This window comes from Beta vulgaris, chromosome 5 (assembly GCF_026745355.1).
Source record: "Beta vulgaris subsp. vulgaris cultivar EL10 chromosome 5, EL10.2, whole genome shotgun sequence".
In the NCBI taxonomy this organism is placed as follows: Eukaryota; Viridiplantae; Streptophyta; class Magnoliopsida; order Caryophyllales; family Amaranthaceae; genus Beta; species Beta vulgaris.
In genome coordinates this window covers 66,117,606-66,228,932 of record NC_079206.1, presented here as the reverse complement: position 1 = coordinate 66,228,932, position 111,327 = coordinate 66,117,606, and the positions used below count along the sequence as shown (strand labels likewise).

Genomic DNA, 111,327 nt, shown 5'->3' with positions numbered 1-111,327 from the left:
GTTACTCAGACACGGATTGAATATCTACTCGAATACGGGTGTCCAAGTGTCCGACTCGGCTATTTATGTAGAAAAAAGTCAAGTTTTTAGTTTAAAATGAAATATCCAAGTAAAGTGTCGTGTCCGTACGATACGACACAACATCCCGTTTTGAGGTGAATGAAGGTGTAGGAGTAACACTGGTTAAAGGTACTAGTTTTCAACTTTTAAGCCTTCGGGCCTGTTCTCTTCGGCATAAAACAGTTGAACTGAACTGAACTTATTGGAGCTGAACTGAACTGAACTGAATTAAATTAAATTAAATGAATTAAATTGAATGTAATAAATAAATAAATAATATTTTAAACAATAATAATATGAATATTAAATAATAATTATAATGATAAGTAATAATAATGTAATAATAATAATAATAATAATAATAATAATAATAATAATAATAATAATAATAATAATAATAGTAGTATTTTGGATATTTTAAATGATAGTTATAAATAAATAATATTATTAATAATAATAATTAATGATAATAATGATAATTAATAATAATTATTTTATATTATTTGTATTAATATATTAATACTTGATGATTATATGTAATAACAATAAAATCTAAGAAGTAAATTAATAACACTATTTTAATAACTAAATTTAATAATATAAAAATATTTAGTAATAAAAATAATGATTGTGTTGGACCGCGAAAATTACATCATAAAACGTCTTGACGCGATTTGATTGGTTTATGGGCTAAAAAAAGTGGTTTTATTTGTGCTTTGACCTAAACCATGTTCCTCCTAATAATAATGAGTAAAGGTATAATATACAAAATAATATATAGAAATAACAACAACAATAATAATATTTAATAGTAATGATATATATTTAAATAATAATAATAATAATGATAATGATAATAATAATAATAATAATAATAATAATAATAATAATAATAATAATAATAATAATAATAATATAATAATAATAATAATAATAATAAGAGTAATTAGTAAAATAAATTATACCAACATAATAATAATATTTAACAAAATGATTATAAAAGAATGGAGCTGAGCTGAACTAAACTGAACTGAACTGATTGGAGCTGAGCTGAACTGAACTTATTAGAGCTGAACTGATTTGAAGTGAAAATAAGTTGGGGAGAACAGGCCCTTCATATACGTCAATTATACACTCGAATGATGATGAGTAATTTATAATTATTGACTTAGACTTCTCTTTTATCCCTTAAGATTTGATTCAAGTTTAGAAATACTGAAACATCTTCATGCTTAGGCGTTGTATGTTCTCCTCTTAGGGCCTGTTCTCTTCGGCAAAAAACAGCTGAACTGAACTGAACTGAACTGAATTGAACTGAACTGAACTGAATTGAACTGAACTGAACTGAACTGATCTGAACTGAACTGATATGAACTGAACTGAACTGAATTGAACTGAACTGAACTGAAATGAATAGTGATATGTGAGAGTAAAAGTATTGTCAAGAGCTGAACTGAACTGAACTGAACTGAACTGAATTGAACTGAATTGAACTGAACTGAACTGAACTGAATTGAACTGAACTGAACTGAACTGAAAATAAGCTGGGGAGAACAGGCCCTAGTGGTGGTTCGAAAATTAACATGACCGACCATTTTGAAATATGTTTTTTTTTTAATTAAACAAACTGGAATATGTTGCATTTCAACTTTTTTTTTCTTTCAATGTAGTATCATTAAAAATAAAATGAAACCATCAATTTTATACATTATTATAATGTGTTAATATACTACTTCTTCTGTTTTTTAATGGATAAACATTTGATTATTTTAATAGACTCATCAAAAGTAAAATATTTCATCTAATAAACAAATTAAAGTTGGTATATTTTATTATTTTACATAATATTGACATTTTCTTATGGCCAATATCATTTAAGGGCCTGTTCTCCCCAGCTTATTTTCAGTTTAGTTCAGTTCAGTTCAGTTCAATTCAGTTTAGATCAGTTCAGTTCAGACCAGTTCAGTTCAGTTCAGCTCTTGACAATACTTTTACTCTCACATATCACTATTCATTTCATTTCAGTTCAGTTCAGTTCAATTCAGTTCAGTTCAGTTCAGATCAGTTCAGTTCAGTTCAATTCAGTTCAGTTCAGTTCAATTCAGTTCAGCTGTTTTATGCCGAAGAGAATAGGCCCTTAGCTTGCATTTTTTCGATGGAAAATTGGCTTGCATTTTCCCCTATAGTTGGGGTAAAAAGAAATACGCTTTTAACCCCCCCCTCCCCCAAGTTACTAATTAATAACATTTACTACTAATATATCTAAAACAAATAAACAATTAACAATTAGATGCAAATCTAAAAGAAAAAACAACACAAACGCTATACCTTTACACCAAAAAACACTATATATTTATACATAAACACTATTTACTACTTATACGAATTTACATGTTTTATTACTTATACTAATTTTGTTAAATGCATCTAATTGTTAGATGTTATCATTACATCTTTTTGCTCCCTATAAGGCATAGGCGACAAGTTATAGGTAGTTTGAATTTGAAGTATTTAAGGATGACCAAAATGATTTCTTTTACTAAAAAAGGCGTCATTATTGACTAAGGGTAGAAAAACTTATACAATATGAAATACCATCATATTTCAGAATTGACAGACATCTAGGGAGAAATTTCACACCTTAGCTTAGACTAAGAAATTAACTTATTAATGAATGAATGAATGAATTTAGAGAATCAGCAATTTATTGTGATGTTAATGTCGGTGTTTTTGTTTTTGGCTAGTGTTAGAGAGCAATTAGAAATCACTGTTATATAATGTCCCAAATAATATCCTCTTGTCAAATCACACCTACCTACATAAATTTGTACAGAAAATAAGTTATGATTTTTGATGTGACAAAACTTATTAGGAAAAATATAAGACATTTAGAATGCGTTATCTTCACCTTAAAAAAAAATTTCAGGTTTTAATAAGTTTCGATAAACTTAGTTAAGTTCAATATATTTAAATAAATTTTAGCACCTTATAAAATGAACTTCAATAAGTTTTTGATAAGAGTTACAATAAGTTCAGTTTAGATAACTTTAAGAAAATTTAGACGAAAAAACACACCTTTAATAAAATATTTGTTACCTTTTAATCGTTGTGTTTTTATTAAAAGTGTAGGAGGAGTTTGGAAGGACAATAATGGGAGTGATTTAAGATTCAAATTCTATATTGATTTTGAGAGTCAAACTTTAAAATTTTTGACCATGTAATCTTATTAATATATACAAATAACATATTTATGCGAGATCTTGTTAGATATGTCTCAATTTATACATTTATAATATCAACTTTTTATATTTTTTTTCTACTACGAAATAAAAGATATTGTAGATCAAAAATACATTTTGAAGACTGCGCAAAAAAAAACGAGAACTATATTAAAGAGTGTCGGTTTGATAACGTGAGTACAATCTGCATGAGTTTGCTGGTCTTCGTAGTGCTATGCTTAATTAGGGGGTTTCTATACACTCAAATTTAACTTATTCAACACATTGAACTTGTAGACTTTTTTCTTGGATATTATTAAAAGTTATTAGACCTCGATCAACCTGATCAAACTTTATTGGACCATATAATGTTTAGCTTTGAAATATCTTAGGTTACCTTAATCACTGTATAACATGACTGCAAAAACTTGATTTTGTCTTCTTTTCATACAAAGACAAAGATTTACTTCATATCTTATCTTTAAGCAACATTTTTTCCCTAGGGGAAATCCTAATTGGACTTCTCAAGATTTCACTAAAAAATAATACAATCAAATTCTATTTGGAGATAATAAATAAGGATAGATACTAAAAATAAAATATTGTAAATTTTTTTTTTGATTGGATTTTGAAATGAAAACGTTTCGTATAATAATATCTTATACGTAAAAAAAACTTATATGGACCTGGTCCATACTAAATTTAGCGTGGGCCTAATGCTCATACACCATACATGTGATTTATGAACAAAAGGTAACTAAATTAAAAAATAATAGATATAAAAGAGTAGCTAATAGCTATAGATTGTAAAGGGTGATTATGTGACAAGAAAAGTTACTATGTTATAAAGTGTAACTTTTATTATAATAAACTAATGTGAGAAAGGATGGCTGCATAAAAAAACAGTCACTATGTTAAATAATGGTAGATTAGTGCAATATTAGGTTGTAAAAGATGACTATACAAACAAAAAGGGTCACTACTCACTATGTCACATTGATGGTTTTCATCCACGCTAATATTAGTGTAAACCAGGTCCACACGACACTAACTCACCTCACTTCGAAAAATTATTTCCCAATAATAATCCATTAGTCCTCCTTAAAGTAGAAAGTGGAAATCACTGTCAACAACATCAAGTTATTTTTGAATTTTTCTCTTTTGTCTCCCAAAAAAAAATTCAAAAGTTGGCTGCTGCATTATGCAAATTGAAAGCATATTCAGTAGTTTTTCAAGCCTGGCTGTTGATCAAATGCACACACATTCTATGTACCTGTAGTCATGTAGACTGTAGAGACCTAACTCTTGGACTTTAAAAATAACAAAAAAAAATAGGGATGCAAAATGTCTGAACTTTAATTAATAGGATTGAGAATATGTAAACTTTTCAAAATTCCTGTTTTGGCTAGTTTGAATGTGTAATTATTTATGTTCTTGGTCAGTTTTTTCCCCATTGGTTCAGATTCTGACTTTATTGAGAATAATATTAAGAATTTGATCTTTTCACTCTAAGAAATTACAAATAAATCCTACCTTAGTTTGATAGATAGATGTTGATCTTCAAGTGAAACATGCATGTATTCGAGTATTAACCACTAAACCAACCAACAGCCATCAATGGCGAGTTTCGATGTCAATAAAAACTCAGCCTTCTATGTGGAATTGTGGATCCTTGTTACTTTTTATCTGTGAACTAAGGCGAGTAGCTAACGAATAAACAAATTAGTAGCCCTAATCACAGGTTTGTCAAATTTTCGCCTTCGATTTAAAAACAACAAACAAGCTAACTGCGTAACAATCAGGAAATCACAGGTGATAAGAACCGGATGTATCCATTTACCTAATTTTACCTCTAACAAGCGAAAAGGCAATAATTGTTAACTTCCTCCTAGATTAAGTGACCCATTACCAGTTTAGATGGCTCGGGTTTCCTAGTGCAATGAGATTGCATCATATCACTCACCTCACAAGTGTTATGCCATATAGGGCCATAAAATGATAATTAATAGTTATTATAAGCAAAAAAGGTTGAGATACCTAAAATGTGAAACGGCTTCCTGTTCCATCAAGAAAACGATCTGTATGCCATCCTTTACTCTGGAGTTCAGACAAAAACTGGGGGAACACACTCTCCATCTTCTCATATGCCTGAACCAGCACACTTGGGTTAAGATCATCGAAAGATTGCTCAGTGTTTGAAGCATACGCGGCAACTAACCACCCTCGCAAAGCATCTTCCCCAGTGGCATTTTGCTCCAACACCATGTCGGTCCATCTGTTTCCTAGGCTCAAAACGAACTTTTCTTCAGGGAAGATTTCTTTCCATCTCTGGAACATCGAGGGTTTGGCAACCTTGTGTAGAGGTCTTCCAACTTTAACATTCCCGGCATCTTCTATGAGGCGCCCGGGATATAAAAGGTCTTCTTTGTATCTGAGGTCAGCTGGAGTTGATATCCTACCCATCTGCAAGTTTAAAATCGAATGAATCAAAAGATAACATGGACTTACAGTGTATGAGCAGTGAAAATGTGCAACTGTAATACCAACCTTCACAAAATCAGCCACTACGATAGCGGTTCTCTGTGGATTTAGCGTGTTGACAGGAACAGCTTTCATTTCTTCAACTACACTATATACATGCATAATTGAAAGAAGTGGTGCAACAATCATCTGTATGACAATCTTTATGTTAGTTTGGGAACCTTAGTGGCGGCAAAATCTACGCAAAAATAAAATTATAGACAAATTTTGAAAAGCTAAATGACAATGTCAAACGTACTCTCCAAAATTTGTTCCCAGTCCCTCTTTTCTAAGCTGACAAATGAATTCCACATATCAAATGAGCCATAAAGATATGCAAATCCAACAAGCTATTTCAATAAGATGAATTTTACCTTTCCTTGCATGGACGAACACACAGTGGATGCCAGTGAAATCCCTGCCCCTATTCCTATCACATTAAAGAGCGTAGATATTGCCTCCCCTTTAGCAAACAGATCGCTGAGGTTTCCTTCTTTCGCAAATGAAGAGTACAGTGGCAATCTCGTCGCTCTAGCAGCAACAACTGCCATACCCTATCATCCAACCTCAGTTAATTATCCAACTGTATGAAAGTAAAGTTTATTCACATTATGCAAAAGACCAACCAGCAAGATCTTATCCCCCAGCAATCAGCAAACAAAAGAAGAAAAACAAATAACTGGCTTGAACTATTTTACATGTAAGATACACCCTCTTCAATTACGGCTCCGTTTGGTAGGGCGTAATACGTTTTCCCGGAAAATTGTTTTCCTCTATTTTCAGTTTTACATAGTTTGGTTGGCAAAAGAGTGTAAAACCATTTTCCCTTGGGGTAAAATTACTCTCCCAATGATGAAAAACAATTTTCCTTTCAAAATGAAGGGAAAACTATTTTCCTTATCTCTCTTGTACACTTTTCTAACTACCTCCTTACTTTCCCTTTCGTTTTCCTTTCATTTCATCATTTTCCTTACATGAAACCAAACAACGGAAAACTAATTTTGGAATTGTGTTTTCCATAAAAATAATTTTACACTGAAAATGTTTTAAGCTCTACCAAACGGAGCCTACAAGGCATTCTACAATACCCATGGGCCATGGCCCATACAACATTAGATGCCACTTTATAATATCACAAGGTACAATTATAGGTTATTTTATATTATGCAGTAGTTGATGTCAATTCTTTACCATTACAAAATTTAACTTAATTCCTAATATGCGTAAAAATGGTTAACATGTCTTAAATATAGAAACAGCAGGAGCATATTTACGACTACAACTATAAGAAAAAGATCAAACCAAGTGACCATATAATTGGAGTTTCTTCATAAGTGGAAATTAGAAGGAAAAAAATTCATACCTTTGCAAAATTTCCAAGGCCAGCCATTTGTAGAAACAGATGTGGGCATAATGGAGACATAATTTCCAAGCCAGTTCCCAGGTCATAGAGAACATCAGCTGAAAGATATAAAAGTATATATGCATTAAATATACCAGAGAGTAGAAAACAGGCTTACAATTAGAGTACCACATGTGCTTCAAATAAAAGCATCAATTTTGTCTAATTCATTAGAAAGATGTTGTATTCTAACCAACAACCCTCCATCGTTTTGGTTCTGAATCCATCCTGGCACCAAGATTGCTGCAAATCAGCTTTCCAACGTGCTCCATACCATCTTTCAGTATCTACAGGAAATATACTTCTTCATACATCTTCAGATTGCTTTACAATAGAGCAATTATTCTAAGAGATAGTAGCTCACCCAGCTAACTACAGTTGCTTGTGCAGGTGTTGGCCGTAAGCCTGCAGCAAATAGCAGTGACTGCAGAAGAGTAAGAATATAATGATAGGAACATGCATCAGGGTGCTCATCTAATGTTAAGTGAGAAGCAGTGACACTTAACTCGTCACAATAAATACAGTCCTTAATACAACTGAATACAAAAGAGACAGAATTCAAAGCCCCTTTCATGTTACTTCTAAATAAGACACTCAAACTTAGGTAAGGGGAAAAAAGGCTTTTTCCGCCGCCGGGGGGGGGGGGGGGATGACGGCGGGACGAATGGTTTTTCTCTTCCACCCACCTCTCAGGTTTTACACTCACTTCAATTTATACCAGATCTATGTTACCTACAGGTAAAAGGATTTGAAACATAAGGGCTAAGGACTAGAGAGCATCTGAAACCAAAGGGGTAGATACTAGATAAGGTTTCATACTTTCATTCATTCATTCATTAGGCTTATAGGATCAAAGACTAATATAACGAAACATCAATGAGTCTGGAGTTTTGATGTTTGAATTGTTTTTCCACTCCCCCACATCAAGGTAGCCAAATTCCCTAGCAAAGTATCCGAAACACGAATGTCCTAGTTATTCACATCTCGGGTTCACAAAAATATGGCTTATAAGAAATAATCATAATACTAACGGGATGAAATCTTAGCAATTTGACAAAGAACAAACCCATTTTGACAATTAGAGTGATGTAAAACAGAAACAGGAAACTCTAGTTGACATATAATCAATCGTCAGGGATTAAAAAGAGATGACCTGAGTTGAGAGAACCGATAATGCTGCACTAGTAACATGTTGTAGAGCTCGAAATTGCGTATACCTACGATAACCCTCATTCACACTGCAACATTACAGACATCAATCACATTGCAATTCACTAAACACCGACTTTTGCGAGACAGAACAAATCTTCCAATCTATTTCATCCTACCTATATGGATAACCAGAGGGATAGAATGTATTGAGGAAGGATTCAGTCACCCTTTTAAACATAGGTCTTGAATCCTCAAGCACTTTCACCTGACAAACTCAATACATATTTAAAACTCAGCATAGCATAAAACCATCCAAAACACATCATTAACAATACAAATTGCAACAAAGCAAAAAAAAAAAAAGAAAAGAAGACCCTTATTTTATATATAAAAAAACAGTTAATATTGTAAAATTAAACAATGTTCATACAACCCATCAAAAAAATGGAATTAATATGCTCAAATTCAGCAATCTAACAAACCCAAATTCTCAAATTATCTATCTTTTTAACTCACAATTTGCAGAATGTGAATTCAATTCCAAAAGTTCCAAAGAACCCTACTTTTCCATTCTAGAATTTAGCAATTGCAATAACAAATGAAGAAAAAAAAACACAAAATTCAAGAAAGAGAAAGATACTAACGGAGAAACGACCATCTGGGTCGAAGTGAAATTGGCGGGAGATTGTTTCAGAGGTTTCAACCCAACAAAGGGGACCCACTTCTTCAACCTTGTGCAACTTTTCTGGTTCTTTCTTCTGCATTGTGGGTAATTTATCCTGAACCCAGAAAAACAAAATTGGATATTAAACCTCAGAAATAGAGCTTTAAACGAATAAGTGAAACTTCCATTGATTGTTTGATGAGAACTTACCAATAAGTTCATTTTTTCAGCAGTCAATAACTCAATACTCAATACTACCCGCGAAAGATGGGAGAAGGAATAGAATGGAAGATGTTGGATTGGAGTGGCTAAGGGATAACGAAATTAATTTTATTTTTGTGGTTGGTTGGGGAGGTGATCAAGTATAGCCAGGCCCAATTAGATTGGTGTCACCGATTAAAGTCGTGGTTTATTTGAATATTATTCTTAGATGATTTTTGTGTATAGTTTACTCGATTTGATTTAACTTAGCCCAACTTATTAAACGAACTTTTTAGGAGATATGTATGTGGTACAATTTAATGTGGCAAGCACAACGTGCTTCGTAGATACACCATATCCATTTGAACAATGAGTTTAGGAGTTTGTCGATATTATTAATGAGTTTGAGAATGACTATTATTAGGTATGTATAGGTACATCAACTAAATCCCCTCAAAAAAATGCATGTATCAAATAGGGAACCAATTCAGGGAAGCTTTATCGGATTAATAATGTTTCCATCTATTATTCTCGATATTAGTTTGGAGCTAAAAAATGGTAAATTTTAATTTTTAAACCATTCTCAGTGGTTTCCATGAGCCAATTTTTCTTCTTTTCAAGAGAAAAATCACAAGCAACATTAATAGGCCATGTTATAGCTACCTCCACAAAGGGGTCCATAACTTTCTATTCCATGAGATGTGATAGAGAGAGCATTGCTTAGTTAGATGATGTATAGTAAAAAGTATTTCATCTTTATAACACAGCATTGACACTTTTACTTACTGCAAAAGCAATCTATTGTGTCGAAAATTACGAAGCAAAACAAAGCATATAAATAACAGCTCAAGCTTTCTTTAGCAGCAAACAAACATCAATTCCTCAGTTTAACATGTACACCAGAGACTGCAGTACAAACCCATCTACAGGTAGCTATTCAAATTAAACTTGAATCATGGTGATCTTAGAGACTGCAGTACAAGCTCACGAAACCCCGGAACAAAAAAAAAAAGAAAAATGATCGCGCTATATGTTAGCTGCTATATTCAGATAGATCAGTGACAGGTACTCAATGGAGGAGTATGCTCCGCTTTAGACTATAGCATTTAGCTAAGATACCCAAAGACGTCAGCATGAGTTGATATTCCTCATAGTAGTGAATTGACCACACTACATTTCAGTGTCATCATCATAATCAAAATCCTGATCGTTATGTCTGATTCTCTTTCCTTCTCTAGCGCCTCTCCCTTTCTTCGGTTTGCCCCTGTGATTCGAGAAAATGATTCTGTAGTGAGCAGAATGTAGCACATATTGCCATTGTAGCTGCACGTATAGTACAATGCATGACGTCATAGTAATTGTGCTTTTGTGCATTATCTAGTTCCAAGAATGACATATAGAATGGAATTCAAGCAAGCATAACCATCATAACTTTATACCATCTTCCTTTTATGATTAGATAACGCAAGAGAAAATGATATGAACGCCCTTTAATGAATGTCGTTTTCTTCACCTTATAAGAATTTCTTTGTCTTTACACCACTGGTATGAAGATAACTGTTATGAGTTTAGCCTCACTATTATGATTGAAGTAGTACTTACTGTCCATTTCCGAGGATACCAATGCCCCTGTATCGACCTGGACCAGACTCCAATCTTCCATCTACCAACATATGCAGGAAGCGTCAGAATATGATTTAAGAAATTCTGGTAGGAAGAAAATTGCTCATGTCACAGATGAAAAGCACACCTTCTCTTCCTAGTGCCTGATCTTCGGCCTACAGTGGCACCAGCAAACAAACACAACAAGATGGTTAGAGTGACCACCGAGAAGGAAAAGAAAGAAGAAAAGAACGTCAATTTTTGGATAAACTCAACTACTAGGTGATAAACTTAAATTTGAAACTGAACAACATAGTTGATGACATATGTACAACAACTTTCATCAGATTTCTCAAAGAATTGACTAAAGCATCAGTGTTACATGAGAAATTGCATCTCATATTCTTCATGACGCACATAAGTTCTTGCATTTCTCATACATGCTCTCTCTCGATTCATCATTTTTCCATAGTGAGCAGATGCTCAAAACACAAAGGATATTTATTTTTACCTAGGTAAGTGGGTGGAAAGGTAGTTGAAAGACAAGAAAGAAGGAGAGCATTTTATGAAGTAATGCAGTTAAATCAAATGAAGGAATAGACTATATTTCTTCACCAACAACCAAATGCACTTCATGCCTCCCCTTGCTTAATTTTTAATATTATGTACTGTGGTGACTATGGTAGGACAAGCAATGCCTCCTCAATTCGATGTTGTATCACACTTTGACATTCCATCTGCTAAGCTATAAAAGTTCATAATAGTATATGCCTAAATTTACACCAATTTTAACACCGGAATACATCTTAATATCAAAGCCAGATACGCCTTAAACTCAAAAGATTCTCGAGATACAAACAATCGCCAAACATCAGATATCCGAAGTTCATAGATTTTGGGACAGAGAAGAAAAACCCTCCTAAACCACACAGTCACAACAAAACAATTAACAACATCAACCCCCAATATTACAGTGAAAATAATTGAAAGTTGAAACTTTTAGATGCAAGCAGCAAAAGCTATGACAACATTGATATGTGACTTGTCAAGACTCAAGACAAGGGGATAATGGCAGCTTCTCTAAAGTTCAGCAGAACTCTCCAGAACAAAACAGTGCAGGGCTTACCTAGTTGGCTAATAGCTTCGTTTACAAACATGGTTCCTAAGAACAAAGTGGCTATAAAAACAAAATCAATCTCAACTCTCAAGCCAATATTAATTGAGATGACAATTTGTCCTCATCTCTAATAGTGATAGAAACCTTAATTATTCACCCTGAAATGTTGGAAAGAAGGCATCCTTACTTAAAACACCACTCCAAGCCTTTCTAATTCAATCATTTACAACTTCATGTTAACATTCCTCCCTTTTTTCTTTCATTGGATGGACGCGACATTTGTATAAGAAAAAGTTACGCCAAGAGCTGTGGTAGTAGTGGTAATGACTGACCCACTAAATTTTGAACTTCCATTTGGATTTACATCAGAATCCTCGGAGGTACTAATTTCAAATGATAGAGATATTCTCCCAAGGTTCAGACAAACAAATATGAAAATCTTTGCCAGCTCTCCCTCTCTTGTTGCTCCCACTTGAGTTAATTATATCTCTCAGCCACTTCTTCATCAAGACACCATTTTAAATAAGCCAAAAAGAGTGCTACCATATATAAGATGCAAAAAAACATACTGCTGGTGAGGTGATTGATGATAAGGAGAATAGCCTGTCTTCAGGCTGAAACTTCCTGGACCGCTTCAACCTAAACAAAGAATCCAGAAAAAATAACCCACTTTTAGACAAAAGATCTCCATCAAATAACAAAATTTGCAGTTCGCTAGATACCTTCGTTCAGGTATGATAAACACGAGGCAAAAAGGTAAGATATACACATCTGCTAATGCTTGAGCCAAACCCACATACTGCCACAAGTCACTCCAAATCTAACTTATGCTAAACTATCCGATAAACTTTAGGCTTCACTCTTAATGATAGTAAAGAATTTTTAGAGTTAAAGCAATCATTTTACTATCAATAACAAAGGAGCTAGATTTCCACCTCTTTCGACTTGAGTGCTACCATCATAAAGCATCAATCACAAACGCAAATAGAAAAGTAACATTATGCATATGGTATTCAAAAGAAACTGAGACAGAAAATGGGAAAGAGTTCATGAAATTACATTGTAGTGCTCTTTGAAGTTGATAAAAACCCATCATAACCTTTCAATACATTTCCACATTGGCTAGGATCTTGTAAATACGTCGTCTCCATGTCAAAAACCTGCACGTGCAACAACACGCGCATCACATCTAAATCTGAATACATGATGGTGAGGAGAAGATAAAGATATTATTGGCCCACCAAAGAATGCATACAAATCATGTTGATATGATTCAAATTGCTTTATTACTAACAGCATTCTTCTCATATTGTTTACATGAGAAATTTCCTCGGGTATGATATTATAATCATATACCAATGCAATTCTGCTTGTGCATCAATCCACATGAAAATAGTTGCATTACTTCAGGTGAAGATTTCATATCCTTTTCTTCCTTAAAGAATCCAATGCCAACTACCTCAATATTTACAGACTTGCACTATTCTACAATGTAACTTCTCTTTCACCAGCCTCTCGACTCTCGATAAATTTGGTTTGGTAACACAAAGACAGAAATCAGATGCCCAAGAATCAAGATAATCTTGGACATAAAAATTCCGCAAATGATTAGATCCCTCTCTAGCAATGAACAACCGAACAAAACAACAATGAGTTTCAGCACAACCAAAGGAACAAAGTCATTGTATTTGCACACATTAGAATCTTCAAACAACAAAGAGTATATAAAACAAACAATAATATGAATCAAAACCCTTAAAACTCCATCTTCATCAATAAAAACCCTGAAATTCATAATTTCATTCACTATCTAAGCAACAAAACACTGATTATAAATAAAACCCATCAACTCATTTCTTGTCACAAATTAATTCTTACCAATTTGATTAAATTCATACCAACCAAATGCTTAATTAAAAAACCCAATATTATATATTTCAATCAACTTGAGCAACATTAAACCAAACAACTAAAAAACCCAGAAATAAAATCAAGCACACAAAATGTAGGATTTAGGAAAATCACCTGTTTTTCAATATTTCTGAGTTCTTCATGAAGTTTAGCTCTTTTAGTCAAAAGAGAAGCCAAAACTGCAGATGGGTTTGAAGGATTTCGGTGCCCTAGAAAAAGAAAGAACACAAATTTCAGTGTGAAATTACTAACAAGTAAGAAAATACAATTACAAATAATTAGGGTTTGTCGAGTGTTTGATCTTACCCTCTGACTCCATAGGGTTTTTTTTAGCGGGGAAAATTTGAAAAACAGGTAGAAGATCAGAGTTTTCTCAAAGGTTGTTTTTTGTTTCGTAGTAACATGTAAATTTATGATCGATATCAACTTGCTAGGGTACTTGTATAAGGTTTCGAAACTCTTTCTATGAGAAAGTTCCTTTTTTTTCTTAAGAAAATAACTTATGATTTACAAATTACAATCAGAACTCCCTAGTTAATCTTCTAGATTTACGTACATATTTTGATGGGTGAATCGTGCAATTGTGTTTTCAACAATGTGAGTATATGACTATGTATATTATATAGATATATTCAGGTTCAGCCACGCTTTCAAGATGCCTTGGTGGTGAAATGGTAGACAGACGAGACTCAAAATCTTGTGCTAAACAGAGTGGAGGTTCTTTACGGTATAGACGCTTATGACCTCCCCCTGAAAAAGGGACTCGTTGAGCCGGGATCACTAATTCCAAAATCAAAAGAGTGATTGGGTGAAAAAATAAAGGATTTCTAACCATCTCACATGTGCTTTTGGTAATCAGAGTTTTTTTAAAAATTGAAACTTTATAGTTGTATATTTGAAGTTTTTGTTATAGAAATGTCACTTGGTATATACTAAGTTTATCAAGGAGATTGACTAACTAAGCAAATACGTCATATAACGCGTGAACTTCACATACCAACTTCATATGCATGCATGTGATTGTAATCCTTTAATTTGAGAGGGAGCATCATGCTGGGAGTGTATTCTCTTCATTTTATTTAACTTACTGAATAGAGCTTATCTAACTTATAAAAACTTATTTGGACTTTATAAGACTTATATGAACTTATCGAAAATTATTAAAAGTTATTGGACTTCTTTAAACCTAAAACTTTTGTCTTAATTAAAAACGAAGAGAATGCATACTCAATATTCGCTCAATAAGATCGAAGAAATACTTTGGGGACGGCAAGGTTAATTTAGATCTAACCTTATCAAGAATATCGTTTCCCAGATATATATATCTATAGTTTCTTGACCAAGTTCTAAATGACTTTATGTTGAACCATGACAATTTACAAATACGGTATGCAAATTCTAATTTTTTGCTATATTTAAAGGATTGCTGGAGATTTATTTTACTCGAATATTTGGATTACAATTTTTTGAAGGAATAGTAATATTAATGTATATTATATAATACTCAACAAACTGTTTTATGTCCTCAATTTAATCGATACTTATACTACTTTTGTATCTTCTTGTTCTTTCCAATTGCTTTTAGGAAGAAATCAATGAATCTGGTTTAATAATGTCTATTGAAGTCATATGAGGTAGTTATACATGAATCGATAAAAGCGAGAAAAGCAAATAATACACTATAAAAGAAAAAAGAATGAAAAGAACAAAAAAAGATACATATATCTATTTTTGTGCAATCTTTTTTTTGGCCTCTATTGGGAATCCATGGTAATATAAAGGGTTGTGCTTAATCGAAAACTCTCACGGTTTAACATGATCTGTATGTACTTGAGGGCAGACACTTTGAGAGTTGGGGGTTTATAGATAGCTTCATGTAAATAAAACTCTTTTGTTGGCTAGTATTTACAAGTTACAACAGTCCACTTCTTCATCATTTTCTGGTCCTGTGGCCATGTTATCAAGTGCATATAGCAGCGTTATTCCTACGCACCGTCCTAACTTTCCTTTTTAATCAATTCTCAATTTCATAATAAGATAAATTGTCAATGACTCACAATGGTCAAACTTCGTTTGGCAGCATCTAAAAGAATTACATCAGCAGTTACAAACAAATCTGCTCAATTAATTATATCTTTTATCTAACTTATAGACTCATACCAAGTAAGTGTTGGCCCAGTGGTGATGGGGACTGGCTTTGGTAGGACGGACTCGTGTTCGAATCCCCGCAACACCCTTGGGAGAGGAATGGAACCTAACCACCCCAAACTTGGCCTCGATCCGGATGTAGCCCGAAGGGTGAACCGGGTGAAAACACAAAAAAAAAAAAAAAAAAAAAAAAAAAAAAAAAACTTATAGACTCATTAGTATTGGGATGGTTAAACATCGTCCCTAAATTACTTAAAATCGTCTAAATTCTTATCTAAAAGTACTATTATATCTTTACTATAATTTTTTTTTTTGATTTTTTACTCCAACTTAACTCCTCTAATTTATATTCTTTCTCATCTTCACCATCACCACCGACGATAAACACCGACGAACACAAAATTCCGAGTAATTTTTTCTATTAATTCTTTTAGACTCATCATTAATGAGAGTACTTTTTTAATCAATGTATAACTTTGACACAAGGCAATACTTTAATCTATTATTATTATAATAAGGTATTAATAAAAGAAATCAATAAAAAGTATTTCCTTTGTATTTTTAATTGCACTATTCGTTTTTCAAGTTTGCCAAAACGCTTCTTTAAACATTAATATCTCTAATTGCGTATAACTAAAAATTATAAAAGTTTGATATTTGAAATTCTTATATTCTAGACGAGTCTAACAAGACACCACTTCATGCAAGATAGAAAAATAAAGCTGGTTCGCGAATAGTGTCAAAAACGAAATAATGCAATTAACAAGAAAAAGCGAAAGTATAAATTAATATATATACTAACCAAAATTAAAACCATTGACAATTCGAAAAAACACTATTGAAATACCAATAGTGATTAGGTTAATTTCTTTCAGTGACTAGTTTATTTCATTTAGTGACTATGGGCATGTTTGGCAAAACTAGCGGTTCTAGTAGCTGTTAGAGGTTGTAGTAGCGGTAGCTGTTGGGGGTAGCTGCTAGCTGTCTACTAGTAGCTGTCAGCGGTCAGCGATTAAATTAGTTGTTTAATTAGAAGTGTTTGGCAAAAGTAGCTGTTGGAATTGTAAAAGATAAAAAAATTAGTTAATAATTCTACCTTATGCTAATATATAGGGTTTATTTGCTAGACCGCTACCTCTAAATCTCAAACGTTACTTGTAGTAACGTTCTACAACCGCTGCTCATAATCTACTACAACTGCTACCCGCTACTACAACCACTACCTTACCAAACACTCATAATTTTCTTAAGTAACGTTTCAATATTGTCCAATCGCTAACCGCTACCTCAAACGCTAATGCCAAACAGGACTTATGTCTACTCTTATATTAAAATTAGAATGTCTCTTTTAATAATTTTTTATTGAAAAAAAAGACTAAAAGAGAAAATATCTAAAATTTCTTCTTTAATCCATCTTCAACTCTTCAAGTTCAAGCATGGATTATCATCTCTCTTAAGAAGAGAACAAAAAGAAAGAACCTTTTTCAATCATCCACAACATCAAAAAATTCCATTTTATTTTTCTACCTTATTTCCCTCCATTTTATCACAACCCTTAAAACCCATTTATATTTCTCTCTTTACTTTTTCATCATCTCTCTATAATTTGAGCTAATTTGGTGCAATTTTTTTTTGGTGTTTACCCTTCAACTCAAGCAAACAACTTCTTTAGCCATGTCTTTCAGAAGGGTATTCTTTTCTTTTGTCCTTTGATTCTTCTTCATCTTTTTATTACTGATTTTTACAAAGTTCTATGCTTTTTCAGTTTATTAATCTCTTAATTCAATCTGATAGATCATGAATTTATAATTTATAATTTATCTCACGAAATTTGTGTTGTTTTGTTACTTGTTAATCCGAAAAGACATGAACTTTGATGTTTTTGTGCTATTTAATTCTCTGTAAATTAGATATGTGTAAGTATTCCAATATTTGTGCTTGTAATTTTGGGATAAAGATGATGTTTTTCTCTGTAAATTACATATGTGTAAGTGTTCCAATATTTGAGTTTGTAATTTTGGCATAAAGATGACATTTTTTGGACCTTCTTTTTGTTTTTTGTTTTTGTATTTTGTTCCGTAATTATTGTGAATTAGGGTATTTTGAAGAAACAAGAATCAGAAATAAAGGGTAAACAAGAAAACAGTAATAAGAACTTAATTCAACATATTTCTACAATCCTATAGAAATTTCATGTGTCTGTTTTTAGTTTAGATGAATAAAATGTGTTATTTTGGCCATAGGTTATGACTTATGACTTATGAGTACTTCATGCTTGTTCACCTGTTTGGTTGTTTCCACTTTATTTGAGACATTTGAGAAGAGTCAGGCTATTTAGAGAATTGTTCACCACGGGTTTTTAGGGACGTTTTGGTAAATCGACTAGTTTTTGTCGCCCCACACCAATTCCTCATGTACCTTCACTGGAGAATAGGTTATCTGTTTAGCTTTTGTGTGTGTAGTGGTCTTAACTCTTAAGTGAATACATCTTTGAATTTGTTTGGAGAAGTATGTTGCTTAACTTCTTGTGATCGACAATGAAGTGCATAACATAGATCTTCAATTTTATTGTTATGTTTTTGTACCTTTGATGATTTGCTGACTATTACTTGATTCATATGTTATGGTGATGATTGACATTTGTAACCCTAGCTGAGTAATTAAGGCTTTGTTCTCCTCACCTCATTGTCACTTATTTGGAAAAATAACTTCAATTAAGTTAAGGTTCAGGGCCAAATAGCCAATAAGCTCAAATAAAATTATGTAAGGGCTAATAAGTTCGAATAATGCTATAATAAGCTTCCATAACTTTCAATAAGTTCACATGAGTCCTTATAACTTAATCTAAGCTCAAATGTGATCATATTAGTAAAATTTAGGTGAAGAGAGCACTGTCCTTGTAACTTAATATAAGCTCAAACTATGTTACTCAGACACGGGTTGAGTGTTTACTCGGATGCGGGTGTCCAAGTGTACGACTCAGTTATTTTGTAGAAAAAAGTCAAGTTTTTAGCTTAAAATGAAGTATCCAAGTAAAGTGTCGTTTCGGACACGACGACACTAACACCCCGTTTTTGAGGTAAATGAAGGTGTTGTAGTAACACTGAGCACAAATATGTAAAGGTTAGTGAAATTTAGGTGAAGAGAACACACCCCAAGTCTAGTTTACTTTCAAATGTCAATCCTGTGAATCTTATTATGGCATGCCTATGATATCCACAAGGTAAATTAAGTATCTTTCACTTTTTAACAGTCCAACTCTATGTCTGGGTTGTCTATTGCGGACCAAAGCAAAAAAGCATTTCTTGAGCTAAAGAGAAAGAAGGATCATCGCTACGTAGTATTCAAGATCGATGAGAAGAAAAAAGAGGTGGTAGTTGAGAAGACTGGCACGCCAGCAGAGAGCTATGATGATTTTTTGGCTGTCTTACCAGGAAATGACTGTCGATATGCAGTTTATGATTATGATTTTGTGACATCTGACAACTGCCAAAAGAGCAAGATTTTCTTCTTTGCATGGTTAGCTCTTTGCCTGGTTCTTTCAGCTGGTTTCTGTTTATTATATTTGCAGTAATAGGAACTACTTTTGCTTTGATTAAATTGTGATCTAGATTTTTTGGCTTGGAGATGCTAATCTATAGATAAATAGATAATGATATCCTGTTCTTTGTTCTGTTTCAAATTGTGGATTCGAACTGTTATAGGCTACTGGGTCTGGAATGGCTTGTTGATATCTCGTTTATTCGTGGTAAAGTTGTAGCATTTCCCAATAGGGACACTATAAGGTACTTGGACAAAGAACACGAAACACCAAACCATTTAGTTGTAAACAAGGCTGTGAAAGGACATTAATACCCTTGCTTATTGGCTATAGTTGGTTTGGAGTAATGGGACTTGTGTCTTTTCACAACTTTACCACCAAGAAGGCTAGTGTTTAGCTGCGCTCTTGGACAACTTAACATATTATAGTAGCTCTACGCCTCTACTGCTGTTAGAAGTTAGCTGCCAGTAGTTTTACTAGCTACTCCATTAAACACTATGTAACTTAGGTACTCGCTTCAAATAAGTGTTGAAGTAGCAAAATTAATAACAATATTATCTCAAAACTCAATTTTTCTTAGCTTTTGCGAAATAACTAATAGATGAAAGCAAAAGCTCAGCGCTACTTTGTCAAACATGGCTTTAGAATTAGTGATGTTTTGACTTGCTAAAGCTACTCTAACAATAACTTTTAGAACCCATCCTGTTCATTTGAATATGGTTGTTTTGGCCTGGATTAACCTATTTGTGAACATAAAAGTAGCAGAAGCCATGCAATCTTCTGATTTCGAAGCTTTCTTTGTGAACTTTGTTATCTTGTGATATCGGATTTCTTGCAGAAACTTCTGTAAGATGATTTATTTAATCAATGTTTCATTGATTTGTAGGGCTCCTTCAACGTCTCGTATACGTGCCAAGATGTTGTACGCTACATCAAAGGAGAACTTCAAGCAGGAGCTTGATGGTGTACATTATGAGATTCAGGCTACTGATCCTTCAGAGATGGAACTCGAAGTGCTGAAAGAACGCGCACATTAACTATACAGACTGCACTACAGAGATGCTTCTTTCGCACATTGGAAGAACTGATCACCAAAAGTCTGACTCTTGAAGCTCATAGGTTGTTGCTGTTGTGACATATATACTGTTAGCTACTTAACCTGTGTTGCTTGTCAGACTAGGACGACATTACCCACATGTAAACTTACTACCAACTATGATGTTCTGATTCTTGGAAATTAAAACTTGTTCTTTCAGCCTTTGATGCATAAATTGGAGTATAATTCTTCATTGACACTGGTAAAGTCTATGTTATTCGGACTCGTTGACACATGTCGGACAGGAAAACGCGCCTATGCATCAGACTTGGCTATGTTATATAAATTTCGCATGATCTCTGCTTAAGATGAAGCTTTGAAATGTGGTAATTAAGGTGAATTAAAGAGTCCGAATAATATAGGTTAAAACACACAGAAGTTTGTAAAGCTGTATCACCAAGGCTGTAGAGCTGATCATAGTTTGCCTGGCCAAACCTAAATCAGATTGGGTTCAGGCGTAAACTGTGATCAGCCGCGATTATTTGAGCCGCTAGGGAACTAGCCTGAATATTACAAAGACCATCTGAGTGTCTGGGCTAATTTCCACCGGTTTGGGTTGCAGTTTTCGGCTTGGCGCCTCACACCGAAACAGGCCATTTTTGTTTGGTTGCAGCCTCTCTAATCCAGATTGATTTATCACAGCTTCCTTCTTGATTATTGAGCAGTACAAAATCTGCACCTTTTAATTATACCAGAGGAAGGTAAAAGTACACACTAGACTTAATCCAATTGAGCAACTTCCAGTGGAAATAGCTGTCTCTGAATCATCAGCAAGAAGTTTTCAAGATATTTTCTAGTTTACAATGTTGTAACTCGATTTATACTAAATTTTTAGCAAGAACATAGTCTAAATTAGGTGCTCCTGCCTTTGTCACTCATCTTCACCTTGCAACATGAAAGCAGCAGTGAGCTATGCTGCTATAATTTTTCCTGTAAAATTTTGTTTTTGTTTTTAACCAATGCTGAATTTTCTAGATAATCAGAGCTCTGAAATTGAATATCTGATAATAGAACTCACCACTGTTGTAAACTAGTATTTCTAAAGATTGGCATGGCTGACAAAATCACTAAACTTATGTAAGGCTATGTTACTCAGATTTTTCATTTTATCTCAAGTACTCATTTCGAATTCTGACACTCATACATGAATATAGATACTTCCACACTTTATTGTGGGTCAATGTCGTTTTCACAAAATACGAGTCAAGCACTTGGACATGTAGCTACATCAATTACAAATACCCGAGTCGGACTAATATAAATGTAAGCTGCGGATTTGCAGAACCTTTATGTGCAAATTGAGGTGAACACAATAATTTCTCATACAATCCACTTAACTAATCATCATAACTTAGGAAAAACAATGTATTGCACGAAAGATGGGAAAACTAGAAAGCACAATAAACATCCAACCAACTCTTAACTAGAGAAAGTCTTACTTCTTAGTTCTTACACAGATGTTTCCTCTTGCCCATCATCTTCATTTTCTTGTGACATATCCTCTAAAGATCTTCCCTTTGCCTCAGGCACCAAGAAAGTGAATAACAATCCTAACAAGTTGACCACGCCTAGAACAATAAGCGATTTTTTCACCCCAATACCTGGGGGGTAACCTTCATCTGTTTTTGTAGGGTCAGGGCTCTGAGCCAAGTACAAGAACCCAAATGCGCCAATTATGGCACCCGCCTTACCAGAGGCAGCAGATATTCCATGACATGTTGATCTGAGTCGTGCAGGGAAGATCTCGGCTGGAACCACAAATGTGGTGGCATTAGGACCAAAGTTAGCGAAGAAGAAGGTTAAGGCATACATGACAACAAAGCCAATTCTGTTGTCCGGATGAGTCCAATGATTGTAAGGGAGTGCAAGGGCGAACATGAAAATGGTCATCATAGCAAAGCCTAGTATTTGAATGGTAAACCGGCCTATCCTATCGATGAGGAAAACAGTGAACCAGTATCCAGGGACAGTACTACATAGCGCGATCAAAGTTTGGGCTCGAGAAATCTTAAAAACCTCATGGATCGCGTTCATTGATTTAGCAGGTGGGATCCATCCCACCGCGCTAAAAATGTCCTTTTGGAAAAGGTTCTGACTGTAGAATGCAATGTCAAGTAAGAACCAAGTACTAGTAGTACCCAATAAGTGTAGCCCATGGCGCTTGGCAAACTCTTTGGAGAATAAACCCCAAGTAGTCCCTGCCCTCATCCTATCCACCTTATGTTGCTCTTCTTGGATATCTTGTTGTAATACCTTCCCCATATCATTGGCTGCCTGCGCCGCATTCTTAGCCACCAATGCGGTGTACCTTGCTGTCTCAGGCATCTTCATACGCCAATAGTATGTCATAGCAGCAGGAATGGCTCCTACCATCAATATGATCCTCCAGACATAGTCTGCTTCAGGGATTGTAGACCTTATTGGGTCCTCTGCATATGATGGGGCTGGAAACCTAGTACATTACAATATTTTCAAAAGATATTAATTTATCTATTTATGCTTAGCACTTAGCAGCTTAGGTACGGTAATAACATGGTTCACATTATATGTTTATGATAGTACGTAACGTAACACATATTTTGTAGTCATTTTTTTATGTTGTTGTGTACGTACCTAGCATCAAATGCTGCCGATACGAAAATTGCAAATATACCTCCACCGAGGATTCCGAACCCTTGCATAGCAAAAACCGCAGCAATGAACGCTCCACGAGTTTTCTTATTAGCATACTCAGACATGATGGTGGCCGAAAGTGGGTAGTCCCCACCAATCCCAAATCCGAGCCAAAATCGGAAAAAGCAAAGGGTAAGCATCACAGATTTTGGGTCTTTGCCAAAGGAAAGTCCCCCGCCCAAGGAGCTAAGACACATAAGCATAAGTGTCAGCCCATAGACCTTTTTTCGGCCCAACTTGTCGCCGAGCCAGCCAAAGAAGAGTTGCCCAACTAGCGTCCCCACCAACGCTACCCCGTTGATAGCTGAGGAGAAACTAGGAGGTAACGTGCCCGGTTTTTCTGAACCGGGCACGTGAAAATAAATCCGTCCCAAGAGCTTTGTCACTAGGGAGATACAGAATAAATCATAGGCATCCGTAAAAAACCCCATCCCTGCAATAACAATAGCCGTAAAATGGTACCATTGTGTCTTGGCCACATCTAAGGCATTTAGGACTTGTAGTTGATCCCTAGCCATAACACTTGTTTATGCTAGTTTTGGTTTTATGTTCCCCCTAATTCACCTGCTACAAATTCAAAAACATTTGTTAGTTCCTCAATAGTAACACTGACCAGTAGATGCATACATGATACATGCATATAAATTCATCGGTGTTTTAATTTGTCAACACACTTACACCCTAGGCCCTAACCCCCTGTCGAACCATTATGTAACTTATATGTTTATATGTTCTACTTAAGTTTTAGAAATTGCTATAATTATAAGTAAAACTTCTTTATATAATAGCTTCCTTTTATATTATTTGTTACTCTTTTACTATAAAAAGTTGTAATATGAATATATCAACTTCACTATTTGATAAAATAATTTACATATAATTCTTCATCTCATGTCTTGAATTGGTAGTAATTTCAAAGCTAAATATTTTATTGAATAATATATGATGATTATAAATCGTTGACATATGCATAGAATATATTGATGATAGATTTTTGTACAACTGAATTTAGCATGGACACTTCTAAACCTCTACTTTTAGATGAAAGTGGAGTACATTAGATAAAAAGAATTGTCATAGTTCACGAGTGTCCTAAACCTTAACAACTTACAAAGTTTAAGGACTTGTGAGAATATTAAAAGCAGGCCTACTTCTAAACTTATTCATGTGCACTCAAAAAGAAACAATATAAGCTAGCCTCAAACACAAATTCTATGACGAAAAAGTGATATTTAATTTGTTATACCTTCGGAATATAACTAGCTCATATATGTAGCATATTATTCCCTCAACTTAAACAAATATATTACATGATACGTTAATTACGTCACTAGTTAAGAACATTAATTACTTAAATTGCATGAAAACGGTTAAAATTTCAAAAAGAAAAATTGAAAATGAGAAAACAACGCAAAGATTTCCATGCTTTATAGGTGATTACATAGTTAATATGCTAGATTAAGAATTATATAGTGTATAACTGTAAATATTTTACGTGTTGATGATTAAATTCAGTGCATGCATGTATAAATAATATGGATCACATTCACATACACGCACTAATTAAGATTCATAAAAATCAAAATGAACTAACAAACGTGAATTCATTAATCTTCTTGATAATGAGCTAATCTCATGACTCGTTACATAACAAACAAATTCGGATAATTCGTCTTTAAAACAATTTTTGATTGAAAGAAAAATATTTGTAATGAAAATTGATTTTCATATAACTATACATAAATAGGAAAGAATGGAAAACAACCCTTTAAAAGGAAAAATGAAATATTTACTTTATACAATAGTTTGTCTACATCACAATAACTCAAGTAACGACAAAGCAAAGATCTCATTTTTTTAACTTAAGCAATACATCATCATATAAAAATTAGATTAGCATAATTATAAAATTTGCACACATTACAATAAGGTAAAAAATTGTATAATTGCACATCACATATTGTAAAAATATATTTTTTATTCAGTAATTTACTGTCCAAACAGGCTCAACCCTCATTAACTAGGAGGTAAGAAAGGGATCCCAACCCAGAAGAAAACTCTAGAGACTGAAAACTGAAGATTTATACACAGAAGCATAAATCCACATATCCTAGAAAAATGACAAACTATATACTTCATACAAAGTTACAAACCTGTGTTATAATTGTTATATTATGGTTGCTGAAAATGCCCAAGTAGTCTGATAAAAAACAAAGAAAAAAACACTAGAAACAGAAAGAAGTAAAACAAAAGAACACAAAAAATAAGAGTGTTTAAGATCTTAATGTAATGTTTGTGTTTTGTTGTTTGTGATTAATTATAAATGTTGTTTTGTGTTTTTGTGATGGACAATATAAAGAGCCGAAGAAGGGGTATATATATATGAGATGAAATGTAAGAGGAAATAAGGCAAAATAAAAGGAGTTAACTGTTTATGTTAACAAAACACAAAAAAGATGGTATCTTCAACTAAGAGTCTAAGGATATTCCCTTTTTTCTAGCTTATTTAGTCAGCGTAATTAATTTAAGACCTACTGCTACGTTGTCGCTCTCTTACATCTCATCTTGTGTACTTTTTCTTCACCTTTTGTAAATTTCCTAGGTCATTTTGGGATTGTAATTCTGTCCAAATTCACTCTTAAGACAACAATTTGATTTGTCCAAAAATTGAAATTTGATGGGAGATGAGAGTTTGTGTAAGATCTGATCCGAATTTTACTACCTAAACTATTCCATTATTATGTAAGATTTAGACATATACTATTGTGTAAGAGCGCGTTTTATGTGTGGCTGGCTGTATGATTAACAAATCATGTAACTGTGTAAGTGAAAGATAAACTAATTATAGTAATATATAAATAACTCCTTCAATTTATATATATAAAACTTCCTAATAATAAATTCTAAGACAACAACTAATTTTGCAGTATTATGTTTGCAATAGTAACATATGAGCATATACTATTGTATAACAGCGCATTTTATGTGTGGCTGGTGGCATAATTAACAAATCATGTAGCCGTGTATGTGAAAGATAAACTAACTATATTAAAATATAAATAACTCATTCAATTTATATATATAGAAAAATTCCTAGTAATTTCTAAGGCAACAACTAATTTTGCAGTATTATGTTTATAATAGTAACATCTGAGCATATACTATTGTATAGCAGCATATTTTATGTGTGGTTGGCCACATGATTAACCAATCATAGCCGCACACGTAATGATAAATTAACTATATTATAATACAAATAAATCATTTAATTTATGTAAATACTCCCTAATATTTTCGAAGACAACTACTAACACCACCAATTATAAGTAATCTTAACAATTATAAATAATCTCGACTAGTGTGTTAATAATTTACCCCTAGTATATTTAAAGTAAATCCTAATAACTTCTAAGACAATAAGTTACCCTAACAATTGTAAGTAATTCCAACAATTATAATTAACTTTTATAGTTAATTAATTAATTAGTAACCTCAAACTATAATAGATCGATAAACTTATACGTATACTGGTTGGACGAGCCCCAAACCATCAATCAAAGGTGTGGCTGACCGCATGTAAGAATTTGGTGATTGTGTAACATATAATTATTTTTCCAAAATTGTGATTTTGGCGATTCAAATTTATAACACACACTTAATCATGTTCGGTGGAAAATTCTAGATTCGTGAAATAAAATTTGAACTGAATCCAATTATAGAAATTTGAACCAATGTGGTATTTAATAAATCCGACCAAACCTGACAACTGATTTTTTATACTATCTTTAAGAATTCACTTTTTTAAATAATTATTTACTCTTTCCTTACAAGATTTATCGCCCGAATCACTAGTTTAATTTTGTTTATAATATGAACAAAAAAATATATTTTATTTATAAGAATAAAATCTTTAGGAAGAAATGCCATCTCTCCTTAACTAACAAGATAATCTTTCTCAATTATATTTGAGTAAAACTAATTTGTAAGAAAAATAGTACTAATCCAATTGAAGACCTAGTCCAATTGACGTCTTCTTTTAAGGAAATATTATTGCTATACTTGACATTTGACAACCCATTTCAATCACCAAATAAGAAGTGTGGAAGTATTAAAGGTGCTAAAATTGTTAGAACGGTTAATTAACATGGAGTAACAAACTCTATCTAATTTAAGGAGCGCAAAGTGAGCATCTAGTAACTAACGACAATTGTTATAATATGGTCTTTCTTGAGGAATGAGGATTGTAGAAATTACTTTCAATTGGTATGAGTCTATGAGAATAGCTAGGGGTCAAAGTTATTCAGATAAAATTTAAAATCTAATCCAATCCAATCCAAATTAGTAATCCGGATCGGATTCGAACTATGTTCGGATTGGATTCAAATTGAGATTTTTTGAAAAATTGGATTTTCTGATTGGATCCCAAAATCCAATATAACCGAATAACAATATGCATAGCCCAATAGGCGTATCACTTCAACCCTTCCACTAAAACCCTAACAACACTTAATTCCTCATTTCCTAAATCTATTAGATTGATGTTGCCTGTTGTCCTTAATTATTTCATCGAAAAACTAGAGCTTTAAAAATACAGATTTTCGAATTGGATCATATCTAGAGTATGAAAATTCGGATTGGATTAGATCGGATTCAAACGCTAGTCGGTTTGGATTCGGATTAGAAAATTGAAATCCAAATTTTATTCGGATCGGATTATTGGATTAGACCCTAATTCAAACCGTACACTGAACTTTCACCCCTACCCATAAGAATAGGGCAAAAAATATTAACAAAAGACAGCAGTAAAAATCAAGTTTAATCAACAATTATAACTACTAATCTCTAAAAAAAAATTTGCCTCAAAAAAAAAATCACAAAGATAAGTCCAACTGAGGTGAGGTTCTTGCTTACTTAGGAAACACGAATAAAGTAGAGTTGCTGGAGCATGTGGAAGGAATAAATTCCTCAGGACTCAGGAGTCTGATATTTTTTGCTGTTACGAAATGCATGGAATTATAAAAAGAGTAAAAAGAGAGGCTATCAACGTTACATGAAGACTGGAGTACCACCTTTGCCAAAATTATCGAAATTATTACTTCCTCTGTTTCAATTTGGATGTGACACTTCATATTTTAAGAAGTTTCAATTCAATTGTGATGTTTTTATTTTGGGTAATAACTTCTCTCTAACTTTCTCCTATCACATGAGATCCTTTTATTTTCTTTCTCCATCTCTATCCTCTCTATAAATTGCCTAAAAGTATGTAATTTTAAAAGTGTTGCAACTAAATTGAAACGGAGAAAATAAAAAGTTTATGCTCACATGCTGTTGTTGAGTAACATATATATATACTATACAACTATACACATAGGTTTTGTTCTCATTACTCTATCTTCAATTATTTTAGAAAAAAATATAAATAGAATCAACTTTACTAATCAGATCAAAACATATAACCCCATTTATTACTTTACGCAATTCCAAAGAACATTAATTATCTTTTGATTTTGTTTAAAGGAAAAAGAAATAAAGACCTAGTATAAAAAAAAACACTTCAATAATTAGTAATAAAGTCAAATAAGTTAGCGCATCTGCGTTTAAAGAAGGGGAGATGGTGGGAATGGGTGCTGTTTTGCGGGATGGAGCAGGGGATGTGCGACTCGTGGAAGGGGAAGTGTGACATTCATGAAGGAGAAGCGATGGCGGCACGACAAGGCATCAAAGTAGCTATGGAGGCGGGCTTTGTCCACTTTGTTCTGGAAACTGACTGTGTGACGGTGTTTGAAGCTCTAAAGAAGGGGAAAAGAGAGGCGTCTCCTTTTGGTTTGATTTTGCATGATATTTATGTGCTTGTGTCTCAGTGTGGGTCTGTTTCGTTTAGTTTAGTCAGGCGAACTGGAAATAGCGTAGCCCACTCTCTAACTAAGAAAAGTCTAGAGGTGGATGAACTGATTGTATGGCTAGGGGATGCTGTAACTGCAGACTTGCTTGATTAATGAATTTTGGGTGTTTTTTGGCGTCAAAAAAAAAAAAGTCAAATAAGTTTAAGATAATACCGTTTTATCTAGCTTATTTCAAATATTTTTGGAAAAAAGTTCAAGTTAGTTTACATAAGTCACCTAATGATCTATTCACGTTTTCTTTAAGTCATTTATTTTTGGTGTTCCGGAAGGCTACAAGGGGAAAAAATGAGAATCGATCCCAAAATCTCCTGAAAGCGGGGAAGAAGCTCTATAAGATATCCCTCACTCTCTTTGTTTAAGTCATTACATACGTGATTTTTTTTCTCATTTGCTAAACACTGCCCTAAAATTTCATATTTACGCCCTAAATACGTGTATAAAAATACGGTATGAGTATATTTCATCTCTTTTCTCATTCCTCTTCTTCCTTCTTCACTTCCCCTCAATTATCATCTTCCACATCACTGCCTCCAACACACCCCACCGGTGCCGGCGCCGGCGCCGGCGCAATACCACTACCACAGCCGATGGCACACCACCACGCCGCCAGCAAATCACCACCACCATAGCCGCCGGGACACCACTACCCTTCTTTTCCTCTGTTTCCCCAATTTAATTTACAGAAAAAAAAATTTAAAAAAGATGGAAGGCGTCCACCATGGACGCCCCGCCACCAGAGGAGGCGTCCATGGCAGGCGCCTCACCCTGCGGTGGGGCGCCTGCCATGGGCGCCTCCGCCGGTGGCGGGGCGTCCATGGTGGACGCCTTGCAGCTTTTTTAAAAAAAAAAATTCAAAAAAAAAGGAGGTGCCCACCGTGGACGCCCCACCATTGGTGGAGGCGTCCATGGCAGGCGCCCCACCGCAGGGTGAGGTGCCTGCCATGGACGCCTCCACCAATGGTGGGGCGTCCACGGTGGGCGCCTCTCTATTTTTTTTTTAAAAAAAAAAACAGTTCTAGGGTTTGGATTGTGGTGGTACGTCGGTGTTTGACGTCAGTGGTGGTGTGGTGTGATGGTGGTGCGGAATCTGTGACGCAAGTGGTGGTGGTGTTGTGGTGGTGTGGTGGTGTGGAAGAAGTGAAGGAAGGGGAGAGAGAAGAAAGGTCAGTGGTGGGTGGCGTGGTGGTGGGCATGATGGTGGACGTGACGGCGGTGGTGGCGGTGAGGCAGCAGCAACACAAGTGGTGGTGGTGGTATTGATGGTGGTGGTAGTGGTGGTGTGGTGGTCTGCAAGAAGTGAAGGAAGGGGAGGAAGTGAGAAGAAGATAAGCATATAAATACAGTATAAAAATACTGTATTTAGGGCGTTAGTAGGTAATTACAGGGCGGTGAATAGCAAGACCTTTTTTTTTCACAAAGAGGCCAAAGAAGTGGCCCAAATCATCCACAATGGTCAAGAATTCAAGATGCCACACATTTAAGCGATTTCACCATCTTTAATTTCCTTAGATTAAATATCCTAAAGTAAAAGTTGATGAACCTTCTAAAGTTACTAATAAGTTACCCAATTTAATAATCTAAGGAATAACTTTTAAACTGACTGATTAATAGCAAACATCTCTAATTATCTGTAGCTTAATAGAGTAAAGAAGAAATTAGTTTAGGAGTTTCTTAATATCCCAAAGTAAGTCCAAAGTTTCTACTTTATGAACTTCATAGAATCTGTTGTCGCCTTTATGTTATGTTAATTGATGCAGGGTGTTAATTTACAGCTCGAAAGATGATAGCTCATTAATGTTAATAAGATTTTCAATACCTCACTCTAGTCTGAGTTTATGATTGAGTCAATCTCGAGTAGCTCTTGAGTTGTCTCGTCTCAGCGTTACATATGTAGTTCTTCATGATACTAAGGAGGCGTGCAGGCTTGAAGATCAAGTTGGAGTAATTGCTAAAACAACCCAAATAAATCTACCATATTGTGTGAGAATCATGTTTTACATTTACATTAAGCATGAAAATCAAGGAAGCACAACTAGGGGTGCTTATCATATCTCCCGAGCCGAGCCCGAACCATACTGGGTTCGGCTCGTTTATCGTTTAGTTAGGCTCGGTTCATGAGCTCGACGAGCTCGATAAGTGAAGCTTAGCTCAGCTCGAGGTGGATTTATTAAAACAAGTAAAAAATATACTAACACAATATTATATTAAACCAAACAAAAGTTCATATTCGACATCAAATTTTTTTTTTTTTTTTTGATAGATCTTGTATAATTTTTTATTTTTTATAATTTGGACTTTCATCAATTCCAGATCTTGTATAATCATAAACTAAATTAAAAAAGTAACACGACTAAACATATTTTACTTTATTTCTAAATGCTAACCAAATGAATTACTTACAAATATACATAAAAATTGACAAACTAGATCTAAAAGGTTAAAAAAATAAAAGACAGAGATTTTTTTTTGAGGGGAAAAGACATAGACCACTCAATGTAAAATGTTAGTTTTTTTTTCTAAATTTTAGTACCAATTATATACATCATCTTCTAATACCAAACTTAATTTCTTAATTCTCGTATACATTAGCATATACTAAAGGAAAAATGGATCAGAATACCCCCAACTTTGGGCGGTCCGCTTTTAATACCCCCAACTTTGGATTATTTTTAAATACCCCCAACTTTGGGGGTGGTCCGCCAAAAATGCACCATTTACCTGTTATGACCGGATGAACTGGTAAACCAAAAAACCACCCCTCGGTCATTCTCTCTCTCCTCTACCACCCCTCCTCTCTCCTCATCTACCTGCACCCTTTCTCTCTCTTCTACCACCACCATACCACCCTTTCTCTCTCCTCACCCCCCTCCTCTCTCATCTACCTGCACCCTTTCTCTCTCTTCTACCACCACCATACCACCTTTCTCTCTCCTCTACCACCCCTCCTCTCTCCTCATCTACCTGCACCCTTTCTTCTCTTCTACCACCACCATACCACCCTTTTCTCTCCTCTACCACCCCTCCTTCTCCTCATCTACCTCACCACCTCCCACCATGCCACGCTTGCCACGCACACACACCGCCACACCTATCTGCGCCACCACACCGCCACACCGCACACTTCACCTACACTACCACAACCCTCTCCACTTTCACCACAGCAACATCACACAATCTCCATTCTCACCAACATGGGGGTGGTTTTTGCTCAAATTTTGAGTCGGTGGTTGTGGGTAATGATGGTTGAGGTGAGGTTTTGAGTGGTTTTTAGTGGTTGGGGTGGGGTTAAATGGGTTTCGGTGTTAAGGCAGGGTTTTGGGTGGTTGGGTCAGGGTTTCTGGGTGGTTAAGGCGAGTTTTGGTGGCAGGTGGTTGGTCGAGGTTTTGGGTGGTGGTGGGTCGAAGGGGTGGGCTGGTGCTTGTGGTGTCGATGGGTGGGACTGGGTGCTGTTGGACGGGGTTAGGCAGTGGGGGCGAGGAGGGTCTGGGGTGGGGGGAGAGGGTTTGCAGCCGACGAGGGGAGAGGAGAGGTCTGGGGTGGGGGAGAGGTTTGCAGCCAGGGAGGGAGAGGGAGGGTCTGGGGTGGGGGGAGAGGGTTTGCAGCCAGGGAGGAGAGAGGTCTGGGGTGGGGGGAAGGGAGGTCTGGGTGGGGGGAGAGGGTTTGCAGCCGAGGAGAGGGAGGGAGGGTCTGGGGGGGGAGAGGTGGTTATGTGGTGGTGGGTAGGAGTCGAAATTAAAAATAAACGAGAAATAAAAAAATTACCTGGTTAACAGGTTACAAGTCATCTGGGTGCATTTTTGGTGGACCTCCTCAATAATTGGGGTATTTAAAAATAACTCATAGTTGGGGGTATTAAAAGCGGACGGGCCAAAGTTGGGGGTATTCTGATCCATTTTTCCTATACTAAACTATATATAGAAGTTTTTAGCATCATTAACAGTTAAACAGAAGTAAGCTTGCATAAAGTAGATATAAAAAAAGTGCTTAGACCTTCCACCATTGGATTAAATTTTTGGTTGGTTCAAATGAAAGAAGACTTGCGCATAAGAAATTGGAGAAGTAGTTCATGGCATGCCCTCCCTTAATTCTCCACTTAGAAAAGTTTAATCTCAGTCCATGTGCCTCCTGTAAGTTTTGTGGGGGAGTATATCATTAACCCCAAACTCAAGGGCCAAAAACAAAAGTTGAGCTTTGTAGATCAATCAATATTTATGAAATTAAAAGAGTAAAGAATTATGTCGAAGGACCAATTCAACCAAAAGTTTAAGTTAACGGTTGGAGTTTGAAGTGCGGATGCAGCACAGGTATCTCTCATACCTGGCGCTGGCTGGCTCCGATACCATGTCAAAGGACCAGTTCAACCAAAAAATTAAGTTGATGGTTAGAGTCTCGGGAATAGTTTAATATTCTATTAAATTTGCTTTTAAACCAATAGTTAAAATAAGCTTGGGATATATGATGGTCTCCTTGAAGTTTCCAAACACCAAATTGAGTATTTTTGACCATAACACTAGTGCGTAACATAAAGTGTAAAAGGAAAATGCAGTTTAAATTCTATACTTTTCAACAACATTAATATATATGTTGAGCCAGTATGTGGTTGGACCTACAAGTTTGATATATGATTTTACTAGGGATAGTGCTTTCTTTTTGGTGCCGTCCATATTGATGGCCCAAACTTAAATATATTGTCCGTTGGTTGACAAATGTTGACCCAAATCCGATAATTTGACCTAAATACGATTTGGAATAAGTGAGTTATATCCGTATAAGTAAATGAGTCGACACGAATAATCCGAAAATATGACCTAAACACAATTTGGAATAAGTGAGTTATAGCCTTATTATAAGTAAATGGATCGACACGAATAACCCGATCTTGACCTAAAAACACAATTTGAAATAAGTGAGTTATAACTTTATAAGTAAATGGGTTGACACGGATAACCCGATAATTAAATGAGTAAGGTTAAGGTCGAAATTTCCAACTCAAAAGGATCTGTTTTAACCTGGTTAACTCATTATATAAAAATTTCTCAGAAATAGATCTATTTGGTTAAATTGCATCAAAATCTTAAAACAAGTCATATTAATAATTAATATAAGAAACTCTACACATGCATGCTTTCTGTAGTGAATTTGTTGATTTAGCTTTGTCTAATAGTAATTATTTTTTGAAAAAAAATACTTTCAATAAAGAATGGGTTAAGCAAGTTATATGGGGAACCAATTTATTAATAGACAAATCATGGTTGAGATTTTCAATCAATTTATTAAACGGGTTAGGTTTGCATAATGGCATATATTGAAGAATTTTTAACCAGTTTATTATTTATCTAAACACGAACTCGACCCAACAATCCAACCTATTTGCCAGCTCTAATTTGTTTGTCTTTTCTACAACATATTATAGAGATTTAAACATAAATAATGTATTAAACAAATAAGTTGGGGATGCAAATGAGCCTATATAAAACACAAGTTAATTGAGTTTACCTTTGAATCACTAGGTTAATATATACTAAAAATGAGCAAAAACATTATAAAATGAACGAAAATTAAAATAAAAAATGAGCAAAAACATAAAATGAGTAGAACACATAAGATGAACAAGAACGTCAAAATGAGCAAAAACGTGAAATGATAAAAACATACAATAAGAATTAAACAAACAAGTTGGGGATGCAAATGAGCCTGTATAAGGGTAGGAATACCGTAGGATCCACTGAAAACTGAAAACCGGCCTTTTTGCTCATTCTAAGAAAATTTTGTTCATTTTAGCAAACATTCATTCATTTTACGAAGTTTTTGCTCATTTTAAGAAACTTTTGCTCATTTTACAACTTTTTGCTCATTTTATGTTTTTTTTGCTCATTTTAAGAACTTTTTGCTCATTTTATCTTTTTGCTTATTTTTAGAGACTTTTTGCTCATTTTATATTGCAATTTTCAGTTTTCAGTTTTCAACACGAGTGGTTTTCACATGATCCTATTCATATATGGGTAATGTTAGTTATCAATTTGTCATAACAGGGGGCAGAAAGGCACTTTTTCTGGTAAGATTTGTTCATTGCTCACTGAGCATGTTGTATTATTTGGTCAGTTTCGTTTGGCAGTCCCTCTCCAAGTTGTTGCAACACTTGCAAGTAGTTTGTTTAGTCAATGAAGTACGCTTAGATTTTTGTGTAAAAGAAAACAATATAGTTACCCTTTCAATATTGTATCAATGATCATAAGCTCAACAATATACTACTATACTCCCACCTTCTGAGATGGCCACCAGTTTTATTTGTAAGAAAATATAGAACCCTACAAGTTTTTCTCTTGTAAAGTGGTGGGCCTGGTGGCCATGCAAGTTGTATGTCCATCGAAGGGATTGAAAAAGGCCAGATTACTTGACTTGACTGGATCATAATTCATAAGTGTTGCAAAATTGGGCCCTGGTTATGATTCCTGAAACCCTATAATATATCCAAGCTAAGTCCCACAATGTTTCTATATATTGGCCCATAGAGTTGACATTTTGACATGGTTGTTTATTACTTAGAACTTGTTACTTGCTAAGTTGAGGCTATCAAGAACTAAGAAGTTAAGATTTACCCACAAAGTATTAGAAATAGAGATGGCCATTGGTGTGGTGTGGTGTGGTGTGGGCTCGGCGGGTCAGACCGTGGACTGTAGCAGGCTGCGCTGAGATTTCACGGTCCAGGACCGGACTGTGAAATTTATGGGTTGGACGGGCTGGTCCGCAGGCTAAAAAATCTTGGCCCACACCGGTCTGTTATCGGTTTTTACGATTCGAGAAGCGGTTTCTAGCGGTTTCTGGATCTAGTGGGATGGATCGGGCTGGCGGCCAACATGAGAATTTTTTTCCAAAATTATTTAATCATTGAAATTATTCATCATTGTTACATAAAATCTTTAAAATGAATTAAAATATATACAATTATTAATATTAATGAATAATTTCTTTGTTTTTAAATTTGATTGAGTTATAATATATGCAATTTGATTAAATTATATACAATTTGATTTAAATATACACAATTCGGTTCAATATTTACTTGGACTGGGCTGGTCAGGTTCATAGGTCATGCCGGGCCGGTTTTGTGGTCCGGACCTAGCAATTTAGTAGCGGACTTTAGTGGGTCCGGCTCAAGAAATATGGTCCATGACCCACCTACCAATTTCACAGTTTGAATTGGGCTGGATCGGACTTTTTGCGGGCTTGACCCACATGGCCCACGAGGTGGGCTGGATTGACCTGCACTATTGGCCATCTCTAGTTAGAATCAATACGCAATAATTATTATACATTTAGGTATATCATGAGTATGCTACATCAGAACGTCAAAGCTAAGTCGCTAAGTTGAGGGCAAAAATAGTCTTAGTGTGTATACTGCAAGTACTCATGAATCAACGAGTAAGGACAACTTTGCCGAGCCAACTAGTATCCCCCTTGAAATCCTTTCACTCAATAGATGAGTTAGCTTTATGCATTGTTTAGTTGTTTGTGATCCGGAGAGGTGCATTTGCACTCCTTGAGTGGACGAAACAAAATCATAGGTTTATCAATATCTCTATTGATCGTGAAAAAGATTTAACAAAAGCTATTTTCTAGCTTAACCATGTATCTCTAATTTCAATCCAAGGAATACAACAACATTTGTTAGGTTATGTTATACGTTCAATTGGGCTTCTCCGATCGCATCTGAATTAGTCAAACTATAGTTTATTGTATATCATTCAGTTACTTTTATCAAAAAGCTAGTATTTGTAACAAGGAAACATCAACTTTCGAGGGGGAACAACAAAAGGAGTAAAGAAGAAAGTTTTATATTTAATATCATGGTATTAGGGATTCTTGTGTGTTATCAAAATTAGGGGACTTCTTTTTTTACTATGTTTGACAAGTGAATTATTAAAGGAAGAACTAGGAGAGTGGAGAGTGGAGAGTGGAGAGTGAAATGTTAAATATATATAGTGTATGGATCATAAGTAGGACTGAGCAGAAAAATTGAGTATTCGGTTCTAAATCTAGAAACGCTTGGACCCGATGAGTTCGAAACTGGAATTGGTCTTGCTGGGATTGGGTCTGGGTCCAAATCTAAGGACTCGGTTGCAAGTGGTTCCAATTCTGGGTAGTAAAATTTTGGACCCAGTACCCACTGGCTATACCCGGTAAATATATATACTTGACGAAATCAGATCTAGGACTAAGTACTTAGCGGAATTTTTTATGTATGATGAATAATTTAGTCTTAAAACTTATTAGCTCGTCAATAGAAGTTTGGCTGAAATTATATCAAGGGATACTAATACATGAAGTATATGATATGGTTCTTATTCTAGTCTTAATTAAGCTTAACAATAAAACATTTTAGCTTTTGAATACCATTGGGTTCTGGATACCCGATATTGAAATCGGTTCCTGCCAATTCCAAGACCAATTCTATAAAGTCACCTCTAGTCAAAATCAACATTAAATCACACTTACAGAGAACCGGATACCCGGTGTTGGAACTGGTTCCAAGACCAATTCCAGAAAATGAGGACCCGGTCCAACCAATTCCACTTCCGGTTCCAATTGTTTGGAACTGGTTCTGGTTTGACGGGGTGCCCGATTGTGCTCACCCCTAAGGCCCTAATCATAAGTACTCACATGTAAGAAAGTTTTCCTAAAGGTTTTTGGTGTGTATGGATAATTCGCCTTTATTAATCTATTCCCTCCGGTTTTTATTAATTTACGCATTTCTTTTGTACAAAGTTTCAGGAGAAACAACATTGGGAGACATAGAAGGATATAAAAACTATTATTTTATGTTAAAGTTGAATGTATGTGTGATGAAAAGTTAGTGGTCCCATTCCAAAAATAGAAACAAAATATCTAAATAGATAAACTAATAAGGGTCATCGTAGAAAGAAATACAAATAAACTAATAAAGACCGAAGATAGTAATAGAGAATATTTTGGAAACACAAAAATGAATAATAATATCAATCTCATTTTGTGCATACATTTCTCTATACAGATCGTTATGTATTATAAACTATATAGTATATATATGTCTTGTTTAATTCTTTATATACTATTCTATGGTTTATAAGTTTTTTTTTTTTTTTAAATTCATAAATCAACTAACAAGATACTTAATTTCGATATTTTTCCATTCACCCAAAAAAAAAGGCAGATTAAAAATGATTACAACATTCTACAGTCTATATTATTTGTTCATGATCATTTTTCTTATATTATTAGCCACTTAAAGTACTAATGCAATGTAACTTGATGACTGAGGAATAGTAATACGTATACATAGCCTTAAAACCCTTAATGAAATGTTTGATAGTATGTTTGATGATTCTCATGTTTATTTTTGTAAGGAAATCATGTGCTTGGTAATGCTACTCACTTCAAAATATGTATTATTTTTCACAGTTCTTCTCGACCATCATCTTAGAGTTGATACTGAAAAGTAATATATAAAAAATTTATGAAGAAAAACATCTCGTGATACTCTAAACGTCGTAATACAAATAGCAATATCTTCAGAACAGTACAGATTAGTTTATCACCACCTTTTGTAAACCTAATAAATTATTCCTAAATGTCATTGATTTGAAAACATATACAATTACGTCAAATATGACCTATTATTTGAAGAGGACAATGCAAGTTATAAGTAACTAAAACATGTAAAATGTTTAGCATAATTAAAATTTGATTGACACATGACAATAGTTCCTAGGCACATTCTCCACGAGAAAATACACACTTAAAGTCTTAAACAAGTACTATAACAAGTAAAAATTGCACTAAAACAAAAACAAATACCAGAATTAGCATGTGTTTCAGAAGATATTCATATAATGTAAGGAATAATTGTCCACATGACCCAAAATAGATGCTAATATATATGTTTTCGTTTATAGATCAATGCAAAAAGATAATATTACAAAACTGTTCTTAATAAATACTATTACTAATACCTTCTGAAATAAAGAATATATACAAGAAATATTACAAAATTATTTCTCCAAAAATAATTATAAATATCTTCATGGAAAAACCACAAACTTACAATGTTTTTTTTTTAAAGTACCAATACAACTCCATTCTCCATATATACAAAAGAAACGAAGGGGATCAACTAATCATAGCAAGAGTAACCAAAAAAAAAAAAACTCTTCAAAAAAAAAAAAGTAACTTTATAAATTATGATAAAATACAAATATAATTAAAATATATTTTGTTCGAAAATTATACTCTTGATAGGTTTCCTAATCATTTTAGAGTAGAATTCTAAGAACAAAATATATCCTAACTATATTTATATTCTATCAAATTATATCATTCCCCTGTTTTTTTCCCTTGTTTTTAAGGGTCCAAAAAACAGAGGAATCAAAATTGTAACCTTTCTTGTTTTTCTCTTCTTTCTTAAGAACAACTCAATAATTGTTCCAAATAATCAGAACCCAAATCTTCAAATACTACCATAGTTGCAGCAGTTGAAGAAGTAGCTTGATTTTTATCTCTTCTTTCTCTTTTTCTAGCACTTAAACCCATTGATTTTCTCTTCATTAAGTGCTTTCTCTTTAATGCAATAACAGGTGAAGTAGAGCAATTTTCACTATTTTCTTCAAATTCATCTTCTCTTTTCATCTCTTTCAATGATTCCCTCACTACCTCTACAGGAAAATTGAGCACGGCCATTGTTCCCCTCATCGAGAAAGCCGCCTGATCATAGGCCATGGCGGCCTCCTCCGCGCTGTCGAATGTACCGAGCCAAACTCGGACACCGTTTCGTGTCGAATCACGGATCTCCGCCGCGTATTTACCCCATGGACGCCTTCTTACTCCTCTATAGGCTCTCTTCTCCTCTTCCTCAATAGGCCCCACGTCAACTTGAGAAAATGTTGACGTGGAGCATGAATTAGTTGAAGCAGGGGACGTGGGTTCTATTTTAACCCTAGTCGTCCCCTGCATTTCCTGCTCTGATAACATGTTAAAAAGCGCTATCTCATCTGAATCATCAATATTAATAGGAAGTTGAGGGAGTGAAACCGAATTATAACTAGACCAAAAATCGTCCCAAGGGAATGACTCCGATGATGATCCGGCGGAACACGAGGAATCCGACTCCGCCGGGGTGGTGGATTGTAGGTGGTTTTGGTGGTGGGAGGAGTGGTAGTAGTTTTGGGTTTGGCATGTAGAGAAGGATGAATAAAAGGAAGTATCCATATTAGAGTTAATAATAGATACTAGATAAGAGAAGACTCACCAATTGGAAAAATTTGATTCACATTAACACCTTATTTATACCCCGTCAAATAGTGGACCAAAATTAATAATAATGACAATATCCATATCATGGAAAAAGCATATAATAAACGTATAATAATGTCAAAACAAGGGTTTACTAGATTTCAAGTGATGTAAAATATTTGAAAGTGACATATTTAGAATTTTGTGCTAAGGAGGATGTTCCTAGAATTATTATCAATATAATATCAAACAATATTAAATTGTTGATGCTTTTTTCTTTTGTGTAATTGTGTAGATGTAGTTGATGTTGTTTTGTAATACTTGACAAAAGACCAAATTTTGAATGGAATTTAATTAAAGCACGTGGGTCAAAGGACTACCCCGGCGGCGTGGTCAAGGTGGGATAACAATAACATTCAAGGTTACGTCATTTTACATTTCATGAATTACGTTATAATTAAATTTAATTTCTAATAATAATAATAATATATATTATCTAAAGTTTGGTTTTAGTGCCTTATCTAATGGGACCAATGTAACGTGGTCATGGTTAGTTATTATTGGATGAATGTTATAAGTACTATTGTTAGTCAAAGTAAATGGAATATAATTTTCTATGTAATTTTTATGGTTGGAAGGAAATATATCATTATATTAGCAAGTTCCATGTAAAAAGAGTTCATAATCTAATGGCTACTTTTGTTTGTTTGTTTAGAATTAAGATGTTTGGGTGATAATTAACTACTTTAAGTAACAAAATAGTGTTCTTGTTTGATGACTTGAGTAATTGTATAAGTTCATTGCATGAGGACCATTTTGAAATCTCTTTTTGCTGATTAGAGTATGAATGATGTCTATCACTATTTGCTAATCAATATTTTAATTAAGGTAATTAATGAAGTAATAAAAAACTAAATAGATATAATTTGTTTATCTACGAAAAAACTCATTCCGAAAATTAAAATGTGATAATAATTTTAGATTTGAACTTTAATAATCTATATTAAGCATTATAGTCGTTGTCCTTGGCACTAAATAAAAACAACTAATGAATCGCTCTAGTGTCTAATCACTTTATTTCGTTCTTAACTGAGAGTGACATATATAAGTAAATAGTCTAGTACTTTAGGGAAAACTAGAAAAATGAAAGGGAATATGTTGAAAAAATGGTTTTATAAGGATGACTATGACAATGATGTTTTGCTTGTTGAACGAGGGTTATATTACATATATATAATAGGTACTTGATTCGTGTTGCTATTTTCATTTTTGTAATTAAGAGTAATTGTGTCCTTAAATAAAAGTGAAGGATCGAAGGTAAATCTAACAGTTATTAGCGAAAAGGATAAAAGTGAACTTATCGAAATCTAAATTAGGCTAACGATTTCGTTAGGCGTATCACAAATGTTTGATACATGTTATGACCATATATACATGCATGGGTATGTATAAACATTCAAGAGATTTGTGGACATTAGATGTAGTGATGCACTATCGTCATGGACTAAAGGTGTGATATATAGGAACTAAAGTTGGTAGAACTGATATACGTATTAACTTATTTGAAAGTCGTGGCGTGATCGAACACTGTCCTAAAGTTCAATTTGCCACATTACATACACATGGTCTCTTGACAATCAACCTCCAGGGATACTCGACTACTACTTCTCCTGTGCAATACAAAGTCATAGTTTGAGAAATACCTTGAACAATGCCCAGATCAGAGAATAGAGAGAACATGTTTAAGAAATTACGAGAGAGAATTTTTCTGTCCCTAATAAGACTGAACGTACATGCTCCAATATATAGAGGAAGGTGAAGAACCAAAAAACAACAAGGTAATTAATTAGTTGAATTTATTAATAAAGGCAAGAATCAATTTAGGATAACAATTATGAAATCAGCGAAGATATGGATGTTGATTTTCGGCAAAAAAAAAAAAACAAATGAACTAAAATATCCCACAACCACAATTGCGCCACACGACCTCGCCCGAGCTCGGCCGGCGCATGCGTGCGTGTGTGGTGACTAGTTCTTTCCAACATGAAGCTGAACAAATATATAAAGAAGGAAACACTATATAAAGAAGGTAAAACCACTCTAAACTACCAATGGAAATGATAAATATATATGTCAAATAATGCCAAGATTTCTCTTTGCACCTTGTCACTTTCTCTCTTGCCTTCTTCTTCTGCAACTTGGTTCTCAAATGTCAAAGGACCAACTCAACCAAAAGCTTATGTTAATGATTAGAGTCCCAAGAATAGTTTTATACTCTATCACGCCCCTTGACGCCAGATGAGTTGGGCTTGAAATGTGGATGTAGCACAACCCTCCCTCGTCACACATGACGTTAAATAGTACACTTAGAAAGGAGGGACGGATGAGATTTGAACCCATGACCTTTATGTGACATTCGCTCTGGGACCATGTCAGAAGAACAACTAAATCAAAAGCTTAAAATGATGGTTAGAGAACCAGGATAGTTTTATACTCTATCATCAATGATTCATAACAAGTTCATCGACATACATTCTAACTCTCGCCAAAAGAATTGGTGTTGAACTGTTGATTCACGTACACATATCTTTAGTCTTCTTCACTATCCTTTGCTATTATTCCAATTGATAAGCTAAGAAAAATTACATCTATAATTAAAACCTAGGCAGAAGCTTGAATCTAGTAAAAATGAACGATTTGTGGATTTTGTAGATGGTTTGGTTAGAAGGGAGAGTAAGAAACCTCGATATTTAGGGTTTTGCAAGAGGTAGAGGAAGGAAAGGATTGAACTTCCGACAAAGACAATTTTCAACCGATTGTGGGGCAGCGATTCAGAGTGGCGCCTCTTGAATAACTCGCCAACGTGATTATTGATGCAATTTGTCTCGTCCAATACCTCTTTTAAAGTAAATCACACAAATTCTAGATGATAAAGCACATATCTTATCACTAATAAGTATATATATGTTTGTGATCATCGTATCGAATCTTACATAATGCATTTTACCAAGGATGTCTTGACTTAGTGGTTAAGATTAAAGTGTTGTCAATGGTAGGTCACATGTTCAAATCCCCTATTTTCTTCTTTGGACTTTATACTGCATTCGTAGCTCATATAAATCAAAAGAAAAAACTAAAAAATCCCACATCCCTATTCACTATATATGACCTATTAATCATATGGACCAATGTTTCACTTTCACACTATAAATGGAGTACTTACTAGAGTCTAGAAAGGCAGCCGCATACGAGGTTTCATGTGAAAGTAATATTATCTTACACAAAGAAAAATTCAACAATAATGTCATGGGATGGCACACTAAAGGCACTGTTTTTCTTTAGCATTAAATACATCATAACGAAACAGAAAATGACTCCAAAGATGTAGAGTTCTCCTCTACAGTCGATGTTTATCTTATTGTATGCTTCATACTAATGTAAATATACTAATATAAAAGGCTAAAAGCTATAGGTATCAAAGCCATTTTTGAAATGACAAACAAACAGATAAACAGTGAAGTACATTGAATTTGAGGTGTTTAGATAATGTAACATTTTTTTTTTTTGAAAGATTAAGATGAAATGTAACATCTGATAGTGATAATCATAATTATATTGTTCTCCTTATTTGAGGCTGTTCCTTATTCACTTAATAATTACTATTACTACTCCACCATTTTCACTTTTGGGGATATTATAAAAAATTTCCTAAGCTATACCTTTATGTTTGGAATGCATGAAATTTTCATCAACTTAAAATTGCTTATTACGAAAGTAGACGAAGTTAGGCAAAGGAACTAAGCTACTTACGGTAGATAGTAGCACTTTTCCTAATAAAAAAAATTGCCCTCCGCAATGGGTATATCATATATATATATTTTTCTTGTTTGGATATTAATTACCATTGAAATTTGAAGGAGATAATATGAATTAATATAATATCATTAATATTTTGCAGGGATAATATCAAATAAGTCGTGAATTTATGTAAAATGATGTATGTACACATTAAAAAATTCCAAGTGTTACATGCATGAAATGTACCCTACTACATACACGTCTTACGTGATATATGCAGATGCATGTGCATGATTAGTGCTGAGATTTATATCTTACAACCTTAAGGTTCAAGGATATCAAATCTCACTAATACAACTTTATGAGTGTAATGAAAATTTCCCGTACCTTTTTCCTCACTTTCAAGGAGGGTTGTATATTAAGTTAGGTCACTAGAATAATTTGCATATGGTTTCGATTTGCATCAATAGAATAATACTTAATACTTTTCCATAATAATAATAATAATAATAATAATAATAATAATAATAATAATAATAATAATAATAATAATAATAATAATAATAATAATAATAATAATAATAATAATATAATAATAATATATAATAATATAATAATAATAATAATAATAATAATAATAATAATAATAATAATAATAATAATAATAATAATAATAATAATAATAATAATAATAATAATAATAATAATAATAATAATAATAATAATAATAATAATAATAATAATAATAGTAATAAGTCACACACAAGTAGTATCTCATACACATATCAGCCTATGACATACATACAAAGTACACACAATACGCCATTAGCTCTACAATACAATATAATAGACGAAAAGAAAAAGAGTAGTGAGGGAAAAGTTTCTAGAAACTCGATTATTACATAAAAATAAGTGAGTAAGCAAAATTGGGAAACTAAATATTTAAAGGCTGATAAGCCACCTATGATGATTGATGATGCTAGTTGTGACATGTAATTGTTTAACTATATGTGCGTGATATGTCTATATTCATCAATATAGGAGGAACCATATATATATATATGGAGCATAATTTCCCCTCCCTTAATTCCACAAATAAATCACACTACTAGTATACTACTACTATAATTAAGCCATTGCAAAGAGTTAAACTTAAGTGTAAGATCATATATATCATATTGCTTTCATTTAAACATTGAAAGCTAAAGGTTCATGCATTCACCCTCTTTTCATCTTGAAAAGAGAAAGAAAAAATTGCTACTTAGAATAATAACAATATCTCGTGGTCCCATGAATAAGAGTCTAGATATGTCATCATATATACAATCGACAAGAGCTACTATATACTTTGGCTAGCTATTCGTTAAAATGTTCAAATATTTCAGATATAGTTGGAGCAATATAGACGTTTCTATTAATATTTTACTCTATATGCTTTATTTTGTTGTCTATCTTTCATTCAATAAAATGCTATAGCCATTAGTCAATTAGGGTTTGTTCTCTTCGGCATAAAACAGCTGAACTGAACTGAAATGAATAGTGATATGTGAGAGTAAAAGTATTGTCAAGAGAGCTGAACTGAACTGATCTGAACTGAATTAAATTGAACTGAATTGAACTGAACTGAAAATAAGATGGGGAAAATAGGCCCTTATTCCAAAATTTGATTTGCTAGGTTATTCTCATAACGTGGTTCGTTTATGTCATGATTTCTAATTAATTTTATCTTTCAAGAGTTTATATGTGTTTTCACAAAATCCCGAAAAATGGACAAATTCCTTTTCGTAGGAATACATACGTTAAGTTAGTGCTCAAGTTATGGAAGGCTACATACCCTTGCCAAAATAAGTAATTGGTTAAATATACTAACTCCAATTGTAGTAATAGTGAAAAAAAAAAGTGAGCTTATAAAGTATAATACTATCCTATAAAAGTTTCAATTTTTAGTTGAGTTGGTTCTCTAAGTCTTTGATATGATATTGAATAAAATTTAAGGTCTGCAGATACTACTATATTTATATTATAAGGTAAGATAAAGTCTCTTTCAAGTATTGAGAAAATTGAAGATCTCTTCTTGCATGATCGTAGGATAAAACTCGATCTCAAGATATAAAGAGTACACATCGGGGTCGAGGGGAATATATACCAGAAAAGAAATAAATATGTCTTCTCAAAAGAAAAGAAAAAAAGGACTAGATGCAATGGATGGAGTATGGTCTAAGACAAATTGCAAATTGCATGCATAAAATATTTGAAGGGGGGAAGATAATTTCCTTTTCACTATGGTCTATGGCTTTTTTTAGTCCCTCGTGTGATGACCCACACCAACGACGCGTCACGTGACTGTTGGAGACTTGGAGTTCAGTTAAAGCTTAACAGTATTAGTCAAATATTGACCATGACTATCACACGTGTGCTACCATAGGTGAACATGCGAATTTGAAATATACGTCTTTAGACAAAGTGATGATTAAGCCCCTTAGATTTGCTCAAAAGTGAGATTAGGCCCCTTAAATTTCACTTGTGGTGATTAACCCTCACAACTTACCCGAATGTGAGATTACACACTTTTTAGTATATATAATCATTATTTTCTTTACAAGTGTTTTTTTAAGAAAAAATACTTGGGAAAAAAATTCAAAAATGATTTATGATGATATGAAATATCTTAAATACATAAATTATACATATTAAGGCTATGTTCAGTTCACCTTATTTTTGCTTATTTCAGATCTAATCAGATCAGATCAGATCAGATCAGAAAAAATAAGTTCAGATCAGATCAGATCTGTCAGTTTTTAAACTCATTTTTACTATTAAATATCTTTTATTACATATTAGTAAAAATTATAATAATTGAATATTAATAAAGTATTCATTGAGACGAATCAAACAAGACCCCACATGACTATATTTTTTCTTATATATTGAGAGAAATCTAAAAGATAAGATCTTGTAATCATATCAGATCAGATAAGTTCAGAAAAAATAAGTTCAGATCAGATCAGATCAGAAAAAATAAGTTCAGATCAGATCAGATAAGTTCAGATCAGAAAATTTCAGGTGAACTAAACATAGCCTAAGTACAAACATACATATATAAATAAAACAACTTCTTCAGTGGACGACTGGACGTGCATCTCTCTTTCCTCGTAGCCTTGCCAGATTAGTCCCTATCACTATGCAATCATTCCCATCTTCCTCATAGTCTTGCCAGGAAGAATAAGTTGTATAAAAATACGTATAATCTAATATCTTAGTATTCAAAATAAATTATTTACTAAAGAGAAAATGACTGAATATCCCGTAAAAAAAAATGACTGAATATTATAATAAGTGTGTAATCTCGCATTTGGGTAAAGTTGTGGGAGTTAATCACCACAAAGTGAAGCTTGAAGGGCCTAATCTCACTTTTGAGCAAACTTAGGGGGCTTAATCACCACTTTCGCGATTCTTTTTGAGTGTATAACTTTGACCTTTGAGATGACTATTCACACGCCTCATAATAATGATCGTACTTTTGTTTAGTAATATAGAAAAACAAAAACGATCATATAAAATATTATTAGATTTATTTCAATGTATATTTTCGTAATATCAACTTTTTATAACGTTTACAAATATATAATTAGAGATAGTAATGGCTAAAGTTGTGTGTTGGCAAGCATGAAAGTCAAACTTTTGCAAAAATTTGAACAACAAAGTTAACAACAGAGAAATTGAAATTATGTTGTTGTTTCATCATCTTCATAACACCTTGAAACACAACTTGAATCATATCTTGACTCACGGGAACAGAATTAGTTGAAGTTTCTTTGTCAAGAGAAGCATCTTTCAGTGGAGTATCACCACAAATAGTGATATATAGGCAAATCATGGACTGTTGCATCCATTTTATGAGAATTCTTATTTTTCAGGTTGATAAACCATTCAGATTCACCTAGAGTTTGAAACAAGTATCCTTAGTATGACCTCTAAGCTTGCAATGATCACAAAAATGATCATATTTGTCTGTTCTTGCCTTCTTAAAATCTTTCTGCTCACCTTGATAACCTTGAGAAGATGATGAAGGTTTAAATTGAGAATGTTTAGCACTCATAAGAGCACTAATCTCAATTTTGAAGAAGAAAAGATGAATTAATGACATAATCAAAGAGATTTAATGCGGGATTTCAAGAGAAATGAGCATTTAGCTCTGATACCATGAGAAAACTGCAGTAATTTGAAGTTTCGCTTGAGATAAAACTCAGAGAAAAGAAGTTTAGAGAGAGAATTTGAGATCTTATTATCACGTAATAAAAATCTACTGATTACAAAGCTATTACAGAACTTATATAAAAAAGGTCTAAGTAACAAACTAGAAGCGCGTATTACAAGCTTTGTAACTAACTGAACTTGCAACAAAATGGAAAAGAGGTGGTATATAAATATCTTTTTGTTGGAGCTAAACAACTTAACGAGCTTGATAATCAGTGATATGATCATCAGCTTTACTGTTTTTTATAAATTAATGCAAGAATAAAAGAAAATATGAACTCGATCATTCTCTCAAGAGAAATTCCTAATGCGTAAACAATAATAATTTGATATTGACCTCTTCTTTTTTTTGCCGTACAATGGTATTACATTGAACAAGAGCCCACCGCCACTTTTCATATACTATTACAATGTATTTATAGAAATATTAATTAAAGTGTCAATTTGTGCAATATTATATATCTATATTAATTATCAACAAGTATTTACTCCTAATATCCCATGCTCAAAGTAGTGGGAGACAAAAATTAAGAGTAGTGACCACCAATATTGAAATGTCACAAAATGTATGTTCCATTTATAGCGTTTTAGTTTGGCCGATTGATCAACATTTTTCCATAATGGAAGGGATGAAGGAGGTGGCAAACATCTTCTATTATGTCCTCATTTTTCCAAATAAGAGACAAAAGCCCTTCCAGGCCACATAGTTGATAACTGCCACATATCACATTCTATTTGAATATTGATTAACATTTTACTTCAAGCCCCAAGGCTAGGAAAATCCCCTTGTATAGTGCTAGATTTGACAATAAACTAGTTTTTAGGTCCGTGTTATATACCGGGTAGTTATATATTTTATTTATTAATATTTTATTTATTAATATTTTATTTTGAAATAATAACATCAAGTATCACCTGGTTTAGTGGTTAACACTTTAGTATATATGCTTGTGATCTCGGGATTGAATCTTACATAATGCATTTTCTGTTTTTTTAGTATATGTCGATTACATAGCATAAAATACTTCAAGCGAAGGCGCCACGTGACATCGTTCCTTGCTTAGGAACGCTTTTTAATATATTAGTATAGATAGATAGCTGAGTAGTATGTGAGAGGAACTTTTTTTTGAAAAAAAAATATCTTATATATTATTTTATGTGAGATCGATATAATATCTTATATGACACTTTTATAGTAACAAAATACATACATGATCGTCGGATTCCGACCATATAGCCAAACTTTGATTATTTATTTATCCATCCTATTTATGCTTCGGATTCCAACCAAGTAAATGTATATGATCTTTATCCAAAAAAAGGGGTTAGAGAGAGGGAGAATTAATAATCGAAAGTATAATTTTTTAGCTGGAATCTAACAATAAGGTAACATTTTGATAAAAAGTGTTGTATAAAATCTATTATTACTAGTGTGCACTTTGGTAGGAATAGATATCATATCTCCTTGAGACTACCCTAGAAATATCGCCGTAAACTGTTTAAAACACCCAAAAGAATAGGAGATGCGAAAGAGATGCTTGTTTTTTTTAATCAACCTTGAACTTATGGCAAGTAATCTACTCATCCAAATATCACTATCCAGTAATAGTTATTGTCTTCATTGTCTTTATGTTTTTGTTGACTGTCGAAGCGAAGTTAAACTTGATTAGTTGGTTGTTACTTAGGGTCTGTTCTCCCCAGCTTATTTTCAGTTTAGTTCAGTTCAATTCGGTTCAGATCAGATCAGTTCAATTCAGTTCAGTTCAGATCAGTTCAATTCAGACCAGTTCAGTTCAGTTCAGCTCTTGACAATACTTTTACTCTCACATATCACTATTCATTTCATTTCAGTTCAGTTCAATTCAGTTCAGTCTAGTTCAATTCAGTTCAGTTCAGTTCAGTTCAGTTCAGATCAGTTCAGATCAGTTCAGATCAGTTCAGTTCAATTCAGTTCAGCTCAGTTCAATTCAGATCAGTTCAGTTCGATCAGTTCAGCTGTTTTATGCCGAAGAGAACAAGCCCTTATTAGCGATTAACGTTAGTGTGTATGAAAACTGAAAAGGTAACGAGTAGAGGAAGCAATTGATTAGAGGGGTAACTCGAACTTCTAAAATGTTATCCTCTAACTTCGAGGGGTAATAAGATTGTTCTCATTTTCTTATAAGTGATTTTTTTTCATTGTTGAATCAAATACTCAATAATAGTAAAAATTATTGTTATCATTCCTTCCCTCTGCTTGATTCCATCTCCTTTCCGTTCATCTATTTAAACCAAACGCAACCCCTAAGATGTCGACTACATATAAGTTATAGACTAGATGATTTAGCTTAGTTTATTAATTCCTGTGTTTCTAATTAAATAGTTGTACTATTTGCTTTTTCATGTACTCCAAACACTTCTTTGGATATTAATATCACTAATCGCGTATAAGTAAAAATTATAAAAAGTTGAATTGTGGAACCCTCACATTAAGATAAATTTAACAAAATTTCACTTGACTATGTTTTTTCTAGACATAATGATGCGAGAAAGCTTGTCAAAAGTAATTGATGAATAATACACAAATGTCAAATACTGCAACTGTTTAATACTCGTGTCAAAGAAAAAAAAAAGATCTTGTACCCTATCAAACACCTAGATTACTAACTATTTATATATATTTTGCTTAACTATTAAATGTCTTATCTATAATTAGCTTGTTTTACACATTACAAGAATTTCATTTTAAAAAAAATCCTAGCGTACTTTCATCCCAAAATATAGTTCTCCTTTCCCTTTTTTCACGGTAATTTATGCAAGTAGAATATAAGAGGGATAGTAAAGATTTTTTGTTTATTTAAATAAATATCGTATGGAAAAAGATGATTTTAGGAAAGAGAATGGAGAATAATTGGTGAAAGATGATTAATTGTAACATTTTGGTTGAATAAACAAAGGAAAAAACAAAATTCAAGTTCCACTCAAAAAAAAAAAAAAAATTCAAGATGCAAATAAATGATGGGACACGGTTTTTCTAGTCAAATTACGGAAAAATATGGAACTAAATATGAAAATTATGGGAACTATATTTTGAAACGGAGGGAGTATTATAAAATGAGTCTGACTTCCTGGCTCCTGCCAAGGAACTTTCCTCACAGACCTTATACAATTCTTCAAAACATCCACCTAAGAGTGCAAAAAGAAATTCAACCAAAGAAATTCAAAGAGATTTAAAACAATAATGACCACCATATAATATGATAGTGATTTTTGCTATATATAGTTCAGCAGCAGGTGTATAAAGAATGATTAGTGTTACCATCATAACTAATTATCCTTGTTATTCAATATATGTGTTTGAATTCCCTTCTTTATTAATATTATTTATTCTAATGTGTGAGTTTGGTAACGAATTACGTAACATACAAGCAGTTTCTAGAACAAAGCTGCTTGATGAGAAACTTCCTAAGGAATCGATTTCTTAGTCGTCCATTTCTGAATTCTGACTACATTACATTTCGTTTCTTTCTTCTTCAAATTTCCCAATATTATTAATATCAAAGATTTACATCTTTCAATTGTTTCAAGAGCTTCCGATTTCCACGAAGCTGGGAATTGTAGAATGGATAGACAACTTAGATACATAAATTAAGCTAGGTTTCCTTTGATTTGACTCCGGAACATAGTCAAGTGGATAAAACATTATAGACGTGATATGGGTTCGATGGTTCCAAGCTTTTGTCCTAAAATAGTGGCCTGTTTTGAATCAAGTGATTGATATAGTAATTTTTATCCGGACCTCGGAAAATTGGGTTGGCCCGGTCCAGGTATAGGGTTACGTTAGATTTTTTTAAAAGGCCGAACTTAAGTTTATTATGTTTTTATTACTTCTTTTTTCATTTTAAAAAGAAAAACTTTAGTTAAGAGTCCATGAAATTATTAAAAATCTACCTAATTTAAATCAAAGCTTAGATTATAAGTTTACAACATGACCAATATGTTTGAAGAAGGCCGCAAAGTGGTAGTAACTTTTTTCAAATAAGATTAGACAAGAGAGTCAATAAGTACTTCATATTATAATAATTTAAGGAAAAACTAATAAAAGCACTTAGGATCTGTTCTCTTCGGCATAAAACAGTTGAATTGAACTGAACTGAACTGAAAAGAATAGTGATATGTGACTATGTAAGAGTAAAAGAATTCTCCAGAGCTGAATTGAACTGAACTCAACTGAATTGAACTGAACTTAATTGAACTGATGAACAAAACTGAACCAAACTGAAAATAAGTTGGGGAGAACATGCCCTTACAAAACAATCTAAAATAATGCTAAGTATTAGTCACATAATGATACTAACCTTAATTTATAAGTTTTAAGGCTGATCAAATTTGATCAAGTGTAATATATATAAAAGTAAAATCATGATTGATTAGGTCCAATCAAGTTTAATAATAAAGCTCAATAATTATAAATTTAGCTGAAGATTGAAGAATATAGGTCAAATTAAATTTCAATCGACGGATAGATAAATATGTTTATAGAGTGATCACCCCAATTAAACTCTTAAGTCCCAAATTTAGTTTCTTTAGAAGTAGAACTAAACCTGGCTAGTTTGTGGGAAACCATATTACCATATCTCCTGTCATGAGAAAATGTAATGAGAAGAGAATGCATACATGTTTTAGAAACATGACCGTCTCATACAATTAGAGGTCATGTGCTAAATTAAATTATAAAGATTAAATTTTTCTGGTGAATAGGAAGAGATGATAGAAGAGTCATTATTGGTTTATTTTTTGGAGGATAGGAGGAGAAGAAAGAAAAACACCAAATAGAAATTAATCTAATAAATTTACATCGAACATTACATTCGATAAAATTAGAAAGAAATAGTCTGTAATTAGATTTAGATTTTCTTTTTTATTTATTTAGGATGACAACTAATAGAATCGGGCCATTTATATTTTTGAATCCCTGTGCAGTTGCACATCATACACATAGCCTTAGGCGCCTCTGTTTAAAAAGTTGGAAATAACAATTATGAAGCCTGAGATATATTTCATTGATAATCATGTACCACACACTAAAATAATGTGTCTATACGGTAGCATATATTAGGTTCATTTGATGAAAGTGTAGCTTACCATTCATGGTTGTGAAGGTTGGGAAACAAGTTAGGCAACTATTACACATTGAAGCTTATCATCTTACTTATAGTAAAAGAGTTGTGAACTATAAGAGCAAAATTTGATAACATTCTCTACTATATTTAATTGCATCAAGAAACTTATTGTATATTATTTTTCTTGGAATATAACCTTAATGGTGTGGCATGAGCATGGCCTTATATTTTTTTTTCGATCCATATGAGCCACGAAAGCAGTACAAAGTACAAAAAAGGAGAACGGAGATTCGAATATGTGACCTATTATTCACACACCTTAATCTTAAGTCTTAACCACTAAATCAAGATATCCTTGATAGCATAGCCTTATATAATGCCTTGTGTTTTTTTTTTCTTTTGGAAGTTTCATTTTTTCACACAACAAAAGAAATCTACCAAATTTCCCAATTGGGCTTGAAACATAGATGATGTACATATTAAATTATTGTAGTAGTCTTTGTTGGACCCAATTATTAGGAAAAGTTGATCAAGAATTAATGCATTGCATGTTGGGTGGTTTGGATATTTAGGTTGAATTTAATTGGCCCATAAAAGGAAGTTTTATTTGTTCAGCCTACAAAAAGCGAAGTCGTATGTTACTAATTTTACTGTTGGCGACAAAGCCCACCAGATTTGAAGCTCAAGGTCCAATTCGTTGGCTAAATGCTACGTAGAAGTATCATTTTAGTATTGTTGTGTATCACCAACTCAAATATCGTCATAAGTGCAAATTTGCAACGTTTCGATTTTTGCATTATTCATATATTAAAGTGATTGGACGACCTTCTTTTTATCAATATATAAAAATCAAATATTAGTACGTAGGACGTACGATTTCAAATATATAATTTTAACGGGATAAATAATTAAAAGACTAAATGATTATAATTTTGTATTGAGAAAAGTGAAAGTCAAAATTTTACAATTAAAATGAAACAAAGGAAGTATCATCAGCTGACTTCTTGTTATGATACGACCACTTGGTCCTAGAAGTTCTCTATAGCAAGTAATATTGATAATTTTGGTAAAGGTTAGAGAATCAAAGGAGACTTGCATATATTGTCAAACCCACGACGTCATCCCTGCTTCTAGTTTAATTCGAGTTGTTGCCACCATTGGGATCCTAAGAGCGCATTAATTATATACTTGAGTGTATCATGTAAAGTTATTTTTGCTTATCTGCACGCTGAATTTGAACTCTCGTTATTGCATAAGTTTTGCACATTTAGTTTTTCAAAAAAAAATTAAATAGGTAAAAAAAATCTTTTTGGCTGCCCTCGCACAGCCCCCCACTCAAATGCCAATTACAAGTTTTACAATCATACACTCCATGTAACACCCGACTATTACAGAGTTGAGTCCATCATCACTAATGTGCATCCTAGTGCACAAATGCCCTAAAAAACAACTCAAGTTCTTCTAGCGCATTTCGTCTTATCCTCATTCATACTCATGCATATCCTGAGAAAATTTCCATGGGATCACCCATCCCTAGATTACTCCTAAACAAGCACGCTTAATTGTGGATTAACTAAGAAAATGAACTCTCTAAAATAAATATGCATCTTGTGTTGGAATGAGTAACATGCTGAATCTCTTTAAATCAATCATGAGGGAGGGGTATTATACCCCCCCAAAGTCCCCAAACCCTTCTCTTAAATCCCAAGCAAATGCATGAGGTAAAAATTGAATCCTAGAATTCGTTAGGAAAGATGGGAAAACTATTTGAGTCAATCCTAATTCCTATATATATATATTGAAGATTTCGAATTAACAATTACCTAAATAATACCTTAAATGTATCATACTCACAAAATACCCGAGAGTACAATAAAAATTGTCCCAATATATTCAATCTCATAATCATATTAGAAGTATGTTAGCGAAAATAAGCAACTATGAAGGTTCCCTGAAATAAATTTCAATGTAATCGTGCCGCCGAAACAAAAATTATATTCATATAACGATACGTCAATACGTGAGCACTGAGCTGCAAATTATATATATTTTTTTGTCTCTGAATGACATGGAGCAATAAATTCTTAAATATTAGAAATGAAAATGGAAACCAACTTGAATTTTCTTTTTGGGACAAATTTCACAAACCAATAAATTTATTTGATTATTCATGCTTACGCAAATTTTATATCATTAGTATGTTGATTATGAACAAGTGGAAAAATTATATAAAGATATTTGGAAATTAAAAATATATGTTAAGACGAATTTATAAGTTTTTTTTTTTACATGACTATGCTTGGTAAGAGTGAAATATGTAAATATGACCAGAATACAAAACATGTAATAAAAAAACACAGAGAAAGTATAAAACTAGTGCAAAATTCAACAGTAAAATTATAATGTTACAAGTTTGCACTTTCTTCTCCCACAATATTAAATATATTACTTGTTAGTTGCTATAAAATTAGTTCAGATAAATTTATATAAGATCTAACTTTTGTTCAATAAAAATAAGATTTGACGCTCTCACAAAATTCAGGAAATATAATAAGCAAAAATAAGCGAAAATAATTTAAATAAAATAGCCCATATACCATCCAAGTCTTACACTTAACTAGTGGATCTAGTCGTATGTCGAATGGTGAATCGATCATTCTATCGATCTACATTGAATGATTTTTTTTATTTTATGTATTATGTCATTATCTTATTAGGTAAACCTCATGTAAATGTAAACATGTTGTTGTGTCACATAAATTTCCGTTCGTGCCAAAATATAGTATCTAATTGTAAATATATTGAGTTTGAATCAGGTCAATTAGTTCAAATTCGATCGGTTACTCAGACTAGCCGTATTGGTTTTGCTAGGATTAAGTATGACCTAATTTTTTTTAAAAAGTATTGTATATAGTTTTGTCATTGGCTCATTGATCCCCTTCATTTAATTAGTTAGTTATAACACAATTCTAATTAAGACAATAATAACTCATTTAATTGATAGTAATATATGACAATTTCGACAATAAAATTCTTGCGTATAACTGTTACACAATATTTACACTGGATGATTTACAGTATAATGAAGATTTGCATCATGATATGGTTGTTTGAGTTCTTGGTTAAGGAGTCATAACTTAAACAAATGTATAATACTTCCTCCGTTTCTAAATAAGTGCAACACTTCTTGTTTTCACGTTTGTCAATGCATTATTTTAACCATTAATATCTTCAATTACCAATAAGTAAAAATTATAAAAAGTTGATATTAAAAAAATTCACATTCAGACGAATCTAACAAGATCCCACATGACTATGTTTTTTCTAAAATGTAAATCACCAAAGCTAATTAAAGTTTAAACTATGAATAGTAAATACTATGCAAATGTTGCACTTATTTAGAAACGGAGGAAGTATATGATATAATATATGCGTGTAACGCTTCATTAATCTAATCACAAGTTGTGATGTATTATCGCAAAGGAAACAATGATTTTAAGTGTGTTGGACGACCTCGTGAGGAATATTGCACCTCGCGACCCAAAAGCTCACGCCTGAGCCTACTGGATGAGTTGTGTTTGCGGAGTCGGAAACATGTCGAACCCCGCGACCAGTGTCACACACCGTGACGGGCAGCATTGAGCAGGTCGCGCCCCGCGATGATGGTCGCAGCGGGCGACCTGCTTCTGTCTCGTGTTGATTGTGTCGCATTGTTTCGCATGATTTTGACGGTTACTTTGCATAATCGTCAGAATCATGCGATGATAGTTATGAAAAGAAACTCTATTTCATTTCTCTCGACTTTCAAGATCTAAACTAGAATCATTCTTTATTACAAATCTCACAAACTCATTTCCAATTGATAGTGTTCATAGTTTTTTTTTTTTTTTTGGAGAAATACGGAATCATAGATTAATTGTTAACGGCTAAAAGCCTTAATACAAACTCGTCCCATAAATTCAAAATATAACTAGGGGGATTGGGGATAAGCCTAGTTACATTCACATCTAAGTTGTCATTCCTTCCTTCCTTAGCTAGCCTATCAGCGACTTGATTGAGCTTCCATGGACGACATTGGACCTTCATCCCTTGGAAGCATTGGCTTTGTGCCCTCCACAACATAGTGATATTGTCAATAATGGGGTAGTGTTCATAGTTAGTTTGACCACTATTGTTTTTTCTTTGTATTTCGAAGGTGAATTCCGTGTAATTCGTACTCTATGAATACGGTCTAAATATTACTTTTGGGAAAGTGCATCACACATAGAAGATTATATTCATCTTGTGACCCTTGTTCTTCGTAGTTTCCCTAACAAATTAAATTTACGGTGTAACAATCCTTAAATCACCGCTTCTTTTGTAAAAAAAAACTCAAATGACATGAAATAATTGACAAAATGACATGAGATTCATGTCATTCTTTGGGTCTAAATATTACTTTTGAGAAAGTGCATCACGCATAGAAGATTATTTTCATCTTGTGACCCTTGTTCTTCGTAGTTTCCCTAACAAATTAAATTTACGGTGTAACAATCCTTAAATCACCGCTTCTTTTGTAAAAAAAAACTCAAATGACATGAAATAATTGACAAAATGACATGATGTCATTCTTTGGGTCTAAATATTACTTTTGGGAAAGTGCATCATACATAGAAGATTATTTTCATCTTGTGACCCTTGTTCTTCATAGTTTCCCTAACAAATTAAATTTACGGTGTAACAATCCTTAAATCACCGCTTCTTTTGTAAAAAAAAAAACTCAAATGACATGAAATAATTGACAAAATTACATGAGATTCATGTCATTCTTTGTATAGTCCATGTCATCTTTGTTGATGTTTATGTCATAATGCATGTTACACAATAAGTTACTCCCTCTGTTTCAAAATATAAGGCATTCACGTTTTTCAAAAATTTGCTTTGACCACAAATATCTCTCAAATACGATAAATAAAAATTATAAAAATTATACCCTTGGATTCATCTTGAAAAATACTATAATAATATTATTTTTTAAATTTTTTTATCATCATAAATTGAGAGTAATTAACGGTCAAAGTTTGACCTCAAACCTCGTGCGTGCCTTATATTGTGAAACGGAGGGAGTATGATATATAACATATTACACACAAGACAACTCTTTTATATTAGTAATTTGTGAGGAGAAGTTCATACTCATCAGTTACTATGGTAATGATAATTCATCATCTCCAAAAATGTGATTTTGTCAATTTCTATGTCTACTACTTAATGCCACATTGAGAGTAGTGATGGATGATAATACAAATTTGAGAAGAAAAACACATATTTGAGGTGAATTATCATTATAATAAACATTAACATAACCTTTCATATTACAGAAGGTTATACAAATTCATTATCATTACCATTATCTAAAAAGCAGGCGGTAAGTGTTTCTAACTAATCTTTGAAAATATTATAAATGACTATAGATTTCAAACTTGGGTAGTGAAATTTCATACTGAAAGAAGTAAAAATTGTTATCTTATAGGTGAAGCAGACATAACTCATAAGCTATTATAAATCTTCTAATAATCCAAATTTTCATCTGATAATACTTTGGACTAATGTACTATCATTATTTTTATGTCATAATCACCTTTGATTTCATGTACTAATATGTTTAAACCCCTTGAATTCAACAAAGTCGACGATTCTAAGATATTGACTTTTTTGCTAGGCGTCGAATAAGCATGGCGACTCAGTCACGTGGCGCCACCTAGGACATGCACCTGTCTCTGGCCAAAAAAAATTCAGTTTTCATGTAATGAGTATTGAGTAATAATAATAAGGTATCTTGTTTTCCAAGTCAAAAAGTCAATCTATAACGAAGCATAATTAATCCTCATGCAGCTAGCAAGTCCTCTGTGCGGTTAGCCGGTTAAGCCTATTCTCCCTAACTTATTTTCAGTTCAATTCAGTTGCAATAAGTTCAGTTCAGTTCAGTTCAGTTTAGTTGCAATCAGTTCAGTTCAACTCCAACTATCATTTTTTAGTTATAATTTAATTCATTTCAGTTCAGTTCAGTTACAATAAATTCGGTTCAATTTAGTTGTTTTTATGTCAAAGAGAACAGACACTTAGTCGATAATTATATGGTCACATGCATAAAAGACAAATTAATTATGTTACAACATAAATAATTTGTTCAATTTATATAAGCAATTTTTAATAATGGTAACTACAAAAGATTATAAGTAAATCTAATTAGAATATTACAAGTAACTTCTATTATATTGATCAATAACTTCTAAGATAAGTAACCTCAACATGAGATATAAGTAACTCCAACGATTAATTATCAGTAACCCTTAATATAGTAATTATAACCCCGACAATTATACATATCCTAATATATTTGTTCGTAACCTCAAAATACAATAATCAATATTATATGTTGATTAGTCATTGCATAGGTGTACTCGGTCATATATAAGACTTTGTGATCATCATGATAAATAGATGAAAAATTTACAAGCTAAGATAGTTTTATTCTACTAATTAGTATATAATATGATAAATAACTCACGTAAACAAAATTAATTAGTTAATCATGTCAATATACAAATAAAAGAGGCATATGTCAATTTTTGACATATAAGTCCAAAATAATTGAATTAAAAACTTCATGGTCATAAAAAATTTCTCCATCACATATTCTCGTACATTACAATTACGTCATATATTACATATACATAACTGAATGGTCCATAAATATTTTTATTCCTTATTGCAAAACACTACTATTAATATATATTATATTACAAATGGCTCAAACACCAAGATGTTGAATGTAAAATTCCCACTTTAGACATCTTCATGTTCAACCCGTCACTTTGGACCGTCAAATCAACAATTTATCACTTTCAAGCACGCCACTAGCAATATTTACCATCTTCTATGTGACATACTAGTACTAGTACTATATATATAGATAGAAGTTTGGTCTACAAATAATATTCATGCATTCACATACCAAATTAACCTATACTACAACACTACTATTACACGAGGAAGAAAAAACTTGTAAAACGAGCTAGCTACATACGTCTAGTACATATATATCTTGAAAATAAGGTAAACATATATGGAAGGTGATAATAATAACAAAGGAAGTTCTTCGTCTAATAAGTATAGAGGTGTACGAAGGCGTCCATGGGGGAAGTTTGCGGCGGAGATACGTGATCCGAAGCGAAATGGTGCTCGATTGTGGCTAGGGACGTATGACACGGCCGAGGAGGCGGCTCGAGCTTACGATAGGGCGGCCTTTGCGTTAAGAGGTCACCTTGCAATACTTAATTTCCCTAATGAACAACACTATCATTCTAGTGATGTTAGTTCAAATAATGTTTTGGGAAGAGGTAGTAGGGGTGGAAATTCTTCTTCATCATCATTGTCTAGGGAACATCAAGTGGATCAAAGAGAAATAATTGAGTTTGAGTATGTTGATGATAATGTGTTAGAGGAACTTCTTGATACACAAAAAGACTAGATGGATGGTACGTAGATACTTAGCATTTAGTAATTAGCACGCAGTTTTTTTTATATCTTTTATCAAATAAATTGCATCTTTTTCATGATGTAGTATCTCATATTCTCATATCTTCAAATGCCTAACTCATTTTGTTATCTTTACCAAACATCCTTTATTATCTGTGTAGTCTGTATCAAACGAACACTTCAAAGCTTTGTACCAAACAAGTCACATTAATGAGGGTTGAGCAAGTTATACACAATCCATGGTAGGAACACATTATGAAGAAGTTTCCCTTAAAAAAGTCACCAATTATATTGACTTTATAGATTATTATTACCAAAAAAAATGAGCATCCAATATTAATTAATATAATATATATATATATTATATATATATATTAATATAATATATATATATATATATATATATATATATATATAATCCAAAACAAACATGTTATGTCGTCACATGTACTCTTCCTTCCCCTACATAATCAAATGAGACATTAAATCATGAAAATGTGTTTCAAGACTCAAACCTATGACCTCTTATTTGACATGCTAATGTACTAATAAGCAACTACACTATCATGCTCATGTTGGTATTGGGGGGGATCATTTAAAGAAAAATATTTCTGTTTTTGAAGACTTTAAATGCATATCAGTAAATAATCCGGGCGTTGGCCCGGGACAAGAGCTAGTTTATATTCTATTACTTAGAGGTTTGTGATTTGAGCATAGGTCGAATTTGAGTTATTTGCTCCTTAAATGAATTAATTAATATTTTATGAAGTACTCTTCTTTAGTTTGCATGCCAATAATACACATTATATATCATTAATTAGTTTTTAGGCCCGGGTTATGCCTGAGGTAACTATATCTTTCATTTATTAATATATTACTTTGAAATAATAATATCATGTATCACTTGATTTAGTGGTTAAAACATTAGTATATATGCTTGTGATCTCAAGATCGAATCTTACATAATGCATTGTTTTTTTAGTGTATGTGGATTACATAGCAGCGAAGACGCCATGTGGGCATTGTTCCTTACTTAGGAACGCCTTTTGATGTATTAGTATAGATATTTCTAATTATATATTATAATAGTTTTGTATTCTTAATATATATACACATTGAGACGAATCAAAGATCAACAATTATATATATATATATATATATATATATATATATATATATATATATATATATATAATATATAATATATATATATATATATATATTGGAAATAATTGAGAAGATTCTCTATATTTTTATTAAATTACGTCAAAAATTCATGCGAGTACTTATTCATTGGTATAGATAGAGTTATTAATTAGTAGTAGATATTCATAGTACTATGCATATTGTGGTTTGGAATATTAACCCTATTAGAGAGAATCTTCTAAATTTTTCTCAATATATAAGAAGATTTACAGTCATGTGTAGTATTGTTTGATTTTCTCAATGAGTACTTTATTAATATTCAATTGTTATAAAAAGGTCATTCAAGTGAGAATCGAGTTAATGACGCAGTCGGAAGATATGGAGACAAGCAAGCGCTAATCTCGATCAAGAACGAACAGATTTACGAGCTATAAATCTGTAGAAAATTCGAAATCCACCAGAAAAGAGTAGGAACTCTGTGATATTATTAAAAGTCAAAACCCTAATACAAAATTAAGGAAATAATAAAATCCGAAAATAATAAAAATGCTGATTTCGGGCCTTAAACGAACTTGGGTGGCTTAAAAAGCCTATAGGTCACGGCATAGCGGTGAGTTTGACTCGTTGTCCCGTTCCGCTTCCAGAAAGGTATCATAATAAGCAATCGGACTTCGTAAGCCCGATAAGTAGAAATCGATCATTTCACGCTCTTTTGTCGAACTTCATTATCGAACTTATCCGCTAACCTTCCTACGTCAATAGGATACACACCATACAAAAAAGGGTATAACACATCCTTAAAAATGCAAATTATCCACTAGTTTACTATTTAAATAATCTTGATCCTTTTAACCTATCGGAACACATGATAGGTAATGATACACACGTCATTCAATTCAATTTTTGAAAAACCAATTTTCAAGTTTTTTTAAAATCAAATTAGTTGACATACACAAGTACTAGCGGAGCTAAATGGAACTTTGGGGGTACACTTACCCTCCAAATAAAATAAAATTATGAAGACATTGGAATAGAAAGAAAACTTAAAATGTAAAAAGCTTGAATGGAGATCATAATTAGGAAGGATAGCCTAATGGTTTGTTTTTTCCATGCGTTTTTATTGGTGCCACATGTGTAGGGATGAACCTCATAGCCCACACTATTGAATTTTTTTTGGTATTTGTTTCATTTTCTACTTCTAAGCATTTCCTATGTGATATTATGAGTGTATTTTATTAAACAAAATATATTTTTCATTTATCGCTCTATTTTTTTTTTCCATATGTTAGACAAAGTATTTGAGAGGCGAACAAGGAAAACTACATATAATTCCATATTATCATTTTAGCTTAAATTTTCATGCAAATGATATTTTATGTTGAGGTTTATTAATATTTCCCCCCGCATATGTAAGTGAGTTAATCAACTTAAAGTATGGCATGCTTAAGTTAGAAATCTCAATCTTAACTAACCTGTTAAAAACTTAAATTAGACGGGTTCATATATCATGTCAACCAATTCACTTAAATAGCTCGAAGATCTCAACCCTAGACCATTTATTTTAGATTAGGTTTGAATCGGTCAATCGTATCAGTCTAAAATTATAACCGCACCCTCAAGTACAGAATCCCGACTCTACCCCTCAACAAAAGATTCGCAAATTAAAGTCATTTTCTTCTTTTACACACTTAAGAGAAATATAAAATTCTTAAAGTGTTGGTCTTCATAGCTTATCCAATTAATTGATAAACGATCTCAAAATATTCTCAAAATCCATGAATAATTTTTGTTTGGTCTTCATTTTTAAACAAGGGTATTTCCATATATAATCATTTGAAGCTCCTTGCTCGTTGAACATTACTAGTTAATTATCACTTTGACAATCAAGAACATGTAGATCATAATGTGCATCACTGCATCTCTTGAAGCAATAACTTTGATTTCTTAATATTGCATACTTCCTCCGTTTCTTTTTACTCGCTACACTTCTCATTTCACGGACTCCTAGGCAATTTTTGGAGAAGAGAGAGGTAGAGAGTAAAAAGAAATGGGACCCATGTGGGGGAGAGAGATAGAGAGAGTTTATTGCCCAAAAAAGAAGTGTAGCAAGTAATGTGAAACTTCCCATAATAAAAAGTGTAGCGAGTAAAAAGAAACGGAGGAAGTAGATTAGATGCGGTCATGTTATTGTATGTCAGAAGACCCTCATAAAAACTTTGATAGACTTCTTTGCATTGCTATAGACTTTCAATGTCTTAAATTGGTTGACTCATATCTATCAATACAAAACACCATGGACTTGCTTTATTATCATTGACTTGCCGAAGGACCGCTATTACCGCTAACTATGACCATATATTCCTAACTTTGACTTCATTTTGATCCACCCATACCTTTATTAACACAATCCTTAGATATATATCTAAATGGGTGGTCTCCTTTAAATTAGGGTTCAATGATGAGATGTACAATATGTCTAAGTAGAGATTGCAATGGATTCTGGATCTGACTCAAACCTGACCCATTTATAAGGGTCTAGGTCCAAAATTTTTAGACCTAATGGGTTCGAGTAGGATCCCAACATGTATCGGATCCGAGTCCACATATGCTAGACTCAGACTTGATCCACAAACCCATTTACATATTAATTTTTTTTTTACCTAAAAAGGTTATATGAGTTGCATGTGATTTTGTAAACTCGTTACTGTTATAACTCAATCTAAGACTTGTAACATTTTAAGATTTTATTAGTTAATTTTTAAAATTTTGTTTAGATAATGCTTTAGCCATGGATGCAGGACCTATATATATTAGGGCGAAAATTTTCAATTACATATATTCAAAAATGTGATTAAAACTTGAAACTAAGAAGGATCCAGTAAGGACCCGTGGACCCGCCAGACCCACGGATCTGCGTCTGGGTCTAAAAACTCAAGACCCAACGGATCTTGGCGGGTCTGAGTTTGTAAAAAATAAACTGGTCTAGGTCCAGGTAGACTCGATCCAAACCCGCCCCATTACCATCCTTGTCTAAGAGATCGAAAATCAATTGCAAACTTTGAAATGGTTAATTTGATTGTATTAATTTATACTTTAGTCCTTTATTCATTTTCTTTTTGCTAGAATAGCCTTTTATCATGTTATTTCACCCCATATCTAAGTGGATGTAGCAAAACTAACCCAACTCGAATAACTCGACCAAGAAGACCCTACTCGAGACCCGCTTCATACTTAAACCCGAATTTATTTGAAATTCGATGTCATGCAACCCTATTCAGGTATACACAAAACAAACCCGAAGTGAACCTAACCCGACCAATAACCCTAACATTATTTTTTTAATTTCATTGATTTTTTTTGGAAGAAACGAAATAAGATAATTTCATTGATTTGAAGTTATTTATTATCCATTATAATTGTTAACTTATCATTAGTGAATTCTAAATTGGGTTTCTAGAACTTTGTTAGGGTACCAACTTTCAGCTCTGAGGTCATAAGTGTCACCAAACTTGTGTTTTCCATTTTCAGGTGTCATTCCCAGGCAGCCATTTCTCTTGGGAGACAATACCACGGTCCATGGACTTGAGTGCAATGTTGTGCATATTTTTCCAAGTCTTCGTCAAGATCAACTTATGAATAGGGGGGCAATTTTGTCCATCTATATACAAAAATGGGAAATTCTACATGGTAACCTCCTATTTTGGGTTTCTCTACTTGGTGCCAGGCGAAAAAATTTTTTATACCAAGTGACCTCCTATTTTAACTAATTATCCTTAGTGACCTATTAACCAAGTAGAAAAATCCAAAGCAAGAGGCCACCATGTAGAATTTCCCTAAAAAAATTACACTCATAGCTATGTTAATTGTTAACAAATAACGAGTAGCCTTTTATGCATCATAAGTATGCAAAATCATTATCAAAATTTTAAATTTTTTCTTGTTTTACTTTTGCTTTTTAAATTTATAGACTAGTATATTCGATATTTTTTATAGTGTAGGGTAATTTAGATAGGTGGACGCCGAAATTTTACAGTTCTCATATATAATAAAAATTATCCGTAAAAAAATGGATTATTTAAGAATAGCACCCTGCAATTGATCTACAATGGTGAATTTTTGTCATGGCCACCAATTAATAAATGTGAAGGGGAAAAAAACTCAACCCATCTTGAGCACATGGCAAAGAAAATAAGCAAGTAAAGTGGGCCTGCTTGATTTTCCTTTACTCTATCATCATCACTTGTTACTTGTTAGATTTGGTTTGTAGATTGAGTAATAATACTCCTTCTATTTCTTTTAATTCTTCTTATTTTAATTTTTTTTAGAGATAAAAAGAAGTGAAAGCAAGAAGAACAAATAGAAATAGATGGAGTAGTACGTATACATATAATTTCAATTTCATTATTGTAAATTTTAAAAGTAAATATGAAATTCGCATGCACGTGAGAAAATTGACGAAATAAGCCTTTTATTGGCATCTTATGGTTTATGCCTTTTATGTTCACCTTCAAATAAGTCCGGTTGAGTAAAAATAAATGTAGTTCAACAAAAATTAGACCAGTTGATTTGTTTGTCAAACGAATTCAAAATTCAACTTAAGTTAAAACAAGGTACTTCAGCAAAAATCTGTTCAGTTCAGTAATAATAATAATTAATAAAGTATATATGCAAAAATAATAGAGAATTAGCAAAAAAAAAGAAGTCCAATTTAGCAAAAAGAAGTTCAGTTTAATAAAATTAAGTTAAGTTTAACGAAAATAAATTCAGTTTAATAAAACTAAGTTTGATTCAGGATAGATAAATTCAACGTTTTTTTCACCAAATACCCCTGACAAAAAAATTTATTCACCAGATACCCCTAACTTTTAAAAAAATTCACCAGATACCCCAAAAGTTGAAGGACGTTAGTCACCGTTAATGTTTATTTACAAGTTTGCCCTAAGTCAACCTAATTAGGCCTAGTCAACCTAATTAACCCTAACCCACCACCCCACCTCTTCCCCCACCACCCACCCACCCACCCACCACCCTTCCCCCACCACCCACACACCCACCCACCACCCTTCCCCCACCCCACCTCTTCCCCTACCACACCCAGCACCCCATCCCCCTTTCCCCACCCTCTCCCTCTTCCCCACCCCCTCGCAGCCCTCTCCCCTTCCCTTGCAACCGCCGCACAACCCCCTCCCCTTCCCCCACAAATGCCGCCCAACCCCTCCCCTCCCCTCCCCTTCCCCCGCAAACGCCGCCAACCCCCTCTGAAATGAAAAAAAAATCGACTGAAAGGTGCGTGCGCGAAGGGACGGGGAGGGGGATTGCGCGATGGTTGTGGGGGAAGGGGAGGGTAGGGGGCGGCGTGACTGGTAGGGAAGGGGAGGGAGCTACACGATTGCAGGGGAAGGAGAGGGGAGGGGGGCTGGGTGGCAGGGGGCTGTAGCTGGTGGGGCTGGGGTTGTTGGGGGGTGGTGGGTTAGGAGAGATAGAGAGGGGGTTAGGTTAGGATTGGTTTTTCGTATTTTTAGGTTAATTATAGTTTTTTGGGAAAATTCCTCAGGTACCCCTGAGGTTTGGCGTAATTCCCAAAATACCCCCCACATTTGGGGAATTCCTCAGATACCCCTGAGGTTTGTGTTTATGCTCAAGATACCCTTACTATGGATGGAAACCTAACGCTGTTAGGTTTTCCTCTCTTTCTCCCCAATTTTCTTTTTCTCTCTCCACCCATCATCCTCCATTGATGAACATGGAAGCTTTCTCTCTCCTCCCAACCCATTCTAAAGCCCTAACCACCCAACCCCCACCACCTCCCCTTCCCCCCACCCCTCCCCCGCAGCCCTCCACTCTGCCATCCGCAGCCACCATTTTCGCAATCTCTCTCTCCTGTGTTTTTCGACTAGGCATCGATTTCGACTAGGTGGGGAAGGGGTGGGGTCGATTTCGACAGGGGTCTGGGCGTCGATTTGGACGGGGTAGGGTGGGGAGGGTGGGGTTCTTGCGACGGGGTGGGGGGCAGGTTGCGGGGTGGGGCTAATCTAGTGGGGGAGGGGGCTGCTGGGGTTGTGGGAGGGTGGGGAGGAGGGGTGCGGGGTAGGGAGGGGTGGGGGGAAGGGGAGGTAGTGGGGTTGAGTGGTTAGGGCTTTAGAGTGGGATGGGAGGAGAGAGAAAGCTTCCATGTTCATCAATGGAGGATGATGGGTGGAGAGAGAAAACGAAAATTGGGGAGAAGGAGAGGAAAACCTAACGGTGTTAGGTTTCCATCCATAGTAAGGGTATCTTGAGCACAAACACAAACCTCAAGGGTATCTGAGGAATTTTCCAAATGTGGGGGGTAATTTGGGAATTACGCTAAACCTCAGGGGTACATGAGGAATTTTCCCTAGTTTTTTATGGTTAATTAACACTAATGACTAATGAAATTAACCGCGTTAGTAATTAAGGGTATTATTTGTCATTTTTTTAAAAATTTGGGGTATCTGGTGAATTTTTTTAAAAGTTAGGGGTATCTGGTGAATTTTGAAAAAAAAAAAAACTGAGGTATTTGGTAAATAATTTTTTTTGTCAGGAATAATTGGTCAAAAGAGCGTAAATTCAATTTTGATCAGGTGAAGCAGACTAGAGCCTAGTTTCAAATATTTAGTCATATTAAAGCTAGAGAAGATTATAGGTTGTAAACGAAAATTATGTGTTCAATTGACAATTAATCCTCACACATCATCATGGCCTACATTTTCAAAAGCGTTGTGCAATGATGAGAAGCACAGCTTAATTACGTACCTATGAACATGGTCATGCTTTCTCGCCACAAAGATGCTTACTAGTTACTACTTTTCTTACCTTTCTAATATACACTCTTGAGTCTTGATCACTAAAATCTATCTATACTACTCCCTCCGTCCCATTTTATAGTTTTCGTATTATATTTTTGGTGCTCCAAAATGTTGTTCCTATTTATCTCATTTTCATTTTAAAACATCGTTTTTTATACTTTCTTTTCACATTTTCACATGGATTTTTGACACACTCATTTAATATTCTTTCAATCTCATTGATTAGGTATAACAAAAATAATTTTTTACTCTCTCTCTCCTCTTTTCACATGCCCGGCCATTTAATATTCTCATTCTTTACGGCCGGAACAACGGCGTTCATCGTAGCAATTTCGTTCAACGAAGGAGTAACAGTAGTATTGTCAGTATTTGGAGAGCCGTCTTTCCACTCCCTTTCTTTTTCATTTTCTTAATGTATGCAAGTATATCATAATAATTGTTTTCTTAATTCCCCTATCCAAAATGAAACGAGAACTACAAAATGGGACGAAGGGAATAATATATTAAAAAAATCCCATGATTGTGACTTCAAATTTAAGTATTAAAGTTGTAACCACTCAATCAAGTGATATTTAGTTTTTATCATTTTAAGGTATAATATTAATAAAAAAAATATTCTTATATAGTCCGGACTCGTGTGAGGCTAATAGTTTTCATTTCCCATCTCATGGAAAACCCTTTTCGCTCCGCTTAGCCCTATCCCCCTCTAGAGGTATTTTAGTGATAGGTTCTATAGGAACTGGACGATCCTATTTGGTCAAATACCTAGCGACAAACTCCTATGTTCTTTTTATTACGATATTTCTGAACAAGTTCCTGGATAACAAGCCTGAAGGTTTTTTTATTGATGCTAGTGACGATATGGGCATCTAAGATCTATTTATGGTGATTAATTATATAGAGTGATTTCTATCACATGACAGATCAAAAGAACAAACTAGTGTTTTCGAATAAAAAAATTCTCAAAGTCAAACGGTCCAAGTGTAAAAGATGAACCCTTGAAAACAAAGTATCATTCATGACAGAGTCAATGATACTTGTTGAAGTCCAAGATCAACTCATGTGTCTCTTCTGTTGTATTGTAGCCATTAAATTATTTTTTGGATTGTCTAAACTTATATGGTCCCTGTATTCTAGAAAATAGCTTCAAGTACATTTTCTTCAACGTTTTGTTATATTATATTATATATTTTCTATTATATCAAAAATAAAAAAAAATTTAGTACTCTTTTCATCTCATAATATTAGTCTGTTTTCTTTTGCGCAGTTTTCAAGATGTACCTTTGACTTTCGATATTTTCATTTTCGTATTAATAAAATATAAAAAGTTGATATTATGAATATTATAAGGCGAATCTAACAAGATCCTACATGAATTTATATATATATATATATATATATATATATATAATATATATATATATATATATATATATATATATATATATATATATATATATATATATATAAAGAAATTTTGGTCAAAAATTGTGAAGTTTGGAACCCAAAAAGAAAGCAGGTAATTTTTTGTTTGAAAAATTTACAGCATTGCGAAATTAAAATTTACGAACAATCACGATTAAAGTTTAAAATTTAAGCCTAATAAAAAGTCAAATTTAGACAAACATAAACTTGGAATAGGTATAAAAGTCATGTGTTAGGTTATAAATTGCTTATTTAGTATTCTCATATTTTCACTAGTTTTTATATAGATTAACTTGCACAATTGATCATTTATTGTGGAACAAAAATCAAACATTACATATGTAAATCTCTCTTTTTTGTTAGGTGTTCAAAGAGTAAACAAAGTACAAAGACGAGGTTCAATACCAAATTTTGGATACCTCCTACACAAGATGTTACCAATTAAATTCGCCAACATCAACACACTTGAGGAAATCTCTTCAAAAGTTTTTGTCACCTAGATCATTTGTGAAATATTCTCTTCAATCAAGCAAAATAGTATTCATTATTAAAAAAAAAAAATCCATTTTCTTATCAATTTCATATAATTTTAACAGATAGATAATAAAAGTAACGTATTGACAAATGTGAAATTCAAGCATTACTATACTCGAAAAATGGAGAGAAAATTTTACTTATATCAAACAAAACTTAGGTCAAATAATAATAGACTAATATACCTTGTTTTAAAGTGATGATGATGATACTACTTACTAGGAAGTAAGAATTTAGAATAAAAGATGAGGAACACACGCATGAAATTCCAATGGGTGGACTAGTTTCAGTCTTTCAGGCCCAAGTTTCTATACAATCATCACAAATACTTCTATTAGAATTTAGAGTAATAGTCTTACATTTATAGAATTTTATATATTATCATGCACGATTATTTGACACTTCGGTAATAACACGATGACTGCCAAATTATTAATTTGTTAGCAGAATTGATTCAGAAAATACTGAATTTACAATCCATTCAGTCAAAAACAAGCCAATTTATTGACAAAAACAATGTTAATAAAGGAAATCTCAATTTATCATCTTTGAAATTTATGTTTGCTTGAAGCAATTACTTAGTTGACTAAGCTTGGTAATGCTCCCTTTGTTTTCTTATCGTTCACGAAAAAAGTTACGTTTGGAAATTCAACAAGAGTATAAGGTTATTTTTGAGAATTTGAAAATCACATGGTTATCACTCGAAAACCAAAAAACTACAAGGTTATCAATGAGATTTTCCCTTAAATATATATATTCTCTCCGTCCCATAATATAGTGCTCGTTCTCTCTCTTGAGTTCAAATTTTATAATCTTTGACCAAATATTCTCATTTGTATATATATAAAAAAACATATTGATAAACTTTTTATATTTTTGAATATGTTTTTTTATTCTATTGAGAATCGCCTCAATGTTTAGTTTAATAATATCAACTTTTTATATTTTTTGTCAATAAGAAATTATAGGTATTATCGGTCAAATGTTTATCTTGGAGACCGTGTAAAAAAAAAACAAGTACTATATTATGAGACGGAGAAAGTAGTTGAAAATATTGATAGTTAACTAACCCTCTGTGTCATTAGCGGCTTAGGAGTTAATATCCTAAAGCCCTGGTTCGAGATCCAGGGTTGGTGGAGAGAGAAAAATGAGGTTTGATATTACCTTAAAAAAATCAATATTATGCATTAATGTATATTGTTCACATACTAACATTCTTACCATTTGCTTATAAGTACTAACCATTTTCTAGATGGATTCTTTTTTTAACGATAGGTAATCTACCCACTACAGATTAACATTGATAATTCGTAAAATCCAACTTAACATAATTAACTATTTTTTATTATAAATTTCTAGTGGATAGTCTTCCCAGTGCCGCCGAAGGGTGAATGTATCGATCGGCATTCTAGATATGTCTAAAAGAGAATGATTACAAACTATACAAACCTCTAGCTCAGTCTCTAAGAATGGATCAAATTAATCAATACCTGGTGCTTTAATTCCAAAAATATCAGACAAAATTTCAATTCTAGACAACACTTCTCATAATGGTGCATCATCACCAAAGTTAAATTTTGATATAACCCTCGAGTATACAGCTCCACCATATATTTGACAATTAATGGTGGTAAACGATGGTACAAAAACTATGCACAACAATTTCGTGGTCTAGTAACATGAAATACAACAGTTTCTAAATATTAGTTTTAACCAAGAAAAAAGTGACAAAGGTGCAAATCTGCAACCATGGTTTCACAAAACTAATTATGTCACATGAAGCTATGTTTATCACTACATCAATATGGTGAGTATATCGTTCACTCGTCTTCATGAATTCCAGCTACCACCAATTGGTTTACTTCGAAACTATCGTCTATCAAACACCATATATACCTGGATGTCCCAAAATGAACTCAAAAACAAGTGCACTGTGCACAAAAGACTTTTGGAGAACGTGAGATCCATTTCTCAAGAAACTCAGTTAAACAACATTAGTGTTGTTACTTCATTTTCTTTCCTGAACAAGATTGTTTCCTTTGGAAGTTCAAGACAGCCCAAACTAAATGGCGCAGACCGATCTCAGGCCAAAGCACGGAGGGGCTACAAATAATGGAGTGTGTACTCTGCCACAGAAGAAAATTGCTCAAACGATTTTCACCAGATGTTCTGACCACAATATCAGGACTCGGAGCAACTTTCATAAACATATGTTTGTCGATATCCATCAAACCAACAAAGTTTTTATCTTTCGTGTCCCCATCACCAGCATAATTAGTTAAACCATATGCAGCACCACATGAATCTAGTATTTTAAGCTCATCCCATTTTTCTTCACAAGATTGTTGAACAGCATTGACAATCTCGTTGGTAGAAGTGTAAGCGATACAAATCGAAAGCACCGCTTTGGAGTTACCTGCAGTAGCTGCCATAGCTTTTTCAGCAGCAAACCTTACAGAGTCATCTAGAAGCTTTAAGTCCCCAACAAAATGAACTCTAACTCCATATTGATTAACAATGCTATCTTCTTTGACCAACCATTCTATCTTCTCTTGTATAAGCTCCATCAAAGATTTAACTTCCTCAGGGCGTCTTTTGAAATTATCAATACTAAAGGCGTATACAGTTACGTATTTAACCTCAAGCTCATAACAATACTTAAGCATCGATGTGAGAGCACTAAATCCTAACTTATGGCCGGTCCCTTCTTCGAAATTGTATTTCTTGGAATATCTTCGATTTCCATCCATAATGAAAGCAATATGATCAGGGATTGGTCCTACAGAAAGAACACCAAATATGCACCTCCGAGCAAGACTACCTAAGTTACTTGTTATTGAGTTCTGTTTTTCCCTATCAATCTTCATCCCGAATGCTTGAAAACTATCACTTCCTAAGAAGCTGCCTGTTTGCAATACATAATAATAAGATCGAATCATAAACATGAAAGAGCAAATGAACAACAATATCATGAAAAGGAAAAACGCTATATTGGCGGTATATATTTTAGCTGGTAACTGATTGTGCACCACATTTTTATTGTTAGCGCGAGACCATTACATTAGTATCAAGCAAAAGTAAGATAGAGACGTTTGTTACACAGAAATCATATAATTTGAAACTACAGTCTACACATATGATTTTCGATGCCTGAGTTCTAATTTATGATTTGCAATCCATACAACCAAATACCAATAATATCTATATATTGTCAATTTTAAAACCAAGGTTGAGGCCGCGGTCTTCGAATAATTGATAGATGATATTCGTGGCCAAACCGAGTTAACCTTGTCCAATTATGCACAATTCGAGTTTGTTCAATGTTGTAGTAGGTAGTGATAAACACACATTATACGGATTTAGATTAGAGTTTGAAATAACAAGGGCTATGATTCTTTAAAAAAATCTCCCTATCCATTCCCCCTCCCTTGCCATCTTAGACCATCCATCCAAGGCCAGCCCCATCTATGGCAGCTCCATCACCACGGAAAGGCCATCACATAGGCCACAACCACCATAGATTCATCATCGTCGTCACAAGGGTCAAATACTCAAATCAACTATGGCTTAGGGCAGTGAGGTATCCAGGAATTACGGGATGGGGGTACATATGAGAAAAAATCAAATAAAACAAAATACAATACTTGAGTTGATTTACGGCTAAAAATTCAAATCAAATCAAATCAAAATACAATGCCAATATCAATTAATGATTCAAATTAAAACTAATTTAAAACGATGAAGTTGAAGACTTCTATGATTTTCCTCCACCTCTCTTCCAAAAAGATTCTAAACTTTTGTTTTTCATCTTCCAAATCTAGTATAAAGTAAACATATAATTAGATATTAATTCCAAATTCCCTTGTTTCAAATTACATTTCACAACATCTATTTCCAAATTCAACTAATTTCAATTCACAACCTCTATTTCAATTTCACAATTTCTAATCTCTAATCTCAATTCAAGTAATCTCAATCTCCATATTTCATAATTACATAACATTTAAATTTTCATTTTCATAATTTCTTATTTCAATTCAAAATATCACTTCACATCTAACATAAGTCTATAAATTAATACTCCAAATTCCATTCATGAGTTCCACAGTTCTGAGTTCACCCAATGACAATCACACTTCACAATTTCACATCTAACAAAAGTTCATCACTTCTTTACTTCTTCAATTGTATTTTCATTCATAAAACTACTTCTAATCATATCTCCAAATTCCATTAAAAAAAATTAACAAGTCTATAAACTAACAGAAATAATAATAATAATAATAATAATAATAATAATAATAATAATAAAATACCTCAGCCGCAGCAACAGGCCCGTCCCTGAGCCAGGGCAAGAGGGGCGGCCGCCCTGGGCCCGGGGATGACAGGTCATTCATTACTGATTTCCAGCCACAACACTTGAAAAATTAATCTCATGAAATTAAACAAGAACAAGTGAACACAAATATGCGCATCTACAAATTGTAACATAAATTTTCTTATATTTACTTCCATGAAACAAAGATGAGATAAGAAGTTAAACCAGAAACTCGAGTCATAAGTTTATAACATGTAAATTATCACTAAAAACATGAGATAGCATGTATGAGAAAGAAAAAATAAGTTGAATTCATGAAACAAATAGCATAAAACCAATCGCATGAATAATCACATGAAGTAGATCTCAAAAAAATCCGCAACAAAACAAGTAGATTCATCTAAGGAACAAAACAAGAACCTGGAACGAGCTTCTGCAGACTGCAATTCGAACTTTGCGTATGACATATGAGAGGTTCCAGATTCCAGAGGTTCTAAAGAAATTCAATTTGCTTATGAGTTGGGCACCGGCACCGTGAGCTTTTTTGGAGTGTTACTCGCATATAGGCTATATACCTATGTAGTTTAAGAGTTAAAACTATATGCGAGTAAGGAACACAAAAGGTAAAGTACTAATACCGTTTAAGAATACAATGTATTTAGGGCGTTAGTAAAAAAATTTATGGCATCAAATAGCAAAACTCATTTTTTTTTTATGCATAACACCCGAAAATGTAACATAAATTGATGAGTTTATCTCTATTATATAAGCAAAGTGATGAGCTACGGTGTCGTCTTGTAAAATTACTGTTCTACCCTTTACTTATTAAAAAAATGCTAACTATAAAATATTCAATTCTTTCTTGATCTATATTTATGTGTAATAACTAATAAGGAAACTTAAGATTGTTTAATTTATAATAAGATATAATGTACACATAAAATATTTTCCAAAATAATATGCTTAAAAGAGATATTTTTGATTGAAAATGAAACTAATCTAACTAAAGCAATTTCAAACAATTAAAAAGTAAGAACTTATACATTGACATAAATATGCATATGAGAATAGTAATAGCTTATTGTACATCGATGATTCTGTTAGAATTCTAAATATTATCATATAAATGGATTATTATTCCTAGCCTGTTCTCTCCATCTTATTTTCAAGTCAGTTACAATCAGTTGGATTCATGTTCCGTTTGTAGGGTGTAAAATATTTTCCATGAAAATTAGTTTTCCTTTTCTCTCATTTTCCGTTGTTTGCTATGCTAAGGGGTGTAATTCCTGTAGGTGTTATCTAATCCTTGAGGTTTTTTGAAGAATTGTGAAGGAAAACCCATTGTGACGGGCTCCATGAGTTGGTTTGTTACTGAGTTTGGTGAATCTGACGGGGCGTTTGGTATGAGGGATTGGGAGTTTGGGGATTAGAGGATGGGATTGGGAATGGGAGTTAGAAGGTGGGAATTCATTAAATATATCCCAATCCCTTGTTTGGTATGTTAGTGGGATTATGTTGGGAATATTATTATCCCATGTTTGGTATGAGGTACTTAAGTAGGGAATATATTGCTAAATTACAAATTTACCCATTTTAATAAAGGATAGTAAAAGAAGAGCAAACAATATTGGTGAAGTATATTTTAATGAAGGGTAAATTCGTCTTTTAACATAACTAGAAATAATCCCCTCCTTAATACTGCCCTCCCATGTCTTATTTTGGTGGGATAAGAGGGGTTTAATCCCATTCCCTTCACATGAAATTTAGATATCCTCAAACAAACATGGGATATATACCCATGGGGATATAATATCCATTCCCACCCCTAATCCCCCTAAACAAACACCCCTGAGGGTATTATAGAAGGACATCCAATGATTCCATTTGCTCCAGTGAAGGTCAAATAGTTAGAGTCAAAAAGAGAGGCAATATAAATCAGATTGATGCATAAAAGGATAATTTTGGTTCTAGAATTAGTTTTATGACTTTTATCTTATTTTTACCTTACTTATCTAATTTAGCGGATATATGGAGTTGGTAGATGCAATCCTTAGGTGCTATGCCTTTTAACATTGATGATAGTTATTAATTTGCAAACTTCTAAATTTTTGTCAATTTATTTTATCTGATTCTATTTTCCTCTACTGTTCTTATTAGTTTTTGTTTAGACTAGTGATAATACCTCCATACTCAAATGTGTTGTTTAAGTCTTTCTTATGTTGCAGATGTTATCAGTTACTAATAAAAACAATAATATGATGGTTTGGAGATCGTAAAAAGGCGGACTGAACAACGTTTGTATAGTTGCAAGGATATCAACTTAAAAAAGATGTACGTAGTACTATAAACTATGCATCATCCTACCCTTTTAAGAGTGGGAAAGGTGGTTTATGAACAATAATTTACATGTGCATTGGGGCGTTGTTGTTGTTGTTAAAAAAAATATTATTTAAACTTGCTTTTGCTATTAATCTTCACCTTTCAGCTACTTCGCTTTTATGGCTATTATGCAACAAATTATCCATGGCAAGAGCTTTGCCATAAGAGCTTTGGGAGTAGGTTCTTGTTTTCATCATCTAAGTCGTTTTTTCTCATGGTTTGCAATAAAACTAAGGTTTTATAAACAAAATCTCTTTAGTTTCAGAATGAGCTGGTAGGAAGAGGCAATGGGAGTTTCCTGAAGACCATAAATAATGAGGCTTAATGAGTCAATCTAAACTCTAAAGTAATCAATATTTAATTTTTTGGAAAAAAGTACCTATTAAAATCAAAAATTTTGTGAAAAACTACCTAATAAAAATAAAGTTTTGTATCTTGTATCTTGTATGTCCATTCTATATAACACAATGAAAATATTCCTTTATTAATTTTGTATCAGAACCAAAATATATGTATTTATGCGTTGTGGTGCTTTGTTTAATATGGTTGTTCAATTACAAGTTTTTTAGATATTGAAAATGTGTAGTTTGTATTTTTTTTAATTGTTTTTTCAACATAAATATTATACTGCAGATTTTTCATTTGAATGGCTAATATAGTTTTATACTACCTCCGTAGTTTTTATCTGCAACAATAACTATAAAGGGATGTTAAAATTATGTGAAACAAGTTACAAACTATCCTTATTTAGTAAAAAAAATTCAATAAAAAGACCAAAGTACCCTTATCATAAAACTTAAACCAACAATTAGTATACTCATCCAACATCAATCAAATTTCTAATCTAACTAATCTCCTTGCTAATTTCACCAAGAAAATCAGATTTTTCCATTCATTCTATCTCCTCCTTCAACCTCAACCACTTTTTTTTTTTTTTTGGTGAACAAACGTAACATATAGAGACTAAGTCATGAAAGTTTTACAATCCGCAAGGAAATTGTTCAAAATATAACTAGGGGGGTGGGGAAAATCCTAGTTACATTCATACTATCCGCATTACTTCGACACACTTTAGCGAGCCCATCTGCAACCATGTTAAGAGTTCGGCTACAATGTTTAATCTTCACTCCCGGAAGATCCTTCCACAGCTTTCTGCATTCACATAAATCACTCCAATAATTGTCAGCATAACCATCAGTATTACTAAGGAGGTTAATCATTCGTACACAATCCGAAAATAAGGTAGCCGTATGGATGTTTCGTTCTTTAGCAATTTGGAGACCCAGTTTAATGGCCCTTAATTCCGCAAGACTATTATCTCTAGCAAATGTACACTGGCTAAAACCTACCTCCCAATCCCCCTTCCTATTCCGAATAACCCCTCCGAGCCCAACAGGCTCCTGGATACTCACAAAGGATGCATCAACATATATGGCAATATCTACTACCTCTCGGGTGATAGGGGTACTTGACCCGCCCTCCTGCCTAGTATAGGTCCCTCCCTTAGTTCGAAGCCTAGCAAGGGTAAGAGCACGTTGAATGATGGTATTTGGTTGAGCCGGCTTTTGGTTTTTTAGGCTAACATTAGTACGGTCCTTCCAAATCTCATGGCAAAGGTATGGAAAAATGACTGCCCAACCCACTCCCTTAAAACTATCCTTACTTCCTAGGTTGAACTTTAGCCATTCAGTGAAAGATAACCCCCTCGGGCATTGCGGGGCCCCCATATCCCAAACCCCCCTCGAGTGACTACAGTCGCGGATAACATGTGAGGAATCCTCACCTATGGTGTAGCATCTAGGACACTGGGAATTAGGCACAATGTTTCTTATGTGTAGAAGTTTCATGTGGGGGATGCGATCCTTCCACAGTAGCCAGAAAAAGAATTTCAATTTAGGTTCCATGTTATTTTTCCAAATCCAGTCTAGGTTGGTCCAAGGGGTGGGTAATTGAGCATCATAGGCTTGGGCAAGCGAAAAGGCCCCATTTACCATAAACGATGGGGTAAGAATGTCACTGTGTGACTCTTCATGGGGCGGAGGCATACTAAGTATTCGGTTAAGGATGGCCTGAGGCAGGTGAAAGGAGAGTTCCCTCAGGTCCCAATTTCCCCCCCTACCAAGTTTGTTCACCTTCAAATCTACTTCCCCTCTCTGGAGTGGGCCGCTAATCAGCGATCTAAGGGTCCCCACCCCTAGCCAATTGTCTTCCCATACATGGATGTTTTCCCCATTTCTTAGGTTCCACATACAATTCTCTTGGAGGAGGTGCCACCCCCTCCCTATGTTCCTCCATGTGGTAGACCCATTGGAGAATTTTGTGACACGGTGGTCCTGAACATACTTTGACTTGATGCATTCTTGAGCTAGATTGGAAGGGGCTTGGGATACTTTCCACCCAAACTTTGCCATATAAGCACAGTTTGTTTTCTCTTGACTTCTAATTCCTAAACCCCCTCGGTTTTTCGGCTGGAACGTTTGATCTTTACCCACTAGGTGGATTTTTTTTCTTTTCACAGGTATCCCCCCACAGAAAATTGTTGCTCACTGTGTCAAGGTCTTTTAAGATTGAGGATGGTAAAAAGGTTGCCTGCATGTAATAGGCAGGAATCGTGGAAAGAGTTGAGTTAATCAAACACAGTCGGCCCGCTTTAGAGAGGAACCTGGTTTTCCAGCTTGCTAGCTTGGACCTGACTTTATCTACCACAAACTGCACCTGGGCCCTGGAAGGTCGTTTATGTGTCAATGGAAGGCCTAGGTAGGTTCCCAAGTTTTCGTTTTCTCTCACATTGATTGTTGTTTGAAAGAGATCCTTACACTCCTCCGGAGTGTTAGGGGAAAAGATGAGTTTGCTTTTTAATTCGTTGATTTTCTGCCCTGATACATGGCAAAAGATTTTCAGTGTTTCCCGGACCGAAAAGGCCGTGTTCTCATCTACCCGGCCAAACAATAGGAGATCATTAGCGAAGAGCAGATGAGAAATGGGTACCTTCTTCCTCCCTACCCAGAACGGGACCCACTCATTTCTGTCACAGGCCGAATGAATAGCCTTTGAGAGCGTGTCTAGGCATATGTTAAAGAGATAGGGCGACATGGGGTCTCCCTGCCTGAGCCCCCTTGAATGGTTAAAGGCCTCCGTTTTCCGCCCATTAATCAGTACCGAGGAAGAAGCTTGGGATACGCAGTTCATAATAAGTTTGATAGAAAGAGGGTCAAGGTTACAAGAGATAAGGCACGATCGAACAAAGTTCCATTCAACTCTGTCATAAGCTTTCTCAAGGTCAATTTTCAAAACGAACCAACCCCACCTACCTTTCTTTTTATGCATTGAGTGTAAGATCTCCGATGCAACGACAAGGTTAATATCCGCCCCCCTTCCCTTGATGAAACTGTTTTGGTTGGGAGATATCCATTCAGGGATTAGGGGTTTAAGTCTGTTGACCATGATTTTGGTGACTAGCTTGTATAAGGAATTGCACAGGCTAATTGGGCGGTATTGCTTTATTGTTTCCGGTGATGGTTGTTTTGGGATCAAACATATCAAGGCCTGGCATAGGTGCTCAGGGATAGCCCCAAGCCTATACCAGTTTTGAACAGTATTGCACAGGTCCATCTCGATGATGTCCCACGATTTTTGAAAAAATAGCGGGTGAAAACCATCAGGGCCTGGGGCTTTCAAGGGTTTCATGCTGAACAATGCTTGTCTAATTTCCTCATTGGAAGGCGGGTGACTCAAATTGGCCATGTGAGCAGGGTCGCTACCTCTAGACTCCATGATGCAAGAGGTATGGTCAGAAGTGTATAGGTGCTTATAAAAGTCTTGGATATGATTTTTAATCTATTCATGGTCATGCATCTCCAAGCCCACATCGTCCCTAAGAGTCAGGATCCTATTAGAAGCCCTCCTAATGGTCACACTTCTATGGAAATAGTTCGTGTTTCTGTCCCCCTCTGTAATCCGGTCCATCCTACTTTTTGCACGCCAAAGCAACTCTTCTTGGTCAAGGATGTCCAGTAACTCATTCTGTAAAGAACACTCAAGGTTCTGGTGAAAAGTAGAGTAAGGTTTGTCTTGAAGGTAAGATTGGACCCCTTTAAGTCTAGCAAGCATGTTCCTCTTACGCACATACACATTACCGAAAACGTTTTTATTCCAATCCTTCAAGGCATCCCTAGTGAAATCAATCTTATCGTGTAAAGTTTCCCTCCCTCTATGCCAAGCTTGGTCAACAATCCCTAGGAATCTATGGTCAAGGGTCCACATAGGTTCGAACCTAAAGGGTTTTTCTCCAATAACTGGAGTTTTATTATCCAGGCTAAGAAGGACGGGGCAGTGGTCCGATGTTACTCTAGGGAGGTGCAACAACTTGAAATCAGGTTATTTTGTAAACCATTCTACATTTGCCCACCCCCTATCTAGCCTCTCATAAATTGGGTTTGTTTTCCTTTTATTAGTCCATGTGAATTTTGGGCCATTAAAACCAATGTCAAGCAAATTGCATTCATCCATAGTGCTAGCAAACAAATTCGAACGAGTAAGAGAGATTTTATTACCCCCTAGCTTTTCACTTTGGTTAAAAATCTCATTAAAGTCACCTAACACTAACCAAGGTTCATTTACATTCCTAGCCACATTTTTAAGATTTTCCCACAAACATTTTCGCATATGAAACTTAGGACTAGCATATATTGCGGAAAAGATAAAGGAAGACTTCGGGTTACGTACCTCAACCACGCCATGCACACTTTGGGCTCCTTCTCCAAGTGCAGAAAACTCGAGTATGAATGAGTTCCACATGAGGAGAATGCCTCCAGTGAACCCCAGAGGTTCCACTAAGAACCAAGAGTCCCAACCCAGGCTTGCCACTATCTCCGCAGTCCTAGCTCTATTAACCCACGTCTCCACCAGAATTACCAAGGATGGCATGTGTTGTTGGACCAACAACTTGAAGTTACTCATAAAGGAGGGCCGGCCCAAACCCCTCACGTTCAAAAAAGGATATACTATCATTCCTTTAAACAAAGATGGCAGCCCCATGATCCTCCTTAATACTCCCTCGTTTTCGGGAGCCCAAGGATCGACTTCGTTGCCGGTTTTGCTGCACGTCCACAGGTGCCGGTGAGGCCACAAGGTCAGTTCGGCCTCGCGCGGGCCGTTTCTCGCGTTTCCCTCTTCCCATGCAATCGCTACTCCCACTTGTTTCATTGGTTTTTGGAGTTTCACTATGAGCAGCCCGTCCGTGTTGCTTCGCATTTGTAGCATCAAGTGCATGGATTTCAGCAAGACTACCATCCTTATCATCGGGAACAGTGGGGTCGGGTCCAACCATGAGCCCATATTCATCATGATGTTCCTCTCCTCCATCTCGTCTTTCACCTCTTTTTTCAAGAACCACTGCATGAACACCCTCAACGTCAATGGTAAATGAGCCATCGTCTGGAATTGTGGCACGTGTGGTGCCATCAACTCCCCATTGGCATACATTAGCAGGTGAGCGAATTTTTCTGGTTGTAGGTGTGGCTTTAGGATCAACTCCTTGACCTCCTGTAATGATAGGTCCGTGTAAAACTCCGTCGGAGTTTCGAGGTTGTCCGGCAACAGTAAATCCACATAGCCCGGATTCACTTCCGGCGTCAACGGTCTCACCGGCCTTGCAAACAGTAGGGAGCTGCAGTTTGTCACAAAATGGGTGCGGGGGGTGGGCGGCGGAGATGGGGGGGACAACTGGGGTGGGGAGGAGTTTGGGGATATTTCCAGAACTTCCATCTTCAGATTTTGGGGCTGTTTTGGGGGGTGAAGGAGACAGAGATATTTTTTGAGTTGTGTTTACAACAGTGGGCACGGGCTTTTTAAAATTATTTGGGGGGGAGTTTCTGAATTGGGTTGGTGATGGAGGGAGTTGAGTTGATGGACAAGATGGTTTAGGTCTAGTAGGTGAAAAAGAAGGGCTAGCCATTTCACGTATCTCCCTGGTATGGGTTGAGGGATTGCTTTGGGTGGAGGGAGATCCTAGGACAGAGAGCTCCAGATTTTGGAGGCTTGAAAAGGGATTTTTGGTTTCCCAACCCCTCACATCAGGGATAGAAGTTTCCCCAGCTGTAGATGAGTCCCCATCCCTTGGATTTTGTGACAATATTTTGACAGGTTGACTTTGTTCCACCTTTTTTGGTGTCCACCTCACCAGCTTCCGGTCCCCTTTTTTGAGACCCCCCTGCTCCACTGTAGGTACGGGCTGTTTCCTTCGGACTTCCCTCTTTCTCGCCGGAATCCACCCATACCCATCAACATTTCCTTCTCCAGTGGACTCAGCTCCACCTACATGGCAGCTTCCCTCTTTCTCAGGTTTATTTCCCGACTTCCAATTGATCAAACAGTTAAGCTCTCCATGACCAACCCTTCCACATTTAGAGCACCACCAGGGTCCCTCCACGTAGATTAAGTGTTGACTGACCCCGCCTATAATGGCTTTTACCGGTGGTTTTTTCCGGGCATCCATTAAAATACATAGAGCTGCATATTTTCTTCTTTCTCCACTAATGGAGTGTGAATCAATTTTTAAGGTCTACCCCATACTATTTCCAATTTTTTCCAGAATACTTCTGGAATATAACTCCATGGGGAGCTCCGGGAGATGAATCCAAACCGGGAAATGGGTGATATCAGCATTTGATGGCTGAAATCCCGGTGTCCACTGTTGAACCGAGACGAGGTGGTTCATTAAAAACCACGGACCATCGGTTATGATGGCGGTTCTCTGCTCGTGGGATGAGCACTTAACTGTGAAAAAGCCTTTCCCTAGAGGTATAGTTTCCATAATGCCAGACCATTTCCATAGTTTCTTAAGTTCCTTCTGTAAAAAATCTTGTGAGAAGGTCCGACCAAGAATTTTACATATAAGCGCATATTGCCATGGGTTAGCAATACTTTCATATTCCTCCTTTGAAATAGGTATAAATACCTCATTTTCCCCCAAAGATGACGGCGGAGAAGTAGCATACGGGTACTGGGCAATTTTTAAGGGAAAAGATTTGGATATTAAATCCCCTGCATTAATGGCATCTCCCTCCTCAAGGGCACTTTTGTATGAGGAGCCCCTGGTAGCATTAACTTCCCTACCATTGGGGTGGTTGGCCTCTTTTTCAGATTGGAGTTGGACTTTAAAGCTAGGCTGGGACTGAGCTTCCTTACATTGGGACTCTTGCTTACCTGGATCCTCAGCGTCACTGGGAGTGTGCTGGCATGGCGGCTGGTTTAATGTCGTGAGGATGGTGGTTGGGGTGGGTAGAATATTTATGGGGTTTACTCTCTCTCTCTCTCTAAACTTTTCTCTCTCTTCCATACTTCTCAGGCAAGTTAAAACTTGTCGAGGTTTACCACTTAACCTCAACCACTTTCATCAACACCAATTTCATTTTCTCTCTCCTCCTTCAACTTCAACCATTTTCATCAACACCAATTTCATTTTCTCTCTCCTCCTTCAACCTCAACTTCTTGCATCAACATAAACTTCATCCTCCTAAATCAATTACTCATATTTGAGAAAGAATTTCTATAAAAACAATAAACTGAAGAAGATTTAAGATACGAAGAAGGAAACAACAAAGAATATAACTTCGGTGGTTTTGGGTCGGAGTTAAGGTGGGTTTTGGTTGGTAACAGTGTAACCCTAAGGTTATTCTTGTAATTGTGTATTATTACTCGTTTATATATATGAGTGCTAGGGTTCCCTAATTGGGTAGAGCCTCATATTATTATTTTTCACATGGTATCAAGAGCCAACAAATTTTTCTAAAAACCCTAACCCGGATTTTTTTTACGTTCTCCTTTACGTGCTTGATTCAATATATCTTCTTCTCCATCGGTGTCAACCATTGATGTACCTAGCAGCGTTTCACAGCCTTTTATGGTTCCTATTTGTACAGTTGTGCCTTCTCAAGTCACAGCATCAATCGTTGCTTCTCTTCCTACCGTATCTGGTTTTTCCATATCAACAAATGGTTTACACAATTTGGCTTCAAGCATGTCTTTTGTGCCTCCTTTTTTTTGGACTCCTACTCATCCATTACCTCCTAAATTATTCACTGATTCAGTCTATGAGGCGGGACAGCCCAGCTCCGGTGTGAGTCCACTAGTAGAAAAAAGCATTTGGGCTGCGGTTCGAAATTGTATATGGGATGCGGTTCAAACCAAACCGCAGCCCAAAATATTCAAAAAAAAAAAAAAATTAATTGGGCGGCGGTTCAATTGGGCTGCGATTCAAACTGCCGCCCATATCTAACGTAGGATATGGGCGGCGGTTTGAACCGCCGCCCAATCAATCCGCCGCCCAATTGGAAATGAAATGTCAGGTTTTTTTTTCCCTCTTCTTTCTCGATTTCAATTCAATATACTCCCCATCCACGATTTTGCTCTAAAAAAAAACCCAAATTTTCTTCCCTCCCAAATTTCATAACCAAACCCTCCCACATTTCGACGGCCCAAATCACTCCCGCCGGCGGTCGTGGGGCTTGTGGTCGTTGCTGCTGCTGCTGATGCTGTAATTGACGCCGGCGAAGGACGTTGCTACTGGTGGCGTTCAGAAGTAGGTCGTGGAAAGCAGGCAGCCCTTTATATCTGAAGAAGGTGAATTTTGGTGGTTCGAAATTGTGAGTGTGGGTTTACCAATTGAATTGTTGGAACGAAATTGCTATATGTATGCTTGAATTTGTTCGAAAATGAAGTACATTTATTTGCTTGAAATTGTTCGAAAATGTTGTGTATTTGGTTGAAATGGGTCAAAATTGTTGTGAATTTGTGTGAAATTGTTCGAATTTGAAGTACATTAATTAAATTGAAGTACACTAATTTGCTTGAAATTTTTGGTTGAAATTGTTCGAAAATGCAGTTTATGATGATTTGATATTGTTGGTAGTAGTTTATTTGGTTGTTATAAACACAAATTCGAAGTAATTTCTTGTAAAATTTGTGGTTTGGTTTATGTTTTTATGTATTGTTTTGTGCATTTAATTTAATAATATAAATAATTCGAAGTAATTCTGGGGTTGTTGTTGATAATTTGAGGGTTTATCTTCAGATTGGGTTCTTTATTTAGAGTTTGGTTGGAATCTTATTTTGATTTGGAGAAGGTTTCTGTTAGCAGATTGATTTGTAAAATTGCAATATCTAGACTATTAGTTTTCCTTAAGCCATTACTTGGTGAGTAGTTCTTATAGAGTTTCTAATCTATGGAGGCCAAAACAACCACTAGATTGTGGATTTATTGAGATAGTTAGAGAGTGAGTATGCACTTGTGCTGGACAAGAAATATTCAACGTTGTCCAATCTGATATTCTTCCTCCATTGTCTTTGTTAAGTGATTAAAAAAGCAACTGCAACCTACTTGTGTCACTTTATTTTGGTCCAGGTTAAATTTTTCCGCCTTTAGTCTTTCGATGGTTGTAACTTTATTTGAAATTTCTTTATTAATCATTTAATTGTGCATCTTTTCAAAAAAATTTTTTGGGTTTTCTGATTGACATATTAACTGATCAAGTACTTACCTCCTTATCTTAACGTCTCTTTCACAAATTTCGGACCAAAAAATTGTTTATTTTTTGGTCTAGACCAAAAAATAAAACGTTCAAAAAACTTGAACTCAATCAGGGCCCTAATATGTAGGCTCGCCCTTGGGCCTCCAAAATCTCAGAAACGGGGCTGCGCAGCAAATTCCGTTCTGGCGACTTCCGGCGACTGTAACCGCAGCAAATTCTACAGGTTACGCACCACAACGCCGGGCCCACAACCAACTAGCCACCAAGTAAGTGGCTGAGACTTTGATGCGCCACCGTTGACCGTCAATCTAAGTATGAGACTACTGGTAATTTATATTTAAGAAATTTTTTAAGTAAAGTTCATCTATTGAAGTAATAACCATTGATAATGGTGTAATGGAATAATGGAATAATGAATCTCTTTACTAATTAAAAGCACCCACCATAAAATATTGAAAAGTTGATATTGGGCCAACTTAGGTCATAACTCATAACCCACTTTGCAACCAAAAAGAAAGAAAATATGACAATCCACTAATTGCCAACCAACACATTAGATGAAAAAAACCCTTAAAATAAGGCTTGTTATTTGAAACTGAGGAGTTTTTTTCGGGGATATATCAGGGTAATAGTATATTTTACGAGGACATATCTCATCAAAATTATCAAGGATGTCTTGGCCTAGTGGTTAAGATTGAGATGTTGTGAATGATAGGTCACAGGTTCGAATCCCCCTTCCCCTTCTTTGTACTGCCTTCATGGCTCATATGGATAAAAAAAGATCTCACCAAATTATTAAAATCGAGATTCTTGTTTGAATCGAAAACGACCTTTAGAATCGAATCGTCAAATCGAACCATAAAAAATAGAGATTCTTGTTTGAATCGAAAACGACCTTTAGAATCGAATCGTCAAATCGAACCATAAAAAATAGTTGTTTACCCACTATATTTGCAATAACTGACAATATATATATATATATATTAAAAGAAATTTTGGTCAAAAATTGTGAAGTTTGGAACCCAAAAAGAAAGCAGGTAATTTTTTGTTTGAAAAATTTACAGCATTGCAAAATTAAAATTTACGAACAATCACGATTAAAGTTTAAAATTTAAGCCTAAAAAGTCAAATTTAGACAAACATGAACTTGGAATAGGTATAAAAGTCATGTGTTAGGTTATAAATTGCTTATTTAGTATTCTCATATTTTCACTAGTTTTTATATAGATTAACTTGCACAATTGATCATTTATTGTGGAACAAAAATCAAACATTACATATGTACTCTCTTTTTTGTTAGGTGTTCAAAGAGTAAACAAAGTACAAAGACGAGGTTCAATACCAAATTTTGGATACCTCCTACACAAAATGTTACCAATTAAATTCGCCAACATCAACACACTTGAGGAAATCTTTTCAAAAGTTTTTGTCACCTAGATCATTTGTGAAATATTCTCTTCAATCAAGCAAAATAGTATTCATTATTAAAAAAATAATCCATTTTCTTATCAATTTCGTATAATTTTAACAGATAGATAATAAAAGTAACGTATTGACAAATGTGAAATTCAAGCATTACCATACTCGAAAAATGGAGAGATAATTTTACTTATATCAAACAAAACTTAGGTCAAATAATAATAGACTAATATACCTTGTCCTTGTTTTAAAGTGATGATGATGATACTACTTACTAGGAAGTAAGAATTTAGAATAAAAGATGAGGAACACACGCATGAAATTCCAATGGGTGGAGTTAGTGGCGGAGTTTGGTTGGAATCTTATTTTGATTTGGAGAAGGTTTCTGTTAGCAGATTGATTTGTGAAATTGCAATATCTGGACTATTAGTTTTCCTTAAGCCATTACTTGGTGAGTAGTTCTTATAGAGTTTCTAATCTATGGAGGCCAAAACAACCACTAGATTGTGGATTTATTGAGATAGTTAGAGAGTGAGTATGCACTTGTGCTGGACAAGAAATATTCAACGTTGTCCAATCTGATATTCTTCCTTCATTGTCTTTGTTAAGTGATGAAAAAAGCAACTGCAACCTACTTGTGTCACTTTTGAGTTGATAAAAATTTTAATCCATTAAGCGGCGTGAATAAGACGTTTATGTAGCAAATATAGATTGGTAACTGACGGGCTAAAGTCATATCAGCCAATCAAAAGTAATAACCTAAATCTCTAATTAAAGTAGATAGGGACGTAGGGTCGAATCCACAGAGAAACGGATCTTTTTACTCTAATCGATAAGTGTAATCTAAACTATTAACAAAATGATAAATTTAATTTTACCCTTATTGTTTTTTGTTCTGAATAAGTTTAGAGTAGTTCATAATATTTTATTAAAATAATGCAAAGCAAATTAATTAAAAAGAATAGACCTTTAATCTATAATTTTTTTTTAATAAAATTTTGATATTATCTAATATAAATTTCAATTATTTTTTATCACTTTATTTCGGTCCAGGTTAAATTTTTCCGCCTTTAGTCTTCGATGGTTGTAACTTTATTTGAAATTTCTTTATTAATCATTTAATTGTGCATCTTTTCAAAAATTTTTTTGGGGTTTTCTGATTGACATATTAACTGATCAAGTACTTATCTCCTTATCTTAACGTGTCTTTCACAAATTTCGGACCAAAAAATTATTTATTTTTTGGTCTAGACCGAAAAATAAAACGTTCAAAAAACTTGAACTTAATCAGGGCCCTAATATGTAGGCTCGCCCTTGGGCCTCCAAAATCTCAGAAACGGACAAGCACACTGACCCAAAAAAAGAGGCAAGACAAGACATAAATTGTCACTCCTCATGCCGATTACCAACAGCGACGACGCCGACGGTTTTCGAAAAGTCACCGGCACTGGCACTGGATCATAATTTCTTATTTCAATTCAAAATATCAGTTCACATCTAACATAAGTCTATAAATTAATACTCCAAATTCCATTCATCTCCGAATTCCATTCATAAGTTCCACACTTATGAGTTCACACAATGACAATCACACTTCACAATTTCACATCTAACAAAAGTTCATCACTTCTTTACTTCTTCAATTGGATTTTCATTCATAAAACTACTTCTAATCATATCTCCATATTCCATTAAAAAAAATTTAACAAGTATATAAACTAACAGAAATAATAATAATAATAATAATAATAATAATAATAATAATAATAATAATAATAATAATAATAATAATAATAATAAAAAAAAAAAAAAAATACCTCAACCGCAACAAATTCCGTTCTGGCGACTTCCGGCAACTGTAACCGCAGCAAATTCTACAGGTTACGCACCACAACGCCGGACCCACAACCAACTAGCCACCAAGTAAGTGGCTGAGACTTTGATGCGCCACCGTTGACCGTCAATCTAAGTATGAGACTACTGGTAATTTATATATTTAAGAAATTTTCTAAGTAAAGTTCATCTATTGAAGTATTGAACCATTGATAATGGTGTAATGGAATAATGATTCTCTTTACTAATCAAAAGCACCCACCATAAAATATTGAAAAGTTGATATTGGGCCAACTTAGGTCATAACTCATAACCCACTTTGCATCCAAAAAGAAAGAAAATATGACAACCCACTAATTGCCAACCAACACATTAGATGAAAAAAACCATTAAAATAAGGCTTGTTATTTTAAACTGATGAGTTTTTTTTTGCAGGGATATATCAGGGTAATAGTGTATTTTGTAAGGATATATCTGAACTTTTATACATCGTCTCACAATTACTTAAAATCGCCCCAAAAACCATTGAAATTATATTTATAATCTTTCTCTTTTTTTTTTCTTAAATCACCACCATCCCCCTCACCTCCTGCCTGCCTGGCTACCACCACCACAGGGCCGTCTTAAACAATTTAGGGGCCCTGTGTTAATTTTAAATTTAGGCCCCAAAATTTTTAGAATATATAACTACGACATATGTGAAAATACATACGAGGCATATAATGTCATATTTGTTTATTTCAAACTACAAAATTCATAGTTTGAGAAAACTAAATACTACCTAAGAACGAGAAATTTTGTTCATTATTTAAAACTTGAATGTTAAAAAAAGAAAAACATTAAGAGTTAATTTGGTAAAAAAAAAAAAAAAAGATAAATTTCTAAAGTTGGTAATTTTCCACAAAAATGATACTTGATTGTTTTTTTTTTTTTTTTAGAAAAACATACTTGCTTTTATTAGTTTGATTGTATATAAATAAAAGAGGGAAAAAAAAGGGGCTCAAAAACTAATCATTATAAGGTAGTACCAATGTGCTACAACATAAACCTTTGCTATTCTATCATAACAACATAATTATAAACTGATTTGGGGGCCCTATTGACGTGGGGGCCCTGTGCAATGGGTCTGTTTGCACAGCCCATTCACCGGCCATGCACCACCACCCACACACTTCACTCCACCACCTTCACCTCCATTGAAATTACCCCCCTCTCTCTCCTTCACTATTTACGTACCACCACCACCCTCACTCTCATCTCCACTTTGCGTCACGTCGCACACAACCACCACCACCTTCGCGTCACCCTTAAGCCGTTGAATTTTTTATATATTGGCGAACGTCCGGCCAGGATATTCAGCCCATGGGACGATCGTCCGACCAGGACGTTCAACCCTTGAGGCGAACTAGCGTAGTAACAGAGTGCCACGTGACGTGTATACATTGTCACGAACGCCTTTTAATATATTTGTATAGATGTTTGATGCGTAATTTGTTACCATTAGTACAAGTGATGACTAGTAATCTACCATGACGTATGGTAATTAACAAAACAATTACTTTTGCTAAACATACTTTGTATACACGGATTCCTTTAGAACAAATTAAAAATAAGTGTTCTCTTATTACATAGGCGTTCAAGCAGAGCCTTTATTATGCCAAAACAAAAAAGAATTTGTCCATTTATTCTTTTTTCTAGAACCTTCAGGTTTTTAACATATAAGGCTCCATTACATCCTCAATTTTGCCTACATAGGCTGCCCTAAATGTATGTAGGAAGTCTTCGTATCGTGCACTCTTATAAAGTGGAGGATTTTGTGCATTAACAAGAGCTTTAGCAGGTTCTACAATGCAGTCTCGTGGTGGCTCGATGAATAACGCAGCAGTATAACGAGCTACATCTTTGTTTGTTACTACTCGATGTTCCACGCTACGTAGCTTTCCATTGCTAACAATCTACAAAAAATTGCAAATGGATCAAAAAAGTCACAACTTTGATAGTAAATTTAAGTTAAAGATCAACTTTATGGAAATGTGAATGTCAACTAGTCTAGTGATGAAATCCTGTCTAATTCTCTTAGAGCACTCCCAATGGTGATATAATCCATCACCAAAATCAGGAATTTTGGGTTGAACAAAAAAAACAAGCATCCCATTGGTGATACAAAACCTATCACCAAGTGACATATCATGTCATTGCTCACCATGTGAAAAAACTCATCACCATGTGGCAAGCTTGAATTGAAGACAAAAATTGCATTGTCACACACAACCAGCCAGTGGCAAGCTGCCACGTGGCTGCTGCTGTGTTTTTTTGGGAAATTTCGTGGAAATTTCCACGGAATTTCCCAGAAAATTCCAATTTCAAAAAAAAAATTAAAAAAAATACCAAAATTCATATTTTTTTTCCCCTATATAAAATGATACCCATATTGATATATTTCAGAACAAAAAAAAAACACTTCTCCTCCTCACCTTTCTCTCTAAAAATATTTATACATCATTTTTCTCTATAATTATATGTAAATTATATTATTAATATGTAAATTATTTTTATTTTTAATATGTAAATTATATTATTAATTGAAGTAGGAAAGAGAACTAGGAGAGAGAAAGTTGAGGTGGGGTAGTGAAAAGTAGGAGAGATAAAGTGGAGTTTGATGGTTTTTTTGTTCATGAGTGGGGTGGAAGTGATATATTTGATCATGAAATGATCAAAACATGAGTAAGTAGGAAAATTTGGTGATCAAACCCATCACCATTGGGAATGCTCTTATCTCGCAAATAAGAGAACAAAAAAATTTCTCGAAATTCTTCACCCATCAATCAGTGTAATATGTGCACAACAATTTTTTTTATTGGTGTTAGAGAATGACTAAGCACGATGATGCAACCGGGACTCGATTATATTTACAGGTCTTGGGTACCAGACTGACAAGACTTTACCAATTAAGCTAGATATGAATGTCAACTAGTATAGTGATGAAATCCCGTCTAATTCTCTTATTTTGATCTCTGAACATAGACAAATAAAGAGAATAAGGGAAGAAATTTTTTTTTAGAAATATGAGATTGACAAGGTTCTATCCTAAAACAAATTGATGCTAGTGGGAGTAACCCACCAATCTATATGTTAGTCATTCTCTCTCTAATTCTTCAATGCGAGACAACTATTTTACTAACTCATCATCACAAGTAGGTTATATCCTAACACTTTGACATTCCTAAGATGAAAAATGTTTAATCTACCCACTGTTTAGTGGAATCCGATCTCAAACATAATAAGTTACTTTCATTGTGTATCTCTAATGACTAAACAAAGTATCCACTTAGTAAACATAGCATTCATAACGTATTCGATGTAGAATTAGCTCATTAACATAACCTCAATTTATAGCTTTATATCAAAGCAATAAAACTTAGATTTTTGTGTATTCATGTACCTGTAATTGATGTAGAAAACCACTTTTTCTGGTTTCCTGTTCATGGTTTAGTTTTCAAAAAAACTGAAAACTGAAAACAAAAAACGATAACGAACAAACCCTTAGATCTTTGCGTATTCATGTACCTGTAATTGATTCCCAATATTCATGACTAATGCATCAGGAATTGCCTCAACACCGATCCACTGACCGTCCTTCAACACTTGAAGCCCTGGAATATCCCCTTGAAGAAGTATAGTAATGAGGCCAGGATCACAATGCTTTCTAGTTCCCAAGGTTAAACTGGGATCAGGGCATGGAGGGTAATGATGAACAGCCATAACTTGCTGTTGGCTTATTTCACCTACAAAATGTCCTGATTCAAGCCCGAGTCCTTCACATATGAGCTCCAAAATGCTCGATCCAACCTCTCGAACTTTCATCACATAATCTCCAACAACATCCCTTTAATTTTTATCCAATGATATATGTATGTCAAAAACTTTTATAGAACTATATCCTAAAGCTAATGTGCTACAGAGTTGCAACTTACCAACCAAAAAATTGTAAACAAACTTAGACATACTTCATACTTGGTACTATAAATTCATCATTTGCGTATGTTGTGACATTGTACAAATTGAGCTGCCAAATCTTCTGAACAAATGACAAATTACCTGTATCCTGTAGGTTTTTCAGGCCAGAATTGGATGCAATCCTTCAAAGGACTACACGCGAGTCTTAAAGAATCCCTCCAATTGTGAATCTCTTCTTTATCATAATCAACATTGCTGGTGTAAAGCATGCATTTCCGACTAAGATCCAAAGAGTACAAGTTTGCTATATCCTCCATAGGAAGCGCGAAGAATTCTTTAAAAGCTGCTCTAGTATCATCAAATACTTTTCTCGGCACTCCATGGTTAATCACCTACACCACATATGCCGCGAAAAAGATGTTAAGCAACTTACATTACTACATTAGGCCATAATGCTGATAAAAAGCTCAAGCAACTTTATTATGAACCTGAAAGAATCCAAACTCTTGGCTAGCCTCTATAATGTTTTGGATTGTTTCTTTGCGATTGATATGGCCAAGATCAATGACAGGAACACTCTTAGATGTGGGAACAACGTTCTCCCCCGGTCTTTTTCCTGATGGAAATATGTAACTTTCAGGCAATGATTTACCATCTGACCAACTTGAAACAAGATTCTCTGCCATTTTATCAACTGCAACAAATGCATCAACTACACAAGTATATAGGTGTAAATAAGCCACGAAGGCAGTACAAAGTACAAAGAAGGGGAATCGTTCACAGCAACTCAATCTTAACCACTAGGCCAATACATCATTGGTGGTGTAAGTAATACTCGATGATTGATAATGATGATAAAGAAACAAGATCAGCACACTAGCCATAACCCAAAACAATATGGTATTGGTGGCAAATCAACCTTCAAGTTTTTGTTGCATCGGTAAAAGTAAAACTATTAAGAGAAATTTGGCTTCTTAATTATTTCTTGCGAGTGAAATTAGTGAGTAAATGTAGCGATGTCATATTTCAGAGCCCGTATATAAGTAGAGGCATACATCTAACAAATTTGATTCAACCAAACTCAGACTTTGAAGTTACTAAGAGGAACCAAATATAAATTGAATCAAAAGAACCCAAATGTGATTAGATCGATACAACCCAATTATCGTGATTGGTTATTATATTACGTGTTACATAAATTTTCTATACATTTTCTAGAAAACTTGAAAGCAACTCGAGTTCAAACCCAAACCTAACCAATTGAGTATCGACCCTTATTGCTAGCTACACCCGAACATAAAATCACGTACACGGACAAGCACACTGACCCAAAAAAAGAGGCAAGACAAGACATAAATCTAAGAGAAGAAGGACTTAAATGAGAAATTAAAGAGGGATCAAAAAAAGCAATCAAGCTAAGAGAAGAAGTCACCTGGAAATAATGCTTAGATATAAATGTTTCGGTTGAGCAAGGGAGGAACTTTGAGAATGGTTGACATGTGCATGAATATATTACTCCTATAGTCTTGTAATGGTGTTGCAAATTATTGTATGTACTTTTTTGTTTTATTTAGCTGACAGGATTGATATATTATACTACTACTCCTGTAAATTACTTATGTCTAGTGGCCTACCGTGAGTCCGTGACAGCACGAGTCAGCTCGTAGACTCGTGCTTTCTCCGTTTCGTTTTAAATGTAACAAATGAGTATTATTTATGAGATACAAAATATTTATTTGTTGTATTTAAAACGAAACGGAGGAAGTAATTAACAAAACAACTACTTTTGTACCTTGTACACAAAGTTTCTTTTAAACAAATAGTAGTAGTACAAGGAAACGTTAAAAAGTAAGTTTTCTTACATTACATAGGCGTCAAGCAAAGCCTTTTATTATGCCAAAACAAAAACAAAAAACAACTGTTTCGATTTTTTTTTTTTGTAGATCCTTCAAGTTCTTAACATATAAGGCTCCATTACATCCTTAATTTTGCCTACATAGGCTGCCCTGAATGTCTGAAGGAAGTCTGCGAATCGTGCACCCTTATAAAGTGGAGGACTTTCTGCACTAACAAGAGCTTTGGCTGGTTCTACAATGCAGTCTCGTGTTGGCTCGATGAACAACGCAGCAGTAAAACGAGCTACATCTTTGTTCGTTACTACGCGATGTTCCACGCTACGTAGCTTTCCATTGCTAACGATCTACAACAAATTGCAAATGGATTAGCAAAAGTGACAATTTTGATACTAAATTTAAGTTAAACACGAACTTCTATAGAAATGTGAATGTCAACTACTAGCTATCGTAGTGATAGAATCTAGTAAGGGTGGTATGTAAGACTCGAGATCGAAACCATCTATATACTTTCCAAGCACAAACACACACAAAGACAAAATAAAGAAGAAACAAAAAAATTAAGCAAATTAAGATAGATGACATCCACAAAATGAGTGATTAGTGAAGGTTGAAACATAACCTTTAACACTTAAAATGAGCATTAAATAGCATGAAAACAAAAGCCCTTTCAGAATGAGGCAACATAATGTTACTAGCCCTTTACGATTTATTCCATATAGATCATATCTATAAATTATTGTTAATGGGTTCATTTTAAAGATCCAAGTTGTGGGTTTGGCTCTATATCATATTAAATATGGGTCTGAGCCGCACACATCATAAGGAGAAAAATTCCAGTTCAGAATACCAATGAGGTTCCACCTTAAAACCATTGAGCAATAAAGGGAGCATCCCCTTAGCCTTAAAAAGTGATAAACTCTTTCATCTTTATCGATGTGCGTGGGACACTCACATGTGTTGTTTCGGAAGGCCATGCTTCAACAATAATGTTGAGGAAACAGGAACACTAGCAATAATGAGCTTGTGTGATTTTGTTATTTTTGTATGTGTTATGATGTTATCTTATTTAATTTGAATGTCCATATCAATGCAGATTTTCCCCAATTGATCTCATTACCACTAACTACTTAACTACAAAATATTAATATTAAGTGGTAATAAAATTTCATAAGATCAGAAAAATACTTTTGACATTCATAAGATTGAAAATACTTAATCTACCCTATACACTTAATGGAATCCAACGCTCAAACATTATATAGTTACTTTCGTTGTGTATCTCTAATAAGTGAAAAAAAATATCCACTTAGTAAATGTAGCATTCTAAAATAATATATAGACGTACAATTAACTCATTTACGTAACCTCAATTTATAGATTTATATATAAAACGATGAAACTTAGATCTTTGCGTAAATATGTACCTGTAATTGGTATCCAACATTTATAACTAAGGCATCAGGAATTGCCTCAACGCCGATCCACTGACCGTCCTTCAACACTTGAAGCCCTGGGATATCCCCTTGAAGTAGTATAGTAATGAGGCCAGTATCACAATGCTTTCTAGTTCCCAAGGTTAAACTGGGATCAGGGCATGGAGGGTAATGATGAACAGACATAATTTGTAGTTGACTTAATTCACCTGCAAAGTATCCTGGTTCAAGCCCCAGTCCTTCACATATGAGCTCCAAAATTCTCGATCCGACCTCTCGAACTTTCATCACATAATCTCCAACAACTTCCCTGCCATTTTTTCCAGGATGATTCATGTCAAACTTTAAGAAAACTTTATAAGCACTCAAATCTTCAATAATAATGCAAGGAACAGAGGACATACAACGAGGAGTGAAACGTCTACAAACAATTACAAAAGCGAAATTTCATTCTAATTACTAGAAATTCGTTGCTTCATCTTTGAATGTAATTAAGACAAACATAATACTGACACTTGCATTAGTACTTAATCTTTATCACCTCTAAATCAGCTAGATAAATTCTCAGCAGTAATGTTTAAGAGTAAAGAAAATTGTAAACAAAGTCATACTTGGTCCTATAGGTTATCATTTGCGTATTTCGTGACATCGTACAAATTGAGGTGCCAAATTTTTAAAACAAATGAAATGTTACCTACATCCCTGAGGTTTTTCAGGCCAGGATTGGATGCATTCCTCCAAAGGACTACACACAAGTCTTAAAGAATCCCTCCAATTGTGAATCTCTTCTTTATCATAATCAACATTGCTCGTGTATAGTATGCATTTGCGACTAACATCCAAAGAGTACAAGTTTGCTTTATCCTCCATAGGAAGCGCGAAGAATTCTTTAAAAGCTCCTCTCGTATCATCAAATACTTTTCTCGGCACTCCATGGTTAATCACCTACACCCCATATAACACCAAAAACAGATGTTAAACAAACTTATATTGGGCCATAATGTTGATACAAAGTTCAAGCATACTATACTATGAAGTATCAAATATGAACCTGAAAGAATCCAAACTCTTGGCTAGCCTCTATAATCTTTTGAATTGTTTCTCCGCGATTGACATTGCCAAGATCAATGACTGGAACACTCTTAGATGTTGGAACAATGTTCTCCCCGGGTCTTTTTTCAGGTGGAAATACGTAACTTTCAGGCAATGTTTTACCATCAGACCAACTCGAAACAAGATTCTCTGCCATCTATGAACTGCAACAAATGTGTTACACAAGTATATAGGTTTCAGTTCTACCTGATGATTGAAAACGAAACAAGATTAGCACACTGGCAATAACCCAAAACAATACGGTGGCAAATCAACCTTAATTCAAGTGTTTATTGCATTGGCAAAACTATAGTATAAGCAATAATTTATTTTTATAAACAGAAGTTGGCTTCATTTCTTGTTGGTAAATTATTGGCGAGTAAATGTAGCAGTGTCGTATTTCAAACCTCATAGGTAGAGCCTAGAGGCATAGAGCTTAATAAATATGACTCAACCAAACTCCGACCTAAAGTTACTGAGAGTCTGAGACGAACCAAATTCAAATTGAATCAAAACAGCCGAAATTTGATTTAACCGATACAACCCAAATTTGATTTAACCGATACAACCCAAATTATCGTGATTTGTTATTATTTGTTACATAAATTTTCTACATGTTTTTGAGAAAAACTTGAAATCATCTCGAGTTCAAACCAAAACCTAACCAATTGAGTACTGACCCTTGTTATTTCTAGCTCTATCCATAGGATTTTGATAATTCACAAATTTGTGCAGGTATATAAAATCACGTACACAAACAAGCACACATTACTAGTCTGTGAAAATTCAGCATTCAACAATCATGCCCATCCCTCATACATTATTAGTTTGGTTGGACGTCAGATTTCATTTCCCAAGAATTCGCATTTAATTGCAAATTGTTAAGAAAGGTAATAAAAATTTGCCAACTTTCAGAAAATTATTATACTACCAATTAAGCTTTTGCAATACCAATAATGTCTTGGCGTAATGGTTAAGATTGAGGTATTATAAATGAAAGGTCACATGGTCAAATTCCCTCTCCCCTTCTTTGTAAAGGTATGTGTATGAAAATTTCGACTATCCCGCCTGATGGAGGTCCAGATGTACGCAACCCTACTAGTAACTAGTGTTAATTTGATATAGAGAAACTAATTCTGAATACAACAACCCCTATCAAAAAAATTTACTACTTTTAAGTATCAAATTAAACTAACAAGCTAAATCTAGAAAAGCAAGAGTTAGATATTAGATAACCTTTTAATTACCATCCAATAGCACGCATATAATAAATGTAATAATATTGCCAACATAACAAAAATATTATCAACCAAACTAAATTACGACCCTTCATAACACTAACCCTGTAAAAAAATTAGTAAGTCAAGTTGAGGTGTTGTGATTTGTAAACGATAGATTACAAGTTCGAATCCCTCATTTGTACTTTATACTGCACTACTGCTTTCGTGGCTCATATGGATAAAAAATAATAATAAACCTAAAAAAAGATATATATATACTGAGTACTTGAGTTCAATGAGATTTTTTTTCTGTTATTTGATTTGAAGAAAGTAAATGAATTATTATTACAGTCAACATGCAAAAAAAAAAAAAAAAAAAAAAAAACAGTGGAAATATAACATTACAAGCAGGGATTAAATTAATAACATACAGTGAGCAAAATAAAGCAATCATCTTCAAATATACAGGCAATATAGCAGCAATCAAATAAATAATCATCAATTAATTGGTAAAAGAAGTAGGAAAAATAAAGAGAACAAGAAAAGAAGTAACCTTGCAGGAAAATAATGCTTTGATAATATGTATCTGTTGAGCAAGGGAGGAGTTTTGAGAATGGGTTCAGTTGCGCATGAATATATTACTCCTATTATAGTCCTTTCATGATATTGCAATATTTAATATATTATTCGTTGTGGTTGGTCTTGTAAGATACGATCTATTCTTAATTTGAGATTACGTAACAACTTAAGATCAATGTTAGTAAGAGAATAATGAACCATATTTCTTATTATATTGTTTAGTTTAATTTGATTCAACGACTAATTTAATATATATATTTAGTGACTAGTTTAATATATATATTTAGTGACTAGCATGATATATATATTTAGGGACTAGCATAATATATTCAGTAATCATATTCTTCAACATATATATTTAGTGACTAAATTTAATTCATTTTGTGACTTGATCATTTGGTAAGATTGTGGGATTATTTTTTAAAATATGTTGTAATTCGAGATCGAGTCAAATAGAAATAAACGAAGGAGAAGATAAGAGATAACTTGTGTTATTTAACTGATAGAATCGTATTTAGAGAAATTTACGAGATTAATTTGAATTATGGATGATCCCTTCTTAAGGTTGTGTGGACGTGAAAGAAACCAATAACATAGGGCTCCTCATTTTAAAACGACTCAGAATTTGAAACTTGTTGTTTAAGTTATTCAAAGATAATAATCATAATATAGCCTAAGTTTTTTATACAAAGATATTGTAACAATTTTTAACCCATATTCTTAGTTATTAGAAATATTATAAGACAACATTTTTATAAAAATACTGGTAATTATCGATGCAAATGTAATAAAAATTCACTAGATAATATATATATATATATATAATATATATATATATATATATATATATATATATATATATATTTGGAAAGGAAGGAGTTTACGTTATTGGAAATTTATATACTTACGGTGCATTCTGTTCACCTGAATTTTCCTAACTTATTTGATTTATTAAATTTATCAAAACTTATTGAAGTTTATTTATAAGATGTTAAAACTTCTATGAGCTTATCAAATCAAAAAAAAAAATTCAAGGGGAAGAGAACCCACTCAAGGGTGTGTTCTTTTCACTTTATAAAATAAGTTTCAAGTTTAATAAATTATTAACTTTAGATAAGGTCTAATCAAGTCTAATAAAATTTAATGAGTTCTAACACGACACTTAATCAAAGTAAAGTTCATTTATAGATGCATTTTACCTAATTCAAAGCCTTAAGTGATTTTGCTTTCTTTTTAAGTTTTAACTACTCCTTCGTTTTTTTTATCCGCAATACTTTTCTAAAAGAGTTATAATTAATTACTTGCAATACTTTTTATCTTTGTTTTTCCCTTCTTTCCATCGGTCTCCAATCATATAAGTTTCTTTTTGTTTTCCTCTCTACCTCTCTTATATTTAAAAATTGCATTGAAGTTGATGAAAAAAAGTGTTGCGAGTTAAAAAAGGAACAAGTGTAAATATTTTATGTAAGTTATACCTCCAAAATTGAGTAGCAATTTTGAATTGGACCGAGTTGATCAGATTGTGGGCCCTTTAATACAATTCTTCGACAAGTAATGCAGAGGACAACGACTATATTTAGTACTTCATCAACATCTGTCATTGTTCTATGCACCTTATTACTTATTTAATTACTTGGTATTCCTTTGCTAAACATGGACTTTTTTGCATTATGTTTCTTTAATCATTGTGAATATTTATTGATGGCTCAAAATGGCCGAAGTACATTAATTTTGGTGCAAATCTACAGATTAACCGCTATATCACGAGCAATGCTACATCTACCCGGTGGGTAGTTAATCATTAGAAATAGAACATTAAAAAACTATTAGAACTGATGAGTTGGATTCCACTATTTATTTATTTTTATTAATAGTGGGTTGTTGACCCACTAGATAGATAAAGTTTTTTCCCTCTACCACCATCAACTCACTATTGTTAAAAATGTTAATAAAAGTTAGTCTTGTAAAACTAGTTTTTGGAAAGTAAATTAATCAATTGTTCAACAGGAGTACTTTTTAGAAATTTGGAAAGTCCTTAATCACGCATAGGAACATTGGAAGAGTTTTACTTGATATAACTAGTAAATATACTACACATTTTCTAAAATAGCATTAGTTTAAACAGCGATAAAATCACGTGTCGATCGATGAGTGAGTAAGAACAGTGATTTAGACGGGATTCAAGCGAAAAGTTTTTTTTAGTGTAAATGAGTGAGTAAGAACAGTGATTTAGACGGGATTCGATTCTAATTTTCGAGTACCTCTCTCATAATATTTACCAACTAAATTAACTGGTATCCATAACCCAAGTGAAAAGAATCCTATTAGCTAGTGCTTGGTGGAGACCCTTATAAACTTAGGATTCCATGGGTAGGGGATGAAGAAGGTAGATTCATCTAGAGTGCTCGAGTGGAGGGACTAGAAGTGGTGGGAGATTTAATGGATGTTGACAGGATGGAGTGGAATGTGGAACTAATTGAGAGTCATTTCAATGAATGTGATCAACAGTGTATAATGGCCATTCCTTTAAGCACTAGATGTCTACAGGACGAGTTAACTTGGGCGTACTCTAAGGACGGCGCTTATTCGGTGAAAACTGCTTATATGTTGGGAAAAGGGGGGAACCTGGATGATTTTCACAAAGTGTGGAATATTTTATGGAGCTTAAATGTGTCGCCTAAGGTGCGTCATTTCATGTGGCGTGCTTGCACAAGTTCACTCCCAGTAAGGAAAGTGCTTCAGAGACGCCACCTCATCGACGAAGCAGGGTCCCATGTTGTGATAGAGAGGATGAGACGCAATCACATTTATTCTATCGCTGCCCGATGTCGCTCAAGTTGTGGGAAGAGCTGGGCAGTTACAATTATTTGCCAGGGGTGGAAGACGAAGCCATGTGTGATACCCTGTCAGATGGAGTCAGATGGATGCAAATGTGGTTCAAAAGGGTTGTTATATCCTATGGAATGTTTGGATTGAAAGAAACAGAAGAGTCTTTGAGCATACAAGTCACCCTACCACTGTTGTGGGCCAGAGAATTATGAGACAAGTTGATGATTTTAATAACTATGCTGTGAGGATTTATGGAGGAGTGCGCCTCCCCGCGGCTCCAAGCCCAAGCCGGTGGTATGCTCCCCCAGTCGGCACTATTAAATTGAACACGGATGCAAGTTTGGCCGAAGAAGGATGGGTGGGACTTGGAGTGATAGCCCGTGACTCGGAAGGTAAGGTGTGCTTTGCTGCAACTAGACGTGTGCGTGCCTACTGGCCTCCTGAGGTAGCTGAATGCAAGGCCATTTACATGGCAACCCGCTTGGCCAAAGCTCATGGGTACGGTGATGTGATCTTTGAATCTGACTCTCTGGTAGCAACGAAGAGGTTAACGAAAGCAGCATTTTTCTTTTCAGATCTGGATGCAATACTTGGGGACATTCTTTCTATGTGTAATGCATTTTCTTCTGTTTCTTTTTCTCATGTTAAAAGGGATGGGAATACTGTTGCCCATAACCTTGCTAGAGTTGTGCCTTTTGGTGTTGAACAATGTTGGGAGCATCATTGTCCTAGTACTGTAACACCTTATGTACTTATGGACACTTTGTCCCTTTGATTAATGCACTTCTCTTTCCCCTCAAAAAAAATAAAAAAAAAGTAGGTAGAAATAAAAGTTTTGACGTCATATCTTGCTGTATTTAACTTTTTTTTTGTCACATTTAAGTTAAAAGTTAAATTTGACAATCAACTCTATGTAATATGAAAAGTTAAACATCCAATTGTGATTTCTTTCGTTCTCTTCTCTCTCCCTCTTAATCATATGATTAGTGGGACAATTATGTTAGTGAGTTTGATTCCACTATACATAATACATTATTATCGTCAATCTTTAGTTGGTAATCCATTCCACTAAGTTTTAAATAAACAGCTAACTGCTTAGCTAATCGGCTGACACGTGCACATTGTTAGTTTACTTGCTAGTTGAGCTAATTAAGTAAATCTTTATTCTATATTATACTCCCTCCGTCCCATAATATAAGTCCTGTTTCCTTATGAGGTGTCCCAAAATATAAGTCTTATTTCTATTTTCAATCAATAATTATGCCCAAAATACCCTCATGAAAATAGTTTAATTCCCAAAATGTCATCATAATTTCAGCTTTCAATGCACCATTATTAATGACAAAATGGAATCTTTTACCCCATTGAACTCCTCTACACATTAAACCATGCAACATTAAATGATAGTTTTTATTTTTTGTCAAAAAGTCATCATAAATGTAAGTATTTCTCAATAAAAATAATTTTTTTTATTCAAATAAAACAAGATTCCATTTAACCTTAATTCCCGCGTAAAAACAGAATCAGGACTTATATTATGGGACGGAGGGAGTATAAACTAATTGAAATAAACATATGCATGCTTGCTTCTAATGAGTCAATAATCAACCATGTCCTATAAATTATCATACTTTCTCAGTTTTACTTTAAATGCAACAAATAAATATTTTATATTTAACAAGTAATATCCTTCGTGTATTTAAAACGAAACGGAGGAAGTGTATCAACATCAACGAGTCTATATCATCCAGGCTTAATTATTATTTGATCTTGTAATGCTCCAAAACTTTTTCAGGTTCATCTCCACTATTATGGGCTTTGAAAGTCTGAATAAAATCTGCGTATTGAAATTGCTTGTAAAGTGGTAAATCGCCTTTATTAACAAGAGCTTTGGCAGGTTGAATAATGCAATTCTTTGATGGCAAAATGAAGAATGCTGCAGTTGTTCTAGCATGATGTGCATTTGTCACCACTCTATGTTCTGCACTTTTCAGCTTTCCATTACTAATAATCTGCAATTAATAAATTAACATGATGAATTAGTAAATGTTGGTAAATGCAAAAAATAGGTATGTAGGTCTAAGGATGATGTGTGATTTTGTTATAAATTTTGCAAAAGATATAAATATTAGAAGTCTTGAATGTTAGCTAGTTATCCCTTTTTTTGTATCGATAATATTAATTGACCTATGATCTTATCTTGATAATATTTGATATGATAAAGTACCATCTAATATAGTATTTATGTTGTAGAATGTCTAATATTTTAAAGCAATAATTTTTTTTCCTAAAATGCTTCATAGACAAAAAACGGAATGATTGGAGTGTATCTTATGATCATCTGATAGAAAATAATAAATGATGTCATGATGAACTGATGGTAATAATAATAAATTTTAAAGGAGGTCTGTAAAAATCTCATACGAACGCTTATAGTAATGAAACCTTCCAAATTAAAGTGTACGTTCATGATTTACATAGAATGAAGTTTTATAATTTTTTAGAAGTATTATCATAAACGTTGACACGAGACTTTTCTTATAGAACTACTCTAAATTTACCATCTTATTGACGTTTATTACCATTTATCAAACGAGCCATTAGGGTTATGTAAAACAAAACCTTTGTAGTACCTGCATCTGGTAGCCCATGTTAACCACAAAGGCATTTGGACAAGGCTCAACAAGTAGCCATTTGTTATCAACACAAACTTGAAGGCCAGAAATATTATCTTGAAGAAGGAGAGTAATAATGTTAGGATCACAATGCTTTGGTAATCCTAAAGTTAATCTTGGTTCAGGACATGGTGGATAATGATTCACTGCCAAAAAAGAATCTTCACTATAACCATGACCAAAGTATCCAGATTCAAGCTCTAAACCTTCACTTATTAGGTCTAAAATTCTTGACCCTAGCTCACTCACTTGAGTAGAATATTCCTCTACAACCTTCCTGCATAAATTATAAAATCAAGATTAGACCAATATATAATAAATTTCAAATCTTAGTTTAATAGGACAACATATGTACAAAATAATACTCCCTCCATCCCATAATATAGTGTTTGTTTCTTTTTTATACGGTCTCCAAGACATAACTTTGATCTTTAATATCTTCAATTCCGTATTAATAAAAAATATATAAGTTGATATGATGAAACTACACATTGAGACGAATCTAACAAGATCCCACATGAATATTTTTTTTTATATATAAATGAGAATATTCGGTCAAAAATTTTAAAGTTTGATCCACCAGAAATGAAGTAGGCACTATATTATGGGAGGGAGTGAGTACTTATGTAAGATAGGTGTATTATTAGATTGTTTTTTATACGTAGAGTATAGTAGTAATTTTTGGGATTAACCAAAGGATATGAGATGAATTTATTGAAATACAAAGGGGGTTTAACCTTCCTTTTTATACCTTTTTTTTTATATATAAAATGTATACAAATGATAAAAATTAGTATTGTGTGCATACGGTGCACAATAAATTTATTGTAGGACAATCATTTCACTTTTAGTTAAATGGGTCACTTTTAATTGAAATCAATCACTTTTTAAGTCAAGAGGGGTCACTTTTTAACAAAGGATTACTTTTTAACCTAAATGGATCACTTATGTATAAGTGAAAGTGATCCATTGGTTACCTCATTCTGATAGGTAAGTTTTTACCTTAAAGTGGTCACTTTTATATAAATGATCCATTTAGGGCTAAAATGTTACCCTCGTCTCACTATAAAAGTTTAAAAATCAGTTATTTAACCATTAACTTCAAAATTTCCAAAAATACCCTTAGGATAAGATGGCAAATCAATGAGTTTAGAACGAAGGGGAATTTAAGAGAATATGACCTTTAACTAGAATGTAGACTTCAAATATGAACATATTGAAGTAATAACAAGCAAAAGTTGCCATAATTACCTGTATCTAGCAGGTTTTTGGGGCCAGTAATCTATGCATTCTTTCAAAGGTGTACAATTATGTTTCAAGCAATCCCTCCAATAATGAATGTCTTCATTTGCATAATTGAAACTGCTTGTATAAAGTCTACACTTCACATTACTTTCCTCAGAATACAAGTGTGATTTATCTTCATAAGGCAACTCAAAAAACTCCTTAAACACCTGCATAGCATCCCTCAATATTTCTTTTGCAACTCCATGGTTGATCACCTACTAGACAATATGTTAACAAATTTATATATATGTCACATAATATAATAATTTTCGAAATAATATTTCACTTATCAAAAGATATTGTTATTATGATATAGAAAATCTATCTAAGGGTTTTATAACTATTTCATCCATTCTGAATTACTTGCAACAAATGGAGTTTTATTCTATTTATACACCTTTTTTTTTACTATCTAGTATGATTGATTAAATGTAAAGAATATTCATTTGAGATCTTGTTAGATTTATGTCGATGTATACTTTCAATTTATTAACTTTATATAATTTTCAGTTAAGAGATAATAGAATATATATGATAAAAGGTTAAAGTTATGCACTGGAAAATGGAAACGTGAAAACCCTAGTATTGCAAGTAAATCAGAATAGAGTTAGTATTCAATCTAAGTCGTTCTTGAATCAATAACTCTGGCTCTGTTTGGCATTACTAGCTGAAAATAAACTGAAACTGATAAGTTATCTGAAACTGATGAGATAAAGCTGAAACTGATAAAGTGCTAGAACTAATAAGGTAACTGATTAGTTTAACCGTTTGACAAAATTAGCTGATTAAGTTGATAAATTATTTTAGCAAAATTAGTTATTAAGATTTTCCAAAATTTCAGTCACCTGATTTTGAAAAGGTAAATTTTTTAACTTATCGGCTCTGTTTGGGGAAGCATTTTAGCTACCTTAAATGATAAGGTGCTAACACATTTTAGGCTAAAATGATTAGTAGTGTTTAGGGAGCACCTAAAATAAAATTTTAGGTGGCTAAAATGACTTAAATGATAAGTTAAAAAATTTACTTTTTCAAAATCAGGTGACGGAAATTTTGGAAAATCGTCTTTCCAAAATTTTGACAACTAATAAATTTTGCTAAAATAATTTATCAACTTAATCAACTAATTTTGCCAAACAGTTAAACTAATCAATTACCTTATTAGTTCTAGCACGTTATCGGTTTTAGCTTTATCTTATCAGTTTCAGTTAACTTATCAGTTTCAGTTTATTTTCAGCTAGCAATACAAAACAGAGCCGATCATTTACATCATTTTAGCCACCTGAAATTTTATTTTAGGTGCTCCCCAAACATTACTAATCAATTTAGCACCTAAAATATGTTAGCACCTTATTATGTAAGGTAGCTAAAATGATTCCCCTCATCCCTCCTCAATTTTCTGTTTAATGTTGACCTATGTAAACTTATGGTCAATGAATCAAAACGTCAACCTTATATAGAAGATTAGTACACAATTCACCCTGATTATGAAAATTACTAGTAATACTAACAAAAAATGTAGTATTATTCTTTCTTCTTTTCCAAAATTGTGGGATGAATAAGAAGAACAAAAAACAATTACCTGGAAGAAACCAAACTTTTTTGCAGCCTGCATAATTTGCTCAACTATAACTCCTCGATCATCATCACCTTTTGCCATGGAAAGATCAATAACTGGAATTCTGCATGCAGTAAAAGAAATATCATCTGGTCTTTTTTCTGGAGGAATTATATAATTTTTGGGCAAGGAATTTCCATTAAACCAACTTGAAACAATCTTTTTCTCCATTAAATTTGCACTTGATCACAAACAAGAAAAATAATGATATACTCTAAGAGTACTACGATAATTGGTTTAAATTAATTTGACAAAAACCAATTCTTAATCATAGTATATATAATAAAATGATGGGACATACTTGCATTAAAGGTCAACTTAATATTATTCCTTTTTACTAATTAAAGAGTCTTTATCTCTTTGATGTATATACGTATGTCTCAATAATATTGAAGTGACCTAACTGGCTAACTCATGCATGTTTGTCACGGCTTAATTTCTTATCATATATTATAAATAAATGTCAACTAGTAGTCTAAGGATATAATATAGTACTATTTGTTTCGGTTATATCTCAACTTCTATCTAGATGTAGCATAATTATATACTTCATCCGTTTTATATTACTCGCTATATTTCTCAATTCACGGACTCCTATGTAATTTTTGGAGAAGAAAGAGGTAGAGAATAAAACAAAAAGGGACCCATGTAAGAGAAGAGAGATAGAGAGAGTTTATTATTGCCTAAAAACGAAGTGTAGCAAGTAATGTGAAACTTCCCGCGATGAAAAGTGTAGCGAGTATTATGATACGGAGAAAGTAAATACTTTTTCTTTCATTAGCATATATTCCTAACATTTCATTAAGATGACGTGAAGTACATATGCATATGTGGGGAAGATATTGACTTTAATGGGTAAGAGGGACATTATTTTTCTCTTTGTGTGCTTAATTAATTGTAGCTCTTGATGATATGCAACTTGGAAGAAAGGGATATAGATTAGATTAGATTAGCATGCAATGCAACGAACGTCCCAACTAATGTGGTCCATGATGGTATTACGCGTAATCATGTTGGAAAAAAGGAAAATATAGATTAAACATCAAATCAAATTAATACATTGATATATATGTATATATAATATGTATAGTTAGCAAGGAGCACTCTAGCCTCTAATTTATTGCATGAATTCATGCATAGATTAGATTCATGTAACGTACTTTTTTGTTGTTGAAATTTGGTTATTACATAAATATAACTAGCCTCATATGCACGCGACGCGTGCGAAAACAAATAAATAACTCGATTATGTATGTGTAATAACATGTATGAAAAATTGTTCAGAACGTTCATTGTATTTCCTTTTTTTTAAAACCAATAAATAAGAGATGTTACAAATGTGATTGTTAATTGAGGGTATGTTGGTAAAAAGAGGGGTGAATTTGTATTTTGTTAATTAAGGGTATAATAGGGTTTATAATTTTTAGTATCCCCCTCTCTTCCCTTATATAATACTAGCATTTTTTGCACGCGATGCGTGCTTGGATTTTTTTCAAAACAGAAACTATTTTTTTCGACGTATGTAAAAGTCAAAATTTGAACCTTAGACATATACAAAGTATAATTATTTTTATTTATAAAATTTAATTGGTTTAGTCTCTGTCACTTAAGTCTCTCACCAGTCTTTTTTTTTCTACTTTTCAAGGTCAAAATTCTATGAACAAAATAGAAATTTTATTGAAATTATCTTTGTTTTCTAATATTATAATTTTTTAGTTGATTTTTGAATTAAGTACACTACTTCATATATTGTGAAGAAAGTGGACACTTGGATTTCAAGTCAAATTTTTGTGAGTATGTATTAACGTTGTAGTGTATTGGCTGTAGTTTGTAAGTTAATCTTTTGGTTTTTGTAAAGTTTCATCATTTGAGTGATTTGTATAATGAAATTATACAATTCTATGATTTTAGTTGACTTGTGAGTGATTGTTATAATTTTATTTCCAGTATTTTTATTTGAATCTCCCTTTGGTTTGTAAGTGGATTTGTAATTTAGAAAGGAAAATAGATAAAATAGTCTCTTCATTCGGGGACACCATAGCTCCCTGTTCCCTTATATAATAGAGATATGTTGTACTTTAATTTTTGAATGATATTTTAAATAAACCTTTTTACCTGATAATTAATCGCTATAATATAATAGAAAGAGATAGGTCCAAATATATGTAAGAGTTTCATTATATATAGGAAACACTATGAAAAAGTAAATATTTTTTTTTCCT

The 111,327-nt window shown here is 33.9% G+C and overlaps 12 protein-coding genes across 18 annotated transcripts; 2 read left to right on the top strand and 10 right to left on the bottom strand.

Moving 5' to 3' along the window:
* Window positions 1–5,091: 5,091 nt before the first annotated feature.
* LOC104894660 (protein root UVB sensitive 2, chloroplastic) lies at window positions 5,092–9,384 on the bottom strand. Its single transcript, XM_010680951.4, has 10 exons — window positions 9,227–9,384; window positions 8,997–9,131; window positions 8,529–8,617; window positions 8,354–8,438; window positions 7,565–7,624; window positions 7,394–7,487; window positions 7,162–7,259; window positions 6,173–6,352; window positions 5,826–5,948; window positions 5,092–5,741 (listed from the first exon to the last, which is right to left on the bottom strand). The coding sequence occupies exons 1-10, from the start codon at window positions 9,236–9,238 to the stop codon at window positions 5,316–5,318; spliced, it is 1,302 nt and encodes a 433-aa protein (XP_010679253.2). The 5' UTR covers window positions 9,239–9,384; the 3' UTR covers window positions 5,092–5,315.
* A 668-nt stretch (window positions 9,385–10,052) lies between these two features.
* Window positions 10,053–14,432, bottom strand: LOC104894659 (uncharacterized). The gene is made up of 7 exons (XM_010680949.4): window positions 14,154–14,432; window positions 13,962–14,056; window positions 12,996–13,096; window positions 12,506–12,575; window positions 10,968–10,995; window positions 10,820–10,880; window positions 10,053–10,481 (listed from the first exon to the last, which is right to left on the bottom strand). The coding sequence occupies exons 1-7, from the start codon at window positions 14,164–14,166 to the stop codon at window positions 10,388–10,390; spliced, it is 462 nt and encodes a 153-aa protein (XP_010679251.1). The 5' UTR covers window positions 14,167–14,432; the 3' UTR covers window positions 10,053–10,387.
* Window positions 14,433–17,407: 2,975 nt separating this feature from the next.
* LOC104894658 (actin-depolymerizing factor) lies at window positions 17,408–20,831 on the top strand. The gene is made up of 3 exons (XM_010680948.4): window positions 17,408–17,684; window positions 19,249–19,514; window positions 20,423–20,831. Exons 1-3 carry the CDS (start codon window positions 17,670–17,672, stop codon window positions 20,571–20,573), a joined length of 432 nt encoding a protein of 143 aa, XP_010679250.1. The 5' UTR covers window positions 17,408–17,669; the 3' UTR covers window positions 20,574–20,831.
* A 1,105-nt stretch (window positions 20,832–21,936) lies between these two features.
* LOC104894657 (inorganic phosphate transporter 1-4) lies at window positions 21,937–25,670 on the bottom strand. 2 transcript variants are annotated; one of them, XM_010680947.4, is made up of 3 exons: window positions 25,459–25,670; window positions 23,246–23,872; window positions 21,937–23,084 (listed from the first exon to the last, which is right to left on the bottom strand). In XM_010680947.4, the coding sequence occupies exons 2-3, from the start codon at window positions 23,821–23,823 to the stop codon at window positions 22,082–22,084; spliced, it is 1,581 nt and encodes a 526-aa protein (XP_010679249.1). In that variant the 5' UTR covers window positions 23,824–23,872; window positions 25,459–25,670; the 3' UTR covers window positions 21,937–22,081. The 2 variants fall into 2 exon arrangements, with proteins under 2 accessions (XP_010679249.1, XP_010679248.1); XM_010680946.4 differs by having other exon boundaries at window positions 23,246–23,869.
* A 13,441-nt stretch (window positions 25,671–39,111) lies between these two features.
* LOC104894655 (ethylene-response factor C3) lies at window positions 39,112–40,505 on the bottom strand. Its single transcript, XM_010680943.4, has one exon. It carries the CDS (start codon window positions 40,447–40,449, stop codon window positions 39,646–39,648), a length of 804 nt encoding a protein of 267 aa, XP_010679245.1. The 5' UTR covers window positions 40,450–40,505; the 3' UTR covers window positions 39,112–39,645.
* A 20,024-nt stretch (window positions 40,506–60,529) lies between these two features.
* Window positions 60,530–61,231, top strand: LOC104894654 (ethylene-responsive transcription factor ERF098). The gene has a single exon (XM_010680942.4). The coding sequence runs from the start codon at window positions 60,739–60,741 to the stop codon at window positions 61,141–61,143; it is 405 nt and encodes a 134-aa protein (XP_010679244.1). The 5' UTR covers window positions 60,530–60,738; the 3' UTR covers window positions 61,144–61,231.
* Window positions 61,232–72,625: 11,394 nt separating this feature from the next.
* On the bottom strand, window positions 72,626–75,981 carry LOC104894653 (dehydrodolichyl diphosphate synthase CPT3). Of its 2 annotated transcripts, XM_048643915.2 has the most exons (3): window positions 75,822–75,981; window positions 75,400–75,482; window positions 72,626–73,988 (listed from the first exon to the last, which is right to left on the bottom strand). In XM_048643915.2, the coding sequence occupies exon 3, from the start codon at window positions 73,948–73,950 to the stop codon at window positions 73,087–73,089; it is 864 nt and encodes a 287-aa protein (XP_048499872.1). In that variant the 5' UTR covers window positions 73,951–73,988; window positions 75,400–75,482; window positions 75,822–75,981; the 3' UTR covers window positions 72,626–73,086. The 2 variants fall into 2 exon arrangements, with proteins under 2 accessions (XP_048499872.1, XP_010679242.1); XM_010680940.4 differs by lacking the exon at window positions 75,400–75,482.
* A 2,800-nt stretch (window positions 75,982–78,781) lies between these two features.
* LOC125497406 (uncharacterized) lies at window positions 78,782–80,191 on the bottom strand. The gene has a single exon (XM_048644187.1). The coding sequence runs from the start codon at window positions 80,189–80,191 to the stop codon at window positions 78,782–78,784; it is 1,410 nt and encodes a 469-aa protein (XP_048500144.1).
* Window positions 80,192–84,342: 4,151 nt separating this feature from the next.
* On the bottom strand, window positions 84,343–85,119 carry LOC125497408 (uncharacterized). Its single transcript, XM_048644196.1, has one exon. It carries the CDS (start codon window positions 85,117–85,119, stop codon window positions 84,343–84,345), a length of 777 nt encoding a protein of 258 aa, XP_048500153.1.
* Window positions 85,120–92,129: 7,010 nt separating this feature from the next.
* Window positions 92,130–96,101, bottom strand: LOC104894652 (2'-deoxymugineic-acid 2'-dioxygenase). 3 transcript variants are annotated; one of them, XM_010680939.3, is made up of 5 exons: window positions 95,952–96,101; window positions 95,008–95,231; window positions 94,661–94,911; window positions 94,130–94,448; window positions 92,130–92,517 (listed from the first exon to the last, which is right to left on the bottom strand). In XM_010680939.3, the coding sequence occupies exons 2-5, from the start codon at window positions 95,203–95,205 to the stop codon at window positions 92,266–92,268; spliced, it is 1,020 nt and encodes a 339-aa protein (XP_010679241.2). In that variant the 5' UTR covers window positions 95,206–95,231; window positions 95,952–96,101; the 3' UTR covers window positions 92,130–92,265. The 3 variants fall into 3 exon arrangements, with proteins under 3 accessions (XP_010679241.2, XP_048501663.1, XP_048501662.1); XM_048645706.1 differs by having other exon boundaries at window positions 95,008–95,213; XM_048645705.1 differs by having other exon boundaries at window positions 95,008–96,101.
* A 186-nt stretch (window positions 96,102–96,287) lies between these two features.
* Window positions 96,288–100,780, bottom strand: LOC104894651 (2'-deoxymugineic-acid 2'-dioxygenase). 3 transcript variants are annotated; one of them, XM_010680936.3, is made up of 5 exons: window positions 100,674–100,780; window positions 98,860–99,107; window positions 98,503–98,753; window positions 97,800–98,118; window positions 96,288–96,719 (listed from the first exon to the last, which is right to left on the bottom strand). In XM_010680936.3, exons 2-5 carry the CDS (start codon window positions 99,055–99,057, stop codon window positions 96,468–96,470), a joined length of 1,020 nt encoding a protein of 339 aa, XP_010679238.2. In that variant the 5' UTR covers window positions 99,058–99,107; window positions 100,674–100,780; the 3' UTR covers window positions 96,288–96,467. The 3 variants fall into 3 exon arrangements, with proteins under 3 accessions (XP_010679238.2, XP_010679239.2, XP_048499873.1); XM_010680937.2 differs by having other exon boundaries at window positions 98,860–99,064; window positions 100,674–100,776; XM_048643916.2 differs by lacking the exon at window positions 100,674–100,780 and adding an exon at window positions 99,581–99,668.
* A 4,485-nt stretch (window positions 100,781–105,265) lies between these two features.
* LOC104894650 (protein DOWNY MILDEW RESISTANCE 6) lies at window positions 105,266–109,337 on the bottom strand. Its single transcript, XM_010680934.4, has 4 exons — window positions 109,070–109,337; window positions 107,455–107,705; window positions 106,162–106,480; window positions 105,266–105,540 (listed from the first exon to the last, which is right to left on the bottom strand). The coding sequence occupies exons 1-4, from the start codon at window positions 109,274–109,276 to the stop codon at window positions 105,289–105,291; spliced, it is 1,029 nt and encodes a 342-aa protein (XP_010679236.2). The 5' UTR covers window positions 109,277–109,337; the 3' UTR covers window positions 105,266–105,288.
* Window positions 109,338–111,327: the final 1,990 nt, after the last annotated feature.

Coding starts and splice junctions, on each gene's coding strand:
- LOC104894660 (XM_010680951.4), bottom strand. Junction 8,618..8,996: donor ACCCAGATGGTCGTTTCTCC/GTTAGTATCTTT, acceptor TGAGTTTGTCAG/GTGAAAGTGCTTGAGGATTC. Junction 6,353..7,161: donor GCCTTGGAAATTTTGCAAAG/GTATGAATTTTT, acceptor GTTGGATGATAG/GGTATGGCAGTTGTTGCTGC.
- LOC104894659 (XM_010680949.4), bottom strand. Junction 10,996..12,505: donor CATCAATCACCTCACCAGCA/GTATGTTTTTTT, acceptor GTGCCACTGTAG/GCCGAAGATCAGGCACTAGG. Junction 10,482..10,819: donor GGTATCCTCGGAAATGGACA/GTAAGTACTACT, acceptor CTCGAATCACAG/GGGCAAACCGAAGAAAGGGA.
- LOC104894658 (XM_010680948.4), top strand. Junction 19,515..20,422: donor AAGATTTTCTTCTTTGCATG/GTTAGCTCTTTG, acceptor ATTGATTTGTAG/GGCTCCTTCAACGTCTCGTA.
- LOC104894657 (XM_010680947.4), bottom strand. CDS start 23,823: ATGGCTAGGGATCAACTACAAGTCCTAAATGCCTTAGATGTGGCCAAG. Junction 23,085..23,245: donor TCGGCAGCATTTGATGCTAG/GTACGTACACAA, acceptor GTAATGTACTAG/GTTTCCAGCCCCATCATATG.
- LOC104894655 (XM_010680943.4), bottom strand. CDS start 40,449: ATGGATACTTCCTTTTATTCATCCTTCTCTACATGCCAAACCCAAAAC.
- LOC104894654 (XM_010680942.4), top strand. CDS start 60,739: ATGGAAGGTGATAATAATAACAAAGGAAGTTCTTCGTCTAATAAGTAT.
- LOC104894653 (XM_048643915.2), bottom strand. CDS start 73,950: ATGAAGATTGATAGGGAAAAACAGAACTCAATAACAAGTAACTTAGGT.
- LOC125497406 (XM_048644187.1), bottom strand. CDS start 80,191: ATGGCAAAGTTTGGGTGGAAAGTATCCCAAGCCCCTTCCAATCTAGCT.
- LOC125497408 (XM_048644196.1), bottom strand. CDS start 85,119: ATGGAAGAGAGAGAAAAGTTTAGAGAGAGAGAGAGAGTAAACCCCATA.
- LOC104894652 (XM_048645705.1), bottom strand. CDS start 95,205: ATGGCAGAGAATCTTGTTTCAAGTTGGTCAGATGGTAAATCATTGCCT. Junction 94,912..95,007: donor AAGAGTTTGGATTCTTTCAG/GTTCATAATAAA, acceptor TATGTGGTGTAG/GTGATTAACCATGGAGTGCC. Junction 92,518..94,129: donor ATATTGGGAATCAATTACAG/GTACATGAATAC, acceptor AATTTTTTGTAG/ATTGTTAGCAATGGAAAGCT.
- LOC104894651 (XM_010680936.3), bottom strand. CDS start 99,057: ATGGCAGAGAATCTTGTTTCGAGTTGGTCTGATGGTAAAACATTGCCT. Junction 98,119..98,502: donor GAAAAACCTCAGGGATGTAG/GTAACATTTCAT, acceptor AAAAAATGGCAG/GGAAGTTGTTGGAGATTATG. Junction 96,720..97,799: donor ATGTTGGATACCAATTACAG/GTACATATTTAC, acceptor AATTTGTTGTAG/ATCGTTAGCAATGGAAAGCT.
- LOC104894650 (XM_010680934.4), bottom strand. CDS start 109,276: ATGGAGAAAAAGATTGTTTCAAGTTGGTTTAATGGAAATTCCTTGCCC. Junction 107,706..109,069: donor AAAAGTTTGGTTTCTTCCAG/GTAATTGTTTTT, acceptor ATTGTCTAGTAG/GTGATCAACCATGGAGTTGC. Junction 105,541..106,161: donor ACATGGGCTACCAGATGCAG/GTACTACAAAGG, acceptor TATTAATTGCAG/ATTATTAGTAATGGAAAGCT.